The 121,625-nt window shown below is 44.4% G+C and overlaps 1 protein-coding gene across 22 annotated transcripts; it reads right to left on the bottom strand.

The window, feature by feature from the left end:
* Positions 1-10,661: 10,661 nt before the first annotated feature.
* Positions 10,662-113,678, bottom strand: IKZF1 (IKAROS family zinc finger 1). Of its 22 annotated transcripts, XM_021935782.2 has the most exons (10): positions 113,180-113,565; positions 109,166-109,380; positions 98,951-99,004; positions 90,431-90,550; positions 49,668-49,727; positions 40,228-40,488; positions 34,301-34,468; positions 29,232-29,357; positions 24,810-24,944; positions 10,662-16,617 (listed from the first exon to the last, which is right to left on the bottom strand). In XM_021935782.2, exons 3-10 carry the CDS (start codon positions 98,988-98,990, stop codon positions 15,908-15,910), a joined length of 1,620 nt encoding a protein of 539 aa, XP_021791474.1. In that variant the 5' UTR covers positions 98,991-99,004; positions 109,166-109,380; positions 113,180-113,565; the 3' UTR covers positions 10,662-15,907. The 22 variants fall into 22 exon arrangements, with proteins under 22 accessions (XP_021791474.1, XP_017812202.1, XP_021791477.1 ...); XM_017956713.3 differs by lacking the exons at positions 109,166-109,380; positions 113,180-113,565 and adding an exon at positions 113,572-113,678; XM_021935785.2 differs by lacking the exon at positions 29,232-29,357.
* Between the last annotated feature and the right edge of the window lie 7,947 nt (positions 113,679-121,625).

Below are 121,625 nucleotides of genomic sequence, written 5' to 3'. Positions count from 1 at the left end.
GAAGTGAGGGATTATGACTAATTCACAAACATTTACTCCACACCTACTATGTGCTGTTGGGTTAAGCATTATGCCTTCTGAGGTCTGCTAATGCTGGAAGGCTTTGTCGTTACTTGCGGCTTTATAAATGTGCTTTTAAAGCATGGAGATCGTCAAGAACAGGAAAGATTTAATTTTATCCCAAGGTTGGGCTAAGGATTTTGTGCAGTATAGAACAGGGTCTGTGGAGGAGATTCTTTTGAGATCATTGAGACTTGCTTTACCCAGGAAGGTGACATCTTGGGCTGTGTATCTGTTTGATATCTGGCTAAGACTTTGAAAATAATCACTACATATTAACAAGTAGGCTGCAACAGAATCTTTTTATGTGCTATTTTTCTACCCAAAATACTCAAAATACTACTTCTCCTACTTCTTTTTTTTTTTTTGAGGCAGAGTCTTCACTCTGTTGCCCAGGCTGGAGTGCAGTGGCTTGATCTTGGCTCACTGCAAGCTCCACCTCCCAGGTTCGCGCCATTCTCCTGCCTCAGCCTCCCGAGTAGCTGGGACTACAGGCGCCCGCCACCGCTCCCGGCTAATTTTTTGTATTTTTAGTAGAGACGGGGTTTCGCCGTGTTAGCCAGGATGGTCTCGATCTCCTGACCTCGTGATCCGCCCGCCTCGGCCTCCCAAAGTGCTGGGATTACAGGCGTGAGCCACCGCGCCCGGCCTCTTTTTTTTTTTTTTTTTTTAGACTGAGGCTCACTCTGTCACCCAGGCTAAAGGGCAGTGGCACGATCTTGGCTCCCTGAAACCTCCACCTCCTGGGTTCAAGCGATTCTCGTGCCTCAGCCTCCTGAGTAGCTGGCATTACAGACACCCGCCACCACACCTGGCTAATTTTTGTATTTTTAGTAGAGACAGGGTTTCACCATGTTGGCCAGGCTAGTCTCTAACTCCTGACCTTGTGATCTGCCTGCCTCGGCCTCCCAAAGCGCTGGGATTACAGGCGTGAGCCATTGCGCCCGGCCTACTTCTCCTACTGATTTTCCTTCTGAACTGTCAGTCCTGTTCAGCACTTTTCCTTGTTCCATTGTTGAAAGTCAGGCGCATGCCTTTGAAGTGCATTGTCAAATCTCTATATCATGTTTCTCTTTCCCAAAACTATTCTGTCCTCCCCAGTGCCACCTCCCACATGCAGTATTGTAAGGGAGTTTACTACCCAAGAGAAATCATTTTGAGGATTCTTCTTCATGATTTCAAATGATTGACTCTACACCGGAAAGGTCTGTACACTGTCAAACATACAAATGAATATGACCTAAAGGCATCCAGTTGTAAGGAAATATTTGGAAAACAAAAATAATTTATTAACTTAACTGATACCTTTTCTTCTTCTCTATTTTAAAAACACAGATATGTTATTAAGATCTCATATTACTTCAATATTGGCGTATTGCACTGATTTTGTTATCGTTAATTGCGTTATCCTGGCTTCGAGGATCTGTGAATACTATATGGTTTGTTACTTGTCCTGTCTGAGTCTTAGGATCCCATATTCGTAAGTGGGCACAATAACACCTTGTGAGAATGACAAAAGCACTTGTATGATACCATCTCAGCAAATGCTAATATTCCTCCTTCCTTTTTATTCAAGTCTCTAAGCATTTTACAGTGAATCTAATGCTACTTTTCATCCAGGCCTGAACGAGAAAGCACATAGAAATGGTAAGCTGGTACTTTTCACATGGTTCACACAGATGCTTAGGACCCAAATCTGTTCTGAATTATCCAGGCCCCATGTCAGGTCCTGAATTTCAATGCCGAGTAGAGATGCAAGCTGAGGAGGCAGGTAGTCCTGCCGCTCTGCTTCCTGCTCTAGGGAGAAAGGGCCTTAGGCACCCCCTCCATCCCTTACGGCCTCAGTGCTGAAATCCCCCAGCAGCAGATAGAGGCTCCCACCAAGCCAGTTCCACTCTTAGGGCAAGGCTAATTTCCAGAAGTCAGGGGACAGCTCACATGATGACCTTGGAGCAGGCTCCGGGCCACTGTGCTTCACCCTGGGACGGTGTAACCATGACCAAGTCAGTGTGAGCCAAGCCTGTGCCTTCATCCATGATCCAGGGCCTGGCACCGCAGGGAATGAAGGGAACGGCAGTGCTGGGGACATTAGCAACCTGAGGGCAGCAGGCCAGGAACATGGCCAGGCCAGGGAAGAGCCAGGGACAGGCGGGCTGTGGTCCCACCCTGGCTCTCAGTGTTCCCTCTAGGGGGAACACATTTTCTAAAGTGTTTCCCTTCCTACAGTGACATGCATATTAATGGTAATGCTGAAGAGGGGAGGGAGGTGGGGAAGTTTTAGGTTAACTGTATTTGTGGAAAGCTGGATTAAATAAACCATCTTCCATTCTGCCCAGAGCATTTCAAATGCTAAGGTACCTTGTGGATCTCCAAAAGAGGGAAGAGTGTGTGGCTTTTCCCAAATCGTTTGCCCCATTCTCGTTTTTTGTATTATGCATAATGGGCTTTAGGAAATGTGGCTTGAGGGTGACTCCCTATGACCTTGAAAACGGCTCTCTGCTTCCTTGGCCTTAGTTTCACTACCTGAAATTGGTGCTCACACCCCTCTCCGCCCTTCCTCAGGGGGCCTATGCATTCATGACAGCCCTGCACCTCCAAGGTCAGGACAGGGGCTCAGCTCCTGCTCCCTTCCCCAACCCTCAGAGGGCACTTCTTTGGTGGAGTGGTGGACCCCTTCTCTCCAGGCTTCTAGCACTCCCCAGCCCCCAGGACACTCCTCCGGCCCAGCTGCATGGCTTGGCTTTCCTTCAACACTATTCCATGTCCAGGCCTCTGTACCACATTCACGCTGCCCCTGCTGCCTGAAACTCTCTGCTGCCTTTCTTTGCCTAAGTAACTCCTGTCTTTCAGTTCAACTGCATCCTTACTGATTTTCTGCCTGCTGGATCTGTCCGTTTCTGATGGAGAATGTTGGAGTCTCCAGCTCTAGGAGTGGGTTCATTGATTTCTGTGCGGTTCTCTCTGCTTTTGCCTCATGTATACTGGTGCTCTGTTGTTAGGAGTGTACATGTTAAGGATTGTTACATCTTGTTAGAAAATTGACCCCTGTGTCATTATGGAATGCCCTCATTTACCCTGATGCCTTTGTTTGCTGTGACTTTGCTATGTCTGAAATCAATCAGTATAGCTACTCCTGCTTTCTTTTGATAGTGTAACTATAGTATTTTTTTCTTAATTTCGTTACTTTTAATCCATATGTGTCTTTATACTTAAAATGGATTTCCTTTTTTTTTTTCTTTTGAGACGGAGTCTCGCTCTGTTGTCCAGGCTGGAGTGCAGTGGTATGATCTCAGCTCACTGCAAACTCCACCTTCCGGGTTCAAGCGATACTCCTGCCTCAGCCTCCTGAGTAGCTGGGATTACAGGCGTGTGCCACCATGTCTGGCTAATTTTTGTATTTTTAGTAGAGATGGGGTTTCACCATGTTGGTCAGGCTGGTCTTGAACTCCTGACCTCGTGATCCACCTGCCTCAGCCTCCCAAAGTGCTGGCATTATAGGCATTAAATATGGATTTCTTATAGACAACATGTAGTTGGGTCACATCTTTGGATCCACTGAAACTCTATCTTTCAATTGCTGTCCTTAGACGATGTTTAAAGAGATTATGGGTACATTTGGATTCATATTGATTACATTTGTAATTGTTCTTTATTCTATTTGTGGGCCTTTTTGTTTTGTTTTGTGTTTGTCTTCCACTCTTCTTGCCTTCCTTGGCTTTGAGGATTTTGTATAATTCAGTTTGTCCCCTCTCTGCCTTCTCTTTTTCAAGATTCAGCTGAGGTGCACTTGGTCCCATGGGTCCTGAGTACCTTTGGGTCCTGGGTGTCTGTGTCGGCAGCACAGAGCTTGTCTGTGGACACTGTTGCCTGACGGTTGCCCATTTCACCCGCGGCTCCTCCAGGGCGGTGGCCTTACATTCTCATATTTCTGACCCTGGCTGCTGGTCCTGGGATGACAAGGGCAGGCCTGGTCAACGCTGGTGGGACAGGACAGAACTATGTATATAGGGCGGCACTTGAATGAGTGTTAACACAAACACACGTTCATAGGGCTAAAAGCATGTTTACATTGGAAAATAAAAAGCCCCAGAAGCCTTCTTGAGGGAAATCCCCTCTCCCCCACGCAGACTGCTGCACGGCTGAACTCCTCCGTGCCCAAAGGGGGCTCTTCCGGCCTTCCCTGCCCCACAGCCCTTCTCTAGATTCAGCCGATTCATCCCAGGGCTAGAGGCTCTGCCTGTCCCCTGGAGGAGTTCCTTGTCCAAAAGAAGGGCCTGAATGCTAAGATGAGGAGAGGACCCTCCTGGAGCACCCAGGGAGTCCAGGGGTCAGCATCCTATTGCGTCTGGCCCTTTCTCTGGGAGTTGTGGGGGGCAGTTGATGTTGGCTGTGGAGCAAGTAGAAAGATGGCCAGGGCTTCAAAGGGAAAGTCATGGGCCTCAGGCCCACATCATTGCCTGGGGCAAGATAAGACCTCAGGGAGTCCAGAACTCTGGGATGGAATCTCCAGCAGAAGCTTCTCTCTGTTGTTATTGGAGGCTCGGGATGTGTGAGACCAGCCTCTGCCCTCCACAGGCTCACAGTCCAATGGAGGAGGTGGACATCCCATACATTGCGGGGTGAGAGCCCTAAGACAGCTGACATGAGGGCTTGAGGAACTCAGAGATCAGGTCTTCAGAAAACTCAAAACATTAGGTGCAGGAAGTTCTGCCTTGTCCCAGAAGAACTCAGCAGGCAGCCAATCATGGGAAGACTTCCCAGGACCAGCAGGGCCCTGTGATGCAAGGAAACCTGGGAACTGGGTGTGATTTGGAGGTTGGGAGGAGGCTGGAGGGATCATTTGGGGTCACATCTCACTGAGACCGGATGCCTTCCTGGAGATGAGATCTTACCCGGAGACCAGCTGACCAGCTTCCCGCAGCTCTCAGGGTCCCTGCCTCCATGCGTGTCGGCTTTAATTTCCCATCAGTGCATGTAAGCACACAACTGTTCTCCCATGGGGTGGTATGAGACCAACTTAAAAAAGGAATCATGGTGCTCACAGAGGTGGGAAGTGGGTGTGGGCAGAGGGGATTTACAGAGGGTTTTGCAAGGGGCAGTGCCCACTGAGGGTGGGGATCAGGGCAGTGCCCAGAGGGAGGAGGTCCCTGAAAGGGGAATCGAATTGAGGGACCCTGAAACTGCGCACCCTTCTTACTGTGGGGCCCGGCCCACCCTCTACCCACAGGAAGCTGGAGGGAGGATGACAATGAGGAAGCTCGTGCAGGTGCCTGGGGAGGAACAGCACCGTGAGACGGTGGTGGAGAGGAGGCCGCAGCCACCGAGGCCTTCTGGGAACCTGGGATCACACGTGGTCACAACCACAGAGAGAGGTCTTAGCGTGGCCTTGTTCGGGAGAGGCCCACACGCGTGTGCATGGCACCTCCTTGGGCCCAGGGGGTAGCAAAGCGGAGAGAGAGGCCAGGGCTGACTCATGGGCAGAGAAACAGAAACATTGGGACAATTCACACACTCAACGTCACAACTAGTTGGTTTGACAAAACATGGGAAAGAAGAAGTGAAATTTGTTAACTGTATCGAGATCCATGCAGTTCACTTCAGGGGACAGTTTTGGTACCAAATTATCCTTATTATGCAAATTCCCTCCCCCAACAGGTTCCAGTTGTGCCCGGGGACCCATGGCGGGTGCATCTGCTTCCCATGGTTCCAATTCACCGAGTCACCAGGGCCCATCTGCTCAGCCCAGGCCCAGGGCCTGCTGCCAGGGAGGAGGGGACGTGGACAGGGGCCAGGCTGCTGCTCCAGGACCTGCCTGGCCCCTCCTGGAGCTGGAAGGTGATGTAGCCTGCCTTGAGCAGCCCAGATCCCAGACATGGACAGGAGACAGAGTTCAAGGGATGTCCACCTTCTTTCTGTCTTGGCCACGTCAAAAAGCAGAAAAAGCAAGGGAGCATCCCCATGAAGCGCTTACCTTTCTCCTTAGAAAAGTGCGGCCAAGAACTTGGCCTTTCCAAAGCATCGGCCTCCGTGAGGCCTGGGCTGCGTTGCAGACTCCTGTCTTCTCTGCCAGCTGCTCTCCAGAGCCCACCTCTGTCCACCCTTGCAGTCCACTGCCACCCACCACTTGAGGGTCATTGCCAGCATCCTACATACCTGGCCCAGTGGTCTCATCTCTGCCCCCTTCCTTATTCCATTTGCTTTATTGAACCTATTAATGGGCCTCCTTTTTTGAATTAAAAAAAACAAATCCGAGATGCTGTCCCCAGCGGGCTTTCCTATCTGGAATAGCCCCTCTTATTTCCTTTGCCTAATTCCTCCTGCTTCTCCTCTCCCCGTGCTCCCCAGAGCCGTCCCCTACCCTCCACCTCTTTCCTGAGGCGACATGTACCTGTCACAGCCCCCATTACGGTAGCCTATGCCTCATGACTCCCAAATGCATTGACCATCCATGGGGACCCAGCTGTCCCACCTGTGCTTACACAAAGCCAAGTTCCCCTCCTTAAATCCTCTGCCTATTTTCCCTTTTCTCAGTAATGGCTCATATAGGCTCTGAGACTGGGTTTCACCTCCTCACCTCTCTTCAAAGTACAATAGATTTAATTATCTTAAATCGATGGTATGCAACAAATATTTATTGAGCATCTAATATGTTCCAGGTACTCTGTTTGACATGGAGGATATGGCATTAAATACATGAAAAAAAAAAAAAATCCCTGCTCATGGAGCCTGGGTCCTAGTGGCAGAGTCCAGTCCTCTCTTCTCTGCTTCTCTCCTCTCCTCTCCTGACTTCTGCTGGCTAGTGTCAGCACCCCTGCTGTGGGCAAAGACTCTCTTCTGCCTGGATGGCATGGCCCCCTTCCCCGTCTCCAGAGTTCCCATTGCATCACCCCCTCCTCCTCACCTGCTAAGGCTCCTGGATGCCTCCCTATTCACCTGTTCAAACTCCTCCTGTCCATCCTCAATCTACATTTCTCAATTTATCTCCCATTTTTTTTCTCCTTGAGTACTCTTTTCCAGACAAACGGGGCTACTGCTATTGGACCTCTGGTTCTGACATACAACAGACTTCATTCATGTTTGTTCTGTTTTGAATGCCCTTCTTCTTATACTCCCAACCCCCTGCTTCCAATGTCAAAATCCCAATCATTCTGAAAAGCTGGGATCAGACAAGATCTCTTCCAGGAAGCCTTCTGTAATCCTCAAGTGAGAAGTGATGTTTCCTTCCACTCGGCTTTTACTGCACGTTGTCACTTTAGAGCGCTTTTCATTGCACCTTGTTTTTTAATCACCTTTGTGCTGGATCATTTCTCCCTGTGCTTTCTGGAGTGCAGGCACAGGAGCCAGGTGCCCAGGGGCAAGTGCTGGTCCTAGTACTTTCCAGCTGTGTGACCCCAGGCAGGTTACTCAGCTTTTCCAAGCTTCAAAGACCTCATCTGCAGAACTGGAGGTGACAATGGCACTCGTAGAGACAGACAGGGAGTACCCATGGCACAAGCAGGTGGTTACAGTCCCCAACCCCTGTGATGCTGTGAGCCTTGATCCCAGCACATAGCCAGGCATCGAAGGCTCAGGAGCGATGTGATGTGAGTGGGTCAGGTCATTATGTGATGTCAGGAATGTCTCTTTTATCAACGAGAAATTGATTTACTTTATTTCCAACTTCCCAGTCTCCCCTTTGCAGCTCAAGTTATTCAACAAATCAATGAAGGATCTTAAGATTGAGAAGAGCTAGGGATAAGATGCAGTGCGGAGAGAGCAGAATGAAGTCAAAAGTCAAATATGTCATTGTGTGTTGGGGGCAGGGGCACTGTGTAATTGGGGAAATGCCCCTGCTCTTGTCCTTGGTCTTGAGTTTGTTGGTTGCAATTGCACTCATCTTTGACTAGATACCTCTAGGCTCCCTGATATTTTGCAGAGCTCTCCCAGTCCCCTGCTGCTTAGCTTAGCTTGTGTTTCCAGCGCTCTGAAATATCCCTTCATCGCTCAGACTCTGTTTGGCCCTCATTTCTTTTCCTGCTCCTCCTGCCCTTCTGTTTCTAGTTCAGATTCATGCATTCTCCATCCTTTCAGGGACCAGCTCTCCAGCAGTGTCAGCTGCCTTGTGTGCTCTGTGGGGCCGGAGGGGACCAGAGCTGTCCACAACCCCCAACCCCACCTCCTCGCTCTGTGCCTGCCCTGGCATATGCCCCTCGAGACGCCTCTGAATTCCCTGAAGTGAAAGAGCCTGCTCCCCAAGGTGGAGGCTGGGAAACTTGATCTGCAATTTGTGGGTGAGTTTGGTTGAGGAGGCAGCCAAGGGAAAATCCTCTGAAAGCAGGTTTTCACCCGCGTCTTTCTCCTCCCCGCCCTGGAATTCAGAAGCGATGGGATTGCCAAACCCTGTCATTCCTGTGTATCCAATCCCACATCCTCCCTGGAGGAAGCACTGCCGAGATGGAATGGGAGCCAGGAGAAGAATGGGCCCAAGGGGCCTGGGACCATTCTGCCTCTGCTGCACTGGACTCTGGGTGCTCTGTGGAGCCCTGAGATGCAGTTCTTTCACTTTACAGTGGGGCACATATCATCTTCCCCAGGCTCATGCAGAACATGCCCAGCATGGTGATGGCTGAGAAGGAGGTTTGTTGCTTCCCAGACACAATTGTCTGATCTCTAAGGGGGATGTGGTTGTGTTCCTGTCTCATTTGGCTCATGCAGCTGGAATGAGATAAGGGGGCTAGAAGGTGCTATACAAATGCCGGGTGAGGCAGGAAAGGCTGAGCAGCCACTCCTGCAGCATTGAGCCCAGTGCTCCACAGACACTGAGGATTTAATCCTCACTATAACCCTCCAGGCTTTCAGTGAGGAGAAAACTGGGGCTCAGAGAGGTTAGGCCATGTGTCCAATATCACACAGCCTTAATGTACAGAGCAGATATTCACACCCAGGCTTAGTGGCTCCAGAGTCCCGTTCCTAACCACCATGCCTTATGTACATCTCAACATGCCCAGAGGGATACCTCTAAGGCAGGGCCACCTTGTGCTCCTGGCTGAGGAAATGGCACTTGGCTTTGGAGTAGCAGGAAACCAGGGGAGATCTGTGTGCAGGATAGGGTCAGTGATTGATCAGGTTCCTGTTTTAACACAATCACTATTGAGAAGTCAAAAGTCTGGGTAGGAGAAAGGAGACTCAGGAGGTAAGGAGGTCTTTAGGAGGCTCCCATTGAAGGACGGACAGGGAGAGAGACTGTGTGACACTGAGGGTCATTGTGGACACCAGTGGCAGCTGGGGCATGGCCTTCCATCTTAGTGGACCATGGAGGGCCAGGTGAACAGGCTTGGCTTCTCCATTAGGGGAAACAGGCTGAGATCCAGGGAGTGATGCAAGGATGGCTGTGGACTCAATTTTCTCACCCTTGTTTCCATGTGGATGGACTCTGGTAAAGCCCTTTGCTGGACCCCAGGAGGAAAGGAGTGGCCTGGACTTGAGTCTGGATGTAGGAAACGAGTGCGCTTCCTCTTGCTCCATGGGGGTCTGCTGCCTACAGGGTGTAGGTTCTGGTACCCTCTCCCCGTCCTGCAGGGCAGGCGCTCAGCCTTTGCTGGGGCCTCCTGAGCTTAATTGCTACCTGTGGCCGGGTAGGCAAATCTGTCTAACGCAGGACGAGTGTAATGCCCGCTGGGGTCACACTGTGAAGCTGTGTCCTCTCAACTCGGTTTATGAGTAAGAGAGCTAGTTTTTTGGTTTCCCACTTCTTGATTCTTTTATCTATAATATCTGGGTTGTTTCAAACTCAGGAGGAAAAAAAAAAGAGACTATTATTGGTTCCGTCTCTCCATTCCAAAAATGGGTTTGGGCCCAGGAAGAGAGGCAAGGCTGTAACTGTCTCAAGGAGGAATGGATTGGGAGTCTGCTTAGCACGACTTGGGGGCTGGTCCCACACCTCGAGGGTGGGCTGTGTCCAGACCTCCAGCTCCAGAATGTTCAGGAGGAGGCTTCTGAAAGCTGCATTTTTAACAGCCACTTGGGTGATTACAAGCTGCATTTGGGAAATAAAGTCCTGGGAGATCTTTGGAGGCACTGGAGCCTGGGCAAGGCTGGAGTCAGTGAGGGAGTCTCATGGCAGCTCAAAACCGGGGGTTGGTTTTGTTAAAGCCTGTTTAATGGCAGGAAAAGCCAGTGGGAGCCTAGGATGCTGAGGGCAGGGTTGCTATTCTAAGAGCCACGGGGAATCCCTTTCTGCCTTCTTAGAGGAAGTTAGGGGCGGATGATTTGCAAGAAGTCAGAGAAGACAGATCTGTGCAGGCAACAGCAACATTTTGACTTCAGCTCTGCCCAGCAACCCTGTGCCAGCCTGTTCTGGGTTCTGGTGCAAAGAAAAGGCCAGAAGTTTTCAGAAAGATGTCCTGGGCTTTGGAGGAATGTGGAGTTTCTGCTTTGGTTGTCTGAGAACTTCCTCCGGGTCTTTTACCAATTGCTCAATCAATCCCTTGAGTGTCTCTTTTGTGCCCGGCCCTGTGTTGGAGTTGTGAGGCCATAAAAGAAAAGACATGAGTTTTGGAAACAGTCAAAGGGATTCTGTTCCTTGAGAACCCACGTGCTTCCAATGAGAATGTGAGAAGGTTTCACCAAGGAGTCATAACCTCCAAGACATTTTATTTTGACAGAAAATTTGTGACAAATCCATCAGAAATGGGATCAGGAATTTTTGGTCTCCCAGTCCCCAGTCCTGATTTTTAATTCCCAATTCCAAAGTTCTATACTAACATCCAAACTATAGCTTGACTTTTAAATTTACCCCACTCCTCAGGAAGAGAAGTGCAGGCAGGCAGCTGTTTCCAGGAGATCAGAAGAAGGTAAATGAATACTCAAGATTTACAGCGTCAAAGGCTATGTTGAGGATAATTCTTATGACTTTGTAAAAGACAAGGTACTGAAAACCAAGAAATGAAGGCTGCCATCCTCCCCATGGCTCCTAAAAGAGTTTTGGAACCTCTCTTTTATGTCACTACATTGCTGGTCTAGCTTCCTAAGGCATTGAGCTGCTAGTCTGTACCATACAGTTTTACAAAAATATACATCAACATATTTCTCACCCTCTTGTCCCACCTCTCACCCTTCTGAATTACTTTTTCCTCTTAGTTTGAGTCCAGGTTATTTTTAACTAACTGTAGGTGTTCTTTATTATTATTATTTTTTGCACCATGATCACTGGAAATGTGCAGGGTGTAGCTATAAAAATGACTGGACAAATTTGCAAACAGATGTATCATTATATGTATATGTACATGTATAAAACATGATCCCTCAATGAGGTAACCTAAGGAGGCTGAAAAGTTCTCCTAAAGATGCTGCCTTGGCAAAGATATTTTAAACAGTCCTTCTTGGGTAGTGGTGCCAGGCCCGGATGTGAAACCCAATACACTGTTTATGTCACTAGAGTTTCAACTTGTTTGGGTCTGATGTTGTGCCACATTAAAGGTAGTCACCTCACTTGATTTGCTAGATCTGAACCCAAATGATGTCTGGCTATTCATCCAAAAGGGACAAGGATTTTCACCACAGAGAGTCTGTTGTAGTACAATTCCGTGGCAGAGCTCAGGCAAACCTCCCATCACTGGCTCAGTCCTGGCATAGCATGTGGCTCTGCAAACTGCCTATGCTGAAGGTGTACTCGCTGTGGTCACTCTGTCCTCTGTGTTCCCACCACCCTGGGTCCGGTCACTCACAGAATGACTGAAGCATGCTGCAGTGGAGAACTGGAAATGTATCTCTTGTTGCTCTCTATCTCCACCCACCCTCCAGACTGGGGCCCAGAATGCCCACGTCCAGCACTGTTGTAGACGGGAGGTCTGTCGCGCTGAAGTGCTGCGCTGGCCACATTAAGATACCACATGTGTTCCCAAGTGGTATTGCAGCTGTCCCGAGGTCCATCTCTTCTCCCTCTCATACTGGGATCTCACTGGGAGGAAGTCTCGGCAGATTCCTGCTCTGATGGGCCTTCTCTCATGCTAGTGTGGACTTCACGGGATAGGGCAGACAGAGTATTTGTTGCATTTATTTGTTCTATCACTACAGAAGAAGCATTTCAAAATGTGTACAAAAGGATACTCTATTCCTCCAGTGGTACATCCCTTGTTCACAGCTAAACAGCAATAATTTAACATCATCATAGAGGCAGATTGGAAATATGACTGCATTTCTCATTTACAATCCTGTGCATGTACTCGCCAGAAGGGCAGCTGAAGACCTAAAGCTGTACTGGATACAACAGATTCGACCTGAACAATCACCACACACAACATTATAAAAAAGTGTATTAGAAAGTATTGGAAACAATATTGCATATTAATATGTGGTTACACATGTTCACAGTGAGTGCCATTGCACCAAAAGCATTATGTGCTTCTTTTTTCTGATGCCTGTACATCTTAAATAAGTCTAATAATTTTGGTTCATCTTAAAGTAAAAATACATTGAAATGAATGAGAGAGATCTAGATTTTAAAAGAGTTGACCATTCATTATTGCTGGAACTGAAGAAAGGAAGGATACACTGGTGTCATGATTTGTCTACGTAAGTCCAGTTCATCTCGCGTTTGTTTTGGCAAGAAGAGGACGCTACAAAACTCACAGTGCAGTCAAAACAAAACAAAACAGAACAAGAAAAAAGCACAAAAATTGGGGGGGTGGGAACCATATAACAACAAACCTACATCTCAGGCAGCTCTTTCTCAAGGAAGATTCTAAGATTTTATTATGTGGCTAATTCTAAATTGGAAATGGAACATGCTGGTATGTAAAGCAACTGGTGCTGGGACTTTACCCTTTGCTGATATGCAATGATAATGTGATGATTTTTAGTGACTCTTGAATTAGGATAATCACACTCGTTAGGTACAAATTACAGAAGGAATATGGGGCAAGGAGCTGAGATCCAGGCTTTCCACATCTTGGGAAGCTGGGGTGTCAGAGAGGGGGAGGAAAAAGAAACAGCAATTACTAGCTGTAATCAACAGGCCAACCTGTTATGAGTTACCGTCCCGTCTCCAATATTTACTTCAAACACAATGAGAGTGCATGGAATCTAGGCACACAGTAGTACACAGTAGTACCCAAGACACACACACACGCCATCATACAACAGAACAAACTACGCAACAAAAAGTGTGAAGTCATGCAAACTCCTACTTTACCAGCTAGAAGAGAAACTTCAGCAACTTTTGGTACATGATATGGTCACCTTTTAAACATAAGTTAATTACTTGCTGACATAATATGAAACCTTACTTTAAATACAATAGTTTCAAAGAAAAATGGTGTTACAATATAAAACCACAACAAAAGGTGTGCAAAGAGACATTTATATTGGCTATAAAAGGCAGTGAGAGGAAAGGGCAAAGCAGTTTAGAGAAGAATTCCTGCAACCACTATTTACAGTTCTGGTTTGAGCTTTGTTTGAATTCCACTTGAAAAAATAACTCCCTTCAACCAACTGACTCAGGGGGATAGATGGAAAAGAACAGAGTAGGTGAAATTTGCAACAAACTGACTCTAAGAAGGCTCTCACCTTACAGATATTAACTTGGATAAGGCGCATCTTTCTCTGTAATTGCATATTGAAGGAGGACTGTCTAAAGCCCTTGGCTTCTCTCTCTCTCTCTTCCTTCACTCAGTGCATTGTTGCAGCCATTTTGTTTATTCCACTTTCCAAATGCCACACCCTTCTGTGAGCAGAGAAATCCATGACTCAAGAATGGTATCTTTGTAAACTCCATCCTTTCAACAAAACTCAAATGTTTATGAGGAAATATATTTTTGAAGACTGAAGGGGAATAATTCATTTATAGAATTTATAATGATTCCACAGGAACACAAGTCAGGCTTGATACTGCTGACTGGGAATATTGAGAATATTCTTCAAGTGCTTTTCTATTTTTTTTGCGGGGGAGAGAGGGAGGGCTTCCCAGACTTTTGATTGGTTTAGAATTCAGTTGGGTCAGTGGTTCTCCACCAAGAGTGATTTCTCCTCACAGGGGACAGTTGGAGATGTCTGGAGAGTTTGGGTTGTCAATTTGGGGTGCTACTGGCGTCTATTGGGTAGTGACCAGGGATGCTGCTAATTATCCTACAATGCACAGGAGAGCTCCTGCCTAACAAATAAGTATTCAGCCCAAAATGTCATAGTGCTGAGACTAAGAACCCCTGTTTGGATTAAATGCTGAGGTGCTTATGTACAATTTCCTCTCTGTTGCTTCATTTCATCTTGGGACAGTGTTGGTGAAGACAAGTACTGTAAATATTTGAAATGGTATATTCTTCATTGCCCAGGTGGTTGAGAGTAATGACCTTAATGATAGCATTAATCTTGAAGGAGACCCTTGCTGGTTGGGATTAGAATCTCCACATACCTTCCTTGGGCTTCAGTGCCTCCATGTCATAATATGGACGGGTAGGGTTCTCACCTGCAGTGCCACCTGCCTCCTCTTTTCTGGGGGATCTGGTGGCATTACTCTCCGAAGGTCTGGCTCAGTCCCTCGATTGCCCTGTGCATTCCAATATCTTACAGGCGCGGGGCCAGCCATCCTATGTATGTGTAGACACACATGGTGGCTTGCCTTTACAGTAAAGAGCTTCAACATGTTTGACAGCTTAGTTTCAAACAGATGAGTTCAGTGTGTTAGCAACAGAGATGCTGGGCTTCACGTATTTCATTGAGCTGAAAATTAATGATCATTCTAAATCACTCCTTTATGGGTTTTAAAACGAGAATAATATACAGTGACGGTAGGTAAAGAAACTTACCGACACTGAGAAATTCAGGCTTGTGGCTACAAACAGATGTACATAATTAAAATGAGGGCCAGGATTGGATTTCCTCAGGAAAAGAGGTTTCTGGTATTAGATGGAACCAGCCAGGGAAGGAAGAGACTTGAAATAAAGCTTTGGTTTCTGAGGAATGTTGCCATTTGAGAGGTTCAAAAAGAATTAAGATCCAAACCTCGGGACTGGTGTTTAAATTGTAGTGACAGACTTTGGGGGCCATTAAACACATGGGAGTGAAAAAGCAGGCAACAGGGCTCCCCAGATATGCCCACGGGAAGACAGGCTCCTCCTACGGGGCAGCAAGCCTCCGGAGGCTCAGGCCATCTGAGCAGCCTCCGCAAAGCCAGCGAATCCAGGGGGATCCCAAAGGCTCTAGCCCAGCGTCTCCCTCCACCCAGGGCAGTCTGACAGACACAACTTTCCCCAAACAACTCATTTTCCTACGCAGAATATGACTTAAAATAGTTTTTTCTCTCAACAGTGTAGCCTCTCCGCCTTAGATGCATGTGGCCCGAAACTGGCCTGGGCACAGGTTGTTGGCCCTGCTGTCTTGGCACTTGGGTGGCGGCACACCTGTCCTGTCTGCTCACCTGCAGAGCCACACGGCAGGGGCTGTGCTCTCTGCTTCTGGGGACTGGAAAAAGACACCTGGTGCGCAAACCCAGTGCTTAGAACAGGGACGAGCACGTTCCTTCCCAGGCTGTGCCGTGTTTTATCTATTTCTCTTCGAAAATTTAGACTAATCGCTTGGAGAAGGGGATTCTAGGAAGCAACAGGTGAGGGACTCTCAGCCAGCAGTCTGGGGAAACATCTAGGAAGGTAGCAGTTATGGATGCTCCCAATGCAGCCCTGCCTCTAAAAATAAAAATCTTTTTAAAAGCAAATCAAACCCCAATAAACCAACTCAAACAAAAAACAAAAACAGCTACAAATCCAAACACAACATTATCTGGTCCAGTCCAGTCTATGCTGCTGGCGGGAGCGAGAAGGCGGCAGTCCTTGTGCTTTTCCTGGGATGGCTGGGTGGGGCGGGGGTCGGGAGGGCTTTAGCTCATGTGGAAGCGGTGCTCCCCTCGCGTTATGTGCGACGAGAACTCGTACCGGTCCTGGCTGTGGTAGCCGCACATGTTGCACTCAAAAGGATCACGGAAGCCGTGGCAGCCCATGTGGATGGTGTACATGACGTGATCCAGGAAGAGCACCCGGCAGTGTTCGCACTTGTACACCTTCATCTGCTCCCCGCTGGTGCTGACCACGCGGAGCGCGTCCTGCGAGTTCTCGGAGGCGGCGCGCAGCAGGTCGTAGGCGCGGTGCTCCTCCTTGAGCGAGAGCCCGTTGCGCGCGTGCGGGGCGATGTGGTTGGTCAGGTAGATGAGGCCGCTGCGCTGCTCCTCGTTGTTGCTCTCGGTGTCCGTGGAGTCTTGGCAGCTGTTGCTCGGGGACGCCTCGCGCTCCGAGGGCACCAACTTGGCCTTGGAGAGCAGCAGCAGGTTCTCCACGGCGCTGTCCTGGGCCGAGTGGTTGGAGCGCGGGGTGCCCTCCGCGAGCGGCTTGTGCAGCTGGTACATGGGGCTGATGACCGGGACCACCTCGGAGCCGCCCGGGGGCGTCTGCACCAGCGGGCGCAGGGACTCGGCCCCGAGGTAGTTGATGGCGTTGTTGATGGCTTGGTCCATCACGTGGGACTTCATCATTTCGTTCTCCTTCTCGTAGCTGGCGCTGCTGTCGTAGGGCGTGTCCGACAGGCCCTTGTCCCCTGTGGAAAGCAGGCGACAGTGAGTGGGGCGCGGCCACCTCCGGAACCGGTCAGGTCCCGCAGCAACAGCTGAAATCTACACCCGGGGAGGGAAGGGGGAACACCGCCTGGGGGCCCAGCACGCCTGCGGACCCCACACCTGCACACATACACACACACCTGCGGACACATCACACCTGCACCACACTGACGGGCTGGGGGAAGGCCCATGCATCTGTCTAGGGGGCACCAAGCCAGGACCCACCCATCATAGGCACTTAAAGAGATTTTGTTGGATAAATGAATAAATAAATAGGGGAACACAAGATTAATTTAATTATGTTATTGTATTTCATTTAATATTTTAAATAGTGTATTTTAAATTATGCTTTTTCAGTAGAGTGTTCTCAGTAATTTACAACTGGCTAACTTATACATTTATTGAATTAAAATACATAATAATTTATTCATTATATACAATATATTTAAAATATGTGATATAATGTTAAATTAATAATTTTAATAATTGTATTTAATACTTTTAATAATCTAGTGTAAAATTTAAACAAAATACATGATGATTGTTTATTTTTGTAATAAAATGACACATTTTTGACAAATAACCCAAAGGTAGATGAGCTCTGTCTTGTGATGAGAGTGGAAAGGATACTCAAAAGTAATTATCTGTAGTTGGCAGGCCTGAAGCAGGGCTCCCCAGAAACATGTGGTGGAGGGTAGGAGGCATAGCAAGGGAGCTACAGGGAAAATAGTTGTTATTCATCTGTTATTTTTAAAAAGTACTGAGAATTCTTGATGTACAAGGAACTACTGCTGAGGCCTCAGCAGTGATTGGGCCCTGGTCTCGAGACACTTCTGATCTATCATCATCAGTTCATAGGAGTCCGTGAACTCATTTCCCTGGCAATGGTGAAATCAGAGCCTAGATTGGGCTTCTTCAATTAGCTTTGTAGTAAATATCGTAATACAAAAACTAAATTTCCTTGAAGGCACACCTTCTCAATATGTTGGTCATAAGTTCGGTATGAAATCATGGCTTAATTAGCAAATTCATTAATTACAGTAACTGTCTGCACTCTTACTGGCAACACTGCGGCTGTGTTCTACTTTCAGTGGTGGTACATAAATGAGTCAAAGCACATAAGCCCATCCTTGGAATGTCTGAATGGTTTATATTTTACCACTACTCTGTATATTTCCATCCTTCAACACATCTGGACTGGGCAGAGGGACAGAATGGTGAGCAAGTGAGAATGGTCCCCATCCTTCGCAGCAGACAGCTACTAAGGGAGGGTAGGTAGAAGTTCATGCATGATTGCACAGATAATTCCTTCCCATCTGAGAAATCCATGAAGACAAGGGGAGCTTGCTATGAGAGCATTACACAGGTTTCTGATCTTGTAAGAGTCAGCCAGACAAGGAGGGTTTTGTGTCCCAGTGTTGGGGACAACAAGAAGGAAGTTTCTGAAGGGAGAACGGGCTGGGAGGTGTGGCAGGACTGAGTGAAGGTTGGGGAACCAGAGCCCTAGGTGGGGGCAGTGCTGGAGAGGTAGGCAGGAGGGGCAGGCAGAGGCCAGCTAGGCAGAGACTTTGTCTAAAAGAGAATGGAAACCAATGAACGGTTTGAAGGAAGAAGTGGCCTTCTCATTCACTGTGGAAAGAACAGCTTGAAGAGGGGCAAACGTGAGGGATAATTCAAAACTTCCCCAATGTGCAGGTTATGGCTGATGATGGCTGGTGAGGGTGGTGGCAAGGGAAGGTCCCAACACCTCCCACGCTGCACCTGACACTGAGGTCATCAGCTGGTTCTTACTAACAGAAGGATAAACTACTCTGTAATTCATACATTTACTAATAGTCCTTTTATAAAATCTGTGACCATTAAGAATTGTCCAGGAATATATGCCCAATTATACCATAAAGTACCTTTGAGTTTCATGTCTTATTTTGCAATGGGTATGTATCATATAATAGCCTAGTTTCTGTTTGTTTTCATCTACTGGTGGTCAGAAGTGACATATACTCTGATTACAGAAAGAAAACTTGTGCATGGCCAGTTACGCCCTTCCAGAAACAGAACAGGATGAAACCCCTATGAAGCTGATGGTAGGGACCAAGGAAGTGGTGTTTCTCTCCATTAAAGGTCAGAAAAAGTAATTGTATAGCATTACTGAAACCACACAAATTTTTTGTTTCTGTTTTTGTGTCGAGCAGCTAAATGTCTTGTTACACTAACTCCAGAACAGAATGAATCCATTCTAGTTTGTATCCAAGTCTATCCCTCTACCAAATCACATCAAGAAACGCAAGAAACGGAGGGGAATGGACTTTGTAGCCAATTTTGCTAAATATAGAAGTCTTTACAGCCCCACCAAAAGGGTGCTTTCCCACCTAATCATCCTGTCTCTCCCCAAGGCATGGTTGTGTGGTTTCCCAAGCAACCCTGAAATCTGTTATTTTCAAACTTGGTATCACAACAAATGGGTGTAGGAAAAAAATCAACATATATGTCAGATTACTGTGGCACATGAAAATTACCATAGAATTTCTCTTCCTTAATACCCAATGAAACAAGAAAAATAAAAACCTCTAAATTTCACCAACAGCAATCAGCTAAAGGAACAGGTCATGTATAGTCATAGAATATTATATATAAACATAATTATATATAATATGTATTTCATTATGGTGTGTGTGAGTACACACAGACACACACTCAAAGACTAGAAATTCTGGAATGAGATGTCGGGCAAAGCTTCGCTGCTCATCTCATTTCCAAATCTTTAGGTGTGAGTCAAGAATAACCTCAGCATTTTCCCTCATATCCTCATATCTATAAAGACATGATTCAAATAGGTATATTTTCCCTGTTCTGATCAGAAAAGCAGTTGAAACCTTGGCTGACAAGAATCAGATGACCATGGAGAAGTGAGCCCCTGCAGGCTCCCTGGGACAGAAGCAAAGTCCTCTGTGGTCTACACTGAAGAGGAAGATGGCTCGAAGCCCCAGAGAATCTCCTGTGGGGATGAAAGCATTCCCTAAGTAGGTACAGTGCTGATGGCTTAGGGTATGTAACTAAATTTCAGATGAGGGAGAGAGAGCAAAGGAAAAGTATTTTAACAAAGGCTGCACTTTGCCTCACCAGACTCCTCCAACCCCATCTTTGTCATTCTTTCAGGATTCAGAAAACTCAATAGCTCTCACAGGAAAAAAAAATGCAGTGGGAAGAAGGCTGAAATGTCAATCAAGCTATATCAGACCAAGCAGAATAAGCAAGACGAAAAGAAATGTCAGGGTTACTAAGAAAATATTTTCTAGAAATACAGGGAAAGAAAGGAAGTAAAACACAGACCATCGAGTCCCTCCTAGGGGAAAAAATCCTTAATTCCAAGAAGAGAGGAAATGCCTCATAACTGCTTCATAACATGGAATCAATTTTAAAAATATTCAAAATAAAATACAAAAGCAACAGAATAAGAGGAAGAAAGAGATTTCGGATCTCAGGAGACAAGACAAGGAGCAAAATAATATTATTACAGAATTAATGCATGGATTAAAAATACATCCTCAAACACAATACAATTATAGAAACAGAACATTTATAGAAACTTTTAAAAAAAAGTTGCTTGAATGTAACGTCCAATCAATTAAGAGATTAATCAAAATAGAAATAAGAATAAAAGGGCAGGGTCTGATCCTTAAATCTATTTAAATAGAGTTAGTAATAGAACAGGAACTACTAAAAATTAAATTACTGACAGAGGAAAACCACAAGAGAACAGTGAGTAAATGTAAAAATAGACAGAGAAATAAACAAAAAACTTAAAGAACTGTTAACAGATATGGAAGACAAATTATCTAACATATGGACAACTGGTATCCCTCAACAGAGATCACAATAGATGGAACAAAACATATTTATATAAAAGAGAATTTCCCAGAAATAAAGAGAGAAAAAAAAGGGACTTTCTAGATTAAATGGCAGGTATTTTTTATTCAGAATGAATAGACCAAGATACATCCTAATTAGGGTATTTAACTTCAAGGTTAAGGAAAGAACCCTCAGGCATTCAGGAATAAAATGCAAATCACCTTGAAGAAGAAACAGTTATACTAGACTTGATGTTTCCACAGCAACATTCAACAAGAAGGGCCATCAGCAAAATCTAAAAAGTTCTCAAGGGAGAAAAAGAAAGAGTGGCCCAAGATCATAGACTCTGTCAAAATGCTCATCAAATACGAAGGCAACAGGCCAACATCCTCAAACACAATACAGTGATAGAAATGGAACATCTATAGAAACCTTTTTTAAAAAAGTTGCTTGAATGTAAAGTCCAATCAATTAAGAGATTAATCAAAATAAACAGAAATAAGAATAAAAGGGTAGGGTCTGATCTTTGAATCTATTTAAATAGCGTTAGTAATAAATAAACTACTATGAATTATGATTACAGAATAGAGTGTGAATATTACAAAGCTGGACAATGTAAAAATAATAAGATAATGTGAACACTGGAACACTGAATGTGAACTGGAATACTGTCCTTATTTTTCAAAGCAGTGAGCCAGTAAATACTGCTTAACTTGAAACAACTGGATTAAAAAAATTCAAATTTCTTAATGTTTTTCATAATACATATTTTTAATCTTAGAGGATCCTTTAAAAATAATATTCCTTTATGTGAGAGGATATTTAAGATAAGCCACTTCACTTTTGTTCGGGTCTCTCTTCACCTCTTGAATTTAAGGCATGTATGATATGTTGGAATCTTTATGAAAGTATTTCATATTTACCAATCCATCAATCCACCTAGTTCATCAGCCTATCCACTCACATACATATGCATCAGAAGATATTTAGAATGTTACTTATCTACTTTTAATATTGGTAATTTCTGGATGTTGGGCTTTGTGGTGATTTGAAAACATTAATCTTTGCATTAAAATTCTTTATATTAACTTCGTGTTATTTTAACAATATAACAGGGTTTCTTTTTCTTACAAAAGAAGAAAATATACCTACATAATTATAATGGGTAGCACAAATATTGGTAATTGTTGTTTTCCTCTTTGTGTTTTTCTCTATTTCAAAAATGTTCCCAAGTCAAGCACCAGACAGACTAAAAACAACAATTATCATTGCTATTTAATATAAGCCCTTTTCTAATTAGATTAATCAGTCCTGTTGACCTGTATTTGATGATCTCAGAGGGGGAAATCTTTAATGGCCCCAGTGGTGAGGAATGTTGCTGGCAAAACAAATACTCATTCACACTCATGTCAAAGTTTAAGGAGAAAATTTTAATCATAGGTTATGGATCAATAAAGCAAAACTATATGCCACTCTGAGCAATAGTCATCATGAAAATCATATCGTCTTACATTCTTAAGATGCTTTCTAGTGTTGGGAGCACCATCACATCCATCACCCCTTCTGAGCCTCAGGACAGCTCTGGGAGGAGGCAGGGCAACAGACCCACACCCATCCCACAGATGGCAACACTAAGCCCAGCACCACGCTCAAGGCCACCAGTCACTCCTAGCTGGAGCTGACTCTGAAGCATGGGGCTCTTCCAACTGAACCACTATTGGGCCAGCTTGTGTGAGAACAGCTGTATTCCTACTCTCTTTCCACGTTCACATGAAGGCTAAACTCAGCATCCAAGAAGCCGAGAGGGGCCTTAGAGACTCACTCACCTCTTAATTTTAGGGCTGCAGAAGCCGTGACACATTGGGAGTGACTGATGGAAATCTCATCAAGTTGAAGCGGGGGTAAGGTAGGCATTTTAGGGCAGGAAGAGGCATCATTTTTACAAATGAACTGCCAATCACCAACAGATTATGCAGCTGCTTGTGAGTCTTTTGCTCCAAACTCCTCTTCTGCTACCCTCGTCCACTGTTCCTACTACGTCCCCTGGGTACTCCTTTTTCATCTTCGCCTTGCCTCATCAGAGCACTGTGTTGTTTATTTCTTCTACTAACACAGAAGCATCTCAAGCCAACGCCCACATTGTGGTCTCACAAGGGTAGGGGTTGGGGAGTGGCTCCAGGAGAGTTTCACAGATGAAATTCTCATTTGGTTTCAAGTCTCCAAAAGCTAAAAGGGGCTGCAAATGTTCATTCACCAAAGCATTCTCCAGGCTCCTCACCTGACAGAGGATGCCGTCCCTGCTTCTTAAGGGCAGTAACCCTTCACTCCCCTTGCACACACTCGCTGCTTTATCTCTGCCCAAATCCCAGTCACCACCCATCTCTCTGTCACTGTGTCCACCCCAGGGGCCTGCAAGCAGATGCTGGGCCCTGTGCCCAGTGCTGCTAGAATCCCACAGCTTATGCTCAGCACAGGACCTCACTCCTACTCCATTCAGGATGGCAAGGCCTCCCTCGTTCTCATGGTCTAAAGGCTCAAGTGTATGTGGACAACTCCCCACTGGCTAAGCCAGTGACTTTCACACTTTATGTACACTGAATCCTTCTCTCCCTTGCTCCTCTCAACCCCCACCCTATGACAAATCTCTAGTGAATCAAAAGGTCAAAATGGAGCCCTGTTTGAAGCTGCAAGAGGGAGGCTGGTGCCCAGGACTTGGTCTTGCCTCTGTCCTTCCCCCTTCCTGTCATCCTGCAGGTCAACAGGTGCCCTCTGGGACCCTTGGCCTCACCAGCCCCTGTTCTGGCCCCACCTCTCTCCCACCACAATTTCCCCATGTGTCACAGACACCAGAAGTCCTTGAAAATCAACACGTCAAAAACAGAACCCTGTCTTTTCCCAGAACCTGGTGTTACCCTTTTCATCAAGGGCACACTATTCTACTGGAGTCAGTGTGACTCATGGTTTCCCTCACCCGATCCCTGCCTTCAGCCCTATGTTCCTCTGACGGCAGCCCTTCTCCTTCACAAGCCCCTCTTTCCATGCCTGCTGCCACTGCCTCTGCACTCTCCCTTTTCCAGTCATATTTTGGTACTTGATGTCTTTACTATCCTAGCCATCGCTCTCATGAAAAATAAGGCAATGCTTCTTTCCTGCTGACTGAATGAAGGGTTCTTCTCTCACCTGGTATCTGAAGCCATTCATCCTGTGGCACAGCTGCCTAGGACACCTTTGCTTTTCCTGCTTCCCCAAGGGCACCTGAGTTATGCTTGGGAAGATGCCCTGCTCCTCTGTCATGTCCTTAGGCCCCCACTCCAGCCCTCGTGGTCAGCATGATTTCTCATTGATCTTAAACATCTGCCTAGATTCCCCCATTCCTCCAACACCTAGAATGTGCTGAAACCCTATTCTTCTTCCAAGGTGCCTCTCAGCCTCATGAAGCTTTTACTGGTCCTCTTTCCTGGACAGAGTTAACCTTCGCCCCGAGGATTTCTAAATGTTTTCACAATCTCGGAGTCATGGGATGTTCACAAACACCCTGTGAGGATACTAAAGCATGGAACCAAGGCTCTAGGGGGAGAGCCATTTTACTAAGGTGACAGAGTTGGCGAGTGGCAGTGGCTGTGTATTGACTCTGAGCTGGTTCCCAAGCCTACCGCCTTTCCACTTGGACCCTGGCTTGCCGTCCCTGCAGCGTCTGGCTGGATGGTGGTGTTGATGCGTCTATCACCTACTCTGGACATTACTCCTAGAGAGAAGGATGGTCTTCTTCTTCTTCTTCTTCTTTTTTTTTTTTTTTAAATCACGCAAAGCATTAGGCAAAACAGCAATCCTAGCTAAGCCCTGTCTTCACTGGACACTTCTCAGGGGCCAGTCACTGTATGAGTCTTCCCATTAACCCTTCAGAGTCCCCCATAAGGGGAGAGTTAAGAGCTTCATGTGAAAAGTGAGGATCTGAAGCTCTGAGAAGCCGGCCAGGCCTGAAGTGTCCTGCAGTGTGGTGTCCCCCAGCCAAGCCAGGCCCAAACTCTCCACCCTGTGCACGCTGGTGCAGCCGCCCCTAGGAGCGATGTCCACAGGCAGATCACAGTGCACCCCCAGATGCTGCAAAATCACATCTAGGAAAAACTGATGGGAGGTTTGTCATTTCTAAGACACTTATTGGAAAAAATTCTAAGATATTTAAGGAATGTTAAGCTTATCAATTTTTGCTTTTGAAAAATTAAGATTTTTTTTCCCTTTCTTCTACCCTCAACTAATTTCTACTTGCAACTAAAACACCCACATAGTTTTTTTTTTTAAGAGACAGCAAACATTTAACTCTTACCAAGAAATTTCTGAGGCATAGAACTCTTACGTTTGGCGACGTTACTTGCTAGTCTGTCCAGCACGAGAGATCTCTCTGATCCTATCTTGCACAGGTCTTCTGCCATTTCACTGTGATTAGTTTCTTCTTTAATGACTAAAGTCAAAGACAGTTAGAGAGGCCAGTTTAGAAAGGCTTACATTTAAAGGGTTCAGTCGCTCCAATGTTAAATCTGACATTTGTTAAGTGCCTACAAGACCTAGGCCCTTCCTAGAGATTAATTCTAATCTTCCCAGCAACACTGCCAGACAGGCAGAGGCAGCCACAGCAATGCCAACGACCAGCTACGTGCAAATGCTTCTTCCTCCAACAGCTGCTCACCATGCATCATCCTCTTTAAGTCCAAATGCACAGACACTACCACCATCGCCAGAGACTGGACTGGGATTAAGTATTGATGTCCCTTTGACAAGTCCTTTGAACTTTTCATAATACTCCTAAATCCACTACGTCCGTCAGTCTCTAACAGCAGCCCTCTGAGATGCAAAGAACTGTCTGACCTAATGTCTGACTTCATGGACCAGCACAGTGAACTGAGATACAAAAATGTGGCCCCCAAGAACCTCCAGCAGATCTGGGCAATGTGGAGAAAAACCCAGAGTCCCTTATCCCTGAGCACACAGCAAACTCCTGAAAATCAAAGCACCCCAACTATTGTAGAAAATTTAGAAATTATGAAGGCAAATGTTGATGTGTGGGCCATTTCTAGTCACTCTTGATTGCTCTATGTCATCCCTTTCCAAAATTGAAAATACAACTTTGTATCCTGCATAGCTGGATCTATATTTACATCTAGTTATTGTGGTTGGAGGTATAAAAATATAACTCTTTCATTTCCCGGCAATTTATCCTAGTCTATAAGGAGTTGATAATATAAACTGATTATCTTAAATGCCTGATCGATTCTTCCAATACCATTCCTGTCTTATGCTTCCTCCTGCCTTGGCTATTTCATGCTGATTTATCACGGGGTGTTTGGTAGGTTATCCATCTCTATTATTGATTTATCTGTCTATTCTTCAAAGAGTTCCATCCATTTCAGTTACATTTTCATACATCACTTGACATTACTCTTCTTTTAAAAAGTTGCCAATTATCTCATGTATATATCCAGATACTTTATGATACATGGTTACCAGATTCCAGTAAAATTTACAAGCCAGTTTTATGTTGAAATGATACGGTAATTTGGGCAGAGGCACATGGACAGCATCCAGACCTCTCTACCTCTCCAATCTCCCATGTTTTCTTTCTTGCCTCAGTATGGTTTGCTGGTTTTCTTCATTTGTAAGTATTTTATGTCTTCATTGATATTATGAATGTTACTTTGAAAACATGTATTTCAAATTGGCTATTGTTGCTGGTATATTTTATATTTTAACATTTGAAATATGTGTTTTTTTTATTAAATGGGCAAACATATATAGCCCACACCCTGATTTATATGCAAGATAAAGATAAATCCATAAAACCCAGTTCCACTGGTCACACACTTCATCTATTAAGCTAATATGCTTCCTGACATGTCCATCTTTCTCTGCAAAGCCGTGCCCACGGCCTGCCCAGGACTCCCAGAAGTCAGGGGTCTTCCTCTGCACCACGGTGCAGGGCCTCCCAAAAGCCTCCACCCCCAGAGGCAGTCACAGCAAGGAACAAGTGAGCCTGATGCTCGCGAGTTACGGGCTGCTCTGTCATTAGATACATGCACCTCCAAGGGCTGGTGATTCTGTTTGTGCACCAAAGGCTCAAGAGAAACTTATTTTTTCCATAAAGACATTAAGAAATTATAACAGGTGACCAAAAGCCTTTTACTAAAGAAAATTATATTCAGAAAATTCCTCTTTTCCTATATCGCCTAATTGAGGCTTTGATTTTACTGAATTCACCCAATCTAAGGGGGTTTGGGAGGTTGGAGAAGAGACTATTTGCCCATCCATCTGAGCACAGACAAGGGGTTCTCAGAGGGGGACAGAGGAGGAAAGATGCATCAGAAGGCACAGGTTCCACCCACCCAGGCACAGCACAGCTGAAATGACCAAGCTTGCCCTGCCTGCCTTCCTGGTCCCAAGCACAGTTCAGGAAGACTTCTGTCAAAGCCCTCAATACTCCAAATTCCTTAAACCAGCAGCACCTACAAGTGCTAGGTGTTGGCAAGGGCAAAAACCAAAGGTGACTGTCGAAAGGTATTTATGATCATTCTGCACCTTTCGAGGCCATACCAGACAGAAAGAATTAAGTGCAATTCAACAGAATTAAGTGCAAGCCTGGCTTTGTCTGCTGCCACACTGAGACCAGACCACTGCTCCTTCCTTAGAGAAGCTTTCATACCTCCTGAGTGAGGGGACACAGAGGCATCACGATGGTAGTCCAAGTAACTTAACCACCAAAGGGAATACATTAACATTTTAGGGTGAAATTGATACTCACCACAAGGTAATATTTAATACACATTACTGGCATGTAGCCTTACTGATATAGAGACTAACAGAGAAGAATTAGCTTCTTCTCTGGTATCAGTATGTCAGTGACCTAAACATCCATGTTTAGGTAAGTACCTGACACATGTCTAGGCTCTTGCTCACACCTGGATCCACCCCCTTATGTTTCTCTCAGAGCGCTGCTATGAGGGTGGCCTGGCACGAATCATCACTCACATTTAAGCGATGAGCTCTGGGTCACATTCAAAAACAGAGAACTCAAACCCAGGTCTCAGTGAAATGAATGCTGCTTCTCCCGCTCCCCTGGAAGCAGCTCTCGTGTACTGTAGCTTGTTTCTTTGGTAATGAAAACAGTGGAGGAAACAGAAATGATATACTGTCTGTTTCTTTTGTTCATTTTGTCTTTTCAATTCTATGTGCATATCAGATTCCTGTATTCAATAGGGTTTGGCATTATTGATTATAAGTCCTCAGTAAATATTTGTTGAGTAAATAAAATGGCTTATTAAGCATTAATATGTAAACTACATCATTAGGAGCACTTCCTTCCAAGACCTGTTCATTTATTTTTTACAGAAAAATACAATATTTGAGTGTTGACATTTTATTTCAAAGGAACATAATTATCTTCTCATCCATTAGTCTTCTGCCCTGGGGTCTGGTCATGTGAATTAATAACTGTTACATTATTATTATTTTAACATCCAGTTTCTTCTCTTCCACTCACCTTCAATGCCTTTCCATTCTAGACCTGAGATTTTGAAAGAAGCCAAATGATAATTTAATGATATCTTCCCATTTCACAGGGAGAAAACTGAGACCTGGAGGAATCACCTGTGAGCCCCAGATCCCTGGCTGACTGGCAAAGGAGACAACAGTTTGGCTGCAGAGCTCTGGTCAGGTGAGATGTTGCCTCTCCGTGCCAAGACTAATCGGAATCAATTTTTAGCCATTCCCAACATTCTTTTCTCCGCCTCTCATCTGCCACTAATAATCTGAGGGTACTCTGGTGAATTTTCCCTTTTGAACCATTTATTAAAGTCCGAAAGGTGAATGAACGAGGCTTAATAAATTTTCCACCATTCGTTAAATTGTGACCTCACAGTCTAGTGATGGCTTTTCCAGGAGCAGTGATAAATGAATACTGTTTTGAAAGAGATTAGCTTTATATGATCTCTTTATAAATTGTTTATCTCTTAAAAAATTAGGGAAGAACCTTTTATAACACTGCCATTCCTCTAGGTAAATCCAGCCTTCCTTGGTAATCTCTCCACATCATTTATTCTACAGGCTCTGGGGTTGGAATCAAGTGCTATCTCGTTATGCAACACAGCGGAGCATCACAGCTCCTGAGAAAGAAGTGACTTTTCCTCTCATCCTTCGACAACCTCAATACTATCAACTACCAGGGGCTTCCAACAAACTTCAACCTCACTCTTCAGGCAGGAGTGGATACCCTGCCCTCAGTCTGAACTGATGCTTAAAATCACAGCCTGAAAGTTCTTATTTGATAAACTTCGTTAAAAAATTGTTTTAAAACAAGATTTTACATTTTATTTTGTTTACAAAGAAATAATCACTACTTGAGGTGTTTTTTTTTGTTTTTTTTTTTTGTTTTTGTTTTTTTGTTGTTGTTGTTTTAAAACCACTAACATCCAAAAAACAACCCCAAAACTTTTAAGGTCACTGCTATCCTAGGAGTTTCTCCCGATCGGAAGTGGGAAGGGTTTTAAAATCAAGCTCTCTCTGGTCAGATGAGGACCTAGAAAGCACAATGTGCTTCTGGTGAAACTGTGATGTTATTGGCCAAAAACTTTCCTCCCTCCTAGCCCCGGCAGGAAGCAGGCCCAGGGCTCTGCTCCTAAGGCTGCATGCAGAGCGCCCTCCTTCCCCACCATGCTGGGGGGAGAGCCCACCAGGCTGGCCTCCGAGCAGCAGCGCTTACCTGGGTACAGTGTGCCCGGAAGGCCCATGCTTTCCAAGTAGTTGTGGCAGCGCTCTTTATGTTCCTCTAAAGAGCTTCGCTGTTTATAGCTTCGGCCACAATATCCACATTTGTGAGGTTTACCAACTGCAGAAAACACAATTGAGTTCAAGACCCCAATTAAATGCCAGCCTTATGTGTAAGGGAAATGCATGCAATACAATTATTACCAAAAAAGTTTTAAAAAAATTCTACCCTTGAGAGCTAAAAGTGTGATGGACTTGATGAAAATTCCTGAATTCAAAAATGTTGGTGGCCAAGGGTTTCTTTCATTGTACCAAGAACTCATGCGATTCTTGTTTTGTCTTAGTTTGTCTACTGACTACCAAATTCTCTCCTGCTTCAATCATGGAAGCCTAATCTTTAACTGGAGAAAATGAGCCACTGCCATGTTATAATGTGGATGCCAGCGACTGGACAGAGATATGAGGAAGGCCCGTGTGTTGGCCACATTGTCCGCAGATTTGCTTCCAGAGTAGGCCTCGGTCTATGCTGTGGGCCGGATCTGCCTTGACGCTGGTGCTACATCTACCATAGCCAGAGTGAATTCAGTTCCAGGTGCTAAACTGGGTAACTTGAGGTCTCTAAGAAACCATGCTGGACAAATATGCTTGAATGAAATAAGTGTGTTATTTCACAAATGTATTTTCTTACATAATATAAATATATCTTATGTTTGTATTATGTAAGACAAAGTATTTTGTATTTTCCATGCATATGTATATGTAATACAAAATATTTTGTATTTTCTATGTATATATATTTCTATTCTATGTATATGTATATTTATATGTATATGTATTTTCATATATTTCTATGTATATGTATTTTTACATACATATACATAGAAAATACAAAATACATTGTTCATAAACAGAGCTTATGGAAAAGCTCTGCTTTCTTGCCAAAGAGCTTTAGGATGGTGTAGCTTCTAGATCAGCCTTGTCCAACAGAACTTACTATCATGATAGAAGTGCTCTCTATTGGTGCTGTCCAATATGGTAGCCACCAGCAACATGTAGCTGTTGGACATAAAAAGTGTGGCTAGTACCACTGAGGACTGAAGTTTTAATTTTGTTTAGTTTTAACTTATTATAATTAAAAATACTGCATGTGGCTAGTGGCTACTGTATTGGGCAGTGCAGTTCTGTATAATGAGGTTTAGTCCTTTCTGGATTTTACTGAGTGATATTTTAGGAAAGAGAAAGACTAGTCAGGAATTCATATCATGCCTAAGTTTAAGGACTTCAGTAGATACCATTTTAAGAGACAAACTGAATAAAGTATCTTTAATCACTTATATAAGGAATATAAATTTCCAACCTAATAGCAGAATCTTCTACTTCTTTCTCATGTTGTTTTATTGAGCATATTTCAAAGTATTGTATAAAAATTAAGAGCATGCAAATAGAACGTGTGGTACAATGGTTTAGTCAAAGATTATGTTGGTTGAATCTCTTTCCTAGGTGAACGGAAGCTACAGGAAGAAGACCAACATGAAAGCCAAAATTTGACTTCTGGACCATTTAATAGAGAATGAAAAGGATCTTTATTTATCTACATAAAGTGATGTACCCCTAATATCAGGAAATAATGTTGAAACACAGAATTTTGCCTAAAATTGCACATTTTATTGAGTATTGCTTTTAGAAATTAATAGGATATAGATAATCACTCGATGTCCTTTCCTGAAAAAGCTATAACTTCAGTAAATTCCATGATCAAATTGCTTCCTGTATATATGACATGGTGTCTGAATACCCATTTTTCTGAAAATATGATTGATTTTAACTTTGGAACATAAGAACTATGTTCACTGTAAGCAACTGAACTCAAGTGTCTCTTGCAGCATAGCCCAATATTCTGTGGGAAAGAAATTCTAAGCTTGCAACTTCCAAAGGAAGCTATGAGGCAGGAAGGGAGATCACTTCTCCACCCCTCCAGCTCCCCCAGTCCCCTCTTGCTGTCAGCATGGGACAAATTCCCTAACTCTCTCCCTGCTAACATGCTAGTTCATAAGACCTCAGGCTACCACCAGTTGCTAGAGAAAGCTGTGATGTTGATCCTGGTTTTTAATGGGACAGGGGAGTCACCATTCCACAATGGAGTAGAGTGTGGCCACATTTGAATTTGCCAGACAAAGGCCAAAGTCCTTATTTCACTTCAGTGAAATCACGTTGAAGAAATCATCGCTGTTTTTTTCCCCAAGAGCAGTGTGTGTCTCTACAGCATTTTCGGACAGACAGATCCCTAGCAGCCCTGCATCCATGATGGGTTTTCTCCACTGGCTTATCCATGGATCCAGAATAGAAATACACAGTCCAAAGTCTACCACCATTCTGTAATTACTCAAGTGATCAGTGGTACTTAGAGTAGGATACCATCATGCCTCAAATGAAATACATAGGCCTGGAGCCAGAGTAACATAAAGTACTCTACTAGATGGTCCCAACTCCACAACAAGAGAGGAAAGAGAGCAGCTCTGCTCTTAAGGACTGATGTGCATGAGAGATTCCATTGCAATGAGAGTAATCTAGGAGTGATGATGACCTATGGTTGGTGTCAACCTAAGAATGAGTGCTTGTGTTTTCCACTGACATGGGAAGCGGTGCTTCCCACTAACCCAAGGCAATATTGCTGCCAACTGTGTCCGTGTCTACATGGCTCCTTAGAAACAACAGATGTGAAGCTTCTTCCTAGATCACTTGTTAGCATGGCACACAGACTGCACAGTCCTCTCAGCTGAGGCCTCCACAGGCCTTGCCTGTCAGGCCCAGGTACCACCTTTGTCTCCAGGTGGGACCACCGTACATGCTCATCACCCATGTGAACATTTAAAGATGCTCAGGTCATGCTACTGTCTTCCCATCTCAGGCGAACCACCCGTTCTCCCTGTCCCTCTGTAACAAGGCAAGTGTCCCACTCCATGGCCCACCTGCTGACCTGCCCGCCCTCTGGGGCAAGCAACTCCTCAGCTTGGTATAGCTCCTTTCTTGGACATTTTTAGGAAGTCAAATCACCCAAATCATGACAATTTTGTGATGAAGAGCATGTGGGGATCCTTCTCCACATGTACCGCCACGAAGGAGGTCAGGATGGAGAGGAGGTGATGCACTGGCCTCTGTGACTCCTCTCTTTTTTGTCTCCAGCCAACTAGGTGAGCTACTACAAGGGTCACCTGCCAGGAGAGAGACTGAGTTCTTGGCAACATGGGTGCCACACCCCTTTCTGGGATTATTGCCGACTCACACACTCATTTAGAACTTCTCTTTTTTTTTTTTTTTTTTTGAGGGGGGTTCCCCCTTTCCCCCCCGGTTGGGTGCTGTTGGACAAACTCGGCTCACCGCAAGCTCCGCCCCCCCGGTTCCTGCCATTCTCCTGCCTCAGCCTCCCAAGTAGCTGGGACTACAGGCACCTGCCACCGCGCCTGGCTAATTTTTTGTATTTTTAGTAGAGACGGGGTTTCACCATGGTCTCGATCTCCTGACCTTGTGATCCGCCCGCCTCGGCCTCCCAAAGTGCTGGGATTACAGGCGTGAGCCACCGTGCCCGGCCCATTTAGAACTTCTCTAAAGCAAACCTCAGACACTCGCCTTCTAGCACGTACTTCAGAGGCCCCTCCCTTCTATGGGAAGTCTCTCCTGACTTTCCACCCCAGGACCCACTGTCCCCTTCCTTATGCTCCCACTGTCCCCTCAGACGCTCTGTCATGCCTCCTGTAACACACTGGTGCTTTCCTTGTGTGCACCTGAGGTCTTCTGTGCAGAATGGGCACCAGGGGCACTCAGTAAATGTGTGATAAAGAGATGGATGTAATGAGCGGCTTCTAAAACCCTCAACCATTGAATACACGCATCACATTTGGGAAGAGATGGCCTGGGCCGCTGCAGACCTTCCACAAACAACACACATCCGCCTCCCTGAGGGAGGCTCCTCCTTATCCTGCTACCCCAGGTAGGTGAGGAGCAGCTGGTCTGAGGCATTGCCATCCCCCAGTGCACCTGCTTAGAGAGCCTGCTGCTTGGAGAAGGGCCTTGGCTGGTGGCTGGCTGGGGCAAGAGGCCCCTTGAGGGAAAGGACAAAAGCCATCAACCTTTCACATCCAAAGCCTCATGCGGTATGCTACAGCAAATACCCCCAACTGGACGGTATGAAGGAGACCTGTGCCGTGTCATGTTGTACAGACCACACTGTAGGCAAACATGATCCATGACATGCCGGCCAAGAGCCCTCTCTTCCTCTACCCTGTAGAATTATGGGACTGCTGGATAATGAAACACCCAGGACTATTTCTCAGGAGGCAGAGGATCTAACCAAACTTTAGTGGATTTGGACTTTACAGGCTGGGAGTGTTTTGAGAATAATGAAGCATTTATGCCTATGATGATCTTGCCAAGACTCCGGACTATGTGGGTTGTACTTTATCTGTCTAATTGAAAGAGAAAGGCTGCTGTCTAAAATCTGGTAACAGCCCCAGACTGGCCTCCGCAACTGTGGTGTTGGCTGGTTTTTGGTGTGAGAGCCACACTGGGCTCAGTCTGGGTGGGTGTGCCCTAAATCACCCTTCTCTACCAGCTCTGCCAAAAAGCTATCCTATTACACCTGTGTAAAACACTCCAAAGTGGGACTTAACAACATAAAGAATTGTACTTGAAAACGTTTTGGGTCTTAGCAGTACACTTGGTGAAAACACTTCCCGCAAAATCCTTTATGGAAACCACACCAGCCTGACAAACGGGATGAGGATGCCTGTTCTGAAACATGCTACCTAAGGTGAGACTTCCGTGTGTGAGTGTGTGTGTGTGCATGGGGCTCCCTGTGCCCAATCTCCCTGGTGCAGTGGGAAAAGTAGAATATGGGGAGGGCGGATGGGGCAATGTCAAAGAAGCGACGGCCCACACCCAATGCAGGACTGCGAGCTGGGGGGTACTCAGGGTTAGCCAGCAAGGATACAATCCGGGATCCATGCAGGCAGAGCGGAGGAGTCCCGGGACACCCGGACAGCCCCGGACTGCGCCCAGGGGACCTACCGGAGTGCGTCCTCAGGTGGCCAGTGAGGGCGTCCCTCCGGCGGCAGGCGTAGTTGCAGAGGTGGCATTTGAAAGGCTTCTCCCCGGAATGCAGCTTGATGTGCCGGAGCAGGTTGCCCTTCTGGGTGAAGGAGGCCCCGCACTGATTGCACTGGAAGGGCCGTTCTCCTGGGACCGAGAGAGGAGAGCTGGTGAGAACTAAACTCAACATGGGGACACGAGGACGATGCTACAAGAAAGTTGTTTCCCACGGGGGCTTGGTGACTTCCACCGGCTGCAGGTTTGATAGAACACGAGGCTTTCAGACTAAACCTGCCAGCTCCTTAACGCTTCACTGGCTGGGTCAATTTGATCTGAAAATCTAATTTTTTTCCCCTAAATCAGAATGGCACATCACAATGCAAATTCAAACTCATTTAAATAAAGTGACTGCAACATTTTGTGATGAAGAGCCACTCTTCCTGATCAGCAGTTTTGGAATAAACCAATATCCAATTTTGCGTGTTGTGGCATTTGGTGGGGTTTTTAATGTGGCTTTTTTCAAAGGGTCTTTAAAATATGCCACTGAAGCAGCAAAATAAAAAGGAAACTCATTAAAAATGCATTTCAGGATCACAAGTTCATTTCAGCGTTACATTCTTATATTTAAATGAAAGGCACTTCATTATAACAGTTATAATAACTTCTTTTCATTTACATTTTCCCTGTATTTTCCCTTTCAATTTCTTCTCCATTACCTGTCTGTCCCTAAGCAGGCAAATCAGGAGAGAGACAGACAGAGAGCGTGAGGATGAGAGAAAGAGAGAGAGAGATGGAGAAAGATTGAATAAAATGAGAAGTTAAGAAACTGTGAAGGAAGTCCCCCATCTTCCAAAGAAAAGTCCCAAACCTCCCTATGGCAGGGCATACAAGTCAGAGTTGCATTGAGATTTCTAGCTTTTTCTTTCTTTACAAATCCTAAAACATTTAAGCTATTATTTGTCTATATCCATAGAAGACAAATTATATTTTAAGTACAGGTATTCTAAGAGGTGCAATTCAGTTGTTATGAAGGAATTCTTTCCGGGGTGGGACTGTTGCAACTGTGACTAAGAAAACACCTGACCCTCTGCTCTGTGTGGCAGCACCTGTGTCTCCATTCCAGAGCTGACAAAGGAATAAACAGGTATCTGAGTAAAAGAAATACACTATTGTCCTACTGAGTAGTCACAGGTCTTGGAATCTAAATCAGGGAACATTTCATTTAACTCTCACTTCAAAGAGTGATAATTTGTCATGTTTAAGTAGACATGAAACTCTTTTGTAAAACAAATGCTTTATTTAGAAGAACAATCCTATGTGACCACAATTCCTGGTGTTGAGAGACCATAACAACATATTTCCTGGAGTCACTTTTTTCTCAGGAAAAAACAATGTATTAAAATGTCTATTTAACCATTTCCCGATTGATTAATATGATTATGGTAAAGAAGACAGCACTTCTCAAAAATGATTACACAGAAGCATATCTGGCACTATTAACATCCACACCAGATTAGATTTAAAAGTCTATATTGACACTTGAATTTCATGATTATCATCACTTTTTTTTTTAAGCTGGCAGGTTAGAGGCACTACTATAAAAGCTGAAACTAATTTACAGTGATGTTCAATTATAGGCCAATGGAGAGGTCCTGATACTAACCAGGAGGTATCTGGTATTTCTCCAAATCCCTATAGAAATTTGTATTAGCTAAGCAGAGAGAAGGAGTTTAAATGTAAGCAGGTTGGAAGGTGATGGTGAAACAAGCTAACTGACTAACTAACTAACTATACTGTCTGAGTTACAAACCCATGCATGAAAATCAATACTAGATGAAGAGGCTAAAACAGCTAGCAGCCAGATAGCCCAGGAGAGTTTCCACTGGAGAGAGATCATTTAATTATCTGTTAGGAACACTTCTGAGCCTTCCGTGCACTTGTGCATAACTGTGTGTATTTAACTCCAAAAGGATAAAAAGGAAAAGTAGAGTGAGCTGGTGCAGGGAGACCCAGACAGCGTGAGATGGACATGCCTCCAACCACAGCTCTCATTTGGACAGGGTGGCCTCTCAGGAGAAAGCTCATGCCACAAAAATGCTCACAGTAAGGATGTGAGGACATCCTGGTGACACAACAGTGTTTGTGGTATGACCCTAAGTTCGTGAATCCAGCCCTACACTTACACCTGGGAAAGACCCCCTTCTATGCTGGGCAGGTGCTGGAGTCCCATGTCTCTCCCCAGGTCTGGAGGGCTACAGGGAAAACAGGAGGCAGAGCCAGGGTCTCTGTCCATCACAGACAGAAAGGGCAGACTGCTGCAGACACATTGCCCTTCTGCAGAGCAGGGCAGGCAGGCAGGAAGGCAGGCAGGCAGGAAGGCAGGCAGGCAGGCAGGCAGGGGTTCGCTTGGATCCTGCCGTGCTTGGGGTCCTAATACCTGCCTACAAACAAATTTCATTGTAAACCTTTTTTGCTTCTGAGTGCCTTTGCTGGGATGAACATGTAGCACAAGGCATGGGGGTCTTAAGAGAGCATTCCCAGGAGTGACAATACCGAGCACTCCACTCAAGCAGTTTCCTTTGGAGGGGTCCGCAGCTAAGAAGACACGTTCATGGAGCTGGGGCACAAGAACCCAGCCCACGCCATGTGTGTTCTTGCGTGGCCGGGGTCCATCATTTCCCTTGTGCAGGTCAACAGCTATTGCAGCTGAGTAGGTCAAGTTTCTCCAAGGTTGTATTTATTTTTATTTAACTGGGATGAGGACGTTGATGTCGTGAATTGGAAATTTAATTTTTAATCCCAATGACTCCACAGATCTCCCAGTTTAGGAACCCTCTGTAAGAAGGTTTGAGCCCTCTCCAATAACCTCACCGGGTAAAAACGGAAGTCTTCATGGATGCCTACGTCCTAGAATTTGAGGGCATATCAGAAGAAAGTGAAAAAAATGCATTTGAACTTCAAGAACTGACGTAGGTCTACTGCAACCATACCTGGGAGGAGCAGTGCCATTAGGGTGCTGTGTTTAGGAAGCTCGGGGACTGAACCTTTTTATCTTACAGACGGGAACTGTGTAGGCACAGACAATCTTCTTGGTCTTTGTTATTAAAAATCCCATCATTTAGAATAATAATGCGGTGTATTTGCACCCTGCATTTCCTGCTTCCTTACTACCTCTCTCCCCTCTGGTTCTCACACTAATCCTGAGACACTGGTGGGGAAGATGTTACTATTACACCCGAGTCAAAAATATAAAACTGAGCTGCGCAACAGGGGAAGTGACGTGCTGGTGCCCATGAGCTGATTAGAAAATGGCACCAGTGGTACTCAACCAACATGGGGATATGGGTGGAGGTGAGACCGCCCCTGAATTCCCTCAGTGTATCCCGGAAGGGACTGGGAAGCTGACTCAGCCACGGGCAGGAGGAGGAACAATGGCCACAGTGCAAGTACCAGTCTGCCACAGATAAAGAGCCCTCCGAACGGCCCTGTTCTGTCACTGCTCAGCTGCACTGCCCTGCCGCCTGAGGCAGCTCTGTGCTCCACGTGCTGGGAGCTTGTTAGGAATGCCTGCTCTCTGGCCTCCCCCCAGGTCTGAAGCAGAGTTGCATGTTCACAAGATCTCAGGTGATTTACATGCTCTTTCAAGTTTGAGAAGCACTGCTCTAGAAATATTTTAAGCATACAGAATTCAGAAAGCATGGCTTTTGTAACATATTCCACTCAGATCCCAGGAAAATGAAAACCTTTTCTAGCATATCTAGTTATTCAAACCAAGTCTGGCCAAACCAGGTATTTTGTATCTATCTGGGACTGTCTATATTTAGGCAGTGGAAATGCATGATGAAGACAATTCACAAGTTCATTGCTTCAAGTGTGGGTATTTTTTTGTTTTTAACAAAGGGCAAGACAGAAAGTATAAAATTGACTTCTGAAAGTTATTTGTTCCGTAAGTGAAAAACTCAGCTTATTGGTGTGCAGGTGGCACCTAGCTGCTATTTGTTGGGAGAAGTGAACAACAAACAGCAGATGCCACCTGGCATATCTGTACTTGGCAGGTTTATTCATTAAACATAATTATTCTTTTTATCAAGGCAGGCAGTCATTGTATTTTGGCAATTTAGTATGCCAGAATTTGACTCACTAATCAAATATTTATTTAAGAGAATTTTCACTGTACAGTCAGGCTTTACGTGAACTAACAGGCAAGTAATTCATTAGTGAGGTCTATTCCTCATCGGGGATGTATTACTACGGGTCTCGGAGTATCCTGTTAAGTGTCTATCACAGGGTAGCCTACCTTCATGTTAACTTCCACCTCATCACAAAGGCGAGGCTGGGACTACTCTCGTGGACGCTTGCTTCACTTAGGGCTGAGTGTGATTGGTCTATTTCACTGGGTAATTTGAGGATAAAGGGGCCATTAGAAAAAGCAAAGTTTGCTTAATTTTAGAATTTGAATTTTTATTGAAGATGGGTATCTATTGACATCAACTTATTTTTACAGTTTTTCAGATATACTACAAATGGAATGGATCAGTTTGGAAACTGCCCTGATTCATATATAAAAATTACAACCCCACAAATATCTGCATTTCCTGATAATATAGCTTTTTTGGCTCACGAAATTTTCTTAATTTCTGCTTAATTTCTGATAAACATATTTTTGTTTGCCCGCACGGAAGCAGCACACGAGGGTCTGATGTCAAGTCATCGTCATCACTTTCCTGAGGTATCTTATAGAATCTGCTAGGCCTTTAAAATAGGATTTTCAACTAATTCTTCCCCTTGGGTTTTGCAGTGGGAGACGCTAGCTTTATGCTGACCTAACGATGCCAGCTCAGAGGCAGTGATGGCTTAGGGTCTCTATGTTTCACGTTCCAGCTTTCAGTGGCTGCTAGAGGTGGTGGATCTATTGTGTTTTACCCAACTTTAGAACAGCTTCCCATGCAAAGAAAAGTTTCTCTTCAATTCATAAGAAACCTCCTGCCGACAGTTAAATAAGTGTGTGCCATTCATATTTTACTTCTAAGACCCTTCAGCACCATGAGTGGTGGTGACTGGACAGTTCTGTTGGACAACTCTGTGACACTTCCATCAACGTGACCGACTATTAGAAACACTGGCAGAGCGAGGCCAGCTGGGGCTCGCCGTGTTTCCACGTCCCTGGTGAGGGGGCATCCTGTGAGCCTGAGTACAACTCGCTGACACTAGGGTGCCCGTATTCTTTCCTTTCTGGACACAGAACATGACATTCTCTTATACTTCCAGTAAACCTTTCAGTAAGACAGAGGATTTGGGATGAAGTTCTTTAGGAATTTGAGCTGATAACCAGTGGTAACAGAAGCATCTGATTCAGTCTCCCCTGGTAGAGGGCAAATCATTTGAAAGCTCATCTGAGGTCTTTCTGAAAACTCAATTTTGCTGCTATTCCATCATTCACTATTGTTTCCACACATCAAACCCTGTTAGTTTGAATACCATTAAAACACACATTTTACTCATGGTTTCTCAGTGGAAAATTTGAGGAGTAAATTTTGGTGTATCAGGATTTTCTGTTTTGTGGAGGGTGATTACTAGCACACGTACCCTAAGGGCTCAGCTGAGACAACTTAGTATGTGTTACTATAATAGCAGGCCCTCGCCAGGCCTCTCATGTGATGCTGTTCACTTTCCCCTTGTTTTATGTATAGGGTGGAATTGGTACATGTTGATAAGTCTTTTTCAAGGCCGTACCAGAATAAGGACTCTATGACTCGGTACCACTTGGAACCAATCGCTTGCAACAACTGAGCTACCAGTCAATTTGAAACATGCTCAGAACACTCAAGGAAGACAGGATGCTTTCTTCCTTCAAACCCCATGCACCTTCTCCAGGCCACTAAAGGAAAAACTGAGCCAGGCCTTACCAGTGTGGCTTCTTTTGTGAACCATGAGCACATTGGGCCCGATGCAAATGATCCCACAGATATCACACTTTAGTTTTCCGTTAGGAAGTCGAATGCCTCCAACTCCTGACAAAGCCGAGCTGCCTTGGTCCCTGTGGGAGCCATTCATTTTCTCTCCTGAGGCATCAAGCATTCGTAAATCCTCCGCACATTCTTCCCCATTCATTTCACAGGCACGCCCATTCTCTTCATCACTCTGAGTCTCTACTTTAACATTACTGGCTGAAAGAAACAATACAGGAGGCCACTCAGTGTCATTGCAAAAAAAAAAAATGCAACAAAACAACACAGCAGCAAAAAGACAATCAAATAGGCGTGGAGAGCTACTAAACAGAAGTTCTTAGCAAATACCAAGGGGAGAGCAGCCTGAACTCGCCATGCATTCAGACTTGAGAGGGCTTTGGTGGCAGGCCTTGGGATGCACCTGGGGTCACAGGGAGATCTGCCAGCCCTCTCCATAGGCCCCATTGGCGAGGGTCTGAAAATGCACTAGAAGGGTATTTACATAGTTCCCACTTTAGAGTTGGGCCCCCATTTTAAGCAGGTTCATGTCAGGAGTGGTCTGAAGCCGACTCCTACACCCTACCCATCAGATGGGCACCTTGCCCTACAGGGTGGGTACTGGGTCACACAATCCAGCTCTCTAGGATGTGAGAACTTGTTTGGCAAAATACCTAATAAGTGGTTAACAAGCCTGAAAATGTCTCTTACTTGTGATGCTACCTTTCCTTGTGGCATGTAAACATTAATAAACTTTGGGACAAAACTCAGTAAACATAAAAATGCTCAGAGTTCTGACCACAGTTCCCCTTCAGATTTCTGGAAGATCTTTCTGTTTCTTCGGTACATGACCATTTGAATTCCTGTTTATCTTAAATAACATAAACAAACCCTGTGTTCTAAAGAAGAGGTAATCATTTCTTACACTTCTTCCACTCACTGAAGGGTTAATTGGGATAGTTTATGAATGTTGATATCTGGAAGAGCTTTTTTTTTTCCAAAGAGAAAGAAGCTTGTGTGTGTGCCGGGGGGGAGGGTGGGAGGTGAACTTTTAGTGTCTTGAATACAATGACCACTATTGACTCTGCATTACTGTTGCCTTTAAGTCACACATCATAGGGTAATTATGTCATTTGAATATTTTTCTTCCTGAAAAAAGTAGGAAACATTTCATTTACATACATCAGAAACACTGACTGATGATACACTGGTGAATCCAACACTACAATGACTAAGAGAATTTGTAGTTACACTGAAAGGCATCATTTTAACAACCATTTTTACAGACTAATTAAGAGTAGGTAGGTAAATTTTGCTAAGTAAAATGATCGATGAGATAGATGACAATCAAGACTAAATATTTCTTTTTTGAGACAGGGTCTTGCTCTGTCACCCAGGCTGGAGTGCAGTGGGATGGCTCACTGTAGCCTCTGTCTCCCGGGCTCAAGTGATCCTCCCACCTCAGCCTCCCTAGTAGTTGTGACTAAAGGTTTGCACCACCACATCCGGCCATTTTTGTTTTTGGTATTTTTTGTAGAGATGGGTCTTCCCACGATGACCAGGCTGGTCTCGAACTCCTGAGCTCAGTGATCCACCTGCCTTGGCCTCCCGAAGTGTTGAGATTACAGGTGTGGCCACTGTGCTCAGCGTAGACTACATAATTTTTGATCAACATTTTCAATCAATGGTTCTCAAAGTTTGGTCCCTGGAGAAGCAGCATCAGCATCACCTGAGAACTTACTAGAAGCACAGACTCTCGGGCTCACCCCAGAACTGCTGGCTCAGGAACTCTGGGGCAGGCCCGCAGTCTGTTTTAATGAACCTTCCAAAAGATTCTAACGTATCCTGAGGACTGAGAACAACTGTTTTAAATAACCAACTTAGTTAATAACATTCCAAGCTTATTTTATTTCAGCGAGTTCCTCTCGATTTAGAGAACTACAATTCAGACACTGAAATAAAAATACCTGGTCGGGAATCTTAGCTGCACTATTTAAAAGCTCTGAGATCTTAGGCAAGTCATGTAACTTCTCTGTGCCTTGATTTCCTCATCCATGAAAATGGAATTTATTATAGCAGCAGCCTAACAGGGCTGACCGATGAGAAGTTAGCTGAGGACAGTGGCTGGGGCATGGCACGTGGAGGCTCACCCCCAGTGATCCCAGTATAGTCTTCCACCTAACCCCAATACCACATGCTGGGCAGACAGCACATTAATTGCTCTCTGCTATTTAACCTTCACAACAACTCCATAAGGGAAGTGCTATCATTATCCTATTTTACAGTTGAAGAAGCCGAGGCACAGAGAGGTTGAACAATTTGCTAAGGTCACATAGCTGGCAAGTGGCAGAGCTGGAAGGTAACTGCAGGCAGCCTGGCCCCAGCATCCACTTACACAGTCATCTCTTGGTAACTGCAGTGCATCAGTTCTGGGACTCCTGAAGGTCTGTGGATGTGCAAGTCCCTAAATTGGCCCTATAGAACCTGTGGATACGAAAAATCTGCCTTCCATATCCACAGGTTCCGTGTCTCTTGAATACTGCCTTTTCAAGCCACAGTGGGTTGAATTTCCAGAGGCTGAACCCATGGAAATGGAGGACTAACTGTATTGCCAGTGTTTTCCCTTTAGCTCTTTAGCGAAATGACTTACAGATGAATAATGAAATGAATTAACTGAGACATGCTGGACTTGGAGACCACAAAAGTGAGGATGCACCAGAGGATGAACAGAGCTGCCTGTCTCCTCCATCAGATCCTGGCATTATGCAGAATTGTCCTGAGAAATCCAGCAGTGGGGATTCTCCAAATGCTCTTCCCTTCAGATCCTGAAGATCAGAGACTCAGAGCATCTGAGCAGCCTCCTACTAACCTCTCCCCACTGCCAAGGATAAGATACTTGGAAAATAAAGAGATAGGCAGGCAAGTGAGTCTGGTTGGCTGTTGAGGCAATGGTGCTCAACGACCACTGAGTTCTCTGTCGGTACTCTCAGGTAGAGGATGTGCATCTTTTTGGGAGGAAGCTAATTCTCTAGGCCCTCCTTGCTCACCAATGTCTACACCAGCCTGCTCTGGAAACACAATGAGGTTGCAAAGATCTGTGTACTCCTTAATCTAATATTATTTTTAATCATTTATCTTGTGGCTTTTAATATAAGATTAGAACACAATGGACCAAATTAAGATTGGTGTAGCAAGTTTTTCAAAAACAGGCGCTAAGACCAGGGCTGTAGAGAAGGTGTAGGCGGAGCGCTTCTGAAGCTAGAAAAAGGACGCCACGCAGAAGAACAGGCATGGGGATAATCCCCTTGGCATATTCCCCTACTTGGCTTAACTTCATAAATTCAGAGGCAACCAGCTACAGAGAATTGACTCTTGCTTTCCCACGGGTACATATGGCCTATTAGAACTTGCCAGAAGTTATCACTTGTTTTTCTGGATCATTAAGAATGAGTATTTCTGGGATTCTTCGGTGTGCTCTATGGTGTGTGCTGTTGCTAAGTGTGTGGGCGCTTGCAGGCGGGGAACAGAACAGCAGGGAAGCACTGGACATGACCTTCAGGTTTCTGGCTTCAGGATCACCAGTTCTGCTACAGCAGGCTGCTTGCAGGAGGCGGCAAAGCTATGTGACAGGAAGGAAGCAGAAGCATAGGGGAAAGCCCACAATGGATGCTGCCATAGATATCACAGATGTCCTCAAAGCCAGAGGCCTGGAGATCAGTCACTCATTGGACAAATGGTGGCTGAAAGCAGTACTCTGTCCTTGTTAGCCTTCATGACACTGTCACTGAGAGCTGTAACAGAACCAAAAGAGAACCAGGGACACAAACACTCTGGCTCAGGCCCACCCTGGGCTCTTTCATTGACTGAGAGATAATGGATGAGAGTTCAATTTTATTATTCAACAAATGTGACAATAAATACGATGAAGAGTGGATGTGTTCAAACTCCTAGTCAAAAAGGCACAAGAGCCTATCACATACTGTCCTGAGATCAATGTGGACACCAAGGTACGATTTTAGGGAGATAGGTACCTAGATCTCCACCTAGATGGCCAGATGTAGGGACATATACAGAAGATTGGTCACATAAGTCTGTAGGAACAGCAGTAGGGAGGATCAGCTCAGGAAGAGAGAGAGTTCCAAGAGGAAAACTAAGGACACTGCGATGCTCTAGGTTTCTAAAAAAGAGTATGCAGACAATATCCACGGATCACTGTGGGCAAGGCCAAAGAACTGAAAATAACGGAAAATGAACAGAGGAACCTGTATCAGCAAATGCTCAAAACATTTTAAATGGAATTTAGATGGCAGATGCGGAGCATTCCAGGGCTGGAAGCTTCTAGCACTATTCGGACAGCTTCTAAGCCATGTTATGACAGGAAAGGTTGGTGAAGTCTAAGACAGGGACTGGATGACTGCCAGGCGCTGGCAGGATTTGGTGGGAACAGAGTCGTCACCATGGGGCGCGTTAGATTCAAGCAGTGTGTGGATTTCCCATAAATGGGGTTAAGCTCCTCGTTTCTTTGTGGAAAAATGCAAAGTGGATGCTGGTTACATAGATGAGATCAGGAGAGTTCTGTCCACCCAAGGAGGCTGTCCATGAAAATGGGGGTCTCTTATCCAGCTAGGAGGAGAATATAAGCAACTTGCTTACTGTTTTCATAGATGACAGAAATCAGGGCTTGAAACTATCTTCGTAAGTTGCAGCTACAGACTGTATCTCAAAATCTGAAACCTATTAGTCATAAATGTAAGGACCTGTGAAATTAAAATACACATTTTAAAAACACAAGCCCGGGATGAGAGCGTCTTGGCTTCCCATGTAAGTGTGAAAAAGGTTTCTGGGGTTTTCCCTGAAGGTGAGCTCAATCACAGATGTGGACAGAAGGAAGAAAAACAGAAGAAGGGGTGACAGAGTCCTGTAGTCACTGAAATCTGGAATCTTCTGTACCAGCCAGGCCGTGCGCATGCCTCCTTTAAAAAGAGCAGCACAGGCTGGTGCAGGTTTGGAAGGAAGTCGGTCAATGGGGACTGAAACTAATTCCTGTGAGCAAGGTTGATGGCACAGGATTCACACTTCCTCAGTTTGGCCCCTGAGGGTGGAGAAGGTGCTGAGGAGAGGCAAGTGGGAGGTGAGTGCAAGAAGAGCTTCTTCTGGCCGGGCGCGGTGGCTCAAGCCTGTAATCCCAGCACTTTGGGAGGCCGAGACGGGCGGATCACGAGGTCAGGAGATCGAGACCATCCTGGCTAACACAGTGAAACCCCGTCTCTACTAAAAATACAAAAACTTAGCCGGGCGAGGTGGCAGGCGCCTGTAGTCCCAGCTACTCGGGAGGCTGAGGCAGGAGAATGGCGTGAACCCGGGAGGCGGAGCTTGCAGTGAGCTGAGATCCGGCCACTGCACTCCAGCCTGGGTGACAGAGCGAGACTCCGTCTCCCACTGGACAAAAAAAAAAAAAAAAAAAGAAGAGCTTCTTCTGAGAGAGGGATTTGCAGGGGCGGAGGGTGTCCACACAGAGAGCAGAGAAGCAAGCCCTGGAGGCTGGTGGGAACCCTGATGGCAGGTTCCTGCCACCTGTAGTTGTGTGACAGCTTCCACCAATATGCCTCCCATTCAAGGAGTGAGGAGTTCAGGGCCTTTGACCCGCAGACCTTTTCCTTTACCTAGAAGAAAAGAACAAGTGGGGGTTGGCCTGTCGATGGTAGTGAACACATGCAGTTGTGAGGGAGGCTCTGCGAGAGTGTGAGTTTTGGCAGCCCTTCGTTTTGAAATCCAACCTCCTGCAGAAGGCAATGACACCAGCTGATGCCTCCACGAATGAAGGAGGAGGTTGGGAAGGAATGACTGGCAGTTACTGAAGCTGTGTACCTCCTGGCAGCTTCATAATACCCCGGAGCCCACCCAAAGGGATATGCAAGGCTCCCGCTGAATTCTGTTGAAAATGCCCTATGAGAAGTCCCTTCAGTTTCTTAACAACTGCCACTCCTTAAACGGTGCTGCTCATACCTGCCCCAGAATCAATTCCATGAACCCGCCTGCCCCTATGATGCAGGCATTGTGCTTGGTTCAACCCCATGGATGCTGTCTCTATGGAACATTTGCCAGGGCCCGAGTTTCCTGGCCATGCCCTTCTGTGAGTTCCTAAATCGCTCACTCCCTCCTCTGTTACTCTTAGCTGGAACTGCTTAGCTATGGTATTGCTTCAGTGAAATGGTACCTCTCCCAGAAGATAGGAAAGATACTTATGAATATTTTGTAACCCCCCCACCCCATTACTTAGAAAAATGTCAAACTCAGTAAGGTGCTGAATTGAACTGATTAAATATAGAACATGAAATGGAGACTGGTCTTCTCTTTCCCCGGAACACTCTGGCTCAGGACCACCCTGGGCTCTTTCGTTGACTGAGAGACAATGGACAAGAGCCCAATTTTATTATTCAATAAATGCAACAATAAATATGAAGAGTGGATGTTTTCAAACTCCTAGTCAAAAGCTGCTTTCCTTCCCAGACGCTATTTAAGGTTGGGAAAAATTAAAATCTCATTGACCTATCTTGGAGGACTTCTATGTTATTGGCACCCAACAGTACTAAGAGAGACCCCACACCCCTGTATGGAAGGTGGACTTTGGTAGATAGGCAAGTTTGGATTGAAGAATCTGGAGAATACAAGGAACTCAGATGCCAAGAGGAGCCAAGAGGCCTGAATCTGTGCCAGACACTGTATGTGCTCATGGATAATTAAACATTTTTTAATGCATAGGTATAATGTACACTGTCAGTCCCCACCTGACCAATGAGTTATGCTTCCTCTTCATTTTCCTTTCCTTTTTAGAATGTGTATTCATATTTACCGAAAAAGTAAATGTTTGGTACTCAGAATGCATTTTTCCATTGAAAAGATAGTCCGAAGCAATCACTCCAGCGTGAGTTTAGGCCACGTAAGCTTGAAATGCTCAATATTTTACTTGAAAAATGGTAGACAGAAATATTCTTGCAACATTGGTGACTAGCAAGTAAAAGTAAAATGAAATGAAAATATTTAAAATATATCTTGAATCACAGTAATTAAGTGAAAATTTGAGATGAAGAGGATATGTGTGTGTGTGTGTGTGTGTGTATATATTTTGTGTGTGTGTGTTGTCTCTAAAATAGATTTATAAAACTTTTTTTTTTTTTTTGAGACAGAGTCTGGCTCTGTCGCCCAGGCTGGAGTGCAGTGGCCGGATCTCAGCTCACTGCAAGCTCCTCCTCTTGGGTTCACGCCATTCTCCTGCCTCAGCCTCCCGAGTAACTGGGACTACAGGCGCCCGCCACCTCGCCCGGCTAGTTTTTTGTATTTTTTAGTAGAGACGGGGTTTCACCGTGTTAGCCAGGATGGTCTCGATCTCCTGACCTCGTGATCCTCCCGTCTCGGCCTCCCAAAGTGCTGGGATTACAGGCTTGAGCCACCGCGCCCGGCCGATTTATAAAACTTTTAAGCATTTTAAGGTTCATGGCACCATTTATTATAACTTAATATCATCTAAAATGTAGAAAGTTGTTTTCGTCTCAGCAGGGTACCTTATTAGAAAATACTTTTCTCCTTATTAGCAATTTAAGGCCTTTAAATGGAATGAAATCAGGGAGAGAAAAGAAAGGCAGAAGAGTAAAAAGATAGAGAGAATAAAAAAGAGCAACAGACATTTTCTTTCCTCCAGTAACTAGGGACACAAACTGGAATAAGGACAGTAGAGGGGGTCAAAGGGGTTGTTTTTAATTTTTAAGAAGAAAAGAGCTGTGAAGGGCAAAGAGGGCAATTCTTCATCATGACCACAAGGTGGTGATATTGGCCCAGAACAGTTTGGTTGCTGTTTTGTGGAGGAAGGCATCAAGACCAACTAGCCACTTGTGTGAGGAGGATAGTCACAATTCCAGCACTGGGGAGAGGGGAAGAGAAAGAGAGACACCAATACCTTATGGACACATTTGCACAAATACAGACAGAAAGTGTATCCAAGTGTATATCATCTCTTTTATAAAAACTGTAAGTATCATAACATTAATACATCTTCACATGCAGCAAATCTTACAGACTGAAGGCTTCACTGAAGGGTCTGCTTCAACACTGCAATATGCTCTGGCTGACACCTTCCTCCGACTTCACAGAAACATGTTTCACGATGCATTAGCTTACTCTCAAGTGCATTTGACTTGTCAAAATACGTCAATAATATGATTCTTCAATATCATTTCCCTGTCCAATACCATTATGTTTTATATGCTCATATAAGCTCATGTGTAAACAGATACACATATATAAGCATTTACATGTACATACATATACATCTCACAAAAGTAGGTATCAAGCTATTGCTTTAAAGTGGGACCAAAGGAATATCAGTAGAAGAAAGATTTCTGTCACTTTTATAGGCTGGAAAAGTAGCCAATCTAGTTTATAAGCAAAAGCGCGTACTTTGATACTGTTAAATTCCTTAGACACCAGATAGTTTTTGATAACCAGAATGTCAGAAACTACCTTTAACTGTCATTGGCACTATTTAAATTAGAGCCTATAATTATAATTGTCACAGTGTTAACAAATGCAACCTGTTTTCTGATGTTGCTTCATAGTATTAGAGAATTTACTAATACAGGTCCTAAGGGGATTATCAACTTGTATGACTTTAAATATTCAGCTCTCTATACATTTTTAAAAGCACTCTCTGTGCTTTAAAGTATTTCTTTGAGGATGTTACCCAAATATATTTATCATTTATCAGCTCTCAATATCTAAAAAAGAAAAATGAAATTCACATCTGTTTTTGGTTTAACAGCTCAGATCAGAGAAGGTCCTGCGGGCAACAAGCATGAACAGTAAGTTGGCTCCAGCAGCGACGCACCACAGAATAACGGCCTGGAGGCCTGCAATTTTCTCTTCTCAGTTCTGAAATTAATACTCCAGAACCACAGATGAAGAGCATGTCTCTTTCTCCTGTCCCACAAAATTGTAAAAATTATCTTGAAACCATGTTCAGTTCTTTGTTGGTGACAGAAAGTATGGCCATTTTATCCTCACACTCAATAAAAAGGAGATAATCACAAGAGTAATCTCAAAGCTGTCCAGCAGCATCAGTGAAGCAACAATCCCATCAGTGCTACTGCGACTCCAACCCTTACTGTGACTCCACTACCATGCCCCCAGGACACTGCACAACTGCCTAGACCTTCCTTTTGCACTTCATGGTATAAATACCCAAAAATGATACGGTAGGTGTCTAATGAATAGAACAGTGAATATTTAACGTATCTCCTTTTTCAAGCATGAATGAAGGCGTTGATGAAGGAACATGCATATATGATATTTACATGATAGGAGATGAAGGCATGCTTTTGTTTTCCAGAAGCAAGGCATATACTTACGAGAGAAAGATTTGGGAATTATTGCATGGAAATCCCTAAAGTCATCAGCCCCATATGTAACTGCAATAAAGAAGGCAAAAAGAAAGCTGGGTTGTGATACCAGGAGAGAGATATAGTCAGAGTTTAACAGAAAGCATTACTTTTTTAAAAAGAACGTTTTATTACTCAAAACCACTGTTCAGCTACTCATCTGCTATTGCTGGCCCTCCTATAGGCAACAGAAAAGTAGTTACTCATGAACAGGACCACAATTCCCTCAGGTCTCAACTCACAGCATTATATCCCATAAAGTGGTTTGGAGCAATTACTTGATGGGTTCAACATCTTAGAGGGTGCAGCCCCAAACATTCTAGAACTGTGCGAAACCATTCAGCAGCTCCAATCCAAAAACTCAGGCTCCGCGCAGAGCGTCTCCTAGGACAGTACGTATCTCCACAAAAGTGCGTGTTTCTTAATGAGCTGATTGCATCGCAAATGTTCTTCATTCAGCTTTTTCTTAGAAAGTGTTCGTAGAAAATTAGAAAATGCAGCACATTGGGTGGGGAAAAATTATTGTTTTCCCCAACCGGCAAAAGAGCTACCCATTTCAGTGATGAGTACTTATCAGTTGCTTTCATAAATGCTATCACTGCCTCAAATCTTCAGGTTTCTATTCTCTTTCACAGGACAGTTTCCCAGCATGTTCCTTTTTCTTAAGATTTGGCAGATTCTGCACATGTGCACACATGTGTACACACACACAGATACAAACACATACAATTTTTCCCCCAAGAGTCACGTCTCAGTGACTGTTAAAGTTACGTATACAGTGAGCTGTTAAATTAAACTTGTTGGATGAGTTTCTAGGTTAGCAGAGTAAAGACTCTGAGGTGACCTGCAGGGAAACAGACCTATTGAACTTTGCTTAATCCAGTGTTTTCCAGACTTATCTGACCACAGAACATCCTTCTTTTCCCATGAAATAATTGGGAAATAAATTATTGGGATAATGGGCAAACATAGTTTGAGAGACACTTTGAAAGCTGTTTCTTGAAGTGATTGGCTAAATTATTTCCTAGCAAATTCTTATTCTTCATCTGCTTATTTCATTCCCTGGTAGTCCAAATCTAATGGATAAAGTCAATATTATGAATTCTATCAAACAGAGGTAGCACAAACTGATTGCCTCCATATGGATGTGCTTGCTGGCCTGCAAACAGCCAATTTTACAATAACTTTTGCTGTTCTTGCATCTTCATTGAGCTCCAACCCTTTATATAATCTGTTTTCCCTTAGTTATTCTGCTTCATGAAGCTGCTAGCATCTCAGATAATGGGAGAAAAAGCAAAGATGTTTTAAAGGGTATGTATTACCTTTTGCAAATGGGAACATTACAGTGAGTGATAGAGTACAAAACTCTGACTAAACAACGAAGCACTGAGATACTGCTTACAATGCTGATCATGCCGATATGGTGCTTGAAGATGACTTGCCTTGAGAGTTAACTTCCTAATATATCCCTGCAGCTCTACAGCCAGAGCTCAGCCACCTTTGTACATATGATGATGACTACAGCACTGGGGAGGTCTTCATGTTTACTGGTACACTGAAGATTAAGGAACTAAGAGATTAGATCTGAATGCAATGTGTCTCAAATTTGTCTCACCAGTGGAAAATGTAGCCTTGTGCAGTCTTGGGTAGTCAAAGTGTAAGCCCTGAAATACCGAATTCAGTCAAGACACTTCCCACTTCACACATTGCCATTGAATATGAAGAATACTGTAATATATTATTAGACATTAAATATATATATTTTTAAATTTAACTTTTAAGTTCAGGAGTACATGTGCAGGTGTGTTATACTGGTAAACTCATGTCATGGGGGTTTGTTATACAGATTGTTTTGTCATCCAGATATTAAATCTACTACCTATTATTTTTCCTGATCCTCTTTCTTCTCCCACCCTCCACCCTCTGATAGGCCCCTCTATGTGCCCATGTATTCTCCTCATTTAGCTCACACTTAAAAGTGAGAACATCTGTACTTGGTTTTCTGTTCCTGGGTTAGTTTGCTAAGGATAATGATCTCCAGCTCCATCCATGTTCCTGCAAAGGGCACGATCTCATTCATTTTTTATGGCTGCATACTATTCCATGGTGCATATGTACCACATTTTCTTTATCCAGTCTATTGTTGATGGACATGTAGGTTGATTCCATGTTTTTCCTATTGTGAATAGTGCTGCAACAAACATATGGGTGCATGAGTCTTAGAGTAGAACGATTCATATTCCTTTGGGTATATATGCAGTAATGGGATGCTGAGTCAAATGGTATATAGGTCTTTGAGGAATTGCCACACTGTCTTCCACATGGTTGAACTAATTTACAATCCCATCAACAGTGTATAAGCGTTCCTTTTTCTCTACAACCTCACCAGCAACTGTTATTCTTTGACTTTTTATTAATAACCATTCTGACTGGTGTGAGATGGTATCTCATTGTGGTTTTGATTTGCATTTCTCTAATGATCAGTGATGTTGAGCTTTATTTCATATGATTGTGGGCCACATGTATGTCTTCTTTTGGAAAGTTAGACATTGAATGTCAATCACGTTTCAAAAGAATCAGTCCTTTGCCTAGTGTAATTCAAATTTACTTGTTTTGTGTCCCAAATATGCGGTTCCCTAAAAATCACAAAATTGTTTAAAAATATATATATAGCTGTACCTATTAGTTTGTTTCATGTCTCCAGAGTAATGCTGAATTGATAAGTGCTCACCCTTGTTCCTGTACCATCCCCGTTCATGCATACAAGCTTAGGGCTCAGTAAAAGAAGTGTGTACTATTCTAGCTGGACAGGTAATTACATACAACAGCACATGTGGAAACTCACTCTGTTCCACGCTAATGTTCAGTATCTTGTGGGAGCCATTCACTGGGAGCTCTGTGGATGCCAGGTGGGCAGTAGAGGTTTTATGGAAGCTGTTTTAATGATGCTTGAGAGGCACTGGAAGGTGTGTAAGGTACTGCAGCTGCACACACAGGGACACACATAAGTGTGTTTCTGTGTTAATGCAAATATACACACACTCACCTGCACGTGAGGCATGGGGAGTAATGGTGTCCCCTCAGTGAACCAATTCCCAACCAGTGAATCAACGATTGGTCAAGTGCGGCTGCTACGCCTCCTAGCCCCACCTCCTTAGGGACCTCACTGGTCCAGCAGCTAAGCCTGGTACCCTTCACCGCACATCCAGGGTAGGGACTGAGCAAAGTCACAGAGTCGGTGAGTATGCACAGCAGTCACTGAGAGCTCCTCGCACTCCAGGAGCCAGCTAGCCCCAGGGGCTGTGCAGTCTGACGATATTCCCACATTGCTTCTGGCAAGCTGCAAAATGAGCCATACGACCTGCTTTTACTCACTCACTTTGAGAGGTTTGCAGGTGCTGACTTGCCTTTGCCCCTGAAGACAGTCCTGCCTCTAAGGTGACCCTCTTGCTTGTCATAAGAAGCAGTCACTGTGGGATTAGCGAAGCTATTATTCAGTGATTACCTCTCAACCTTGTTCTCTTTCCTTTAGTAAATTCAGGCCATTGTTTAATAAAAGGGTGCAGATAAAATAGGTATTAAACTCTTTTCTCAGTTTTCTACATTTTACAAAATATATTCTTATCAAGAGTAAATTTAACTTATTTGGTAGGAATTTCTATTCCCCAAACTCTCATGCACATTTTCATATAAAATGCTGTGAACACCTAGGATTCTGAATCCTATTTGAATCACCAAATTGATGAACATTATGGGAAAAATGAAATACCCACAAACCACACTTTTCAGTTTGCATTTAGCTGTGCATAAAATTATAAACTTCTTGTGTCGTTGTCACTCTGGGGAGAGGCTAAACCTACATGAGATTTTCAAAACTAGAGGGAGGAGATCTGATCTACTTTCAAATGTGAGAACACTGACAATTTTCTAGGAAAATCTGTCTAAAGGTAAACACATTCAGATTTGTATTTAGCAGAATTTAGAAATTTAGAAAAAATGCTGTCTTTCTTTAAATCACATGAACCTGTTAGTCACAGTTAGATCATTAGTCTATTATGACCTTGTTTGAGTATAGTTTGAGTATGAAGGGTGCCAGGCTTAGCTGCTGGACCAGTGAGGTCCCTAAGGAGGTGGGGCTAGGAGGCATAGCAGCCACACTTGACCAATCGTTGATTCACTGGTTGGGAATTGGTTCACAAACCATACCCAAGGCAAGTGGAAGTATGTCCAGGGACCCTGTCTGTAGGCTCTACCAGGGCTTGATCCTCATCAATCTTCCCATTCTTCTCTCCATGCCTGGAACACGCAAACCTTGGCAATGCCTGCAAATCTAGCATTTCATGGCAGGGCTTCCTGACCCCGGGACTGAGCTAGTGAGAGTCACAGGACAGGACAGCAAGGTGGAGGTGGATGGGAGGACCAAGTACCCCAGACAGAACACCACAGGCCACACTTCTGGAAAGTACGAGTTAGATCCTGAAGAGCTACCAAGTCAAGATTCTATGAAAACCTTTCTGACCTTCTGTGGATGGATACATTTGTTTTTAGATAACTCTCTAGTGAGGAGGCTCAGAGTCTTCTCATGGGAAGAGAACACTAGCTACCATCTATGGACTGCACATGCACATTCAAGGAAGGTATTGTTGCGCCAGTCTTAGAAAAGAGGCAACTAAAATGCAATCAAGTTCAGTGGGACCCAGGGACACAGAGCTGGGGAGTGCTGGCTGGTGTGAATCTCACATCTAAGCTCCCCAGGGGACTGGGGTAACTCCTCAGTGGCTCCTTTCACCGCTTGTACTGCAGTCAGTCCTGATGATGTCAGCTCTACTGCCCCTTGTCTCCTTCCCACTCTACCAGTTCCTTCTTTTTCAGAAGTCAAGGGTCACACCATGCAGGCCATGACATCTTACACTGTTCTGGATTCTGGATGGCTCCAGCATAGTACCTTCCACCCAACAGGCGCACAAAAGTTTGGAGAAGGCAAGTGGAAGTATGCCCAGGTCCCCTGTCTGTAGGCTCTACCAGGGCTTGATCCTCATCAATCTTCCCATTCTTCTCTCCATGCCGGGAACATGCACACCCAAACCCAAATCCCCATCTTTTCCCCCAGACCCAGCTCTCCTATGTAGCCCATGCATGTTGATGGTGCTTCATTTGAATTCCATACATTCCAACCCACAGGGGGCTCGCCTCTACCCTTGCCTCTCATGGCCAAATTATGTCTGAGGTTTTTGGAGAGGTCTCCATTCTTATTGTTTTCCATCCACGTCACATCCCAGCATGGCCATGAAGCCCCTGCCTTCGCCAAGCAAAGGCAGCCCAGCCTGCACCACATCCTGCCTGTGTTTCCTGTCCACCGTCTGGCATGTGAGTTGGTTTGTTTGCATCATGGGGACCTTGCTTTCAGGCACCCCTCTCAATCATCCTGCTCATTGCCCTAAGATTATCATCCTCAATCTGCTCTTATCCAGTCACATCTGCTTCCAAGTTTTCCATGGGTCTGCAGTGTTACGACGAGAAAAAAAAGCCTCCAGTCCTGTGTCAAAATCCCCCTACAACTGGTGAGCAATGAATAAACTTCTTAGCAGGTAATACTATTCAGATAAGCAATAGTAAGGGTGAACCTTATGGAAAAATGCTTTAAAACAAAAAAGCCCTGTAGCTAATGTTTTAGTCGAAAGCCACACGCAGACAAATATGACATCTATCTTCTTGTCAACAAAGACTTCAAGACCCATAGGATTAGCTACAACCGACCAACATTCACCATGTTTCCCAGATGGGAAAAACAATAGGGCTAGAGCTTTGCAAGTCCATTGAAGGTGAAAAACAAGGCAAGAAAACACCTTCAGTGCCTGCAAACCCTGGTCCTGTGCAATCTCCCCTTCAGCTCCAAATGCCCCTGGCAGACACTTACTCTATCTGGCAATGGGGTTGAGTGGACCTTCTGAAGCGCCTCACTTACCCTCATGGTGTTTTAGGGATGAATGTCAGGTCGAGGGACAGTTCTGGTTGCTTCAAATGGGACATGTCAATGATGGCCAAAGTCACTATGCTTTACTTCAAATCCCAGCTGTTGGAGTTACCTTCCAGAGCAGATGATTTGGAGAACTTAACAGAAGATTAGGAAAAACCAATGTCTGGCCCCTTCTCTCTTCATGTAGCACAACTAGGCACCAGTCCTATTTTTGTTTATGTTTTATTAACACAATTTTAATTGTTCACTAATTAAGATAGAAAAAGCTCCAATCAATACACCTATGGCTTATACAGTGAGAAAGGGGTACTTCTAAAGAGTACAAGAAAGAAAACAGCAGGTTCAAAATGATGGTTCTTTTATGGGATTAGCTTTTTTTTTTTTTTTTTCTTTTTTGAGATGGAGTCTTGCTCTGTTGCCAGGCTGGAGTGCAGTGGCGTGATCTTGGCTCAGTGCAACCTCCTCCTCCTGGGTTCAAGTGATTCTCCTGCCTCAGCCTCCAGGGTAGCTGGGACTACAGGCGTGTGCCACCATGCCCAGCTAATTTTTGTATTTTTAGTAGAGATGGGGTTTCACCATGTTGGTCAGGATGGTCTTGATCTCTTGACCTCATGATCTGCCCACCTCGGCCTCCCAAAGTGCTGGGATTATAGGTGTGAGCCACTGTGCCTGGCCGGGATTAGCTTTTAAGTGATTGTTTTGGTGCCATGTGCAATCTTCCTGGATCCTGAGGTTGGAGCATTTCCTCAGCCCCCCTGCTAGGCCCGTTTCATGTCAGCCGACTTCCGGGTCCAGGATCTCCATATAACAATTTAGGGGAAAACATTCAACGGATTGAAGAACAGGCTTAGGGATATTTTCCCAATGTTGTGTCCTTCTTGCTTACTCTTTTTTGGAAGAAATACTACTTTTTTGTAAAAATGATATTTGCTTATTCTAAAGATACTGACTAGACAGAAGCACTATGATGGCACCTCTAGAAATTACCTCCAAATTTTATAATTTAAGGAGAATCATGTGCAAAGAAGAAAATGGAAAAATGATCATGAGAACGGAGTAAGAAAGCTTGGTTTATGCTTTAAAAGGAGAAGGGAAAGGGATATTCAGGCAATCAAGAAAGGCTGAAGAAAATTAAGAGGGCTGGAGGAACAATGATTAGATAGGAAAGCTCTTGTCAGGGATCGTGGCAGGGGTGAAGAGTGTGAGGTCCTCAACATAAGTGAAAAATGAAATTTTATTTTGTGATTCCAAATTTTATTCTAATAAGGGAGATTTGTACTGGATCACATGGGCCAAAATGATAAGGAAGGGAAATTCTACAAAACAACTGGGCTGCCCACAAGAGTGTGGGCCATGCAGTGGGCAGGAGGGGCTCAGGGTGTGTGCGTGGAGAGCCACCTTTGCATATCAAGGCCTTGTGAGGACATGTGGGGGCAGCACTGGGCAGACCCACATGGTGACGGATGGCTGTGTTCCCTGCAACATGGAGAAGAGAGGCAAGCAGGCAATGCGGAAGGGACCTGGGGCTGCGGAGCTCGGCAGTCGTCAGAGTGTCTGCAGCGTGGGCCACAAGGCGAGAGCCTTTGATCAACTGTTTAGCATGTGCTCTAGCTGATGTAACTGCACACGTGTTTCAGATGTGGTTTTCCCGGTAGCACACTCTTACAGAAGCAACAGGTTAAACTGTTGCTGCCGGTGTAAAAGGGAGTTCGGCAAAGTGAAGGACTAAAGACTGAAGGAAATGTTTTGACTGTTAAGCTGGACTTGGCTTCCTGAAATGGGGTTATTGTATGTGCATTTCACACGTTCTTGAGGTGTAGGACATATCACTTCTGACTTCAAATGAGAACAAACATGCAAAGAAAGGGCTGAGGAGTTTAAATCCACTTCTGTGGCCTTTGTCCTCCGATGCGATCAACCGAAGAGAACTCCGGAGGCAGCGCTCGGCTCCTCCCCAGGCTCTGCAGACAGACATGGCCATTCCCTCTCATCCCCAGGGCTGACAGGGTGTCAGCCCCAAAGATTCCAGAAGCCCAGGCCCTGCTTCAGGGAGGCCAGAGATAAGTAATCTCCCCCAGGACACACAGAGGGTGGATCCTCTGCCGTCCCTCCCTTCCAGAAGCCCAACGGGTCCCTGTCAGAATTCCAAGCAGAAGGTGACTCAGCACAGAGGAGGAGGGACGGGAAGAACAACTCAGCCGCCCTCTTGATCCCGCGGCTCTCGGCCATGGGTACAGTCCTGCACACTTTGTGTCTTTAAGTGGTCACTAATCTTTAAGGAAGGGGTATTTGTGTAGTAATCTTGCTGAGAAATCCTGGGGAGTCAGCCAGCCTCCGGTGACCTGACCCCACTACAGGTGGAGGTCAAGTCTTCAGTCCCGCCTTGGCAGTTTCTTCCGCCTTCCTCCCAGAAAACGGATTTCTCAGGCACGAGCTCAAGCCATGAGCCTGGTGATGGTAAAGATCAGAGTGCAGGCAATCTGGCCATAACTGTAGCTGAACTGGCTGTCTGCAGAGGAAAGCAAGGGGCTGAGGATCGTGGATTGGGGTGGGTGCATCTGGTCTGGTGCACACACATGTGTACATGAGTGATCACATGTGCATGTGTGTGTGCGTGTGTGCACATGTGTATGCACATGTGCAAATGACACACAGAGATCGCCCTTTCTACACATATATTTAAAAAGGCAGCTCAGTAAAATTGACTCAGAAGTAGAGTCCATTATTTACAGTGACTTTTCCATGCAGAAGGACAGTGGCACAGCCAAATAGGCAGCAGTCTCCACTGTTCTTAATGCCAGGTCAGCCCCTCCTCACTCTGCACACATTCCCCCGCCTGCCAGCTCTATGGGCAGAAGGCCGCAGGAGTCAGATCTGGTCTCTACAAGACTCAGAAGTCAGGATGAAATTCGTCTTTCCTCCATTTCTTAACTAAGAAGCACCCTTGTAGGGATTTCTGAGCAAGGAATTGTGACTTGTGGCAGAATTTATTTTATTTTATTTTATTTTATTTTTTGAGACAGGATCTTGTTCTGTGGCCCAGGCTGCAGTGCAGTGGCTCGATCACAGTTCACTGCAATCTTGACCTCTTGGGTTCAAGCAACCCTCCTGCCTCGGCCTCCCGAGTACCTGGGATTACAGGAATATGCCACCATGCCCAGCTAATTTTTGTATTTTTTTGTAGAGACAGGGTTTCACCATATTGCCTAGATTGGTCTCAAATTCCTGAGCACATGTGATCCTCCCACCTCAGTCTCCCAAAGTGCTGGGATTACAGGCGTGAGCCACCGCACCTGGCCAGAATTCTATATCTTGGTAAGAAACTCACACAGTGGCTGTGAGAAGACATAAGGAAAGAGATGTGGATACTTTAAGCCGTTTAATGTGTCCTGTAAACTTATGTCTAACCAGGGAAAAGTAAACTCCAAGGACTTCATAATTTATAGTTCTCTTAAGGAACTCTTTAAGCTTTTTTTTTTTTTTTTTTTTTTCATTTTCTTCTTTCCCTTTTCTCTTCCTCTACCTCTCTACGGTCCTCTCACGGTTTCCTAAAAGCCCTGTGCTGTATAAATGCTAGGCATATGTTATTTTATTTAGCCCTCACAAGAAAGCCTTGGCTTGTGGGCGATCAGCACTGGCGGCAGCCTCCAACCACCCGAAGGTGTTTACAGACAGCCTCTGCCTCTGAGTAGCTCTGGGGTTCGAGTCATACACAGGACATCACCAAGCCTCAGCTTCCTCACATACGAAACCAAAGAAAACGCCAGCCTCATGTCACCATACAGCTGGAGAGTCACAGAGCAAAGGTGCCAGGTCCCCGCCATTAGCTGGTGCTCTGGAAATGCTGGCTGCTCCTCTCCTGCCCCATCCCACAGCCTTCATGCGTGATTGGCCTGCTGCTCACACACCTCTGGCTTCCTGGCACTTCTGTCAAAACCTCACATCTCTTAGGAAGAACCTTCAAATGTCATGTTTTTTCCTAGTAGATATCAGCTGTTTCTTAGGATGAGAGTGTCTCAAAAAGTCCTGTCCTTCACATCAACAACACTTCTTCGAAGTAAGGGGGGGTTCCTCTCTTTCTTTCCCATCTTTCTAGTTTTATGATTCAACAACAATTTACCAGGAAATATCTGGAAACGACTAATTTGGGTCACACATTCTTCCCATTTACAAATCGAACAACTAAGAGTGTGTAACATCTAAGTCAAGTCATTTACCTGGTTCCATAGCTGTTGCCATGTGACTCCAGGGGCTTGCAACCAGGCAAAGGTGCTAGACATTAACTTTGTTAACCCTTGAAGCAGCCCTGTGAGAAAAATATCACCCACACTTTACAAATGAGAGAAACTCCAACTCAGAATGGTCACCCGACCTGCCCAAGGCCAGGTAAGACAGTAGCAAAGCAGAGTGGAGCCCAAATTCGTGGCACTCCAAAGCCTGTTTCTTTACTCTCTGCCTCTCTCCCACTCCGCAGGTCCTGAGCTGACTTCTCCAAGTCTTTGCGTCCTAGCTGTTAATGAGTTTATGAAATGAGGCCCTCTGAATAGCCCACACTACACATCAGGGAGGACCATCTCCAACTTGGGCATTCCACAGATGTGTGTGCAAACCCCAAGGGAGTCTCCAGGGAAATTACAGAGGGAAAATCCAGGATCTGTCCAGGGATGTTGCAATCTATAAACAGCAGGAGGAAAATGCACTGAAACTCATGTGCCACGGTGCACAGCAGCCCTGGGTACTGGGAAGCAGCACATGTTCTTAGGAAGACAAGGCGTGCCACCTGGAGGGAGCGGTGGCGGGGGTGTTGTGAGAAGTCACAGAAGGGTGACACTCAAAATGAGAAGCAGGAAGAGGGAATCTCAAGTGGAGGTACGGAGCCATAGCAGGGTCAGCAGTGGAGTTGGGGGGTGGGGCGGGGTGGTGGCTGGCTCAGAGAGTCATGAGGACAGTCATCCCCAGGATGCAGGGCCTGGTTCCAGAGGCCTTGGAAGCTGAGATGAAGTCCCCAGGCAATAGGAACTGTGAGAGGTCCCTACTTGTGGGGGTCCTGTGGTGGGAGGTGGTTTAAGGGAACTGGTCTGGGGTTGGGATGGAGATGGCTGGAAGAAGGAGTTGGTCATAACACTCCACAGGCAGAGAGAGAGAGAGAGAAGTTGGGGGCCAGCAGGGTGGGCTGGGGAAGTAGGAGGATCACAAGTGGAATCACACACCCATAGCCGTCCGAAGCCTGGCAAGTCGGCAGTCAGGGGTGCAGTCATCCTGCTCTCGGTTACTCTAGGCTTTAGAGCACCACCAGCCCAGTGACCACAAGACCCCAGCTTCCAGAAGACCCGACAGTCGGGCCTTCTGCCACCCCATGATCTTGCGCCCTTCCCTCCACATCCAGAGGCACTGTCCCGCCCTGGTCTCCAGGAGGTAGGGCCCAAGCACAGCGATTGTGACACTGTGCTTGTGTGTCATCTTGTAACTGGGTTTCCACATCCTCCTGGCTGTATTGTAAAAGCCCTAGAAGAGGAACAAGAGCAAATAATGAAATATAGGAATGCAGGAAAAGAGGAAGCCGCCGCGAGATACCAGCCCAACCGAAATACAAAGAATTATGGAGAAGTGACAGAAAGGGAAGTAAGAGTAAGGAATTGCATTGAGTAGCTTAGCAGAGTGCGCGCGCGCACACATAGACAAAGCCATGCACACGCACAGACACACACACAGCTGCGCACACACAGACACACCCCACAGACACACATGTACACACAGACACAGAAACACAGGCACAGCGACACACTCACACACTCTCACAAATTCATACACACACAGCCTTTCTTGGGTCTAAATCAAACTGCTAGCAGAATATGAGCTCTTAGTTGTCAGCCTTGGAGGGACAGTAACAAGTTCACTCTGGGATCCAGCTGGCTGGGAGAGATCATCCAAGTATGCTCGCTCCGGACCATCTGTCCCCACAGGGTACTAGATCCAGAACTTCCTGATAGTTCTAGAAGCCCATTCTGTTATTTTTCTTTTGTATTTAAAAAGCCAGAGTTAAAATACGGTAAAATTTCCTTACATTATAATCAAAAACTTAATTTTAGGGCTGAGACGCAAAGTGGAGTAATGGAAAAGAAAACATAAATTGATCGGGGTAGATGCATTTAGGGATCCCCCAAATCATTTTTTTAAGCAAGGAAAACAGGCAAGGAGAGAAAAGCCTGAAACTGAGGGAAAATGAGAACAACACAGTGAATTAACCCATCTGTGGCATTTTCTGTTAGTGGAGATAACCAGTGGCAGAGCTCTGAGTCAAAGACATCCCCACCGGAGGAGTGTGGAGGTTGCTGAGAAAAAGTCCTTATCTAGCATTTTCACAGGCATGCAGCAGGAGGGGCAGGACAGCCGGGAGGCCTCCAGCCTGCCCTACTCACTGCGGCTGGCCTCCTAGTTCACAGGGAACACTGCCTCCCTAGGGCAGGTTTTTAAATGAAAGCACTGCTTTCCTTCCTCCTTATTTTCCAAGAGAAACACTGGCTAGCCCCAGAACTCTCATTGTTCTTAGAGGAAACTGCTGATCATCTGTCGGAATTTAAATTTGACTGGGACTTTCTGAGGACTGTTTCTTTCCCTTTATTTATTTGTTTGTTTGTTTGCAAGCTAACACATTAAATTTTGGAGTGAATTAAAACAAGAGAGACTGGCCAGGCGCGGTGGCTCAAGCCTGTAATCCCAGCACTTTGGGAGGCCGAGATGGGCGGATCACGAGGTCAGGAGATCGAGACCATCCTGGCGAACACCGTGAAACTCCATCTCTACTAAAAAATACAAAAAACTAGCCGGGCGAGGTGGCGGGCGCCTGTAGTCCCAGCTACTCGGGAGGCTGAGGCAGGAGAATGGCGTAAACCCGGGAGGCGGAGCTTGCAGTGAGCTGAGATCTGGCCACTGCACTCCAGCCCGGGCTACAGAGCGAGACTCCATCTCAAAAAAAAAAAAAAAAAAAAACAACAACAAGAGAGACTGCAGATTCAGTACAATTTGGACAAGAGCATTGGCCACAGCCCCTTAGCATGCAGCCCAGTGGGCACCGGGTTTCCAGTGGATGGTGTGGCCCTGCAGACAGGGGGCAGACCCAGCCAGGACTCTCCCGTGCTCTCACCTCCCATCCAGCAGCCAGGCCTCAAGGCAGGGGTCGGCCGGTACCCCAACCCATTCTTATACATGACATTCTTATACATGACTGTTTGACTGCTCTCAACCCCTCCACAGCTCACTGATGGTGATGACCACTCTGCAATCCAGCTGGCTGGGCAGGATCATCTGAGTGCACCCAGGACCATCCACTCTCACAGGGTACTAAATTCAGAACTTCCTGATAGTTCTAGAAGGCCATTCACAGGTGCCTCCCCCATGTGAATTTCCGCCTGTTGGGAAGGACAGCTCAGACATCTCAGTCATTTGCCTGCAGAATGGAGGAGGCTGCTCAAGATTTGCCTCATGGAGGCTGAGGCCACTGGGGAGAGAGGCACGAGGCTGCTCACCTCCACCTTCCCCAAGGCCCAGGCCTGTCCCCCTCCTCACCCGAGGACTCTGCCTCAGAAGCTTCCTACAGGAATCTCCTGAACAGGTGTCACAAAAGGCATTGCCACACATTACATATTGTTCCTACCCAAAGTGACCTTTTTGACACCGAAGCATAGTACTGACGCCGTCCAAATGCATCACTGAAATCTTACGCTTGAGCGTCTTCCGTCCTAGATAAACTTCAGTGCGTTCAACAAGCTGGAGGGGAGGTCTAACTTTCTGCACTAACCACTCTCCATCCCCATCATGGGGAGACAGTCCAGTGACCACAGGGCCTGTAACCAAGGGTATGGATTAGTTACATTAAAAATTCTTCACCAATACTAGGGAAAAGACAAGCAGAAATGCCAGAGAGGGTAATGGAAGACCCGTGACTCCAGGATTTTGGTGTTCTCTTTCTGGCAAGAAGATTTCTCATCTCTCAAACTTGACTTTTTATTCTGTCTTAAAAAACAAAAGCATGCAGTACAAACACTGCTGCCCTGCCTTTCTGCCTTGCAGTATCTCCCGCCGGCCACCTCTCAGGCTCCCTTCAGATTGAACCTGTGTTCAATCAGGGGGGCAACCGGGGCCCTTGCCCCAGCTTTGTCCCTTGCTCTATGTCTGCCCTGTGCCTAGGAGGCTTTGGAACGGGCTCTGTACACACAGGTGCAGCCAGAAAGCAGAATGATGCTCACCTCTGCCAGGCTGCCCTGGCTAGTGGGGACTCTGGTAGGATGGAAGCCCAGGCACCCATAGCAGTGACCAATTGGATGACACACCTTTGCACTGGTTTTCCCTTTTCAGCCTCCCCTTCTCCCCAGGATCACCGTTCATGAACCAGCGGCTCACAGCACCGGTGTTGGGCTTGTTGTGAAGGGTGCCCAGGCTGCAAGAACCACTGATCTTTCCACACCAGGGAGAACCGCTAAAGACACACTTTGCAGGCACAGAAGGCACACCACACCTGGGGCTTTTAAATCCCGAGTTACAGATGAACCTGGCAGAACACACAAATCAGCGCCCTCCAGGATGATGCTTCGGGGGGAATTCTGCCTGCTCTATGTCCTGACGTCATTCTGAACTTTACTAAGATCCCAGCATCCAGGATTGGGGCCTGTTTGGGTCCCAGTGTGGCACGAAGGGTCTGCTTCTTGTAGCATAGGTGCTGGGGGCAGGGGAAATGGGGACAACAGCAACTTCCTGCAGAAAACAGGCGCAGGGCCCTCGGAAATGTGATGCTCCCGGAGAGAAATATATAAGAGGAATGTGGGATCATGGATACATTTAAATAAATACAAGTGTTTATGACTAGTAAATCTAGAGATTCACTGGAAAGAGAGCCCCTTAAATAAAAAGGACACAGTTGAAAATTCTTCCTGGAGCAAAAGTGGCATCTACTGGCCCCTTGGCTCTTCACAGTCCTGGGGGACTGACCCACCTGACCTCACCTGGAAGCTCCGACTCTTCCGGCCAGGATGTCCTCTCCTGTGTCACTGGAGGATTGGCCCGGATGGTCAGCCCTTCCCCCTTATAAGGGTGAGAGCATGGCAGGAGGTGAGGATAGAGGGAGGAGGGCAACTTCTTTTTCTCTTCTCCCTCGCAGGGCCACGACATCCATTGCAGAAACAAGAAAGGAGAGGCCAGCAGGCGCAGGTGGCTTCCAGACCTCAGGCCTTGTGGGAGGTGTGGGGGCAGAGGAAGGAGCTTTTGGCTGAAACTGCTCATCATGGCAAAAGTGTGGCTGGCAGAACTGAGGAAGAGAAAAGGCAGCTTGCTTGCTCTCTCTCTTTAAATGCAAGTGCCCTGGAAGCCTTGGAAACATGGAACTGCAAATTCTGCTGAATGCTGGCGGAACGGAAGGGTCCCATTGCTCTTCCTGCCTCCTGTGCCTGGGCTGTGGCACAGCGTCCCAGCGGACCACCCGAGCAGCCCCTCAGGCTTCTCCAGCTCTTTCTTTCATGTCTTTCTGTTTCTTCTATAAAAAGATTCTACCATAAGATCTAAGCAAGGGTAAGCAGGGGAAAAGAGGCGTGGGCAGCCATCGCCTTGCTTATGAGCAATATTTCATTTGCAGAAAACAAAAAATTAAAAAAATTCTTAAAATATGTAAGAGAGGAAAATATATATTATGTGTAATTCATAGAAAGTTTTATCTTATGCAAGGATAAGATATTCAAATTTAGGATAGTGATTATGCCATGATATGTCATGGTTGAGGGCCAATTAAAATAAGTTTCCTAATAAATAATAAAAACACATTTATACATTAGATAAAAACATCATTAGTATTTGATTTCAACTTGGAGGCCTCCTTTAAGTGACAGAAGCACAACAAAAAACTTAAAATGAAAAAACTGAAGACAGACCAAAGCGGTTGAAAATGTCACCACTTTGGTCTCATTCTGAAACACTAAACTTAAAATATATAAACGTTAAGATCAACAGAATCACCAGCCAATCCCATCCCATCCCATTGACATTATTCTGACTCAGAAGTTGTACACATCATCCATATCAGCTAGTGATGATAGGTCAAGAATGAGAAAGAAAGTAAAACTGATCTCTGAGGTAATCAACCAAAAGAGAAGCAAAAAACCCTTGACCTAAAATTCATGCATTTACTCATGGGCAAGTCCCTCATACACTCTTGGCACTTACACACACTCGCTTTATGCACAGTTGTAAAAATGATTAAATAGTTCTTTCTTATTGTAATTCCCAGCAGATTAAAAGTAGCAAATTAGAATGCAGAGGAAGAGACAGTTAATACTATCCAAACAGATAAGAGAATTCAAAGCCAGGATCATTCAGGGTGCAGCTATTAGCTCTGTATGCACAATGACTTCTCAGAAGTGAGGTTCAGGACCTATGGGCAGGGAAACACAAGTGTACTTTCTGGCTGAAAGAGGACTACACAGTTGTAATCCGGACTGTTGTGGAAATTCTAGAAGTCAATTTCTCTGCTGCATTGGAGGCACCAAAAATGTTTGCTGAAGGAATGACTACAAAAACTAATAAACTGATACTACAATATTTTCTGCTTAAGGGGTTTATAATTTACTGTGTGTGCCCACAAATTATCTTCCTGTAATGCCAGAGTTAGTATTTAGGATAGTACTTTTGAGCTGAGAAGAAAAGACTAAAGTGTTTTCAAGAAAGTCTTTGAAGAATCTTGGCATGGGGGCAGGAGGTATTATTAGTAGGTTCTAGGAAGAGTCCTCATCCAAAAGTGTTAAAATACACAAGAAATAAAATGGGGTAGGCTTGAGTAGTTTAGAAAATGTAGTCTTGAAATGCTCCCTCCCCTAAATGCTGGATTAAGGTAATACTGGCCGAGACAGCCTCCAAACGTGTGAGCAGGAGTGTGAGGCCTGGCATAGCCTCAGATAGTGCAGGGCTCTAGAAAAATCTTTGTTGCAATGAAGGGCTCACTGGCCAGCTAGCTGAATGATTTCATACATGATTGGGGCAGCACATTTTACCTCACATATCCATTTCTGAGCAAAGATATTGTTGATTTGATTGCAAGTAGGTTCAAAGTGCATAAATCTCAGGTGGGGTAAATGAGGTTGGTGTGACTGCTTCCAGGGTCCTGCTGCCGGGAAAGTAGATATGGAGGAAACACAGAACATTCTGAGATGAAAAACAGGAAATGGGTGAATTCAGTGCCCCTTCTGGGAAATGATGAAATGAAATATGTTTTAACTTTAAGGTGTAATCATGCAAAACTTAGTTTATCAAGGTTACTAAGACATATGATTTTACGTTAAGATAAGTGACTTTTTAAAATTAAAAAACCCAATTTACATAATGGTTAAATCTACTCCCAATATCATAAAAATTTAATGGTTACATCCACGCCCCCACTCCCCATATTATGACAACTACATTAAAAAAGAGAGAGTATGTAATGAACAATTGAGATGTGGTAAATGTTTCGGTGATCTTAGATCAAAACTTATGAAGTCTATAGTTAACTGGCTTCTACTATTTTATTCCGAGAGGTAACACATGAACTGAATTAAACAATTAAGAGTTACTGTGTTAAAATATAAACCTCTTTTGCTAGAATGCATAGCTAGTATTTAAACGCAGTTCTTAAATTGGTAAATACAGAAAACAGAAGCACACTTGTCTCCCTGGGTCCTTGGCCCCAGTGCAGCTGAATGTGAGACTGCCTTTGAGTCAACCCGGGCAAGCCAGCGTGCAGGGATAAAGCGCTACCAGAGCCCAGCTTGCTCCGCGATTTCTTTCACAGATTGACACCCGGCAGCTGTACAAATTGTACCAAAGATCTACATTTATGAGTAACCAATGCAAATGAGAGGGAATGAAAGAACAGAAATGATGGGAAATCTAACAGCATAAATATGTTCACACTTCAGTGACACATTTCTAACAGTTAAGCACAAGGCAGAATTATCTGTGCACAAGGTGAGGTCGTCGTTAGAGTCCACTGGTGTAACGTGCCATCAGAACCCAATTTATCCTCGCTCATCTGCCTGCCTCGGAATCCTGCCCCAGGATTCTCTACCCAGCTGCAAAGTCACCTGCACCAAACTCTCTTTCAAAATTAGTGGGGAGGGCATGGGTTACGGGTGGGTTCAGAAATGCTACCCGTTCAGTTCACTAAATTCCCAGATAGGCCCTGAAAACCAAACTTAGCACCTGCACCGTGAAAGCCAAACGTGACTGGAAACAGTGCTGAGGGGAACATCTGTACAGGCTTCTTGAGAAACAGAGTCAGGGACCAGCCTCTGGAGCTGGGCTCCACCTCAAAGAGGGAATGTGCAGACCCTGTGGGTGATGGGTTCAGGTCTGCATCCCAGGATGTGAGACCATCGTACCTTCGAGGATACAGCATCAACATGCGCTGGTCAGAGAGGGGGCAGCCAGCTCCAGGCCTCCCAGCAGACGGTGGTGGCCATGGGATTCAAGCCCAGCCTGCAAGGCCCACCCCGGGGCTGCCCCACCTCCCTACGTCCTGCTGCCTTCTTCTCATGTCTGATGAGACACCTCTGCTGATGTGGGGATAACTTCATGTGTTTCTCAGAGCTTCTTACATCTAACTTTGGAATTTTCAAACCTACAGCTTTCTGAATGAATTTATAAAGTGAGTAAGACATTCTGTCTTGTTTCCAAAGCTTTGACTGAAACTTTGCATGGAGGGGGCTCATAGGTTCCAGACTTATTTTTCATAGACCCAATAACATGTTTTAAAACATAAGCACTAATGCCCTCAATATGACAGGGTTTTCACCAGGATGATACTTGCTGTAAGACTGATAAAAGGCAATAGAATAAATGGTTCCAACTAGCTATCATTTTGGGGTAAGCTACCCCAGTGACTCCTCACCCATTCCCCACCACCCCCATGCCCACTCGGCTTATAGACTGGGTGGCTGTTACTGCCTGCAGGACAGACTTCTGGAAGGCCTCCCTGCTGCCAGCCCTCCCCACAAGGTCTGTCCCCTTGGCCCACGATACACCAAAGCCGGCGGTTGGGTTTCCATGCTACACCTGCTCTTCCTTGGTCCATGTTTTGTTCCCACTCCCTGTTCCTTTTTCCCATCCATCTCTTCTAAAATCCTACCCATTCTTGCAGGTACATAATACACGTTCTGTCTTCTAAAAATTCCATGAGCTTCTCATCAAAGCCGATTTCTCTCCTTGCTTATTTTGTAAATGCTACCCCCTTAGAAAGACTCAGGCCGTTTCTTATTCATCCTCCTTACTCCTCATTACACACTCAACAAACACTTCGCAAGAGAAACTAGACTGCATAGTAGCTATCACGGTCAGATTTCCCTACCAGTTTACCAGTGCTATTCAGAACACAACACCAACATGTCTCAGTATGTTATTCAGCTAATAGTTGATCTTTTGGTGGCAACAAAGGCCATGAACACACAGGCCAACATTAGACAGTGGTAATGACTGAGAGTTAAAGAGCAAAAGATTTAGAATCAGAAGATGTGGATTCATACTATTTGTGTGACTGGAAGATCAGTTCATTAACCTCCGTTCATGTTATAAATTGGCTGACCCCATGACCAAGCAGGAGGCTGGCGATGCTAAGTAGCGCCTGCCACCTCTAGGCCATGCTGGAGACTGGGCATGTGCCAGGGACCTTCCTCATCTGTGAAGCAGAGGGAGGGCCATGCCTGCCCATGACAAGGACCAAATAACATAAACTGCCCCATGGCCACTGCAGCCTGTCTCCTTTGTTGAAGGACAACTCTCCTTAGCATCTGTAGTACATGGTTCTGGTGCATTTTATTCAATGAGTGGGTGCATTGCTGTGCAAAATAACAAATCACTTATTGAGATTGCTCTGCCATGACCATCTCAAGTGCTGCCTTGTTTATTTTTCAACATGTCCATTTTCAGAAGCGTTGTTGACTTAACCACATGTGGCATGGTAGTTCATTTTGTTCATTCTCAAAACAAAATGGCGGCCCGTCTCATTGTTCAAGTGGGCAGGGCCTCTGCAGCGGCTGTGGATGATGTCCAGGGTCTCAAAACTAGTATGTTCTTGCTCTCATCTTGGTCTCAAAGCAATGAGGAAGCAGCATCTTAAGGAGGTGTTTTATCTCAAAGAATGTCCCAAAAATAACTGTTTCTCATTGAACATAGCTCACACTCATTTTCCTTTTGGAGGTGAGAATTCTGCTAACAGCCAACGTGTGGGATATCTTACAAAATCAATAATCAACCAACGCCCCTCTCCTTCTCCTTCTTCCTCAGCTAGGACTAACATGGATTCTGGAAGAGCCAGATATGTCATGACTAGAGGCAGCAATTTAAGACTTCAAAGAATATATTTTTCTGACAAACTTAAAAAATGAATTTCTTTCACTATCTAACAATTATGCAGTATGGCTGACTGATGGGCTATTAAAGGAGATTTCTCTCAAAAAAAGGAATTCTCTTCGAAATGTCCCTGGCATATCAGAGAGAAAACCTGGGATTTTCTTTAGTCTTTCTAAATAAACAAAAGTGCATACTTCACACTTTGGTTACACTAAAATGTCCCTTGGTCCCCTGCATGGCCCCCTGCTCTGTGGTCCCCTCTGTGTACCTTGCAATGTGGGCCTCCTTGGTGTGAGTTGGGGAAATGGGATGGGTGTCCATCTGCAGCACAGTTTGGTTCAATGCAAACACAAGGGTTGCAGAGAACGTCACAAAAAGCCATCTGCATACCTATTCTCATGAAGCACACTTTCTCCCTGGTTTCCCTTTCACTTAAGCTTTCTAAGAAATCTTTCCGTATCGATGGTAATCCTCTTGCCCTTGAGTGACTTGTGGAATCATGTGACACGGGTCAAACATGTAAACTGAACTCCGGGAATTCTGGATTTCTGGAGAGGACTGATTTGTTTAAAGGTGATATTTCTACTCACGAAAATAAAAACGAAATTCAATTAAAAATTGGATGGACAAAGCTACGTATAAGACTAGAGTCAATGGATAAAGTAAAGTAGAAGTCAAAGAGAGCTCCTGGGGAGACAGGGGCATGTTTTCCTGCTTGTGCTCAGATGCATCGTGGGATTTCTGCCCACTTTAGGCAACTCGCAAAAACTTGGTTTCCAATCGTTTACAGAGTATGACTTTGACTTCAAGCTTGGTTCACTGACGAACCATCATAAACTGTTTCTCCTTTTGTGAGTGCTTGTGCAGACAGGGAGCCCACGGATCTCAGAGGCTCTAGGATTTGATCCTTATCAGGGATCAGATCAGGAAGCATCCCTAGCAGCTCAGGTATGCTAACTTTATCTTTTTCCATTATTATTTTAACAGATTATTAGGCTGTTTTCAAAAAAGACTCCGTTTTTAACTAGGCATCTTATGGAGCTGTGGAAATAGCATCTCAAGGGCAGGAATGCTGTCTTATTTATCACTGTCCCTGTAACTAGCACATACAGTATTTTCAAAAGATCTTAACAGGCTGAAATGAAACACACTGAACCAAATGAGATAACGATAATTGCCAGATCCTACCCTTCCCTCCAAATAGCAAAGGCACAAATACAAGATGTGGGAAATAATGTCTTCAGGGCTGTTCCTGAGAAACTGACTCATGAGTTCTCAGTTGACAGTTAACATGGGTCGTGGCTGCAAAGATCGAACACAGTTTTATATGTGCACATGTGCCCTATTAGGAGGAGCAAGGAAGGTGTTATTCCTGCTCAGCCCTCTGCCTCTCAGAACTGGAATAGTAAATAAAGTTGGGAAGCATGGAAAATGAGTTTAATATGCCATGCTTTCTCAGACTAGTGGCAGTTAAGTCGTGTGAAATTACACAGTTAGCTTTGGCAAACTGTTTCCCGTTACACCCGAGGGGGAAGGTAGACTTACATGCAGGAGAACTCCTTTTGAGGTAGAGGCTGGGATTTCTTTTTCATTCTGCAATCCCTGGCAAGGCCAGGAAGGCCCTTCGGGTGCAATGTTCTAGGAAGGACTAGGGCACATTGAAGAATGCCAGGGAAGAGTGAGACCAGCAAGAAGAAGCAAGGCAAAGGCATCACGGTGTTTATTTCATTATATTCTGAGGAAACTAACACACTTTAGACAGAAGAACGGGCTATTTAGAGGGCCTTGTAGAGCTGTTGTCAATGATTTGAAGGGCTGAACTGCTTGAGAGAAGAGAAAGTAGTTACACTGCAGACATCTGCAGGGCTGGCTTTAGAGAGAAGTAGATTTTAGTTCAGGGCTTTTGTAACAATCAGCGCTTCCCTGAACCTACAGTGGGCTGCCTCCTGAGGGGTCTCAATAGGCGAGGTGATCACCTGTTAAGGATGCTCAGGAAGAACTCATGCACTGGGGCCTGATGATCTCTTGACAGCCTTCCATCTAGTATGTTTTATGGGACTGGGGATCTCTGTGCACAGCAGCAACATAACATTGTTGACACACACTGTGCACATGGCTAGCTCTGTGGGCAGTGGGGGTGGGATGGAGGTGTCTGCACTAGAATCTCTTCTAAATTTCCATCTGTTTCATGCACATGCAGACAGAAGTTACTGCTCCTCTTTCCAGTAGGAGAACAGTCAGACTGTAATCAGTGCAACCCACAAAAGCAGCGATGGACTTCAATGCATCAAGCTAAATATTTTCACGAAGTATTTTAACTGAATCAGATGTTCAAACCAGGCAGAACTGCTTGTGGGATGAGGAGATAGATTATTCTGTATTTCACTTCTATCTTTTACCTTTTTTTTTCTTTCTGCCAAGCTGCATCCATCTTCTCTTGCACCAGAAGGCAAATTCTTTGGCCCCATGAATCTCATCTTTCCGGTTCACCCCTCTGCCTAGCAGAGTGCCTGGGCCACAGCAGACATTTAACATGCATCTGTCTCATTAGTTGATTCTCCAAAGACGGCTCAATTTCTACCTCCCAGGGGATCCCATGTGTTCTGGAGTGCTGTTACCACTCAAAACCTGAGCTCCAAACCTAGAGTGTAGAGCGAGGCTTCCCTTTAGGTCTCTGCAGTTTGTTTAGCTCCACAAGGGAACTAGGTCTTATGTACCTCTGATTTGCCATGATCTCTAGTCTAATATCTTGTTAACTGATTCAGTTTGTGCTTTAGAGACAATATGATTCTGAGTAATATGTTAATAAGCCTGCAGATTTCTCTATGGTTTTTAAGACTAAATAGGATAAAACAAATTCATAGTATATACCCATGAATATTTTAGTAAGGTGGTAATTCAATGTGGGATGTACTAATAATTTCTGAGATCCCTGGATGCCATCAATTCAGATTATTTATACCCTAAGGGCTGGGAGGAGACCAGAGGGTGTGACCTTCACAGGCTCCAGACTTCTAAGAATATTTTAATTATATAGCAAAGCTTAAAATATTCATTCCTCTTATTTTTCCCATCTATTAGGTTGATGCAAAAGTAACTGTGGTTTTTGCTATTACTTTTAATTAGGTTGGTGCAAAAGCAATTGTGGTTTTTGCTATTACTTTTAATGGCAAAAACCACAATTACTTTTGCACCAACCTAATATATTTGATTTAAATTTTTAGATGACACATTTTATTTTTTCCCCTCATCTGTGTAAGCACTGCTCCTTTCCCTTTTAAGTATTTTCATCTCTTACTTAAAATGCTGTTTCCTAACTTTCAATTCCAACTAAGACGATTTTCTATTTCTAAAGCCTATCTCATAAAAAGGTATCATCACAATACACTGAATTTAGTGTTTCTGTAAGTCAAGATGTCAATTACGTTTCTACTTTTAACACTGCATTGTGTTACGCGATCGTGAAGCAATTCAAGTAGATGTAATACCTGCCTGCAAGGATCTTGCAACCCACCTGCACACGAGGTACAAAATAACTGGAGTATAACAGTGTATGCACGTTTGTACTTTTAGCACTGATTCAGAGGAGTGGAATAATTCTAGATGTGCTCAGATGAACTTAGGCAAATAGTCTGGAAGTTGTAAAATGTGTTTCCCAAAGCACAAAAGATAAAGAGGTGAAATGTGGATGACTTGCCCTGCGGGTTGGTGATATGTGAAGAGAAGGAACCTGGCTTAGAAACACTGCTGAATGACTTCATAAAGGAGTCTTTGGAAGGGACAAAGAAGTGAAGGCAGAGAACATCAACGGATGTGGCCTGGGCATCTACACATGAGGACAGTCACACACTAGACACAAGGCAAAAGGTGCGTCCTTTCTGACCCAGTCATGCAGATTAATGAGTTTTTGAAATGCACTTTACATATCATATATTTAGGAAAAAACATGATTTCATCCAATGTATTTTGCAGATGAAGAAAGAGGAGGTAGGCCTGCCCCACACATCCCGATTCTGGTAAGGCAGAGAACTGAAGCTTAAACCCAGGACTTCTGCTTCAAAATCTTTTACAACAAGCTGGGCTCACCTTCTGGAGGTTTTTTGGGGGGTTGGGGTAAAAAAAGGTGGGTAAATTTATAAGTCAGCTCAGAAAGCAATTCTCACGACTTCACAATTAAGCCTTATTTGTGAACCAAAAAAGAGCATTCGGCAGGTTAGGTTAGCACTTTATTCAAAGGTCTAGGTTCTAAAAGGATTTTGGACTATTTCTAAAAGGAAAATAAAACCCAGACTCAAATACACAAAAGCAAGTGCTTGGATCTCTGAAGGTGATCAAAACAGGGAGCTGCAAAATAAACGTGAGTGATGAAAAAAAAGCGGATCCTCAACGTCAGGTCTTCCAGGCACGTGTGCTGGTGCATCAGGCCTTCAGCCCATCGCTGCTGCACTGTATTACACTCTAGGTACACTCAAAGACATGAGATGACCATAGCTAGTTACGGCAACATTGTAACCACAGCGTGTCTTCTCCTGGCACAAGCCTCTCCTACAAAGAAGTAGTTCTCCTTGTCCATAAATCTCAAACCAGGAAATCCCTAATTCATTTATTGATAAGGAAAATGCAAGAGATTTGTGTAGCTTTGTCTTTTCCAGTTACTCCCAGCTGTACCATTATTTTAGGTTACCTATCACACAGGATGGTGTGCCTGATGGTGCACACTAGCAGCCTTTTATCTATGTCTCATAGAAAAGTTTACTCCTGGGAAAAACAATTTGGTCACTAGTCCTTGGATCTAAGGAACAGAATCTTGAAATCATACTCATGATCAAATGTTGAAAGGAAGAAAGGGAGGGAGAAAAGAAGAGAGGAAGGAAGGAGGGATGGAGGAAAGGGAAAGAAAGAAAAGGAGGAAGGAAGGGAGGGAGGGGAGGGGAAGTGAAGGGAGGGAGGAGGGAGGGAGGGGAGGGGAGGGGAAGGAAAGGGAGGAAGAGTGGAGAGGGAGGGAAGGAAGGAAGGAAGAAAAGAAGGGAGGGAGGGAGGGAAAGAAAGGAAAGAAGGAAGGAAAGAAAGGAGAAAGAGAAAGGAGGAAAATGAAAAAGAAAAAGGAAGAAAGGAAGGAAGAAGAAAGACAGGAAGGAAGGAAAAAGGAGGAAAGAAATAAAAGGGTAAGCAAACAAGAAAGGTCAAAAGACAGTAACACCCCAATCAAAGCTTCCATGACGAATCTGTGCCTTTTTGGATCATGGTGTACTCAGGAAATGCAGCCGCCACAGGAGCACACGCTGTCTCCTGAACTGCAGGAAGAGCAGCGGTTAGCAGCAGGAGGTGTCCCTTACACAGGAAGGCTGGGGTCTGGGCTGCACACTGTGGAGCAGATTCTCATGCCAGGGTGGCCCCGCTTGGGCTATGAGGACACGGGTGCCAAGGTGGAACTGCTTTCTCAGGCTGCAGGCAGGCAGCTTGCTGCTTCTCTTTCTCTTTGGAAAAAAAAAAAAAAAAAAAAAAGGCTTTCCTTCACCACCTCTCCTCGGTTGCTTCATCAGGTTGCAAAAGCATCTCTTAGGAGGTATCAAGAGGCATTACTCTCCACAATTTTTGCAAAACAATTCCATAGGTGTGATGGTGTCTGCCTTTGCAGCTTAGTCTACTTACAGCCTGTCAAGGGCACTCTCGGGGAACCTGCCTCATGTCTATAAAGCAGCTACCTCATTTCAAAAATTTAAAGAGGACTTCCCAACTTAAAAAAGTTACCATAGAGTACACGGGAATACAATGAAGGCATGAAGACAAAAAACATTTAATTCAGCTACTTAGCTTTGAAAAACTGATTTGTTTGACATGTTTACATGTTGCTGTATTCTCGTTACTTTGTACTTAACCAAAATGTCTACAAGACCTATACTTAAAACATAGCTACATAAAATAAATCCAATTGATGTTAAAATTGGACTGAACCTAGATTTTCTTTAAGTAAAATGTGGGCAAAAAATGACAGACTTAAAGAGCAGATGTTCACATATATTTGTGATTGAACACTGAGAAAATGTTTTGAAAAGCAAATTGATTTAAAAACTCCTTTTAGAGAGTTGATAAATGACTAGTCTTTGGCTAACATTCAACAAGGGTTAATCTAAAAAGGTTTTTATTTGTATTTTTATTTTTTCCACAGTATAATGACACACAGTTCTCTGGAGCTTTCAAGTTCTGCCTGCCTGTCCCATAGGTAACCCCTAGCCCCATGTGACTCCTGAGCACTTGAAATGTGACCAACCCAAACTGAAATGTGTGGTAAGGATAAAAAACACACACACACACACACACGGGGTTTCAAAGACATAGTTCAAAAAGAGTAAAATATTTCATTAACAATTGCTTATATTGAGTACATATTTAAATAGTATTTAAGTATACTGAATTAAGAAAATATTCAAATTAATTTCACCTGTATCATTCTTCCTTTTTAATGCGGCTACTAAAAATGGATCAGTAAATATGCAGGTCAAATTATGTTCCCCTTGGACAGTGCTATGCTGGAATTTCTGATTCCTATATTTCACAAATAATGTTCCACAGATGCTAGTTATCATCCATCTGTAAAACCTCTGCCCTTCAAACAATGACTGTTCAAGGTTGTTGCATCTCATCAGGCATAAAGCTGGGCTGGGACTGTCTGCCTATGTCCTGATTAGAAAGACTCCATACTGGCCGGGCACGGTGGCTCACGCCTGTAATCCCAGCACTTTGGGAGGCTGAGGCAGGTGGATCACTTGAAGTCAGGAGTTCGAGACCAGTCTGGTCAACATGGTGAAACCCCATCTCTACTAAAAACACAAAAAATCAGCTGGGCATGTTGGCAGGCACCTGTAATCCCAGCTGCTTGGGAGGCTGGGACAGGAGAATCACTTAAACCCAGGAGGTGGAGGCTGCAGTGAGCCAAGATCGCACCACTGCACTCCAGCCTGGGCTGCAGAGTGAAACTCCATCTCAAAAAAAAAAAAAAAAAAAAAAAAAAGACTCCATACCCAACATTTAAAATACATGTGCAGGCACAGGGCAAGCAGATTTTAAGGTTATATTCTTAGGAGACTCCATCAATAATAAAACATGGTTACTGAAATGGGAAAAATTAACTAACACATATAAACCCTTAACAGAAATTTTTACACTTACAGCTACAAAGTCAAATATAAAAATCAGTGTTGAGACCATATATGAGTAGCAATAATGCTTTAAAACTGTGAGTAAATACAGCCTTTACAATGACAAAAACAACTCCATTATCATCGCAGGATGAAAGTCACTTCACTCAGATCACAGCATTCTCTACAGAACAATAATGTCACTAAGGATTACTTACACTGCAACACTAAGATTAAGTAAGGATAGCTACACCTGGTAATAGTTAATTGTCATTAAACATTATGGACAGAGTAGAAATGCTTGGGGGGCACTGGCAGATTCTTAATTTTATTGCCACCAAGTTCAACTGGAGAGCACAGAGATATTGCAAAAGCAGTCAAAATTCTGCCAGGTTCCAAGAATTGTAATAAAAATGATCATATAGCTGCCTATAGAAATATAATAACAGCCCTTTTCTCATTTCAGCAGGATTTCACTTCTAGGGTAATAGTCCTTCACTCTGAAAAAGAGAACAGCCACATCTGCCACTGGGCTCTGCCATGCAGCAAGGGGCCATGCTGGAGGCCTTCCATCGATCACACCCAACCTAGTGAGGAGTGACACCGGATGTTCAGGGCTTCACCGGAATCATCGCCTGGTGATTTCAGTGGAAATCGACAGCCTGCAGCCACATCCCCTGTGGGGGAAGTACTCTCCTGGCAGCAGGCCTTGCGAGGACACACCCTAGACCTGTCTCTCTGAGATCCCGCAGCTGAACTCACTCCTGAAACTAGGGCATAGGCCGGGCGCGGTGGCTCAAGCCTGTAATCCCAGCACTTTGGGAGGCCGAGACGGGCGGATCACGAGGTCAGGAGATCGAGACCATCCTGGCTAACACGGTGAAACCCCGTCTCTATTAAGAAATACAAAAAACTAGCCGGGCGAGGTGGCGGGCGCCTGTAGTCCCAGCTACTCGGGAGGCTGAGGCCGGAGAATGGCGTGAACCCGGGAGGCGGAGCTTGCAGTGAGCTGAGATCCGGCCACTGCAGTCCAGCCTGGGTGACAGAGCGAGACTCCGTCTTAAAAAAAAAAAAAAAGAAACTAGGGCACCAAACGGCTCTTCAGTTAATGGAGTTACAGCAAGTGTCAGGTGCTTCAAAGCACAAAAATACAATCTCCAGCCCTTCCACAGTAGAGGTAGTTTTCTGATAGACTCCTTAGACATGCGCATATTGCTAAGCCCTTACTGAGAAAGTATCCTCAACAAGCCACCCCTGCAGGCACAGGGAGAACTGCACAGGCCACTTCCTGGACCTGCAAACCCATCTCGGGGCCACTTAATCTAAGGAAGTCAACAGAAATGTCTTTGCAGAAGACCAAGTTAATCACAGGAATTAAAGAATATTGCATGGGGTAATATCTTTCTGGAAAAATCATGGTAATTTAGTAACATATTAATGTAATTTAGACATCTTGCTTTACATTTAAAAATCATTCAGCCCCAAATAAAAATCATTCAGCCCCAAATAACAGCAATAGCAATAATAATATCCCATAAATAAGACACAGAATCCTTTTCTTCCTTCCTTTCTTTCTTTCTTTTTGTTTTTTTGAGACAGAGTCTCACTCTGTCACCCAGGCTGGAGTGCAGTGGCACAATCTTGGCTCACTGCAATCCCCGCCTCCCAAATTCAAGCAATTGTTCTGCCTCAGCCTCCCGAGTAGCTGGGACTACAAGCACACACCACCACACCCAGCTGGGTTTTTTTTTTTTTTTGTATTTTAGTAGAGATGGGGTTTCACCACATTGGCCAGGCTGGTCTCAAACTCCTGACCTCATGATCTGTCTACCTCGGCCTCCCGAAGTGCTGGGATTATGGTGTAAACTACCACGCCCGGCCAAATCCTTTTCTAATCATACTCCCCCAGCAACCAAACTAAATGCTAAAGATGTGTTTTGTTTAGAATATGGAGAGTCTAGTTGCTTCAACATTTCCAGTTTGTGACGTCAACAGCAAAGAGTCATTTGGAATCAACTCTTTTGTTGGATAAATTATATGTACCCCGCAGTCCTCCCCAATAGATTCACCCTTTCCTAGCTTCTCCTCCACAACACACACACAAACACACACACACACACACCCCTACCCCAAAAGAATTCCTCCTTTCAAATTTCACTGTCAAATTTCAGCTGTCAGGACGTTAAAAGTGTATTTAAGCCAGTTGTGCACAGATAAACCGGCTCTCAAAAAGAAAAAGCCTTGATTTGCAGCATTCACTGATTTCTGTGGTGTAAATACTTCCAACCATGGTAGACTTCAAGCTACCAAAAGTTTACCAACAGCATGACAGATTTTCTGCATACGAGCAGTTGGCTGATTCTCGACGGCTCACTGCTCACCGGAGCACGCTTTCTGAGTTCCCTATAAGTTTCTGTTAGCTCACTGATCCTAACAGGCAAAGAGTTTAAAATTGTGAGCATGTCTGCGGTAATTTGTGAAATGTAGGTTCCTGTTAGGGCCTTGAAGAAAGCTGGGCTTATCTGGTGGGAGACAGTAGCCCAGGCCCAGCCCTGCCTTGCCAGCAAGAGAGGGCTTGGTAGGGCAGCTTCCTGGCGTGGCGCACTCCCCCGGAGCAAGGGCTTTCATTTAGTCTAACGGGTTCTGTGGAAACTTTTCGGGGCAATGTCAAGGCTGTACTCTGTTTAAGCCTTTCTACTTTTGCATAAAAGGAGGGGAAGCTGTTTTTTCTGGGTTATATTTACACTTCCCAAATCAGAAAATGCCCTAACCAGATAGGGGGACAGGTGGCAACTGGCAACCACAGCTCAACCCCCCGCCCCTTTTTTTTTTCCCATTTCTTTCTGAAACCCCATGTAGAAGGAAAGTTAACGAAATGTCAGTTGGTTGTTTTATACACAGAGCTAACTATTCTTTCAACACAGATGGAACAAAGCAGAAAATAAAACTGGGACCGAAAACCCGGCAACAGAAAATGTTATCTATCTCCTCTGACAGCAGTTTTAATCTAAGAATCTCTTTATTTTCTAGAAGTTGGTTCTATTTATTGAAACAATTAGGTTCAATGTGATCTTGAATTTAAGGCATCAAAATAAAATGAAGATTAACCTTGGTTTTTGTTCATAAAAATAAGCAACTTTCCATAGTTACTCTGCACCTTTGAAGACACATAGTCACCACTGTAAGCATGGTTGAAAATGCAAGGTTTGGCATTTTTCAACCTTTTCTGGTCCAATTTCTCTATAGATTTTTTTTTTTTTTTAATTCACATGTCAGATTCTGGAACATTACTGTCTATATTAAAAAACCTTAACAAATCTGCCAAAGATTGTCCCTCTGAATTTTCAAAGCTCTTATGAGTGGGAAGTACTGTAGGAAGTGAGAATGAATGTGTCCGGGCTAACTGGTGGCTTTTCCAGCAGGGTCCTCACCTGAGAAATGTGGAGACATTTTGGGTGTCACAATCACCATGGTACCACTTGTGATGTGGGTGGCTAAATATCCTGCAATGGGAGGGACAGTCTCACCCAAAGAAGTGCCCCCTACCCCAAATATCATTGTGCCACCGAGAAACAGAGACCTCAAATAAGATGAACATCAGATGCAGCCTCAAATTCCCTCCTCTCACTTTGAAAGTTCTCTCTACTGTCCTACATGCTCCATTTGCCCTCATCTTTGAGAAAGCAGTGACACATTCCATTCATTCATTCAATACCCATGTGTCGGACACCAACCCACTCTAGGGTGGGGATGCCCAGGTACTGGGGATCGCGTAGGGAGCAAATCAGAGCTGAGTTCTTCATCTATGAGTGGTGACACTGCTGCTATAAGGCAGGGCAAGGAGCAACAGTGCTGAGAACGCTGTCTGAGGGCATGTGTCCAGGAAGACCTCTCTGTGTGGGGACCTCTGCACAGATCCCTGAGGGAAGGGAGGAGAGCGCCAAGAGGAAACCTAGGGGATAGTACAGGCCCAGGCCCAGCTCATAGGTGACCCACACTGGCCTACCCTGGGGCTGCTGGTTAGATTTTAATCCTTTCTTCTCTGCTAGCTCCCACTTACTGGCCTTCAATCACATTGAAACATTCTCCTAAAAAGACTACCCTGTAAATACCATCCTCTAGTCCTGCAACCCCCAACCCCAACCAGCTCCTTGTCTTCTTCCCTTGGTTCCTAACGCCTGCCAGCCCACAGCTGCCGCCTCCTCTCCTGTGCCGCTCCCGGTCCCTCTTACATGGTTGGTTTCTGCCCCAACCCTACTCAGCTGTTTGTGGGAAACCCACCGCCAACCCCTAGACACCTCTTTCTCGGGCACTATCCTGCCCCCAGCAACTCCTCTCGCCTTTGCTAAAATCGCTGTCCCGGGCTTTCCTGCCATGTTTCTTTCTACAAATTTTACTCGAATCACCCAACTCACTCTCTGTCTCCTCCTTTGCTCCTCTCTTAGACAATTAAAGGTATTTACTCCCCAGGGCCCCTGTGGTCCTGCTGCTTCATTGGTTGTCCCTCCTGAGCTGATCGTGTCCCACAGATGGAACTTGTCCTATGGCTTACATCCCTACCTTCCGGACAGTTCCGTAGCTAGACACCATCCCTGGGTCTCACGCTAACCCCTACTCTGGGTACAGTTCCCATTGCGTTCTGCAGAATCACCGTGGCCCCAGTTACCGAGGTGGACACAGTACCAACGGATGGAGCCGCCTCAAAGGGGCGAACACCACGGGGCTGCTGAGACACCCCTCCCTGCCCTTCTTCCCCTCCTGCACCAAAGGCCTCCTGGCCTCTCGCCGCTGCCTGTCCCAAGGGTGAGCTATCTGACAGGTCACCTGAAGGGCAATTCTCAGGTCAGCGCGTTTGACGGTTCCCTTCCCAGCACCACACCATTTATTCCTCAGCCTCAGAGTGAGTGTGGGCCTCGTGTGCCTCTGAGCCTGCACCCGCCCCACTCCTGCCACCTCCACCCCTTCCTAAAGAAGGGGACAGCCGAGGCATGACCCGTGGTCCCCACGCACACCTCTTCACCAGCACATATGCGCCTGTGGCAAAATGACTCGTCCCCTCCCCCTGCACCCCCATCGCCCACGCCAGGGCCAGGCAGGGCTCCTCCTCCCCCAGTGCTTCCAGCTGTGGGAACCACATGGCATTTGCCAACTGAGTCTTCTCCAGGACCCAGCCTCACCAGACTGGCCACAGGCTGCACCCTGTGTTTTATCACTGAGGAATTATAAGCTTTTTGTCAGGGTCAGTGTGTCAGTGCTTCTCCCCTAAAGCCACCTGCCTAACAGGAATGTCTGACATGGAGCATGCCAAAATGCAGACGATGATGATGTCAGTGCAGCTGCCCTGGACAGCCATCTATGCTGTGTCCCCCTGGGTCAGGCTTCACAGACATGACAGCCAGGATCAGGTCGGGCCAATTAATGGTGTAACAAAGCAGGTTTTCACCTGCCAGGGCCTAACAGCTAGGAATCAACAGAGCCAGGCCTACCTAACCACATGGCCTGCTCCTAGGCACAGCAAACACCCCAGTGGCTCAGCTGCCACACGCATGTGAACACATACACCACAGACACACCACACATCCCACACACACATACACACCACACATCCCATAAACATATACACACCACACACCACACATCCCATACACACATACACACCACACACTACATATCCCACACACATACACACCACACATCCCATACACACATACACACCACACATCCCACACACATACACACCACACACCATACATCCCATACACACATACACACCACACACCACACACCCCACACATACACACCACACATCCCATACACATACAACACACATACATACCACACATCCCACACACACCACACATTCCATACACACATACACACCACGCACCTCACACACATACACACCATACATCCCATACATACTGTATATATATCCTATACACGTACACACCATACATACGCGCCACACATCCCATAAACATATACACACCACCTACCATATATCCCATATACACCACACATCCCATGCACACATGCACACCACACACACCACATACACACCACACATCCAGTACACACATATACACCACAGCCCACACATCTTGCACACATACACACATTACACGCACAAACACTACACATACACACCATATATCCCATACACATATATACACCATACACTGCACATCCCATACACACACACACCACACATTACACATCCCATACACACACCCATATACACAACACGTCTCATACACACATATACACCACACACGATGCATCCCACACACATATACACATCACATGCACACACAATACATACATACTACATATCCCATACACATATACACACTACACACCACACATCCCATACACATATATACACACTACACACTACACATCCCATACACATATACAGACCACGCACACATACTACACATCTCACACACATATATGCACCACACATCCCATACACATATACAGACTACACACACACCACACATCTCACACACATATACACACCACACATCCCATACACATATACAGACCACATACACACTACACATCTCACACACATATACACACCACACATCCCATACACATACACAGACCACACACACACTACACATCTCACACACATATACACACTACACATCCCATACACATATACACAGCACACACATACACTACACATCCCATTCATATACACACCACACACATACACACCCCATATACATACACAGCATATACACATACACTCCATATACATATACACACACCACACACATACATGTACACACAAACATGTGTCACATATACCACACACGACTACATACCTAAACATACTACATGTACACAGATGCAAACATACACATGCCACACACAAACATACGATATATATACATCACACACCACATATACCCCCCACATATATACAGACACCTGCACACACACAACACATATACCACATGCACATATACACAAACACACACACATCAATTTCAGTTTTCCAAGGAAAGTTATTAAACTTCTGCTGCCTGATCTCACCGGTCCATTCCAAAACCTAGTACAAGCTGGTATCTGATATAGCACAAAAGTCACTTCCTTTAATCTAAAATCAAAACTGTCATGAAGTTCTGTCATGATCCCTAAACATTTTGAACTACTTGACAAATTAGCAGACATAAAAATCCTACCCAAAAGGCAATCTGGAAGACTGTACATTAAAATTGACTTTGAAATGCGAAGCAACGAACCTGTTACATCATGGCCTCTCTTATCAAACATGGAAAAGCTTAGAGGTGGGCAGATCATTTTGTAATGCTATATCTCATGTTTGGGAAATTTGGAAAAGGGGAGGCTTTCCAACTGGGATCATCTGGGCTTGGACATGTTTGTGCTGACAATACTTGCTGTCTTCACGAGGCATTCCAAGATAGTGGTAGGAAATTGCAAGACGAGTAACACAGAATTTTCAAAATTTGCTCCATGGACCACTGAATAATAATTCAACTATGAAGGGGGCAAGGAACTAAAAAAGCAAGGTGAATAAGAATCCAAATAATATGCTTTCAGTTATTCCTCAAAGAAGAAAAAAAAAAGAAAACTTGAAACCAATACTCCAGTCACTTGAAGTTCGGCAAACAGTTCTCGGCTTGAGACTTCTCTCACATTTGAACATGCTTGAGCTCAGCTGCAGCTAATGCTCAGATGCTGCTAGATAATATTTCTCCCCAGCTAAAATGGGGTTTATCGGTTCAGAAGAGATGCATTCCGCAGATAAAAACAACTTCCTCTAGCTGCTGATTAGATAAGCAGGCTCCGCATCCGTGCTCAAAAGCCTGCTGCCCAATCTCCAATTAGACCAGAGCGGCTGCTTTCTTTCCATGGTGAAAGCTGTCCTCAGCACCACTCCTTCCTTCCCAGGCTGTACAGGACTGTTACTACCATTTGTCTACCTCCCCAGTACCGTGCTGGTCTTCTGCCTGAAACTCTAAAATGAAGGGGAGATTTGGCACCAGAATAGCCGATTAAAAATATGGTAATCCTCTTACAATTCCCACTGCAGTCCTAGAACTCATGGCTGAGTAAAGAAATTTTTACTTCAATTGAATGAATAAAAAAGAATATTTATGCTTTTACACACTCAATCATTTGTTCTGAAGTCCAGAGGGAAAATACCTAGATTTTTTTTCTACTTTTTTTTTTTTTTTTCAATTATGCTAGGGTAAATCAAATCCTGTCCAAACTATTCAACGTGAAGTACCTAAGTTGTGCTGATTCAGTTTCTATCTCTCCGTGCTGCCAGGGAGCCTAGATCCTATGCCTCTGAACACCACACTGTGAGATGCAAGCTGAAATAAACCACTCATGAAACCATGGCAATCTCCTCACAACTCCTGGAGTTGGCTGCTCCAGTGCACAGAGCCAAAGAAGCACATTCTGGAATGTACCAGGGCATATAGAAATACACCTTATCTCCCTATATTCAAACTCATGGGTCCTCCCGCCTGAATAACTACTGCCTGAGGTTGTCTCGATTATCAAGCCAGGTAGCAAGTCATTCAGTAAGCCTTGTTCCAGGCCCATATGGGCCTCAATCCTTCAGCCTTCCACAGATTCAACTAACCCATCTCCGGTCGCTTACATCAATCATGGTCCCAATTCAGTCCTACAGCATTCCTGTGCCTCTGCCCTGGGTTTTTTCTTCAACTCTACTCTAAGCCCTAAATTTACCTGTCTGCCTTCTCAGGGGTGGCCATCCCATTTTCTAGCCTGGAATCTTTCTTCTCTGTCCTCTGGTTTTTTGCTCCTCTGTTCCGCCCACCCAAATGCCTCCCCTGCTTCCTGAATTCATGAGGGAGGAATGCCCTTACTCACACCTCCAGACCTCTGTGCTTGTCAATAGAATCCTAGCAGCTGAGAACCCTTGGTTAATTTAGGACACGGAAATGTGTACAAGAGAGAAGTCAGTAACTGGCAAATATGTATGTATAAAGAAGGAGGAAAAAAATGCAAGTATTACTGAATAAGGGAAGAAAATAACTAAACTTTTACTTTTCTCACACAAAACACTTATCTGCTCTCCAGACCCCAACCCTGACATAATTCCTAAATGAAAAACTTTTAAGAGTCCCTGCTCAAGAGTTTTCAGAACAAGTCTTAATTCATTTTTTTACTTCTCTAGCATGTGTGGCATGGCTGACTGAGTAAATCTGGGGTTGCCTGAAGAGGTCACTGAGTGCATCCTCAGCTTTAAACAGTTTCATACACAACCACTTCAGAGAGGTGAGAGTTCTCTAGTTTTTAAAAAGACCACTTCAGAAGCTAGAGTCTCATTAAATAGACCATTCTGATGACTAAACCTCTCCTTACCAAAAGGAGAGTAAAGACCACATCTCTCCTTTAAGTCTAACTTAAATTCTTCAAGCAGCACTTTAAATCCTTTGTTCCATTTTCTTCAGACCTGGAAGAAAATGGAGGCCAACTGAGGGCTGCAGGGCTGCCGTGCCCTCTGGCTCTGTCTCCTTCTCCCTAAACTTACACACAAACCTAGAATGTTCCTTCCACACTGAATGAAGCAATGAGGTATGAAACCATTACTTATTTATTCTGGGAGTGACTCACCAATCAGTATAACCTCGCACCCTCATCATAGGGGACTGATTTCTACCACTCCCAGCAATTTGTTTATTAATATGGTCTGTTATCCTTGTTGAGAATAGATTTGCCTAACACTGAAGGATGCCAGTGGTCATAACAGCTCACAGCTTTCCAAAAGTGTTCCTTGTCACTTTCTAAAGCAGACACCCGTGTAATCTATTATTAGCAAATCATTTCCCACCTTTTTTTTTTTTTTTTTTTTTTTTTTTGCATCTTTTAGCCTCTCACTTTTTCTTCTTGAAATTTCAACAGTGACAGCTCGACTTGGACTTGAGTCAGGTGGCAGCCAGCACCCTTACTCTGTCCTTTAGTCTTGCCCTATTCTAACAAATTCCTCTTTTCTCTTCTGGCTGTTTTCAGTTTGCTTATTCTTTGGACGACTTTTCTTTTTTAAGTAAGAAATACCTCTTCTATCCTTGGTGCTGGTCATCTGTTCTCTCCCTTTTCGCAACTGAAGCTACGATAACTTCCTTTACCCTTCTTGTAAATCTTTGAAATTTCTATTTTGCACAAGTTGAATTTCCTTTATCTGTCCTTTTTACTTTGTGTCTTTGCTACTCTGTCTTCAACAAAGTATGTCTATATATGTTCCATCTAACCCTCAAGGCCATTCTGTGATGCAGGTTCAGTTGCTACTGCCACCTTCCAAGGAGGAAACTGAGGCTCAGAGAGAAAAAGCTTTGCCAGAAGCTCCAGGCCAGGGAGCAGGGAGCTTGGACCTGTCCCTTCTGAGGTATGCCTTACCCACAGGGCACTCTCCGCCCCTGCTGCTCACCCTGCATTTCAGCAACTCCATTTCCTCCTGCCGGCCCCACTACTTCTGTCCTGGGGAGGGCTGTCTTCTCATTTCCTGCTGTGCGCTCTTTACAGTCCTTTGCACTGATGACTTATTCCCATGGAATAATGTGATGAAATATGGCACCCAGTTTATTTCCTTTATCCACGAATTCCCCCACCTTTTTATATTGTTTCCTAATGTTCTCTACATACTTCATTTATTTAATGCTATACACTACAAATTAATGAACAGCCTGTCACCACATATGAAAGCCGGCTGGTTTCCTTCCAGAACCATCGAGGGTGGTCTCTAAACTCAGCTATGTGAAGAGCCCTCTCTTCCCTCCATGTCTTCTTGGGCACTTCGGTCTTGTGGGATCCTCTCCCTCCCTCACTTCCTCTTCTCAAGCCTCTCCTTTGTGTGGTGCCCGGTTTGTCATGTGGGCTTTTGCATCTTTTTTGCTTTCTTTACAGTAACCCATCACTCCTGTGGCCTCTAGCCCCACTGAGGAGCATTCATCTCCCAAATCATCTCAGTGCCCACGTCACATGCTGTCCCCGCCTGTCCACAGGGCTGCATCAACTGCTATTTACAAGCTGAGCAAAGACGTTTTCTAGGGTTTTTAAATTTCACAATTCTGAAATCATATTTTCTAAACTTCATCCTGAAGGAAAGGTAGACTGAAAGTCATGTCAAACATGACAAAGGGCAAGGCCAGGACCCACGGGCAAGGACAAACCCGCCCCCGACTCCAAGGTGACGCCTGTGCTGGGGGCAGCTGGGACTGAGGGCAGGACTTTGAACCAAGAGACACAGCTCTGGGAACCCATCAGTAATGCCAACCACATGTTGGGTGGTCTCCCACCCAGGAAAACCCACTAACAACATGACGTCCACAAGGGACAGGATACTGACACTGTTTTGAAGGCATGTGTGCTATTCTTCACTCTCCAGGAATGGGCCTGACTTTCAGTTCTCTAAAGGTGCCCCAGCCACGATGGCTCACAGCCTTTAAGGGCAGTTGCAGGGATTCCAGGGAGAGCCCATCTCTGTCTCCACAGTGACCCGAGCTGGCCTCCTCACTCTGACATCCAGGCTCTCCATTCATTTACATGGTTAATGGATCATTTCTTCTGGTTCAGTCCCTGAGCCTCTCTGTGTTCTTGGGCAGGGTGTGAGCATCTGTTTGCTCCTGTGTTAATCAGGGAGAACAGTACCCTTGGCGCTGGGTGCTTCAGGGACTAAAAAAAATCAGGGAACATCACCACCCAATGACTATTCCTGCGCCACTTTTGCAAACTTTTCTCATATCTATGTGTTACTATTGACTTAATGTTTTTATTTAAACTGATTTTTTAATTTACATAAATGTGTTTTGAAAGGAACCCTTGTAGTGGCACAGTGTATGGTAAAACCAGTATCACTTGCAATACATAGAAGACAATCTCAAAAATAAATACATAAATTAAAATGAAACATGATCATTTGCATCCCAACTTTGGAAAAGCCTGAAATGATATATGTATCTTTCTTCAGTAGAATAGAGCAGATAATCCACAAGTTCATGTCTCTTCCCCTCTACTTTCATATAGTAGCCATTTTCCAATAGCGTAAAATAATTCATAAATATACTTGCTTTCTGGATTCATCTACACCAAATGGCTTTAGCCACCATCTTTATCTGTTTATGCCATTAACTGTGCTGCTGAGTTAAAAGAAAAAAGAACCATTATACCTAGTCCACTTGGTTTCTAAGACACATAAAAAGCATACAAAATATGTTTTCTATACATGTAGATAAAATTCTCAGTTATCACATTTTCCATTATTGCATTAGGATGTCCTATAGACAGAGAGTTGAGGCGATTCTCATAAGCCTGAGAATTTTAAATATATGTTCCCTCCTTGGCTATGGGGGCTTATGCAGCTGACCCACACTGATCCAGTCTACCTCATTTTACCTGTATGTCCTTCATGATATTCTTTTATGCCAATAGGTGGCTTTTAGTATCACAGCTCTTTCTCTTTTTAAAGGAGAAAGCAAGTATTCCAGGGAACCATTGACTCAATAGCTCATGAGAACATGGTATAATGGAGCGAGAACTAGTCTTTGAGTCAGAAATTCAGTTCAATTCTGACTGTGTCATTTGACCTGGGTTAATTCACTGAACTTCTCTCAGTCATTGGTTTCTTGAAATAAAGAGGGTGGGTGAAGTTTTCCAAACACAAACTGTCACATGTGTAAGTTGACCAGTGGAGTTGCAGATGGTTCCATATGTACTTTTTTATGGAAAAGGTATGTAAATGTGTGCTTAGATTTTTTTTATAACATTTAAAAATTACCATTTATGAAACTTTCTGTTTTTAGTTAAATCTGAATTTTAAGAACTAGAGATTAGAGGGATAACATAAAATGGCCAGATGTGGCTTCTTCTAACCCCAAACACTGAAGAGCACTGTTGCCAAAACACATAAGTGTGTCATTTTCATGATCTACAATCCATAACATTTGATATTCCTGCAAGTGCAGTGAGGACAGAGGACAGTGACAGAGATGCCTCCCTGGGCAGGATTGCTCCTCAACTTGGACATTTTGCGGGGTGTGTGGCTCTCATGGCCATGCTGGCCTGTGAGTGTCCATCCTCCCACACACCAGAGGACCCCCATCCAGCCAATCTCTGTGCCATGTTTCTTATATGCCAGTTGAGGGAACACAATGGATAAAATGACTCGTATCCCTTCATCACTGTCTTGGAAAAATACAAAGAGACAAAGGTTTCACAGGCACAGAGGCCGCTGGTGACCCACTTACCCACAACTCTGTCACTCTTAGAGCTTTGCTGTCCTCCCGAGGTGGTGGAGAGGTCCTCGGGGATCGGCATGGGCTCATCGCCCTCATCTGGAGTATCGCTTACTGGGGGGCTTTCCTTCCCTGAAGAGAAAGAAGAAGCGTGAGTCTCGGGCGGTCATGGTCAAGGTGCCTGGGCTTCCCCCTGGCTTGGCTTGAGAGAGTGGCATGAGGAGGCAGGTATTGGGTAGAGCCAGTGCTTCTCTGCTGGGATGCATATACCTTTTTCTTTTTATATGAAAAGTCACTTCTCCCCACACAAGACAAATGAGAGAACACAGATGTGCAAAAGGGAAGAAATACAATCACCTATAATCCCAGACACTGCCACTCTTAAAATCATCTTATATACTATAAATAATATGAGGTGACATCATTTTGTTTTTCAAAATGAACTAGCTTTTAGACATTCTCATGTACATATTTCCATACTCAGGGACATATTTCCATAATTTCATTTATAATGGGCACACTGGGATTTATTTAAGTTCTTTTCCTGTTTTTGAGTTCATATTGTTTTCTGTCCTTTTTTTATTATTAAACAACACTGTAACGAACATCCTAATAGCCAATCTTTGCACATATTCCTGATAATCGCCACAGTATAAATATCTAGATGTTTTATCACTGAGTAAAAGGCATCTATATTTTTAAGGTTCTTCCTATCTTTTGTCAACTTATCCCCCTGTAAGCTTGTTCCAATTTACCACCACAATGAGCTTGCCGCACCACACCCTCCTGTCAATTTGTGTTTGAGGATACCACACCAGGTATCCTGCCATCTCTTTGCAAGAGCCAGGGAATATCTTACCAGCTGCTTAGTTTGACTTAACTTGGTGGGGAGAAGAAGACTGGACAGGGAATGGAAGGGAACCCCATGCCTACTGGGAAAATGATCCCCTCTCTGCAAGCAAAGGAGTCTGCTAACACAAATTCTTTTCTTTGAAATAGGAAAATAAAATATAATCCATACAAATACAAAAATTGCTTACACTATACAAAGTAAGATTTACAAAATGAAATCGGCTTTTACAGAATACTTGTATTTATTTTGACTGGATTAGAATTTAATTTGGCCAGAGGCTCTAGCAATGGGGAGTCACTCCTACTCTGAGGAATCCAACCTTGCTTGGGAAGCCACAACTGGAAGGAAAGGCTCTTTTCTCCACTGAAGCTGCAACTCCTATAGTTTCCGCCCTTCCAGCTCTAACTTAAACCTGAGTTGAGACACAACCCACATGCAAGAAACAGATGATGTGAACTAATGCAGTATAGCTACGTGTGGAAGACCATTTTAGAGGAAGGTCCTGAAGAAGTCTAATGAAACAGCAACAGCCTGGGAGCGTGTGCCTGCTGACTGAGCTGGCAACAGGCAAGGTGATATGAACACACAGACAAACCTAGATTTTTGAGAGTGTGTGCAAATGATGAACCAAACATTAAAAGGTCTGAAAAACATGACTAGGTATTGTGTGAAATGTCCTTGTTTGTTGAATAAACCTTACACAAGAGTAACACCAGCATTTCAGATGACTGGCAAGACCAGTAAAATCATTCCCAGTATATAAAACAACCCTTCCTGGAATATTTAAAATAGAACCTGCACAGGCACCAAGCCTATGCTCTGGGGAATACTATTTCATTCTCTGGAAAACAGACTTACAATTTAATATTCCAGCTTAGCTGTAATTACCACAATTGGCATATTTTCAGAAAGAGCATTATTGGGTATATTTGGATAGCCAATACAAAATTAATAGTTAAAGATGGAGCAGGATTATAAGAATTTCCCAAGGAAAAACAAAAGGCCAGCGAGACATTGATTGAAAGTGCTCATGTTATGCTAAAGCCTTGGAAATGTGTATTAAGTCAGTACTATTTTCATTGCTATAAGTAGAATTTTTTTTTTGTTTGTTTTAGATGGATTCTCACTCTGTCACCCAGGCTGGAGTGCAGTGGCGTGATCTCGGCTCACTGCAAGCTCCGCCTCCCGGGTTCAAGCCATTCTCCTGCCTCAGACTCCCAAGTAGCTGGGACCACAGGTGCCCGCCACCATGCCTGGCTAATTTTTTGTATTTTTTTTTAGTAGAGATGGGGTTTCGCCGTGTTAGGATGGTCTCAATCTCTTGACCTCATGATCCGCCTGCCTTGGCCTCCCAAAGTGCTGGGATTACAGGCATGAGCCACTGTGCCCGGCCTATAAATAGAAAATTTTTAAAGTAACAATTGCTAAATATCTTACTGTTTTCAGCTCTTTCATAAATGGAGAAAAACTCCAAATAGGAGAATGCAGGAGGTATATGAACCACCTGACAACTCTTATTTTTGTATAAGATGACTTCCTAGAGCAATGACGCTCAAATTTCCAGGACTTTAGGAAGGTTGTCAGAGGAATTCTTATTTTTATTTTATTTTTTTTGGCAGCGGAGGGGTGGGGGTAAGAATAACAAAATAATCTTACACAGAACTGTAATATACACAACGGGTCCCCTACATAAAGTGGGGACCTTGCAATTTGGGGAGGCAGGGACCCAGGCCACTTGCCTTGAAGACCTGCTAAAGTACCTTCATAGAAATGACCATGGAGCCTCCTGGCCTGACATGCTATCCCAATGAGTGAACATGTACAGAGCGTGTAGGGTGTGCATGTGTCTCATGATTAACCAGCTGTCATTATTATGGGGTGGGGGAGGGACGTTGAGAAACTAAACTTTATTGACTCTTTTCCGCCTATAGTTTTTCCCTGTGATTGCACTGGAGCACTGCAGGATGCTCTGAGATGCCTTTAGACGCACAGCACCCTGGAACCCAGGAAGGATCATAAAGAATCAGGACTTACCCAGTGAAAAAATGTCGTACTTTCTGCTCAGTGCATGCTAAAATACATCCAAATAACTCTTAGTTACTTTTACTAAAAAATTTAACTGCTGTATCTATGAGAGAACAAGATCCACTACAATTTGTTGAGGATGGTTCATAATAACAGGTGTGCTTCTTAAGAATTACATCTGCCTTTACTTCCTGCACTGAACTAAATGTCAGTGCTCCAGTGTCCCTGATCTTGCATCTCAGGACATTTATTTTTTTCAACATGGGGGAGAAAAAGGAATAATGAAACAGTAGGGATCGCAATTCTAAAATACCATGGGTCAGACTGATCAATAGGAACTCTCTATGCAGAAGAAACCACATGGGGAGAAGGGAGAATAAAAAATCAGTCTTGGCATGTACAGGGGCATCGAGTAAAGAGTCAGAACTGGATGGTAGTGAAGTGAGATATATTCACATGCCCACCAAGGGCTCCATGTTAATTCAAGCTCGCCTTGCCTGAACTCAGTGATAGTTCTTAAGAGGTTGTCTGATTTGCCTAAAAGCCCCAAAGTGTGAGTCCGAGCTGCTGAGAATTTCATCCCTCACGTGAGCCTCTGTGCCCAGGGCCCCTCATCGTCTGTGATAGCTGAGGATCTCCATGATGAAAAGTTATCACTTCATGAACCCCATCAATATAGGCACAGTATTTTTATGCATTGATTTTAAACAAATTTGTCCAGTTAACCATTTAAAATGTAAAAGTATGTAAATATTATAAAACACTAAAATGATTAAAACAAGTCAACACATCTCAAATACTAACACACAGTGACTAGGAGTTAGTTGACCCAGGACATAGTTCTGGCTTTGTGGCTTGACCAATTAGTTGTAAGACCTATGGGAACACAAGACTGGTCCCCTTTCTAAGACTCCTTCCACAAGTGGAAAAAGGAGGCTGAAAAACATGATTTTGGTCTATCTCACAGGGTTGCGGTGAAGATAAAATAAAAATAATGTGCATGGATTATAATATGCTAAGTAAACTTATGGTATTATTTGGTAAACTATATGTACATAGAAACATAAGGTATATATTGCATCAAGCTCCCACACTTTTCCTAAGAACATGAACAATGGCATGCAAACACACAGAGATGGAGACAGCAAGACATCAAGTGTTTAAATAGAATAATTTAGAAGATGCAATACAATTCACTTACTTAGAAAAATAAAATAAACTTCTGGTTAAATTACACATTTACACTTAACTTACCTATGGCCTATGTTTCAAATAAAGCATTACCTATGTGAAGTGTTCTGGGAAAACTGGATGAGATATGGTATAATTAGCTTATAAACTGTAAGCAGATAATTTCTCAAGTAGAGTATAATTCACTCCACAAAGTTCTATGATCCTCCCTCTCCCAAATGCATGGGGTTTTAGTATATATAATTGCCCAAGAGGACATAATTCTCTGGGTAAATACAAGCTCAAAATATAGAATCCCAACTCTATCAAGTAGTGGAGAAGCTTGCACTCTAGGGTCCAAGTGGGGATCCCACCCCAGAGCCATCTCTGACTCCCTACTGGACTTCTGGTCAGTTACTTAAATTCCATGAGTCTCAGCTCTCTGCAGGTTGGAAATGATAACTATATTTTCTTCTGTGGGTCCTTGTGAGGTTGAAATGAGAAAACACTTCAGGTAATGTTTGGTAAATACAAAGCATTTAATCAATGTGATTTACTATGCTTAACTTGATAAAATATTCCCATTTACACTGCAATATATACAAACCTTCTTTATGTAAGCAGATTATATACATCTAAGGGTATACTTCTGGTTTCCATATCCCCAAAAAACCACACTACAAATAGCATTAAGCCAATATCCAACACATATTTAGGGTCACAGGTGCCAGAGGAACCTTAGAGATCAACTGGCTCAAGTCCCTCCTGTTACAGATGATACTATGGTGGTCCAGGAGGCAAAAATAACTGTCTCAGGTCCCATCGTGGGAGGCAGAGATGGGATGCTGATGCACGTCTCTCAACTCCCACATCCTTTACTTTCCTACCGGTTGACTCTTTAGAAACCAAACCAAAAAATAATGCATAGGTATAACACGTATTTTGGAAAGACTGCCAAAAACACAAAAGAAAGAAAAAATATGCTTTACCCAAAGAATTAGTGAGATGTGCCTTAAAGGAAAGGGTAGCTTGCTTTAGATATGCTCTCCTCCAAGTCCATCAATAGCATTTTCTCAATACTCTGTGAATTCAAGTCAGTAAATGCTTATGGAGTGTCTACTACTACACATCTGTGAGACACTGTAAACCAGGGCATAGCCTACATTTATACATCTCAAGGAACAAAGAACCCAGTGCTTTGAAAAAAGACAGATGTTAAGTATTTATCTGTTTATCAAGCATTTCGCATACATTAGGTTGAATCCAATGAAATTGCTGATACATGAATATTTTATGAGAAAAGAGGATGATTTAGGAACATATTCTTGATAAGATTTCTTATAATCTATAACATAATCTTGATAAGATTTCTTGTCAAGAATGTTAACTCCTATTTGGTTAAATGTACATCCTTATGCCATAACTAAGTGTTATTTCTTCCAACTTTAGAAATGAAAAAAAACAAATACTGGTTTTAACTGGAGAAGCAGAGATCAAACTCCAAGAAGTAGAAAAAATATTCTTTGATTCTTTACTAAAAGTGACATGACACTTTAAGTGCTCTCATCACTATGTAGAGTGCTCAAAGGTTAACAGAAATCAAAAGTACTATGAGTGTTTTAGAAATAGGAATCCCTTTGGTAAGTGTACACAAACTAAATTTCAGACCAAATCATTTCAAACAAAAACAGAGTTTCCTTTTTCAGGAAGTCTTATGTAATAAGGTCTCCATTCTTGTCTCCGCCCCCAGCTACCCTATCCTTTGAACGGTTAGGGTGCAGAACAAATTACTTATTTTGTATAATGGTAAAGACAAGAAAACTACCAGAGGAGAATCAGGCTTTTGTTAGTTTTGTTACTAAGATATGAGATCAGAATACTGAGTGGCTATTCTTTATAGAAATATTCTAGAGATGAATCCCTAGGTGTCAGCATTCAGCTTTGACTCTAGAATATCAGAGTGTAGACCCCTGCATTGGCCAAAGGGGTCTCATTTTCTTTAAATGCACCATGCAAAATACCAATTTAGAAGCTACCCAAAGTGAAAGCGACAAGGAAAAGAAGAAGAGCAGAACAATGAAAGCATCTTTTTGGCCTCTGGAAATTTTTAACATGCTTGGGTTTCTTGACACTCTAATCACTTCTAGTCACAGTCAGCAAACCCAGTGAATGAGATCCTCTTCCATGAGTGAGGATCACAGTCCTCATCTACCAGTGTTTCCCAGACCAGCTTTCCTAGGCTGCAGTGAGAGGCTGGCAAAGCCAAATGAGAGGCTATGAAGAGCTAAACTGCTTTTTTCCCATTTAACTAGTTTTTTGCTGTTGTGCTTTTTCGTTTAAGAAACAAAGTATATGCTTAAGGAAAATAAATTCAAATAATGCTAAAAGGTAGAAGATGAAAAGCAAAGTTTTCCTTCTTCTCCTCCTCTTCCCTAACTCATCCCCTTCCTTCTACCATCAATCTTCCAAGAGGAAGTCCAGGTTAATAAATATCACTCTAGAATTTTCCTAAACGTTATGGGCAAGCATATAGAAAATGTGTATGTGTATGTAATTTATTTTCTTTTTAAAGAACGGGATCATACTTTGCATACTATCCAGAACCATGCTTTTCTCACTTTCACATGTATTTGAACTTCTTTTCATACTAGTTCATTCATATCCTCCTTATTTTTAAGAGCTGTATGTGGAAGTACATGGATGTACCACAGTTTTAAAATACTGGTAACAATGCTGCAGTGAACAAATGTTTAAATGCTCTGTGCACTTGTGAGAATGTACCTCTAAGGTAAGTTCTTCAACGCAAAATTGATATTTGGATTTATACCATTTTTGTTTACATAGATAATCACAAGCTTTTGGACACATTTTCACTTTTACCAACTGTACCATGAAGTGCCTGCATACCACATTCTAAAAGTTAAAATGCCACATGTTCTCACTCACATGTGGAAACTAACAAATGCTGCTGTCATCAAAGTAAAAAGCAGGACAGAGGCTAACAGAGACTGGAAAGGTTGGGGGAGGGGAAGATAGGGAGAGATTTGTTAAAGGAAACAAAATTACAGCTAGGTAGGAGGAATAAGTTCTAGTGTTCTACACCATTGCAGGATGACTGTAGTCAACAATAATATATAGTTTCAAATAGTTAGAAGGAAGATGTTGAATGTTCCCAACACAAAGAAACGATAAATGTGTGAGATGATGAATACGCTGATTTACCTGATCTGATTACTATACATTGTATGTATCACAACATCACTATGCACCCAATGATTTTGTGTCTATGTACACAACTATTTTGTGTCGATTAAAACAAATTAAAAATTAAGTGAAAATATTCAATGATATACAAACAGAGAATTATATTTAAGATATAAATGTACACAAAGAATGTGGAAATTATATTGTAATAAATACAAAGCCTAACTCTAAAGGAAAAACAAGCTAGCCTTTTGTTTGTTCTTTGCATCTGGGAGAGTTTAAGTCCAAAACCTGAAACATGAATAGAGCGGCTATGGAGTGGTGGAGAAGGAAGCCTGTGATTGGCAGATCTATCTCCAGTTCCATGGAACTCAGAAGATCCTCTCCTGCACCTTCTCCAGGGAAGCCACCAAGCAGGGGAGCAGCCACACACAGGTCCTGGTCTTCATCAGGAGCACTGACTTGTGCAATCCCATAGAAACTTCAAACACAAGGGTGCTCAGCCAAGGCAAGGTGCCACTGAGAGACCTTTCTCAAACAGAAGTCAGTCTCTGGGGCTGGTTGTGAGTCTGTGAGGCTCAAAAATGTGAAATACCTAAAACCCCAAAGTCTGTGAAAGCCACTACTGGGCCTGACGCCTCTGGATACAGGGCCAGATAGAAAGCTGTCTTCCTATGTCCATGCATTGGGGAACTGTGCGGTTTTGTTGGACTGGCTGGCTGTCCATCCTCACTACTGCCAAATGGTCACAGTCTGTGACCTACCCTTAGGCTTTTCCTACACAGACTTCTCCACTTCCCGGGTCTCCTGGATGAGAAGAGCTATGTCCAATATGGCTTGAAAAGATACATGGCAAAGGGGAGCCATGTTGTGTCCATGCTTGATGAACAAATAGTCACGACTGTGCCCAACAATTCTGTTTTTCAAGCTTCTCTCTCTCTCTCTCTCTAAGTACCATCACTGGCATGTGTTTGGGTTTTAGGGCAGACCAATCAGCCATTTTTCCTTCCAACAGTACAAATATGTATTTAACTCTTCCCATTTTTTTCCCTGAGGTTTAATAGTAAAACTAATTTCATCTTGGAGACTTTCTGTTCAGCTTCTCAAAGTGAGATAATTTGTAATGGGTGAAGGAAACACTCAGGCAATTTCCATCATGGTCTTTTCTTTTGCAGAATAGCCGCTAGTCCTCCCCCATGGCCACACCAAGCACTCTGACTTCTGGCCCCAGGGAAACTTTTCTCATGAACTTCCCACGTGGGTATCTCATAAGGTCTCACCTGAAACTTGGGACATGTCTTGACCCTCATCAGCATCCATTGTCCTCAGGTTATCTGAGAAAGAGAGGAAGGGATTTTAGTTTAAAGCAAAAATACCAATAAGATATGAGAAAGAGAGAGAGAGAGAGATAAAGAACCCCTATGCTATTTAACAACAAGGTTATCTAGCAAGAATAATGCATTTTCCTCCTCACATACTTGCCAGAGTATCAGACTGGCACAGACCTTGATCCTTTTAAAAACAGCATTACAAAGATTTATAAAAATATCATTACAAGCACAGGAGGACCAAATTTGTTATTTATTGTTAATTTCCTACTGCATAATAACCCAAAATGCAAACTGACTGCAACAAAATTAAGCAGAAAATTAAATGGCCCTGGGTCATTGTAGGCACAGAATTCATTCTCTTGGCTGATCCATAGTTATGTTCTTTCTAATTTACTGAGCATGCATCGATGAACCTTGAGTCAGCTTGGTGACACGCGTACAATCAGCAATCAAAAAACGAAGCAATTTGCTGAAGAATGTCTCATTTACCCAGGCAGGGCTGCATATCTGAGCAGCAACTGCACTACCTCCATCAATAATGAATACACCTCCAGCCTGGCAGATGGGCAATGCGGGCGCTCCTGTCTTTGTCCCTCAATCTTTCTGGGCCCTTGCCTCAGCCTTCACCAGCACTCTTACACGGGGAGAAGTGACGCTCACGACGGCAGCAAAACGAGCCCAGGAGAGAGCCCAAGCCTTCCTGTTTTGCTGACAGATGGTTGGCTTCTCAGATTGGTTTAAATTAAATAAAAAAAAAAAAAAAAGAAAGAAAGAAACAACTGGGAAGATGCTGTCCTTCGATGGCCACAGTGAATGTTCCACAGAGTGCACTACAAGCCACAAACACCAGGGAGAGAACCCCAGGGTCAGTGGAGTAGAAACAAAAAGGTGTGCTGTGTTTTGCACTTGGGGTCCTGGCCTGCCACTCAGCAGTCTCAGGTGCCCCGAAGTGGATGACAGCTGGCAGCTCCACAGATAAGAAAGCTATGGTCAGCAGAAGGTGACCTCAAGGAAATCTGCTCATTTATGCTGCGGTAAATGAATTTCAGGAGAGCTCCTTCACTAACCAGAAAATACAGTCTAATTGTTGACTCTAAACCAAGTTAAGTTGTCCCCCTGTATCCCTTTTTATTTTTGGCCACCTCTGTCTCTGGTTCAGATGTGTGGATCTGAGCTGCGGCTTGCTTCAGCAGAGATCTGAAAACTGATGGATGATTCAGGGACCTTACCCTCTCAATTAGGCTGAAAACTGTGAGGGTAGAAGTGTTATATATAATACATCTATCACTCCATATATCTTTAATACCTTTTATGGTACATATGGAATATCTATTTTCAATTTCAGGAATATCAGTATTAGTCATGATGAGGATATACATGATAGTCACTTTTTCTGGATGGGAGGGATTTTTATCTATTTCTAAAAGTGGCATGAATTTTCAAGGTGGGTGTGTGGCTTAGGAGTGCAGCCACTGGCCACTGTACAGAAAAAGTATTTCAGAAACCAGAGTAAGCATCCACCAGCACACAGAAGCCAGACACACTAGCCCAGATGCAAGCATGTGACCAGCACAAGCATTTCCAAAAAGCAATACGTCAAGAGTCTCAGATGCCTTTACTGTAAAAAAGGGGAAAAGCCATGATTCTTCTGAAACTGTCAAAACAATGATAAAGAAACAAGACAGACTCAAATGACAAAAATCTTTGTAATAGCTGTGCCACACTAATACAGGATGTTAGAAGTTAGTTCTTTAGCTTTCTGAAGATGTGTATAGTATTTTAGTGTGGCCTATCACACACTAGGTCTTAAATACCTCTGTATTGATTGGTGAAGCATACAGAAGTTAAATCTTGTCACAGCAACTATACCAACACGAAATTTTTAGAATGATGACTTTAAACTTTTTGCTACATAAATGATACAATCTTTTACAACTTTTTTTAAAGGCAAGAAAATGCTCATAATTTCTACCACTTAGGACTACTATCTTTTTCTGTATATTTATTTCTGTGCTTTTTACAAAAAGAGGACATTAAACAGATTACAAATATACTGTTTTAAAATATTCTTTAATTTAATACTACACATATATTTTTATTTAACAAATATACACCACCATCATCATTTTACTGGCTACACACTACTCAACTGATTTATATAACCAATGCCCTATTGTTGCATACTCAAGTTACTTTCAATTTTTTATAAAAAGATGTTTCCTAAGGCACAGTCAAGGCTCTTCCACCCAAGCACCACTGGCAAACACCCTTCCAGTGGAATGTGGGGTGAGCCTCTGAGTTTGCTGCATGGAGACAGAGGTGATCGATGCTAAGTCCTCCAGACACATTCGTCCTTTCAGGGGGTGAGATGTGAGAACAGTTTCAAGCCAGAATCCTGACAAACTGTCCTCGGCTGGTACCCAAATCAAGCTCGGCTCTGTGGGAACCTTCTTACTTTTGCAGTCATTTGCAAACAGTCCCCGCACCAGTCTCCTGGAGGGAGCTGGGGGTGGGCAGCAGATCACACCACAGCGAGCACCTTCCTGGAGAGAGTCTATGGTTAGCAGCCAAGTCTGCAAGAGGCAGAGAGCTCTGCATTTTCGCACGTGGGCCTGCTGGACATTTCCACTCAATGCCCTATCACCACTTCCTGCCCCAGCATGGAGACCTGCGTTTTGCAATCCACCTCACTTCCATGTTCATACACAATTTCAACCACACTGTTTCTGACGGCAGGGGGCTTCATGGGCTTATGAGTGCAGTTGCTTGGGGGCTGGTGCTTAGGGGATCTCTTTGCTTGGTGTGATGTTCACCAAAATTTTTAATAATTTCTGAACAAGAAGCCTCGAGTTTTCAGTCTGCACTGAGCCCTGTGAATTCCGTGGCCTGACTCGTCTGACATCATAAAGGATGACTTGATGGGCTCCTGAAAACTTCCCCAAACTCCAAACTTGCATCTCTTGAGATGAAAAGCAGTGACTTTCTCGTAAAAGTGGCTTTGCTTCCAGAGAAAGGCTAAAAGAATAATCAAACAATGAGAAACTGTTTGAGGGAAAGGAAACGTGGCCTCTTCCAAGACAGCTTACAAAAGGGAGCCTGAAGTGTCTAGAAGGGCACTTACGTCCTGTCACACTCCTTTGTTAGCACGTGCATCAGTTTGGCTGTGTATTTTACAAAGCACTTACTGAGTCCCTCTTCTCCCACATGGAAGAAACACAGAGTGCCAAGTAAAACAGGGAATTTAAGCTTGATACGGCTTCAGCTTAAAAGGAGCTTACATTCAGTAAAAGGAGTTAATCACAAAAGCAAGCTAATGGCATGTTTTCACAAACTTTCACCTAAATGAAAAATCAAGATCAGTAGGTCCGTAAAGGGAGATGCCAGAAGGAATAATCATTTCACAGAAACGTACTGCAGTTTTCTACTTTGCCTGGGAAACCCAAACAATTTCAGGCAAGAGCTAAAAGAATTGATAGTAGAAAATACAACAATATCAGCAAACTACCTTTCACCTGTGCAATTCTTACGAACATGAATGTTTTTATTGTTTTTCTGGAGCACGCAGTTCTGAATCTTGCATAAGGCGAAATAGATGCAGAGATTAAGTGCAGCGCCAACGTGACAGAAGCTGTCCATGGCTGTGCCTCTAGGAGCGCAGAGTGGAGTCTGCAGTCACAAGCCATCAGGCACCCTCCGCTCCCACTCTGGACTGCTCACTGACTTGGAAGGTCTAAATCTCTGTCTGTCTTTCCTCTGCCTTCTCCATCTCTCCCTCCTCCCACACCTACCTCCCATCTCTTTTTCTGTCTCTCCCTCCCTCCCTCTGCCTCCCTTTGTCTGAGAGAGACTGTTTCTCTCTCAGTCTCTCTCCGCCCTTCTCCTTTCTCTCCCTCTTTCTGACCAAACAGTGTCAAATAGGACTTACTTTCCTAGTTTCAGTTATAAACTATTAGCATATCCATAACTTTACAAAGGAGGAGCAGAAGCCGGACTAGGAGCCGGGCAAGTCGACAGCACAGGGGCCTCTTCCAGGCTGTGTGGGCAGTGCTGACTTACAGCCTCCCCGGACCCTGCAAGGCGTCCCTGGGGGACCTTGGGCCTGTCCTGAAACAGCTTCCTGGACCCCGCCTTTCCTCCTTCCACACTGAGGCAGGACTGGGACCTGGCTGTTCCCTGGGGAGAAACATCCAACAGCCCTGGGCAGTTGCTGCTTCCAGGTGAGGAGCCTTGGCAAGCCTGGCTAGGAAGTGAACTCATTCTAACTGCAGCACCCCAGAGGAGAGTCTGATCAGAGCTGCGTTGAGCCTGCTGGGGCCCCTGTGGAGGCGGGTCTCAGGCCTCTGAGCTGCCTCCAGCTCCCCTCTCTTTTCTGACAGTGAATACCTCTCTTCACAGTGCTTGCCCTGACACAAGGAGTCTCTCCCGTAATTCTGACAAGCTGAGTCTAGACAAATGAAGTAAAAATTAAAATGCAGATAGATGCCTGTCAAGAATCACAACTTTACCACTTTTCTAGCAGCCCAAATTTACAGCTATTAAAAAGCCACTAAGTACACAGCATGCCAAATTAACTGTACAAAGTACTGAAGGTCACTCAAAATTAGCCTATCTGTTGGTAGCACACAGTACTTCTACAAGCTTTAAAAATATTGCAGTTGGCCAGGCGTGGTGGCTTACGCCAGTAATCCCAGCACTTTTGGAGGCCGAGGCAGGTGGATCACGAGATCAAGAGATCAAGACCATCTTGGCTAACACGGTGAAAATCCGTCTCTACTAAAAATACAAAAAATTAGCCGGGCGTGGTGGTGGGCACCTGTAGTCCCTGCTACTTGGGAGGCTGAGGCAGAAGAACGGTGTGAACCCGGGAGGTGGAGCTTGCAGTGAGCCGAGATCGCACCCCTGCACTCCAGCCTGGGTGACAGAGGGAGACAAAAAAAAAAAAAAAAGAAAAAGGAAAAAGAAAAAGAAAACAATTATAGTTCCCTGAGACTTAAACAACTGCCTTACAGTGTCTTTCTGTTGGTTCGTTTTTAAGCAAATGCCTTCCCTCTTCACTGGTACTCTATGGGGGATTCTTTGTCCAGAGATATTTCATAACATGTATTGAATACTTCGTGCTAGGAAAAGGTTGCAAAGAAAAGGATACTGGTACTCACTGGCTTTGTCTAAGCAACCTACTAAGTTTCTAGCATTGAAGAGGCAAATGGTTAAGCCTCATAAAGACCATGGGTGATGTCTGTCTTGTCCACTTGTTCATTTGAGCACCCTGCATGGTGTCCAATGTAGAGCTAGAATTCAACACCTACTTGCAAAATATGTAAATGTGTCTTTAACTCTCCCAATTAAACCCAAAGCATCTGCATTATTATCTCCATTTTATAGAAGAGAGAACCAAGGCTAAGAGAAATAGCTTTCCCCAGGTCACACAGTTAATCAACAACAGAGCTGAGACTTGAACCCGTGCAGTCTGATGGTGATGCCTCTTTCTCTCTAGCACTCTTGTCCATCAGAATGTTGCAGCCTGTTGCAGGGGTCGCGCACTCCAAATGCATGACAGATGAGGATGGATGCTACTTATATATTGCAGAAATTAATATGATCTTTGTAATACTCTGCAATGAAGGCAAATTTCATCATAAAACTTCTACAGTAAACTTCTGGTTATTTGGCCAAATGTATGCTATTTACTTTTTCCTCCCTGACAAGTGAAGCTACACTAGAGTTACATTTGGGGTTATTTCCTTAAATACTCAATGATGCTTATATTGAAGGAAGTAGATACATGGCGGGGGCGGGAGGGCATGGACCAAGCCTGTAATTTATTTAAAATGCCTTAGGTCACAGACCTCTTTAATAAAACCCATTATTCCTGCGAAGAGACAAGTCCTTTCATCTTCAGACTGGTAGATTTTACTTTTGCAAATCTATCATATCACTGTGAATTACACTGTATTTTAAAAAAGGAAATGCTTCAAGAGAAAGCTAAGGCAATATGCAAAGTCTTTGTATCTAGTCAAAGAGACCTTATAGGTTTTCGTAACAATTTGACAAAACAGGTTGAGAGAACATAAAAACTTCTCAGCACTCTTATTTCATTTCTGATTCTTTTCATTTTTCAAAAATTAGCTGCCAATCTACACATTTTCATGATTATTCCACAGAGTATTGCTGGTGCAAATAACAATGAAAAACAAGATTTAAACAGGAAAGCAGGAATCCAATTTGGCTTTCACACCACCCTCCCCCGACATTTAACTGAGCCACAGAAAACTCCTGCGGTTTGTTCCACTGTGAAACTTTTTGAGGGCAAATCAGCTCAGATGTGCAATTCTGTCCTAGCATTTTTTATTTTTATGGCCAGGAACTGATATGCAAAAGAGGAAGGGTCAAAGGGAACTAAGGAAACCTTTCAAAACACAGTTAAAAACTATGCTGTTTGAATGTTTTCTTAGGAAAGAGGTATTTGATACAGAGGGAAAAGAAACAGAACATTTTAAATGCCACAGTGGAGCCACCTGTTTCAAAGAGAGGTATAAGAAAAGATGGCAGATACTGTATCCAAAAAGTTGTTTTAAAAATAGAGAAAGTGGAATTGGAGACAGTCCTTTGTGTTCACGTTTGTTGCTGCAAGAAGCCCAGAGCTGGAGTTCAAGCAGGCTATGACTGTCTGTTCTGACGTTACAGGCATATTGTATTGTCTCTACCCTCTCATGGGGTGCACGGTTCACACAGAGAGGAGAGGCTTCCTGTCTATACTACTGTACCATCCGCTCTCCAACTACTACTGCTGTTTATTGAGCAGCCATGGGATAAGCATACATAGTCAAAATTGACAGAGGCTTTTACAGGCCCTCTTCTGATTTGGGCCATCGACATCAGCCACTTGCTAGGTAGCTTCCTCAAATATAAATGGCGTTTCACACTTCATCACTTAAGTTAAAAAAATCTAAATTTAGAATCATTTTCTTCTGCCCTCCTACCGATTTCAGAAGACCTTCATGCATGGCCAGGAGCTGTGCAACAATATGAAGTGCAATGAAAATAGAACCTACAGCTTTAAAAAACACAGAAACTGCCTCCAAAAGAAGGGTCTGCACAGATATGCCTCAGGTCATTTTTTTTTTTTTGTAATTTATTATAATAAGATAAAGAGACAGAGGAGCCCAGGAAGAGTTGTGTTCCGATTATTTTCAAAGTTTTTTTTCTTCATTTTTTTTTAAAGAGAGATAAACACAAAGTTATAACAGTAAGTTTTTCCCTCAGCAAGGGCACATGGTGTCACAAAGAATGCTTTATCTTGCCTTCTTAGCAGTGAAATTATCTTCACATACAAGTAAATCATTTCAGGTGGACATTTTGAGACTGAAACTTAACACTGTACATAATAGAGAAATCCACTTGCATACTCATAACATTTCAAACAATGCACCTGTAAAATTGAAATTTCTGCAAAGCCATTTGACTTCTATTAAAATAAGTGCTTGTGTGAGTTTATTTGGCAAGAGCTATATTTTATTTAGTCCCAAAGAAGTAAAATGATTTAGATCTTCACAGGAACATCCCACTGTTTATGAACCCATATGTGTATATTTATTAAAAATAACTTGAAGTCATGATTGATTGATTTGCCCACTGAGGACACATTCCTAGGTACTATAAATTTTCCTCATCTTATTTAGATATAGTATCTACCATCAGCAGGTGATAAGACAAGATCTACAAAATCTACCTATATATACAGAGAGAACATGCATTCTAGAGTAAACACATTAGGGGATTCATTGCTGCACATATATCTATTTACCTCTTATTCCTTGCAATATAAAAGGCTGCTTTGGCTTGACCTATATACAATAATGGGTATTTAGTCTTTGCTCCAGAGAGGATGCAAAGGTGCAAACATCCTGATTGCTGTCTTCAAACTTGGGTAGGCCACTTGGTTTCCAGACCAACTGGAAATTTTCCCCAAGGGACTGAATTCTGACCTCCATTTTGTTTAAGACACCCACAAAATTATCAGCTATCATCGAGATGAAATTTTTTTCATAACAACTATAAGAAATTAATCTATGTTGAACTATGCCCACAGTACATAGAATTTGATTCAAAGATCAGGTAGTTTGGTCTCTTAGTAGCTTTACTCTGGAAATTCACCTTGCTCATCACCCCACCTTTGAGGGGTTCCACTGAAGTCAAAATGAGTTGTGTCTCAGAAGGGCAAAGGGAAGAATAAATACATCAATGACTTGGTAACAATAACTGCTACTGACAACAATCAAATAATGACAGAAAAGAACATCATTTGAGAATCTAAGTTGGTGTTTTAGCTGGATCCTGTTAGCAAGAAAGTTCTAGATTCCTATTTTGTTCTGCAATAGGGAGCTCAGCGCTGGCTGTCCTGTAACTCAAATCTGGAAGCATTCTTAAGACCCTCATGCCAAAACCATTCATCACATTGTAAGGTCCACGTGAAACGTGGGAATCAGGCCCCACCAGGATAGTTTAGATCCCATTTTGTAGTCCTTTACTTGTGGCCTATGATCTCTTCATGCAAACCCAGGGGGAGGGGGCTCATCAGTAAAACCTCAGAGAGCTTACAACTTCCTCATTTGTGGGGCTACAAAAATGGGCATATCTTTATTTATAACCTGACAGAAAATGCTCCTGTCCATAAGAGAGCAAAATGTGGGAAAATTCATTTTAAACACTGCAGTCAGATTTTTCTGCAGCTCTTAAGTAAGCTGAAATTATTTACTTTTAATGTTTCACTTTACATGTTCCTTTTTAGCAAATTTCATTTCTTTAACAAAGCATTGTCTAATGTTAAAGTGAAAATTCTTTAAGTTCAAGCAAATATATACAACCTCATACTAAAGCGGGAAAACATACTGCAAAAGTACTCACAACTTCCTACCAATTTTTAAAATGATAATTAATTGCCTTATGTTTAACAACCTGAGGTAATTAGCAGTATGTTTTTAATTTAATGAAATGGAATACACAATGTATCAATACGTTTTTGCAGTGAATCTCTTTGAATATCAGTTTAATTTTGTGCCCTACGCAAAACTCAGCACAAAGGAGGAGGAAAAGGTCACTTTCTCAGGTTAAAAGTGGGGCTCGCACTAGGGGTTTGCTGGCTCTCTCTAGTTTCCATTAAAAGCACTGGAACACACTTCAGAGTGCCTCAGAAGTAAGCTTACAAAAGGTCAATTCCTCATTCTCATTTCTCCTAAAGACTCTAAATTAAACATTTTTCCCATTACGTCTAGGGAAGTATCTTATGTGGAATTTCATTTGTTCTAGGTTTGCCAGTGAAAATCTGGTATAACAACAAAAATTTATCAAAAACTGATAAATCAATATTCATAGTGGAACTCCTAGCTTCAGAACAGGATTTTAATCTAAACCACATTGTTCATTTTCAAATAGTTTCAAACTAACAGAAAATGCTGTAAAGGTATAGATTTTAGTGTGTGATCTCAAAGTTGGAGTATAAAAATCTACTTCAATATGTGTAAGCCCATTCAAAAACACTTTATGCAGTTCTCAGTGTTTTGACAGTCTGTGCAAAACCCCCACCAATTATAGAAAGAAAGAGGGGAGGGGAGGGAAGGGAAGGACAGGAAAGGAAAGGCAAGTGGAGGGAAGGGAAACACAGAGAAGAGAAGGGAAGAAAAAAGGAAGAGAGGAAGACCAGACAGACAAGCCCACATTGGGTCCCCTCTTCTTACTGCATTGCTCTCAACGAACCTAACCTCCTACCCGTTAGAGTTAACTTTTGGTGTGAAATGGCGGGAAGACAGTCAGATTTACTTTAGCAGCGAGATGATTGCATAAGAAAAATGAATCACTGCACACTTGAGTGAGAAAATATGAAGAAAGCACTTTTCCACTAATTAGGACCCATTTTCAGCCATTCGTTAAGCCGTGGCCCCGCGCCACGAGCTATCAGGAGGTGGAGCATGGGGCCATCCGAAAGCAGAGCGCGCAGACGGAGCATAATGATGCTCTCCATCACCCGAGACAGGTGGCTTGCATAGGGATATGGGGAGCTGCTCTGGGTTCAGGCCACCCACTGTGGAAACACCAGCAGGGAAGAGGGAAGAACACACTGGCTATTCCAATCCATGCAAGTACACAAAGAAACTATGTGGCACTCACCAACCAACCGAGGCCTCACCAAGGCCAAGTGAGAGCTGCCTTTTCCACACAAATCCAGACTTTGAGGACCCAGGGGTGCTCGGAGTTTCCCTCAGACTCAGCCACCTGGGAGGGATCTTGGTGCCTGGCTACAGGGCCTCTGTGTCCTCTTCCTCCTCCAGAAGGTTCCACTGCTGCCTTCACACTCCACCAGGGTGCAGAGAAAGGTGGAACCACTTGCCAAATATGCAAAAAAGGAGGGAAGACCGTTTTCTCTTAGGAAAACACAGACAGGAAGGGAGCCTGTGCTTCCTGTTGTAACCAAAATGAGTTCAGAAATTATGTGGACGTCTGATTTGTCAGGCTTGTGGTGGAAAAGGGTGCTCTTTTAGTCAACAGGAATTGTGAGTTCCCCTAAGGCAGAAATGGCCATGGGAGAAAAGAATTAGGGCCAGGCCTGTTAACAGGCAGGACAAATGGCCCCCACACCTGTGACCTAGGGTTTGCACGATTTTTAACAGTTTATTAACAGGTGGTTGGCTGAAGACTCCTCTGGCATCTACCTATTTATCATAGTCAAACATGAGAGGGAAAAAACATCAACTGAAACAATTTGGCAGTTGCCTGTAGATTAGGCCTCAGTTACTTTTCCTCCAGGCCCTTCTCAGGAGTAACCACCAAGGAGACACCAAAATGGGCAGGCCCGAACTTCGCCACTTAAAAACCTTCTGCAAACCTTCTTCTGTTTGCTGTTGTATCTCACTTGTAATATGCAGCACTTCATACGGTTTCATAATGTCTTAAAAATATTTGTTGGAATATCACCAAACATTTAAAAACTCAAACTAAAGCTACTAAAGTGATGACACTGACACTTTAAGGACATAAACATATATTCCAGGAGATGTGGAAAGGTAACCTGAGGTATGAAGTCATTTATTAAACTGCAAAGAAATACAAGAAAGCCACGGTCCACACGAAGATACCAGCATGAGTGTTCAGTCAGCACCACAGTAAACATAGTTTTGTTACTGTCGATATCCTTTGGTTTTAGGTGCTCTACGTCCCTAACAAAACCTCATTCCTATCTTGTTCCTCATCTGAATTTTAAGAGTGTGTGTGTGTGTGTGTGTGTGAGTGTGTATGAGAGAGAGAGAGGGAGAGACAGTGTGTATAATGCTGATCCTCTGAAACTCTGTTTCTAAGACCTAGATAAAAAATGTACATGTGCCCTTTTTGAGCAAAATAAAACTGATCTGTTTTTAAGATGTGAAATAGATGTATGTTTCTCTTCTTGTAAGCTTCAAAGGATGGGTCACTTGTTGCTTTTACATCTTGTATTTTCTCCCATAAAATGGAATGATTATTCAGCACAAATATGAAATGGAATAGAGCAGAAGTCTCTGTAATTATGAACGCAAAGACACCAGACAGAGAACAATGTTCACAGCCAGGACAGGAGCTGCAGCAACTCTGCTGCTAGAAGCAGGCGTCACAGTACCCCAGAGTGCTTGTCAGTCTCAGAAACAGAGGCATCGGAAGACAAGCGTTTTCAGAGAACACAAAAAGGTCGTGGTTTACCTTCTGTAAGCTGGAGTGCAGCCACTACATCAATCTCCCTTAGAATATGACAAGAACCAACACTTATTTCATAGTGAAATTATTTCACAATTCCAATAGAGGAGGGAAAAAAATGCCACAAAACAGTGCTATCCTTGATGAATTCTTAGTTAACTGCAGTTACATTACATTAATACATACAATTATGCAACACTCAAAAAACGTTATTTATGCCTAAAGTTCACCATTATATAACATAGGGAAATCCATCTTGTTTTAGTAAAAGTTTAAAAATAAAGGGGGCCTTTAATACTGATTTCAGGTCTGTTTGATGTTAAAACTCTTCCACACTGCCCCACGCCTCTCACTCCACTCTGTGTGCATGCTCTGTGTGTGTGTATATGTACATGGTATTTCTTTATTTCATGTATCTGTTAAGATAGGCATAATCTGGAAGTGCGTGTATACATATATTAATATAGAGAGTTCTTTCCTATTTCAAAATTTTTGACATTTATATTGAAAATATGCTACATTAACCACGCATGAAACACATACATCCAAATCAAGAACAAAAAATGTATCCAAACCAAAGAACCACTGTTCTCAAACTCTAAGTCTCTAGTCAAACAAGGAAGACAGTGGTCTGCAGTACAACAGGGCTTTAGACCTCTTAGCCAATCAATATATTCACTACGATCTTAGTTTTTCGACAAAGGATATGGCTACAAATGGCCACAGCTGATCTTCTCTTTAGGAGTCTGTGTAAAACTCTTCAAAAGGGTCCAACCTAACACATCCACACTTTTATCTGCAGCCCTTGTGGTCTCCTGGAGACCCTGAGGGTGGGTGATTATTGCTATGATGTTTCTGCAATAGGGGAGTGCGTAGTTTTCCAAGAGGTAGCACTCTAATTAGAACACTGATGAATTAAACAAGTACTGGAGAGTTTCTAAACTCCTTCCTGCAACTCTCACCATGAAACAAAAGGGGAAGAAAACATGACCATTGAGTTCAATAAAATGTTCTGGTCATCAGCTCTGATTGACTGTGAGACTCAGAAGCACAATTTTTTTTTCATGTAAAAAAGGTATGAGATATGTTCATGGCGAAATTTGAAATCAGATACATTCTATCAAGCAAGAATAATGTAGTATTTTTAATGTGACATCATTATTTGTATGTGTACACAGTATTTCTTTAACGTGTTCTGCGTTTTACAAGACGCCAGCGTAAGAAGGTGAATCTTCTTGTCATGAATATTTGCCTCGTGTACATTTTAAGCCGCAGCCCAATTTGATCTGATTTGTCACAGAAATTGACACATTCTAATATAAATAATACAAAATTGTTACTTTTTAGAACTCCACATAAAAGATGAGTACAATAAACCTCATTGAACAAACATCTTCAAACAAAGAAATAAACTCAAGAGGACCCAGGACATTTTTATGTGGGTTTCTCCCCCCACTCAGCTCATAACCAAACTGAACCTGGCCTTAAAATCATTTGAATTTCTATGAAAGTTTAAACATCATACGCAGTATTTTCAACTTCCATAAATTTTCCTCTTTTAACAGAAGTTGATGGGACTAGTAAGGAGACATTTCCTCAACACCATTTTGTCTCGAAGTTTAAAACAAGGTATCTCAAAGCTGAAATATACTGCCTGCGGTGCAGTGGGAAATTGTGAGTGGGTAACCTAAGCAGAGCGCGCCGCATTGAAATTCAGTCTGGGTGGGCTGCAGTCCCTAGAGAGAGGGAAGCTGCATTTGAAAGCTGTGCCTGGTCAGACCCTATGGAATCGCTACGGGTTTCGGTCATTAGATGCCATACTCTGTGCCTCCAAATTAGTAGGAAAAACAAGCCTTCACGAGGTTGCTTAGGCATCAGCAGCGATGCTTGACAAATATTTAAAATACATTTCAAACATAACCGCAAGTAACCTGATGCCTTAATATTACTAAGGGTTTTCCTGAGAAGGTTTGGTGACTTGAGCGCCAAACCTGCGGTCAGCAAAAGGACTAACTTTTCGAAGCCGGGATAATTCCTCTCTTGTAGAAATCAAGTTCTGACTCGATCTCATCATATTTATAGTATAAAAAGGAAGCTCTCGGCTCAAATACAAGGAAAACTCTTTACACACGACTTTATAAAGGCTGACTTCTGTGGGTATATGTAGGTCTATATAAATTTCAACATGGCTGGGAGCTAGAACTCCTCTCCTGGTGACAGTGGGGCTGCTCAGAAGTGTCCCATGCCGGCCTGGTCCTGCACCTGCTGGCACAGTGCAGAGCGGCAGACGCTTGACAGAAGTCAATGCTCTCACTGTCCTCAGAAAGGAGAGGCGGACTGGAGCGACACCAGGGATTACCAATCTTACCGCCTTTCTTTACTTTTTTTTTTTTTTTTTTTTTTTTAAATTCACCAGTTACCCCAAGTTTTCCTATTGAAATTCAATTTGAAAACACTCACGTGGATTTGTGCGTCGCGCTTTGGGGCCAAGACTGATCTTCGGGTGCGAAGAGCAACCTCGGAGCCGGGGCTCCCTCTGCCCTACCGGGCTTGCCCGCCTCGCCGCGGCCGAGCGTCCCGCCCAGGCTGGGCTGCGCTGCGCGGGGACCCAGGGGGGTCGCCGCAGTCACCGCCCCGGGCGCGGGCCGCGCAGGCACTTGTTAGAGTGTCCTGCTAACTTGGCCGCGGAGCTCTTCCCAGCTTTCTTTCACAATGACTTCCTGAAGTTGCTCACTCGCATTGTTCCCCATTTCTCCGCCACACTCCCCGCCCCCAGCCGGCTCAGACCCGGCTTTCGCGCTCCCGGTCGACCGGCTGCCCCGCGTGCACAGCGCCGCCCGCGGGCCGCGTACCTGGCCCCCTCCGCGTCGGCCGCCCCCGCCGCGCCCTCGCGTTGCCACCTGCTGCCGCCCAGAGCGGCGGGTGGCCGGAGCGCGCGCCCTGCCGCCCCGTAAACTTTGGGGTGACCCACGCTGGCGGTCCCCTCTCCACTTGCCCCGCAGCCGGCTTGGCCCTGCGCGCAAGTCTCGGCCGCCTCCCCGCTCGCTGCTCCGGTACACGGAGAGGGGCACGCAGAGGGGCGCAGAGCGGGACACGGAGAGGGCGCGTCGTCCCGTCCCCCCGGCGTCGCCGAGTCCCCCGGCTCGCGCGGCGCCGGTCTCAGCCGCAACTCTGGGCCAGCGGAGCCGCGCAAGAAAACTTTGCAACAGCGCCGGGCTCCGGCTCAGCCCCCAAAAGGCCGCCCGGGCGGCGGCGGGCGCGGGCCGTACCTGCTCGGCGCCGCCGCCGGCTGCACGCCCGCTCGCACCGCGCCCGGGCCCTGCTCTGGCGCGCCGCGCTTCCTCATTCCAGCGCAGCATCGCGCCGCGGCCCCGCACGGGATGCGGCCGCCGGCGGTGTGCCCGCGGGCCGGGCAGCCCAGCTCGGCCACCGGGCTGGGGGACCCGCGCGTTACTCGTGGGGGGGAGGGCGGCGCGGACGACACGTGCGGACCCCCAGGAAAGGGAGGGGGACGCGCTCCGCTGGGCCCGCCACCCTGCACCCCGGGCCGCTAGTCGGTCGGGGCACCCGCACGCTCGCCCAGCTGGCGAGACTCGAGGGACTCGGGACACCGTAAAGCACTTTCCCCAGTGTCTGGGAGCGCCCGCTGTACGCTCAGCTTCACGTCCCTGGAACTGGGGCCCCTTGGCTCCCGGGTTCGGGCTCCGGCCCCAGGATGCGAGTGCCCACCCGAGGGGGTGGGAAAAGTTGATCCTCCGCAAGGGAGGGGAAGGTGCAATTCATTTTCCCAGACAACCAATGGAATACCTCTCGTCTCTCTTCCCTCCCACCTGCTCACGGCAGAAGTTAGGATGGCGCCTTCCATGTTGGCCTGGGTGCACACGCAAGTGCGTGCGGAAGGGTGGCTGCAGGCGGAGGTGACAGCGAAGCAATCCCGCAGCCCGCTCGACGGCTCTTTGCGTCTCAGACCTCTCCCTGGCGTGTAAGACACCGTGTGTCTCCGTAAAACGGGAATGCCACCTCTGACAGCGCACCCCTTCGCCCTACGGGGAGCCCCTCATTCTGATTAGCCGGGCTCCACCCGAGCAGGAGCCAGCAGTGTGTTCAGCTTGAGCAGGAGAGAAAAAGTCATGAATTCCACACATGCAGCCTGGGCTCCCGCCAGGCGCTAGGGGAGGGGACCCAGAGGAGTGAGATGCGCCTCCTGCCCTTCCAGACTTGTAGGAGCCACCAGGAAGGCACAGAATAAAATTCTCGGGCACCCCTGTGAGGAGGAGCGCCCTGTGAAGAGGGCCGAGGGTGTGCCCTTGCTTGGGCGCGGTGGTTTGGGAAGGCGTGAAGATCAACAGGGAGAGCGATGAAAGACCAAGGGAGCCTCCTCAGGGTAGGACATGCAGGCGAAGAGGGCACAGGCCTTCCAGGTGGAGGGCACAGCCGGGCAAGGGAATAAGCAGAAAATGTCCCTTCAGGGCAGTCGAGCATGGCTGGTGACCATCGCCACCGGGGAAGGTCGTGGCCTGGCCCAGGAGGCCTCCAGGTCGGGGACCGGGGCACACCAGAGACAGGATCTGCCTCTGCTGCCCCTGGGAGGAGGCCCTTCTACCCCTGAATCACAAACAGTGTCTGTCCACATTCTTCCTGGGCGCATATGCAGCTCTTACTACAGTACTCAGTGTGTCCTGAAGGGCATTCCGCTGGGCAAGCCTGAGCCAGTTACTCACTGCTACAGCCGGGAGAAGGGGAAGGTAGTGAAAGGTGCATTGATTTACCTTCTAGTCCTCTCCTCCACTGCGTGACCTTGGGCAGGTTATCCAAACTCCTAAGCGTCATCTTCCTTGTCTGTAAAAAGAATACATGCCACGAATCCTAATGAGTCTTTACCTGGATTAAATGAGGCAATAAACATAAGGTACAAGGCCCAGAGGGAGGCCAGCAATGTAAAGGGGACACTGAAACCTCTTTTTCTTGGATGCAGAAGTACCTTTAGCTCCTGGTATGTCTCTCTAAACCTGTGCCTTGGTCCTCAGGAGTGGGCCAGTGGACCAAAACATAGGCATCTCACCAAGATGTAGCCCACTGAGGCTGGAGCACGTGGGGTTAAGAGCCCAGATAGTTAGGGCTTATGAATCTGACTGAGGTCCTTATTCCCTGGAAGCCTGAGTTTCCCCATCTGTAAATTGGTGATAATATGACCTTCCTGATGTGGTTGTTTGTGGGTTAAGTAGATCACATATGGAAGACCTTGCCACATGCCTGACAGAGAGGAATACTCTCCAAGTAGGAACTGTTGTTCCCTGCTAACCCAACCAATGTCCCAATGAGATGAGGAGTGCTCTGTGTAGAGTCAGGCTCCTTGGCTGGGTACAGTGACTCACACCTGCGTTTGGAGCCCAAGGTGGGAAGATGACTTCAAGCCAAGAGTTCCAGACCAGCCTGGGCAACAAAGCAAGACCCTGTTTGTATAAAAAAATTTTAAACTTTAAAAATCGAACCCCATTTGTATTAAAAATTTAAAAATTAGGTGTCATGGAATGCACCTGCAGTCCCAACAACCTACTTAGGAGGCTGAGGCAGGAGGATCCCTTGAGCCCAGAAGTTTGAGGCTGCAGTGAGCCATGATTGGCACCAGTGCAATCAATCCAGCTTGGGCGACAGAGCAAGACCCTATCACAAAACAAAAATAAAACAAAACAGCAGTCAGGCTGAAGTTACCATGCCTTACCCTTGCCCCCAAGTGGGTGGAGTTGAAGGAAGTCAAGTTTACATTATTGTAACCTGGGGTCTGTGGATAGACTCAAAGGGACCAGAGAGGTGATATTAATCAAATGTTCAAACCCTTAGGGACAACAGTAAAGTGCACAATGGATGGGAAAGCATATAGGGAGAAATTGAAACATGTAAAACTTTTTTTTTTTCATTTTATGTCTAAAGTCATTTTATTTTGTTTATATATTAATTCATATATTGCCCTCTTCACAATGTTAAAGTGTTAAATAAAACACTGTTTAATTTATTCAGACAATAATTGCTAAATCACCAATTTTTCTTCTTTTGAGGCTGTATTATTGAAAGAATAGAGACCACCTATAGGATTAATCAGAGGCTACTTATTCAGAGCTCACTATAGAAAGAGAGGCAGCTAGACACTTTTGTCCAGGTAGAACCTGGATGGGATTTTCAAAAGAGAGTGAGTTTTTTTACTTTCAAAGGAAAGTAAAAGGATGATTGAGGTGATATGATATCGTTAATACTTTTGTTTCTTACTAACTGTGTTTGGCAAGTTGTTTAAAGTCTGAGCTTCAGTTTCTCATCTGCAGAGCATATCTACTTCACAATGGTCTTGATAGAATTATGTAAAATAAAATGAAATAATGTATGGAAGTTGTTATCATAATTGTATTTTTCTTCAATAAAAAAATCTGTTAACAGCAATGAAAAGTGCATGTTTCCCCTGATGGTTGGAAAACATCAAGAATATTTTTAAATAACAGCAAAAGTTTTTTTTTTGCTAAAAATAAAATTTTATCTTATTTATATATTAATTTGTATCTTTGTATAATGTTAACCTAAGAGAACTCATTTAGTTTCATCTGAAAATGAACAGGAGCAGGAGAAGAAAGATCCAGGACTTGGATGAAACTTGCAACAAAGACACTGCTTCTTTGGTTTCTTTTTCCCAATTTACATGACTTCCAGGTTCTGCCTCTGCTGTTTTTGAAAACTAATGATCAAGAGGTCCTCGATCCTTTTTCTTGGGCTCCCTTGTTGGTTTGGCTGTTTCTAAGCATAGTCCACTGGCTCCTGCCTGCTACTGGAGGTGAAGGAGCAGGATGCAGAGGAGAGGCAGGGGGCTGGTGCAGAACTAGGACTGTCCTGCTGGCAGTGCCTGGGTAGGAAGCACCTGGTGAACCGGGCAAGACACACCTCTGGGTGCTCGGTTTCCTGAAACATCTGTAAGGCCCTGTCTTGGCACCTCAGTGGCTCCTGGTTCTGCAGGAACCACAGAAATCCTTTAGCCCTACTGACCATTCACATCTCTGCCTATAGGTTTCGAATCAAGGATGGGCTGCACCTGACATATGAATTCTCCCCACTTCTTGATAATACTTTCACTTTATTCCCTTTGAAATTTGTAAGAGAAATACACCTAGGTTCTCAAAAGCAACAAATTTCTATCAATATCATTTGGTTAGAAGAGACTAAAAAACACACTGTGTCAGATATAGTGATTTGGAGGAGATAGATAGGTTTATACAAAAAAAAACTTTCGGATGAAAAGTTTCTGAAGATGTTTTTGATTAGTAATAAAAAATAATACATTAATCGGACCTGAACAGATCAGAACAAAGAAAAACAGAGCTGTGTGTCACTCCCAGTTGATTATTTGAATAGGAACAGGATTGGAGCAGGATTTCTGGAAGCATAAACACTCTGGTGGCATGTATTCATTTATTCATTTAGAAAGCCTATATTTATTGAGAGTGTACCATCACAGGTGGCTCTTGAGATGCAGGTAGTCACAAGAAAGCAGAAGGGAAGATTTGTCCCTTAAGGAGCTCACAATCTAGCAAAGTCGGTGGACAATTAATAGTTCCATTCTAATGCAAAATGTGTCATGATAAATTCTGACATGAGCCTTATGGAACACAAAGGATAGCACTAAACAGTTGCCGGACCTGGGGGAGGCTTCATGGACACAAGGAGGGAGGTGGTGAGGAGAGATCATAAAGGAGGTTTGAGCAAATGCTTTTCTGCTCCACACTTGGCTGGCAAGGGAGCTTAGAAAAATCCCTCTCAAAAGAGAGAATTAATTCAAGATTAATAGTAATATTGTAATCATCATCCCACCCTGAGTCCAGCTCTGTGACAGTCATTCAGGCATTATCTCCCATCTAACCATGCAACAAAACCAGCACTGTGGTCCCCATTTCATATGAGTACACTGAAGCTCAGGGCAGGTGACTTGCTGGGGGTTGATGGAAAGCCCAGAACCTGGCTGTGAAATGACAGACTCTGGAGCCAAACTATTGGAGTTACTCTGCAAGTTACTAGGCTTCTCCATGCCTCAGTTTCCTCTTCTGTAAAATGGAAACATTGCCATAGCACAAACATCGTCAGAAATGTTTGAAGTCTAAACAAGTTAGTGCACATTAAGGACACTTCGATGGCTCCCTGGCAGATATCAAGCACTGGGTGAGTGTTTGGCTCTTTGAAGCATTCAGTTTTTATGTGGCCAGGCTGGGATACAAATCTTGGCCAGTTATAATATTTCAGCCATGCCTCTGCCCTCTCTTTTCAAATTATCTTGAGAATCATACTGGCTCCTCCTCTGGCTCCATCGTTATCTTCTTTCTTCCTGCTTATGCCACGTTTCCCAGCACAGAAATGAGATCTCTCCAAGGACTGATTCCTGTAAGACAGGGATTCCCAACCTCAGGGTCACTGACCAGTACAGGGCCGCACAGCAGGAGGTGAGCGATGGGTGAGCAAGCAAAGCATCATCTGTATTTACAGCCACTCCCCATCACTCACATTACCTCCTGAGCTCCACCTCCCATCAGATCAATGGTAGCATTAGATTCTCTCAGGATTGCAAATCCTATTGTGAACTGTACATGTGAGGGATCTAGGTTGCATGATCCTTATGAGAATCTAATGCCTGATGATCTGTCACTGTCTCCCATCACCCCCAGATGAGACCATCTAGTTGCAGGAAAACAAGCTCAGGGCTCCCACTGATTCTACATTATGGTGAGTTGTTATTTCATTATATGTTACAATGTAATAGTAATAATAGAACTCAATTGCACCATAAATGTAATGCTCTTGAATCATCCCCAAACCATCCCCTCCTGACCTCTGTGGGAAAATTGTCTTCAATGAAACCAGTTCCTGGTGCTAAAAAGGTTGGGGATTGCTGCTTTAAGACACCTTTCTCCAATTGGTGGGAAGTGTTTTCCTCCAGTTCTCTTTAAATTTTTTATTTCCCCTAAGACCGAATTGTCAGTCTTAGAAGCACAGTCTTGGTAGAGAGGTCAGATGGAATGGACCTGTCCTGGAAAGATTAAGATATGTGAACAGCCTTTCCAGCCTATCAGGTAGGACTGAACTTTAGTCTAGTTATTTTTGAATTATTACAGCAACTATCTTTTCTTTTCTTTATTTTTCTTTATTAATTTTTTTTGAGACAGGGTCTCACTCCATCACCCAGGCTGGAGTGCAGTGGCATGATCTTGGCTCATTGCAACCTCCACCTCCTGGGCTCAAGGGATCCTTCCACCTCAGTCTCCTAAGTGGCTGAGACCGCAGGTGCATGGCGAGGGCACTGCGTGAACTCAGCTGAGTTACATCACCTCTCTCAGGATCACATTCTCATTTCTGCAACAGGGAAAATGAATCCTGCTTTGTGAAGTTGTGGTTTGGATTAAACAAAAGCATGAACATAAATCTTCAATTGTAATATCTAGTGATCAATGTGAGTTAGCCCTTCTTCCCTTCCCCTGCTTATGGGTGGCTATAAATATTCTTAGAAAGTGCTATCTAACAAGTCAAAAGTAGGCAGAGTTTCTGATTCCCAGGAATGTGTCTCCAGATTCTCAGTTGAGACTAACCTTGACTAAGTTGAAAGTGGATTTTTTTTTTTTTTTAATCTAAGAAGAGCTGGAAAGAATGATCTCAATGGATGGAGCAAAGTCCACTTGGTCCCAAAGGTAGTAAGTCAGCGTTTATCTAGCACTTTAACATTTACAAAAAAATGCATGAACATTTTATTGAACCCCGATATCAGTGAGGTAGATCTTCAGGACACCCCACTCACCACATTTTTCTCTGGTGCCATTCATTGACTATTTTCTCCCCTGTCTCTTTCCTAAAATGCTGCAGCTCTCCGGACATGTCTCCCTCCACAGTCAGTTCCTTGAAGGCCTCCCCAGAATCAGTTCGCAATGTCATCTGTGAACCCTTACTCCAAAAATTGATATCTGCTCTTCAGACCTCCTTTTGAACTCTCCCACCTCCTTAACACCTTTACTTGGAGGCTTAATAGGCAACTCATATTTACTGTCTCCTAGCTCAATCCCTGATCTTCCTCTCTTACTTGCTTCACTGAGACCCCTTCATCTCATTGAATACCAACTGGCAATTGCTGAGGTCAAAACCTTGGAATCATTCTTGATGCCTCTCTCTTTCACTTACCATCCAGTCCACTGGGGGATCCCGCTAGCACTGCATGTATCAGGTATCCATGGTCCAACCTCCTCTCCCTCCATTGCAGACAGGCTGGTCACCTCTCATCTACAAATAGCAGCGGCCTCCTCAGGGGTCTCTCTGCTTCCATCCTTGCCCCTCACAGAAACCAGAGAGAGCTTGATGAAGAGCAGAGTCAGTTCAGGGTGCTTCTGTGCTGAATGCAGGCCAGACCCCTCCCCCAGTCCAAGCCCAGGTCCTAGGAAGATGTATGATTTCCCACCCTTCTCACCCCTCTCTCCTGACGACATAGCCTGGCTACTCTCCCACTTATTGCCCGTCTCTGGCCACTTGGCCCTACCTTGTAGTCCTCAAGTGCTCCAGACCAGCTCACTGCCTTGCACTTACTGCTCCCTCCTAGAAGACTCTCCCCTGGATTTCTGCCTGCCCACCCCTCTTACTGGCTTCAGGTGTTTGGTCCATTATCGTCGTGATTGAGTTGTCATTGTGTGTTCTCCATGAAAGGGAACAAACTTGACCCACCTGAACGTTAGCTTTTCTCCTGCCTTCTCTCTGGGTTTCATTGGTAACATTTATTGTTTGTTCTCATTGATAGAGATTTGGTTTTTTTCTATTTTGTTTCCTCACAGTTCCTAGAACAGTGAGCAGATATTCAACAGATAGTTCCATTTCATAGTGCCACTTTTGAAGGGTTTATCTT

Source organism: Papio anubis, chromosome 4, assembly GCF_008728515.1.
Source record: "Papio anubis isolate 15944 chromosome 4, Panubis1.0, whole genome shotgun sequence".
Lineage (NCBI taxonomy): Eukaryota > Metazoa > Chordata > Mammalia > Primates > Cercopithecidae > Papio > Papio anubis.
This window is presented reverse-complemented; position numbering and strand designations above follow the sequence as displayed.

Bases quoted from the DNA above. Each gene is read 5' to 3' on its own strand.
- IKZF1 (XM_017956713.3), bottom strand. From the start codon at position 98,990: ATGGATGCTGATGAGGGTCAAGACATGTCCCAAGTTTCAG. The intron at 40,489-49,667 runs GTAAGTATATGC...TGTTTCTTTCAG, and splicing joins AATTCCCAAATCTTTCTCTC to CCAGTAATGTTAAAGTAGAG. The intron at 16,618-24,809 runs GTAAGAGTTAAA...TGCTTTCCACAG, and splicing joins TATGCCTCAGAAATTTCTTG to GGGACAAGGGCCTGTCGGAC.